The 144,179-nt window shown below is 37.6% G+C and overlaps 2 protein-coding genes across 2 annotated transcripts in view; one reads left to right on the plus strand and one right to left on the minus strand.

Moving 5' to 3' along the window:
• The first annotated feature begins 44,930 nt into the window (after positions 1 to 44,930).
• Positions 44,931 to 112,010, plus strand: LOC150085142 (uncharacterized). Its single transcript, XM_090373845.1, has 6 exons — positions 44,931 to 45,046; positions 85,196 to 85,463; positions 86,278 to 86,424; positions 89,765 to 89,841; positions 92,949 to 93,091; positions 111,283 to 112,010. Exons 1-6 carry the CDS (start codon positions 44,931 to 44,933, stop codon positions 112,008 to 112,010), a joined length of 1,479 nt encoding a protein of 492 aa, XP_090229971.1.
• Positions 112,011 to 139,339: 27,329 nt separating this feature from the next.
• The window catches only part of LOC150085143 (BCAS3 microtubule associated cell migration factor-like), a 345,830-nt gene continuing 340,990 nt past the window's right edge, over positions 139,340 to 144,179 (minus strand). Inside the window, exon 22 of the mRNA XM_090373846.1 lies at positions 139,340 to 139,395. The gene's annotated coding sequence lies outside the window, so the exon portion shown is untranslated. The remainder of the gene's footprint in view (positions 139,396 to 144,179) is intronic.

Below are 144,179 nucleotides of genomic sequence, written 5' to 3' on the forward strand. Positions count from 1 at the left end.
GTCTGTGTGCACCGAAGGAAATAATAACTACATATGCAATGATGCAAGCACTAGGGTGTTATTCAAAGAATATCTTAACCATTAACACATTAGATATAGGAAAATATGCTGGAAACGTTAACAAGAGAAATGAAATTCTCCTGACAAAAATTCTGCCAAGACCTATTGCAGGAGTGTAATCACTTTTCAAGGAGATTTTTTAAAGGCGTGAAAGACCTGCACCTTCCGTTATGACCCTTATTGTAAACACCAGTCTATAGAATAGTACATTCATCATCTCCAGTGAACTTCGAATTGCCAGATCATTACAAAATTATGGCCCCAGTGTTTTGAGACAAAAAAAAAAAAAAAAACAACCAATTCTGGTTATTTTTTTAATAGAAAGGTCAGATTATAAGTAAAGAAAAGTAGTATCGAATACCTGATAAGCTTAATAAGGCTAAAAAACATTTCTTAAAAAAAAACAGTCATAAAACAGCTGGATGGAAGAGTTTTGGACAGAATTTACCTTGAATTTACAGTAAAGCATTTGATACTGTCTCCTGTCTTTTAGCTGTCCATGGAGAAAATCACGATTAACGGAAAGATCCTTCGTTGGCTCAAGGGCTGTCTAAACTCTTTATCATAAATGAACATAACTCAGGATAGACCCTGCAGTAAGTGGAGTCCCACAGAGAACCCAGGTCATTTTTTGTTCCAAATGACGTAGATAGATTGAAATTGCTAAAATGGTCTGAAAAATGGCAACTGAAGTTTGATGCTTCTAAATGCTTGGTGAGCCTAAAGAACAGAAATCCAGGAGTTAAAAGTCGTCTACCAAGAAAAACACAGGGGTTACAATTCAGTCAGGTATGAAAATTTCCAAGTAGTGTAACGGGTGGCTATGATGTCGTCTTCTCTCTGTAGTATATAAGACTTTTGCAAAATTATGTAATTATCCCCGTATATAAGGGGATGGTAAAACCTCATAAAATATTGTGTTCAGATTTAGAGGCCACAGAACTTCTAGAAAAGTTCAGAGAAGGGCAGTCAGATTGGTAAGGGATGCTAATCGATGTCCATATGAAGAATGGCTTAGAATGTATGGATTACAAAGTTTGACAACCAGACATCTAAGAGGAAATCTAATTGAGGCGTATAAGGCACTGAAGGGTTCAGTAAAATGAATGATGAACGTCGGTTCTCCCTCCCTCGTGAACTGGACAGGATCTATGGAACACAAATATAAAACATTAGGGAATAACAGAAGACTGATCTTTTGAAGTTCACCTATGGACAGCGGAGATTGTCCAACACTGGAATGAACTGCCTCCCAACATGGTGGAATCAGTACGAATCTACCTAATTTTAAAGCAGACTTGGACTATTATCTTGTGGGAATGAGAATGGTGAAGATTCCGTTTTATTTTAATTATTATTATTATTTTATTTATTTATTATTTTTTTATTTTTTGTCTGATGCAGAAAAAGTTCGCTTCCTGGCATCATTTGGACTTGCTTATACAAATTAACCTTTAAATATGTTAGCCAATGATCCTCAGGGGAGATCCAAATAGAGAAAATATTAAAGCGAGGGGGAGGAGAAACAAAGATAGAGGAAATGAGAGTGCGTCATGAAAGGGCACATTCCTCTTCCATCAACGGAAACGGAAGTTCTATCATTATTTCACCCTTACATTGCGACTCGCAATTAGTAGGTCTTGGTTGCAGATTCCATCATGCCGTGTTCACTGTTTAATATTCACCCAAGTGCTTATCGAAATGACTAATCTTCGGATGCCTCGCAAGTGTCCGCGATATCGCTACGAACATCTGAAGCACGTGCCATTGCGAGTCTAATCACGCAGTAGTTTCTCGGGTTTGGCACTAACCGGCGCGTTGTCGTTGGAATAAATTGATAACCTTCTCATCGCACAACAAGTGTCTCCACGACACGTTCAGCTGTCAAATCATCGATCATCGTCGCAACTTCCTCTCTCTCTCTCTGCACTCCCAATCAAACAACACAGTGAACAGGTCCACGGTGTTGGTACCAAAGAAACTTCGTGGATTTTTCCTGCTAGGCGAACGATTTTTCCACAGAGACAATCTTCAGAAATGATGGGCAAACTCCGGAAATCCGAATACTTTCTGAAGCCACCCTGAGAAATATTCAATTTCTCAGGGTGGCTTCAACAGCAATGCAAATCAGATCCAGTGGAGTGGCATTAACCCAGAAATATTAAAAATTCCTTCGAAGAGACACTAAGAACAGCGATTTCTCCTGCTCAGCAAATTAGCACATTTTGGAGGCATTATATTCCCATAAGAGCGGATGCTTCTGACCCTTGACCTAATGATCAGTCCGTATACCCCAAGGAGAGTAGTTCCCAAATATGAAAAAAGTCCGCAGAAGCTTACATATCACTTGAACGGGCGTGCTGATGAAACCTTTAACGACCTAATGAACTCGTTTTTACATAGTGGCTACTGCTATAATTAGATGCGTCAGAAACACAATTATCATTACACAGCACTAATGATCGGTTTGTTTATTCCCAGAGTTCCATGGGTAAGCTGTGAAATGCCTATAAACTTTATACAGAGTGATCGTAAAGTCTCGCACCCCATATTGTCGACCTTCTTTTCTCTCAGAAAAATAATACGGTAATGCATGCGCGGGTATGTACTGCCGTAACATTTCAAAGCGTAGTTTTGTGCGCATGACCTCGAACCTTAACCTATTCAAAGTCAAACTTTGTGTATCGGTTTTACGCAAAATGTTGTAATGCATATAGAAAGACATTTCCAGATTGTCCGTTTCTGAATAAATCGATTATACATTGATCACAAGAACCGATCAGGCCGTCCATCAGTGCTCACTAATGAAACATTGAATATCATCTGCCAACGTTTGCTGCAATCGCTACGCAAATCCCTCAGCAAACCAGACTGTTCTACAAAAGTTGCTGTTGTAGAAGAGTTTTAGCAGCGACTAAGGCCATGTTGCTACGTGTATATTGGCTGTGTTCTGAGGTCTATTTTCTGTTTTCTGGACGAAAAACCTGTGTTTCTGGGAGAAAAAATCACGTTACCCTCGCCTGAGAACCGACTAACTCCGTCACGTTGTGAAAAAGACATATAAAAACTCCTCACGCCATCGACTGGGCTCGAACTCAGGTCTTTTCCATCAGGTTTGGGGAGCACGGCGGTCCTAACAACTGTGCTACCCACGAGGGCCCTACGCAAGTGAACAGAAAGCTACACAGCTTTTGAATTTTTATTATAAAACCATCCATTATAATTTGCGCGACTTTTCGACCACCCTGTACAAGCAGCAATATGTCTGAGGCATAGGCCCAGATTAAAAAAAAAAAAAACGGGAGCTGATCTTTAAGTGTTCCTTACATCTTAACAAGACAATTGGTATTACTTATTGTACTTGGAAGAGAACATCATCACTTGGGACCCAAATAAACGTTTCAAATGCATTGTGACAATACGAATTCAGGACTGGATATTTTTGACCTTTATTAGACAGAATACAAAATAAGATACTTTTTTAATCCTTTCATTAAACTTAATTTTTTTTCTTTTTTTGCACAACCAGAAGTCATTTGAAGAGATGAAATTAAATCGAATAATCTGGGAACATTTTTGGACTATCGCAATCTTCCTCGTAATCCTTAGATGGTGACTATCAATAGAAGAATAAAAAAGGTGGTAGAGTAAGTCCAGAATCCATATACAGCTCCTGTGCCTAATTTCCACGAGTACCTATTCTATCACAGCAGTGTTTCCTACGTTTTTGATGATGAAAATGATTCATCTTGAAAAGCCAATGAAAAATCAAAACTCAATGGGCAGTGTTCTTCCGAATAAGCATCGTCACCAAACAGTAGGACGGACATTCGAAGAAAGAATATTAATAATTTTAATGGAATCATAAGTTATTCTCAGTGTTCTACACCAGGACGAGGTACCATTAAGTTCACACCAGTACAAAGTGATTTAGCGCCCCCCTGCGTTTCACATTCATGTTTAAAGCGTTCGCCAGCCATCAGTGTCGCTGTACTGCTCATTCCCGACAATAAATTACGAGTCACAATTAATATGCATCACTCTTGTCATAAAAGCGTCCTGGTGTACGTGACCAGCATTGACCACCCCATTAAACCGGCACTCGTGATAGGTGTAGCCACCTTTAGAGCCTCTCGTAAAATTCCACTTTTGATTATTGTCCAAAGCGAATATTCCGATGAAAAGTAAAACTCGAATTCGTGCATTTATTTTGATTTATACCCAGGTCATGTGCGACAGGCTTAGTAAGGTGGTGGTGGGGGGAGGGGGGGGATAATGCAAAATAAAAAAATGAAAAAGAAGAAAGAAAAATAAAAAACCAATCCCCCCCGTTAGTCAGTTAAAGAAAAGGGAAACTCTCGTTTGTGGATATTACGTTACGTGACTCCGCTTGTCGTCTGCCCAAAGTCAACGTCACGTGTGACGCCTTCCATTGTTGCTGTTGGTCACACTTTTACATTCACGTCTTTTGATAAAATTGTTTGCGCTGGTGTTTCTTTCCAAGAGATTAATTGAAGATGTCAACAGTTCAGCAAAACAATTTCCTCGCGCATAGTTTAAGCCTGCCATTACTTACAGTTTATTATTTTTATTTTTTTTTTAAGCATCCGCATTAATATTCGACCTAAAGACTCAATGGAACCTTTTACACGGTCAGGGCTTCTTTCAATGAACTTGAAAATATTTGCACGTGACTCTCATAATTTGCACCCACCGTGGTATTAACAATGAGGGTAACGTGTAAATATTTTCCAATAAGTTTTGCTCTTCCATACGATAACAATCTTAATTAAACAAGGAAAAACCTGGATCTTGTTTCCTTTTTCCTGAAAAGGTTAAATTAAGAACATCAATCATTCCGCTTCTCAACAGTAAATCTGGGAATGTATTGGTCTGTAAACCGCGTGTGCTCCACAATTCGGGTAGGCAGTCTTGCACCTCGTTTACAGCTTGTTTCAGGAGCAACTGGTCCCTCAACATATAATAGACGGTCTGTAGTAGCAACATGCAAACACTACAGTTCTCTGTATGATGTCACTAGATACACCTGCCCTCTGATGAGGAAACGATTAGTCATGAAATAGACAGTCGTAGCAGTCTTATTTCAGTTTGAAAGTAGTGCAATCCACGGCAATTCATCCATTCAATACATTACAAAGGAAGATGAAAGAATAAGGTATGCAAACTTCTTATAAGTTCTCTGAGGCCATATGACTTTAGCTATATTATAACTTCCAATTTCCCAATTTTAATGCTATCTCTTATTCAGTAAACGTCGTACGTATAGAGAACTACTCTTTAAAATTACAGCTATGTGGCTAGGCATACAGCGCTTGCGTGAGCGGTGACTTTGAAATCACTTTAGGACAGCTGAGAGTAAAGGGAGATTGCTAATGCCCAGTGTGCGTTTATAGGTACAGATGCAAAAATCTATGATTAATTAAATCTATGGTTAATCTCTTCCATAAAGAGGTTTACTGTACTTCTATTTCAGATCATTATGGAAAACTGAATAAGTAATAAATATTGGTTTCTTGTTATCTGTGCACGTAATTTGCGCATAACACCTTCAAATCTTTACTGCAAATAAACGAATCGAAACTTTCGAAATTGACCAACCAAAAATAATCGTTTGGAAGAGTAAATCAGACGCTTATTTCACCATCTAATACTAAGCCAAACGAACAACATCGAAGACAGAAATCCCTCTGGTGGTTCTGCTACAAGATCGATCTATATATAAATATTCATGTAATAAAATATTCTTCAACCATAAATATATTATCGTAATCATAAATTCTTTGCAACCAGATAATGAAGAGTGGCCACAGAATCATATGTACTTGGTAAAATAATCATCGAAAAGAACGTTCAGGGACTTAACTGTCAGAGTTAAAATCCATAGATCAGTTTCTTTCAGTTTCTGGAAATAAATGATTCAGAGATGGATTCGACTGACCTAAAAAAAAAGTCTCAATTCTAGAAGGAAAAAAAGTTAAGAAAATGAACTTCTCTCAATATTAATGGAGCTGGAACTGAGACGCTCCAAAGTTTCTTAGGTCTTTTTTAGTTTCCCTTTCTGTTTTTGGATCGAAGTCTGTCATAAACATAGTTTTCCACAGAAAGTTGTTAACTGCAGCACAGCTGACGATCTCACACACAGAAGTTTGAATACACGTCGAGACAGGAACTAGTATCTCACAAGTTCCAGCAGTCCATTATAGGAGAGGAGAGGCAGGTGAGATTTTAGTGATTACCATTTTCTCTTCTTGAACTATATTTCAAATTCTTATAATAATTCTCGGATATTTTAGTCCTAACTATAACTGGTACTGTGAAATCAAAGACAACTCGCAATTGGAAATAGAATGCTTAATTTTTGGTACCCCGCAAAGGATACCTATTCTTTAGCGTCTTTTCCCCCCCTGAAGAAACTGTCCAGCTGTTTAACGCATCGAAGTGGTAGATGCAGTAATATTACTGGCGTGTATATCATTTGCAAAAGTAACAAGAAGCATAAATTGCGTATCAAAAGAGTTGGTGAGGCTTTCTGGTCTAATGTTTGCACAGCCTGATCACCCGATTACACCAACTGCCTGTGTCTTCTAAACTACACGACTTTCAGTAAACTCCCCCCCCCCCCTGCTCGACCGGAGGGAAGAGTAGTCGAAGAGGTTTAAAGGCTGGCTCACCTGCCAAAAGGGTAATTTGATACGCGTCGCCCATTGCGTGATAAGTGTCGTCGCAGGCCACGTGCAGGTGACACGTCCGACTAATGAGTGCCACCGTAATTGTCATTAGTGTGAGAAAACGTAGAAATAAATTAAAAAGGGGTCGCTGCGGAGACACGCGCGCGCTGCTCTGGGGCTGCTGGCCTGCATGTATAATGCATGAGTCTCATTGTGACAGCGCTAACACGAGGGCCCTTCTCCCAGTCCCATGGACGACACAACGGCATATTAAATGGGGCGCGCGCGCTGCAAAACTGTGTTCAAAGGTCGTTACGTATTTATTAGGCGAGTGCGCTTCTCGAGCGTCCTGATATAATGTAATGACACAAATACATAATGCACGTGCTCCCTTCTAATTATCATGTGCATTTCCACTCTCTGTCGCATCTCTCGTGAAACTTGGCTCTTTTTTTTTCCCTTCTCTCTCTCTCTCTCTCTCTCTGAGCAATCTCCCAGGCAGTACAGCGAGTTTGTCAATTGTCATTCGTTTGGAGAGGTCTGGTTCCAAATCAGCTTAGTTACTCAAAGAACACTTAAAACACTTTTCCATCCGATTTCTGACAGATGGTGAGAGGATTTATCCACATGAGTTATTCGGGAGTTTTACCAGTGAGTTATTTCAGGTTTTACCTTTTTGTTTCTACCCCCCTCCCCCACCTGCATGACTTAAATACGGTTAACGATTTTGTATTCACGATTTATTGTAAACTCCTCTGACCTAAGTGGTTGCTTTGCAGTATAAAGAGGAACACAGATATATACAGTTATACCCAGTTATTTATTAACAAATAAAGTACAAATAAAAGTACAAAACCAGTAGCTTTCGGAACGCGTGTCCCTTTATCAACTGATAAGTTAATATAAAATTTGAATACATTACAAGCAATGTATTCAAATATTATATTTGAATGCTTGTAATGTATTCAAATTTTATATTAACTTATCAGTTGATAAAGGGACACGCGTTCCGAAAGCTACTGGTTTTGTACTTTTATTTGTACTTTATTTGTTAATAAATAACTGGGTATAACTGTATATATCTGTATTTGAACTATGGACCCCAGTACTCCAGGCCCATTCGTTACTATAAAGAGGAACACTTTTTTCGCTTTGCATTTTCCCTCTTTCCTCACTCTGTGTGTCTCACTTTCTTCGTTTTCTTCCTTCCTCTGTCTTTCCATTTCTTCCTCTCCCTAATATCTTTTTCTCTCGTTCTATCTCTTCGCTCTCACATCTTCCACCCCTTCCGATACTTTCTTTCTTTTAATCTCTTGTACTGTCTCTTTTTATTGGTACTCATCTCTCTCGTCTTTCTTTCTCTTTCTCTAGCTTTTCATTTTCTTTCTTTGCTCCCCACCTTTCTCTCTCGCTTGCACTCTTTCAACCTCCTTTCCTCTGTTCACTTCTCCTTTATCCCTATTGAGTAATATTTAAAGAAGTTCTTGCATTCATTTTACGATACAGTTGAAATAAGTGGCCTCGAACAGTTATGTCAGGCGAAGAATGCGAGCAATAGTGCTCGGCCCTTGCACTGACGCGCATAATGATTACACGAAAGTCGAAATGGGTAAACAAGTGTTGGTGCTTCCCCCATGATTTCCGACCCGCTTCCACTCTAATGACACACCAAATCTGAGATATACGACAGTGAAGACACGCGAGGTTTCTCACCTTGGCCAGTGAGGTTGCGGCAGAACCTGAGCGTGCTGTCAGGTGAAAGACCACATCAAATATTGAACGAATCCAAAGGCGGTCGTTCACTCCACCACCAGCTGCATATCTTCGTGCGGATGGACCTCCCACCATGTAATGGCCCTGCTTCGATCCGGAATATGTGGCAACACTAAACACAGGGTGTTGCGTGCCAGCTCGAGCTACTACTCGGGTTTATGCTGGAAACTAAATAGGTCTAAACAGACATGCGAGACGGAACATCATCTCGAGAGAACTCCCATCGTTTGGCGTGGCCAAAGCACTGACCATGTTCCTGAGGGTTTGCGTACAAATATTGGGGCGTTCCGTCGATGAAAAATTGTTGCCGACCCACTCAGGAATCTACTTCTATCAGCGAAGTGTTCAACTGGGCAAAAACATCTGGGAATTTTTCACAGGAAACTTTGAATAATTTATTAACGATTTTATAAATACCAGAAAATAAGATGTCCCGGTACTTTGATCAGGAAAGATAGTTAAATCTGTACGAATTCCTTATATAAGTTAAATTGTTAATATTTTCCAACAGTTGGAAAATGAAATGCATTTAAATATGTTTATGTATTATTTAACACGACGATTTTAACTGAGGTGTGGACTCGGTCCATTTAAAAAAATCGAGCTAAACTACGAACTGATTTGTGCTTGTCACATAAGATCCAAAGTACCATTAGATGACATTAATGAATTTCAGGTATCCAGTTGAAAAAAAAGTTGATGGGGACATGTAAACATGGGCCAACGATGGTGTGGCACTTTGAACACACAACGATGGTGTGTGTTCAAAGTATGCTGATTTTTAAACCATGCGACTGGAGGCACCAACATAAATTTTCAATGACCAAATTTCCAACGCGAAAACATCTTGTGGAAGTTTTAGTATACTTTGATAATCAGAAACTGGCAGCAAACAGTTTCCGGCATTATGGGGAAAATGATAAGAACAATTTCCGTTTCAGTATATCATAGTAGTAAGTCCTAGATAAAATATTATCTCTAAAGAGAGAGAGAGCACATGGGTTGTTTATTTTCTTTTTTTTTACTTTTAATATATTGATTATTTTTTTTATTATTGTTAATGTTTATATACAGTATTATTTACTTTTATTTTTTAAGTTTATAATAATTTTTATTTTTTTTTCTAGTACAGCAAAAGCCTCTGACTTTGTTGCATTATACGACTAATATCAATATAAATTGAGATTAATACTTCTGGTGTCCTAAGTTCAAAAACTTCAAGGTCTCAAAGGACTACAGGTTAATTACTATAGATTGTTCGCTGCTAATATGCTTCGAGAAAGTATTACATCGTATCCTGTCTCAGCATTGTTTTGAACATGAGGCCTTCGCGCCTGCAAACATTTTACACATGCTAAATCTCAGTGCCGAATATCCAGCACGCCAAACAATATTCAGAAATTGGACGGCAGCCTGTCCGATGAGCACAGGCCTTTCCTTAACTCAACAACATCAGCTCAATTATCCACAATAAACAAGAGAAAAAAGAACATCACTATTTACTTCGGGGAATCTGCGGTAGCTAAAGTAACCATCAGGTCCTCGTACTTACCTTCTCGCCTTCACTCTGCACCTTGCTTCGACGAAAGCCCAAACCTAAGTCATCTGCAAGTCAAGAAATGATAAGTACACGAAAAGGGGAACCCGTAAAACAGTGCACTTCAAGTGTGCGTTACTATACCAACACATGCGTCAACAGTCAGGTAATCTCTTCCTTTTCCAGCTTAAATAGGAAAAAATGGATTGAGTACTTGTTGCTCAGATGGCTGACTATCATAACGGACAATCATTTCACCATAGGAAGAGCCATGATCCATTCCAATCAAAATATGGCGCCATGGAAAAAACTAAACATGACCAGGAACATACACATTTTTGCACAAATTCTGAACGGCTGATAGATGTATTCAACCTGGAGAACACGATAGTAAGACCCACGATGACTAACTATCATGGGTCAAACACTGTGCACTAGCCAACTTAATACGCTGTCTCAGTCTACATATGACCCCTCCGGGAAATGTGGATGGCCTTAATAGATTCATCTCGAGCCAATACAACGAACATATTTAACGTCCTCCAAACTCATACATCAAAATTCTGTAATATCTCCAACACGAAGTAGGCCTTTTTTTTATATTATTATTATGTTTATACAGAGATCAAGATTGTACTGTGAAAAAATTAATACAAATCCAAAGTTGCTGTGGCAGCAACTCTGAATATATATTTCAATATCACTTCCACAGAATAATAACAGAATAGTAAAGAACGTCTTGCCAGATGCGCTGTAACATGGCAGGTGTAACTGATGTCAGCCGCAGCAGCGTTCCTTTTCTTCAAGTTGTTCACATCAGTTGGAAAGGTAGGGAAGGACTGGAAAGGCATGTACTTCTCGTACTTAATACCACAAACAGGAGTCCAATTCCAACTGTGTGAGGCTCGGTGAGCAAGGTGGCCAAAGAATTGGACTTGCGTGCTCTACCCATCGCTCTGAAGAGTCAAGACCCAAACAGCCTCGTATATCCTTAGAGAAGTTTGGAGAGGGGGTGTAAGCCATCTTGGAAGAGCACATTGTTGCTGGGATCACATAATTCTCCGGCACGTCTACAAAATTCGTATGCCAGTCGCAGATAGGATACCTGCCAAGAGGATCTTCCAAACCTTGTACGAAATTTCCCCTTAACTTGGGTCGTAGATTTCGCTTCTTCCATCCATAAAACGCCTTGAGCACTTTCTACAGCAGCGTATGTGACAGTAGCAGCACCGCAGGTGGGTACGTCTCAATCAATAACAAATGAAAGTTGCGAAGCTACTTTTGACTTATTGTATATGCAATATATTCCTGTTTGAATGGTAGCAACACTGTGATCCTTGGTCAACTTCAGTCATAACTTGAAAGAACTGATGTTTCAGCTGTTAGTGAAGTGACTGTTGTTATTAGTTGCATTCCAAGGAATGCAATTCACAATTCCAAGTAATTCACAATATGATGTGTTTACATACTTATCTTTATAATATCGGTGTGTAGATACACCATAGACAACTCTTAAGAAACTACAAAGTAGTTGTTGTAGGCATCATTTGCTCTTTCTCATATTGATGATACACTGATGATAGGCCAATAGCCTTGAAACATGTCTGGGTGGTGGTATTCACTGAGAAAAAGTAACAATAGTCTTCTCTATTAGTGAAGCGTTACTTATTCGAGGTAGTGCAATATCATGGCAACTCGTCGTGAAGGCAGAGCACAATATGAGAAAGAGCAAATGATGCCTACAAAAACTACTTTGTAGTTTCTTAAGAGTTGTCTATGGTGTATCTACACACCGATATTATATAGATATTAAACTCTTAATGTATTATGCCTTTATTTTAAATACTTATCTTTATATAATTAACACAAATAACTACTAATTCACCCGTAAATTTTCTAAAAAATGTAATAATCTTAAATAATAAGTGAAAACCTCATACCTTTAAGTAGGACTGTTAATCTCTCAACACACAATCGCGAATGATTATAATATGAATTTACCCCCCCCGTATATTGTCATAAATGAATCAAGTTAAAATAACTATTAATTAAAATAAGCATGTATTCAACTCTCATATCACGTCAAGGGAATCGGAAAGACGGCGGCCACCAAACTCCAAAAACCAACCAACACCACAAGCCATCATGAGAATTGAAAAGCAATTGTCGCGAAATTCTAAAAACGACGACACTAATAAATTAATTCACACATAGGTTAAACTTTAAAACCGTTATTAAAGTTAAATTTATCGAACATGTTCTTTGTCTTCGAGCCCGAAAAAGGATAGCTACGTTATGCGTAATAATATTATGTACTGTAAATCAGTAAAATAAGTCCTCAATATTTTGTTGTTCCTCCTCGAGCTGCAATTACAGCCTTACAACGATCTGGCATAGAGTTAATCAACTTCTGGATATACGGTTGCCCAATTTCGTGGTACCATACCCTTAAATGCAGCTGAATCTTACTTGTTGGCTTCTTCTGAGCAATTTTAGACGACATTATGTACCAGCAATTTTCAATAGGGTTCAAATGTGGACTGTTGCCAGGCCAGTCCAACACTGTAATGCCAGCATTTTTGAGATATGACTGCACTTTAAGGGGAAAAACCGATGGAAAACATTGATGTAAGTATGTTTCTAGCCTTATGAGACAAGAAGACAAACTCATCATTAAATCTAATTAGCATAAAACTTACCAATTTTGCTGTGTGGAAAGGTGCTGAGTCCTGCTGAAATATGCGGTTTTGGACGTCTGTATGGTGATCCCTAATAACGGGTTTCAGGCATTCCTCCAATATAGCAGTGTAGGTTTCTGCATTCACCGTTCCGTTAATAAACTTAATTCACCCTACCCCTGTGCTTGTTATGCATCCCCAGACTATCCGACCGGTGGGCGGGGAACTTTACAGTCGGTGTTATGCAATCAGGATGGTATGCCTCCGATTTTAGTCTTCTGACATATCGCTTCCCATCCGAGCCATGCAGCTTGAATTTATTGAAATATCCGCTGAGAAAGTTCTATCTGATCTTCAACAATGGACAGTTGAAAATAAGTTAAAAATTAGTTCTACCAAGACAAAAATTATGATCCTTGGCTCTAAACTGGATGTTCGTCGACCACCAAGAGTTAAAATAAACGATAAACAAATACCTCTAATAACGGAAATTAAACTTTTGGGAATAACTATTGACAGCAAGTTAAACTTTCTCCCTCATTTATCCAATCTGCGAATTAAGATCAGAAATTTCACCGGCGCTCTTGTCAGAGTTTCTAGAACTGAGTGGGGTCTTTCTAGAAGATGTTTAAGAATCTACTATAACTCTGTGTTTCTCCCTATGGTTACCTATGCTGCTGGCGCTTGGTTCCATAGGGTGCGGACTGTACAATTTCAATCAAAATTGATGACAATCCAGCGTACAATGTTACTTTGTATTTTGAAGATTTGTCGAACAGTTTCAACACCTGCTTTACAGGTTTTAGCCGGGACGTTACCACTCGATCTCTACGTAATTTTCAGAGGCTTATGTTATCGCCTGAAACGTCAGATTCCCACTGAGATCCTTGGTATTTCTATTAACACTCAAGTCGATGTTAAAGCCGAACGACAAAGAATTTGGCAAGAGTTGATCAACTTGTGGCAGGGTAGGTGGGATGACACAACACTGGGCAGTGTAACGCATAAGTTTTTTCCTGAAGTTGACTCTCTTACGGATAAAAAATCTACAGTCTGGTTTAGCCTTGACTTGTTTACCTCCTATTTGATATCAGGCCACGGATCATTAAATAAGAAATTGTTTAAATTTCGCTTGTCTCCTACGGAACTCTGCCATTGTGGCGGTGTGGAAGATTGGCAGCACGTGTTGTACTCTTGTCCCTCATACAATGAATTTCGAGTAATTCTGCAGAATGCAATTCCCAACTTTTCATCAGGATTGGAACCTAATTTTGTATCAAATGCCACGATTTACCGCGCTCTTCAGGATTTTGCTAAGGCAACCTTCAATAAAAGGCTCGCAATTCTTTCTGCAATGACTACACATGCGAATGTTTCAAATTCAGCTCAAGACTCTTCACCTTCACTGCAATGACGTCCATTTTCTCAACAAGATCTACAGCTCTGGACTTGTGCTCTGTGTGTGTGTTGTGTTTTTTTTTTTTTTTTTTTTTTGAAACTCTACAAGTGTCCTACAACTGAAACTCAATTTGATTCCTGTGAAAATTCCTGTGCTCCTTTGTTCGGATGGCTGTTAACTGACTGTGACTTTGTTATTGGTGATTAACTGTGACTTTGCTACTAATGACTGCAGGACTTACTGGATTTAACCTCAACTGTTTTTAAGGTTTGTTTAAGACTTCTGGGCTTGTGCAAAGTTTTGTCGGTTGAATGGGTACTGTTATCCTTAATTATTTTCTTTGAACTTGTTTTTTTTTTTTATGTTAATATGCATAAGATTACTTTCATTGTTTACTTTGAAATTATCTGTGTGTACCTCAATCTGTTGAGGTTTTCTTTTGTACAGTACTTAATCTTTGTATATTTGTATAAGTTAACGAGGCGGAGATGAACTAACGTTCCAGGTGCCGCCCAAGACAAATAAATAAATAAAAAAAAAATGCAGCTTGAATTGCTTGGAGAACATTTGTTTTTACCTCAGGTAATTCTGACCCTTGGGGTCTGGTTAATTGTCTCTCTAGAAACAAGGTTCACCCTCCAAAAATTTACTAGTCTGTTGACTCTCACATTGCTGAAACTCTGACTTGGACTAGCACTGTCAATGCCATACTTGATGCAATTCTTCCTTCAGATGACCCTTGCTGTGATTTTCCTATTCACCAACAAATTAGATCTCTCAATAGTGCCTATCTTACCTCTAAATCGACTCCTTGCTTCAGCCAGGTGGGAGTTGATTTGGCACTCTCCAAAATCAATAATAATAGCTGTCCTGGAATTGATAAGCTCGAGGGCATTTTTATTAAGCGACTACACAAACTCTATCCATCTGTCTTGGTTACACTGAATAATAAATGTTTGAACGAGGCAACTTTTCCTATCCTTTGGAAGACGGCATTGTTAAAATTAATTCCCAAACCTGGTACTCCTATTTCTGCTAAGGCCTATCATCCTATTGCGTTATTGTCCAACTTGAATAAAACTCTTCAGTTATTGCTGCCCATCTAGATTGTCTATTTATTGAATGCTAATTAAAGTCCTCTGATCAGTTTGGTTTTCGTCCAGGCCATGGAACTCAGGAGGCCTTGGTTGAACTTCTCTCCCGAGTAAACAACTGCACTTTTAAATATGCTATGGTTATTTTCATAGATTTCTGAGGAATCTTTGACGCCCTTTGGTGGGACAGCTTGTTTGCTCGCCTCAGGGCGCTCAATGCTCGTCATAACTCTACAACTTAACCTGTAACTACTTTCTCCACCGTTCTGTACAAGTCTCTATTTCTGGAACTCAGCAACTTAGTCGCTGTCTCTCGAGGATGCCCACAAGGTTCAGTGCTTGGTCCACTCGTCTGAGATTTGGTTCTAAATGAGTGGCTTCTCCGTTCAACTCCCAATGCTTCTAAATTAGCATATGCCAATGATCTAATCCTTCTTGTCCTTGGTAATTTTCATGCTTCTTTGGAAAGTACTGCCAGTACTGCCTAATGATCTGTGCTCTTCGTCCGTTATTAATAAACTTACCATTTCTCCTAACAAGACTAAGTTTTTTTATCTTAAGGGCAACCTTAATGACAAACTGGGTAAACACCATTGCACAATATTCCGCATCAAAGAAGATAAGGATCTCATCTTACTCCAAAGCCTGGTGGAATCCAAATGTACACATGGCCTTCCTGTTAAAGCAGCAGCTACACCAGATCTGGAAAAGAACTCAACAGACTTCCGACCGGATATCTTATTCAAGAGCACGAGCGCAATTTAATAGGGAGAAATCATGAGCAATAACAGCACACCTGGGCACCCAACTTCAAAAAGGGAAAATCCCATACCGCTTCGGATCCCACAGTTTTCCTAGTCAGCTGGACCCAGCTCAATGGCTAGATCATATTACCAGATTCAATACGCGTGCAGATCAACTAAACTCTCTTTTATGTCCTGACAATGAATTACAACAAGACATCTTGCATTCCATCACCATATCTACACACCAGCTGACAGCAGCGATAAACTCCCTTCCAGCGACAGCAACTGCGGGGGGCCGACAAAGTGCCACAATTCATGGTAAAATGCCTCAGTCCGTTCATTCTCCAGCCGCTCAAGTCCATCTTCAACGGAATTCTAACCACAAGAAATTTTTCTAACGCCTGGAATAGCTACCTCGTCAGACCACATCCAAAAGTTCGAAACCCCACTCTACCCAGGCACTTTCCGCCGATATCTAACTCCTCAACGCTCCTGAAAATCCTGGAAAAAACTATGCTGCCCAACTTAATGAATCAGATTCTTAGAGATAAGCCGCCACAGATCCACTACGCCATCCGAAACCGATCCACAGTGACGAACCTCCTTACAACCATATGTAATATATTATCCGCCTTTGAACAGCAAGAGGAACTCGCAATCACGTACCTGGATATTGAAGCTGCCTTTGAAGCCATCAACGTGTCGGCGCTACTCCGCTTACTGGAAGATCACTATCTAATCCAAGGTAATATCCTCTGGTTCATAGCATCACTCCTCGATGATAGGGTACTAAAAATAGATGCCTATGGACAATCACATAAGAAGGCGATCTCTGCTGGTGTTTCGCAAGGAGGAGTCCTATCTGGCTTATTATTTACAGCTATCATTGCGCCTCTTGTCCGTAACAATAAGAAAATCATCACGTATGCAGATGATATAAAAATTCTAACGCTTATTGCTGCCAACAATTACCTTGAAGCTACAGCAAGCATTAATGATAGTCTCATCAACGTCGCCTCTTACCTCAAACAGTATGGACTCTCGATCAACCCACAAAAAACAAAGCTAATGGTGTTCTCTCTCAGACCAACCCCTACAATAATATCCCCAACACTGGATGGAATTGTAATATCTGCCACTCATACACATGCGGATTTGGGAATAGTATTTGACCCAAAACTCCGGTTTCATGCTCAGTAGACAAGCTCACTTCCAGAGCAGCCTCTCTCCGATGGCTAGCTAAACAATAACTAATTTATGTTAAGGAGCCTCGTTTAATTAATGTTGTTTTGTTTGTTTGTCATTTGATTTTTAGGAGCATTAGCAGCTAAGGCCATATTGCTCCGGGAATATGCGGTGGTCATTCCCTGACCTTTCCGCATCCTCCGTATTTGGTGGTGACGGGCTCGAATCCCGGTCTAATCAAGAAGCGTGTGCTACGCACTGCTGCTCCTTCACACCTGGCTACGGAGGCGCTCGTTTAATTAAGAAATTCATCAGAAAAGTAATCTATTCTCCACTCTTCTATGCTGCTGAAGTGTGGGCATCAGCAACTACTACAACGAAGAAACCAATCCTCGCTGCAGAATTCTGGCTACTTAAATAGGCTAACCGGAATGCTTGTCTCTCACCACAAGACAGAACTACAGCCTTAGCTACCTCACTGGGGATGCAGCGACTGCCTGATATCATCGAAATACAACGACTGATAGCTACAGTTAAAATGATCACGGGTCAGATCTCAGCACCCTCCATTTGGGATTCATGTTACTGGCGAATACCCAAGCCAGAACTTCGGTCAACCCCGATGCTCTGCTCGATTAATCGGAGGCTTCATACCTCACACCGCTTCCTCCAAAACCAAATGCTACCGGAAGTACAGCATCTCGACGCTGACTTGCAGAGGTTTTTCAGCAATAAAACCTACAGGAAAGAAGTGTTAGCCGCTCGCTCCAATCCCAGAACCGAATAAGAAGTTCGTGTGCCCTCCACACCATCTGCCAAGCTCTCCTGTGCCACGACAAAATTCCTTTGACAGAGAAGTGCCATTCATGTATATTAGATATTTTATTGTAAATAAAATTTTTAAATAATAAAATTGTAAATATAACCGCATGATGTAACTTGTAAATATAGTTAATACTGCGTAATGTGAGGAAGTGTAATGACATGTTTACATTTTTAATTTTACAGTGTGCATTATCCATTATCTATTCTGATGTGAGCATTATCTATTATCTATTAACTAATTATCTACTCTGATGTGAGCCCCTATAGCCGTTGGCCGTGACAATTGCAACTTCACTTACATCTATATATGTACATTGTATTCATTTAGTTGCAATAAAGATTCTCTCTCTCTTTCTCTCTCTCTCTCTCTCTTCAGGCCTCGACTGTTAAACTATTTGGTCGTTCTCTTCCATGGTTGACTCACATAAACTTTTGGGTATTATTCTAGATCGTAAGCTAAACTTCCAGAAGCATATCTTGCACCTTCATGATAAAAAAGACAAGTATTAACCACCGTATCTTTCGTCTTTTGTACAAAGTGGTGTTTGTTCCGATTTGTACCTATGGCGCGGGCGCCTGGTTTTGGTATACTAAGAAGATTGCCATCCAAGAGAAACTCTCCTCTATCCAAAGACGTATGCTCTTAATGATGAGTCGTACCTATCACACTGTCTGGACAGCTGCGCTCTAGGTTTTAAACGGTTGCCTACCTCTGGAACTCCAAATAGCTTATCGAGGTTTTTGCTATTACCTTAGACATGCCATTCCAGTTGACTTTTTAGACTTAACTGTTAATATCCGCTGCGATCCTAAAACCGAAAAAACTCGTTTCTGGAACTACCTGGTTCAACTCTGGCAAGATCGGTGATCTTCTTCTTCCAAATGTATGGTCACAAGAAAGTTTATTCCATCTGTGTCCATTGCCTTACAAAAGTCTATTCTAAAATGGTTCAGTCCGAGTCTCAGCACTCTTTTTCTTCTAACTGGCCATGGTTCCCTTCGTGCTAAACTTGCTTAATGACTCATCATTAAGAGCATACCTGTCTGATTCTCCCCTCTGTAACTGTGGCAGCCCAGAAGACTGGCAACATATTCTTTTCACCTGTCCATATTACTTGGATCTTCATCAGCTTCTGTCTGCTGTGTGTCAACCATTTTCTCCAGGCAGTGAGTCGTCTCTCTTGGACTCCAAATAAAAATTTCATCTTCTGCAAGATTTTGCACATAAAGCCTTTGCTAGACGTAGACAACTCATCAATTTCAGGAACTACTTCTATTCCAGCTCTACCTCCAGTCCAGATCAGCATCTCCATCGTCGCCATCTCGTGATACCACCACTATCGTCACTACCACCATTTTTTAGCTCAAGTACCATCTTCACCAACACCTTCGACTTGGTCACCAGATAATCAAACTTGTACGATGCCGAATGATATCACTGTGTCTTCATGACTTCTACCTCCTGCTGGCCTCAGGCGGGCCCCGAGGCGAGATCACTTGCTGGCACCACCTTGCACTGATGCGGATTTTTTACTAATTTTATTAACTTAATTTTATCTTTTTTTTCTGAATTTTATTTTTATTTTATTTACTTATTTTATCTTTAATTTTTCTGATGATTTTTTTTTTTCAAATTATTTTTTACTTTAATTTTTTTATTTCTTTAACTTTTAATTCCTTTTATTTTTATAATTTTTATTAATTTACTGTTTTATTTTATTTTATTTGTTCATATTTTGAATGGTTGGGACATTCAGTACGTGACACTCGAGGTTAGCTGCGGTTCGCGCTCAGTTGTGGCCCGCCTCCTTGCGGTGTAGACGGGTATCAGGACGCATCACCCTGATGCTTGTTGCTTCCTGATAGCCAAGCGGCTAGAAACAACTAAACGACATGACAAACACATACACGGCACAAACATTGCATTACACACATTTCTGGCCTTTCTGAAGAGTTTTTGTAACATCACAGTGTACCACGGCGGAGTTGAACTAGCGTTTGGGTAGGTATTATACATGTCTACATGCAGGTTAAATTTCGATTCGTCAGAAAAGATGACGGTGTCCCATTGCTCTTTTGTTCATGAAACATGCGTTTCAGCCCAAGCAAGTCGCTTCTTCCTCATTTGTTGGGTCAGAAAAGGCTTCTTCTGGGCCGATAGGCATGCAGACCACATTCCGAAAGCCGTCTTTGGATAATTGGTGTACTTGTTTCAACACAAGATGCCATCTCAAAGTCCAGTTTAGATCAGGAGCACTAGCATGGCGATTACGAAGGCATAGCCGTTTCAAATTCAGATCTTCTCTTCACATCACGCTTTAATTTCAGAACCCGGGATACTGTTGACTGGTGGCAACCTATTATATCAGCGATAGCACGCCTAGAAAGCCCTTCCTGGGACAGAGCAACAGCTACACTTTTTTTTTCTTGGTGTTAACTGAACATATGGAACCATGCTTACACCTCCGCAAAACAGGATACTAATGAGCGTGTATACCCTTCCAAGGCCGTATTTATAGAAACGGCTGATGCAATACCCTGCAATTACTGTCTGATGCAATAGAAGCGTTATCTGATGTAATACTTTTGCTTTGCGACAAACAAAATGACTGCAATCAAACAACATCTTATACGTTTCACCACAAATGTTACTTTTTTTTTTTAGGTGATGCAGGTTCTTTGTCTGCCACTGTACAGCAAACAAGTGTTTTTTTATTTCTTTTATCTCTGATTACCTGTATGTATGAACCAGGCAAACCGTAGCCTAGTGGTCAGGCGCGCGGGTGCATAAGTACACGTGCCTTGAGTGACCGGGGTTCAAGCCCGTGACTGCTGAATACGGTGCTGTTTCTTGTATTCTGTCTATCTTGTAAACTCCTCTGACCGTTTGGTCGTCCCAGAGTATAAACAGAAAATTTATTTATTTATGATCAGTGCACAAAAAAATTTAGCGTTTATTCAAACTGATTTAATAATAATAACTATAAAAGGAGCACGATTAGCACAGCAGTTATAACTCCAGATCCGCAATATAATGGACCCGAGTTCAAATCCCGTTCCGAGGAAAAAAGAAAATCGCGAAAGTCGCTTCATTGGACCTACAGACCCAAGGTAGAAGTGACTGCTGAGATAGCCCTCGTGGGTAGCACAGTTGGTAGAATCGCCGTCCTCCCCACACCGAGTGGAAAAGACCTGAGTATGAATCCCCTCGATGACGCGAGGAATTTTTATGGGCCTTTTTTTCACAACGTGGCTTAATTTATCTCCCGGAAAGTCGGGTTTTTCTTCCAGCAAAATGAAAATCGGCCACAAAATACGTGCAATATACAGACAATATATGGACCTAGTTGCTGATGCTCCTACAGCCATATTACAACAACAGCTGAGGCAGAGGATTATGCCATCTGATGTCGCTCCCAATAACTACTACCAGATTCTAACACCAAAGCTACACAGGTACACTTCCGTAGCTGGATGAAGTTGAGAAGTAGAAATATTGAACATGCTGCATCTAGTGTGGCTCAGGATAAGGTTACTCGCATTCAGGCCGTAGGCAGAAGGGTCATTTCGAAAATCTGAAGACAATTCACGAGGACGACTGTGGAGCAAGTGGCGCTGTCCTTCGTATGACTACCACAACTGAAGGGCAGGACCATCTAGCCCAACCAACTGCAAGTGCTTCCTACGCAACTGCGCTAGTGAGCACCCAGGAGTCTGTGCGAGTAGCACAGTAGTATCGTTACCGTTCTCTCCACACCTGGTCGAAAAGGCCAGGTTCGAATCCCGTCGATGACGCGAGGAACTTTTATGGGCTTTTTTTCACTCAGTGGGTGAGTTAATCGGCCTTAGGCGTAGATAGCAAGGTTCTACGATCTACCTTGATATCTAGCAAGGTAAAACTAGGGGCTTTCGTCTAGCAAAGCAGGCAAATCTACCGGAGAACACACGCAATTTACAGACACAATACACATGGGTATTTGAAAGTAATTTTTCAGGCGACCTTAATATGGTAGGGTGTTTTTTTTTTAGTGACCGCCCAGGAAGGAAAAAAGGTCAACGCAAGAAAAGGAGTATCGAAATGAATACGTTCATCCTGCGAGCATATTACAAAGTAAACACGCTAGAGACTGATATGACAATGTACAGGATGAAGCTACACACCAAGTGGTTGGAACGGTTCCGAAACATTAGAGCAACACTGAGCTGCAGAAGATTATGAGATCGACCAAGATAATGACGACCAAGAGCGGCCAACACAACCCGAAGTCAGCAGTCGAGAGACTGACCAGAGCTCCGAAAGAATGAGGGAGAGGTTTGACAGACCTCATTGAACAACAGAAGAAAGATATTAAGAGGGTTTACTTCCAATAAATCACAGCGCCAATTTACCAAGCCATACAACCTGAACAAGGAGACTCCACTCACACAGACAGAAGAAACAAAGACAGAAAGAAGGCACTCCATAGTAGATTCTACAATGACCTACCATCAACATTACATAAGATGGCTTCGAACTCAAAGCTAACGATTGGGAAGCTCTCCCCCGAACTCAAGGATTCACGCTTGCCATCCAAAACCAGGACCTACAGAAAATATATCGCCGAGGACTTCTGGAGTGATGGATGACACATTTCGGAGAAGTATGGCCCCAGAAACAATTCTGCACATTACCACGAGATGGAGGGTGATCACCCAGAAGGAGTGTACTCATAGACATGACTACATCGCTAGGATATTTGTACATCAGAAGTTAGAGAAAAAATACTAGTTGATCAAAGAAAGGGTACCGTATTACAAGTATGAATCTCAGACAGTATTAACAGACCCGTACTCAAAAACGATACTGGAACCCCCCCCCCCGCCGTAATAACAGACAAGACGATCCCGGACAACAGACCAGACATAACCCTCATCGATAAGAAGTAAATAGCTACCTACCTAATCGGAACAGTGGTGCCCAATGCCCGCAGCTTGCAGAAAATCTACGAGGGAAAGATTAGGAAGGAAAAGATATGTGGCATATGGAACAAGCAATGACCATCTTGATCACCGTGTCAACCACTGGCATGGTTCCGAAGAGAATCCATAAGAGCCTAGCAGCAATAGGCCTCTTAAAAAACAAGAGAAAGCCGCGATCCAGAACAACAATGGGGCATATGATGTTTTTTTATCAAAGATACAGAATCAGCCAAAAAAAAATTTCCCACATCTATTTGCTCCAAAAGTTTGTCCATCCAGTTCTTCCTTGCATTTATTTTACCTATCAACTTCTACAACGACGGATGGAAGTTTATTCCAGCAATTAACTACTCGCTGGCTAAAGGCAAATTTCCACGCATATATTCTACAACTATCTTTCCTCAGCTGGAATTTATGTCCCCTCAGGTTGGTAATCTGAGCAAGAGGAAGAATCCCATCAGCATTGAGCTTGTTCAGTCCATTCAAAGTCCTTATACACCTCAAATCACATCACCTCGCAGGTGCCTAGTCTCCAGACGGTGCAAATTGCAGAACTTGAAAGAGTTCCTCGACCAATAATAGTAACAGCTCTTAAATTTACTACAGACAGCTCTTAAATTTACTACAGACATTGTTCGTCATGTGCTATATTTCACCGTTTGCAAGACAGATCGCAAAGGGCCTGATTTCATTCTAGTGCACATGCGCATTATCCTGATAGTAAAAAAAAAAAAAAAAAAAAAAAAAAAAAGTAAAATAACATAAAATGAATGTCACTTATTATTTTATTTCGCTATAAAATAAAACTTAAGGTTAAAATCCGTAAGTCGATAAAAGAAAAAACCGCATGCCAAGGAAGTAAATGTTTAAACGAGGGATATAAAAAAAAAAAAACAAAGAAAAAAAGGGGGAAACAGAGCCTCGCTTTAATCTTATTTAACATCAACGAAAACAAATTCCTTTCCCGAGCTGCTAGCAAACAATTTCCACTTTTCGCTTTATTATGTTAGAAGAAAACAAACAGTTTACTTAATTCGCAGGAAAATATATTTCCTAAATTCAATTTTTTCCTTAAAATTAAATGCACCCATTCGTTTAGTTTTCGAGAATTAAGAGGCGCAGTGAGCTTTGCAAATTGGGAAGAGAAGCTACGGGGTATTCTTCCACTAATGTTATTACATGTGCACCGTGCGTACAAAGTGTTAGCTTTTAAGTTGGTCGCTTAGGGGAGGAAAAAAAAATGAACACCCATCGACTCTGATACATCAGCAAAGAGCCCGCGGCAATTGTACGTCTGACCTTGGCCCATTATCTGAGAGAAATCAAAGCAGCCCACGTTACATAATCTTCGTAATTTCTTTCGTTATTTACAGCCACCACTGCCCTCTATCGATTGTAATAAAACAAAACACGTTTAGTTAAAAAAAAAAAAAAAAGATAAGCTCATACATCACGAGTGAAGATTTTAATCTTCATTTTTTACCCACGGGGATATCAAGATACCTCATAATTAAAAGGTGTTACTTTTAAAAAATTGTGATTAAACTCAAAAATTCGATTACCTGATAAAAGACTGCTAATTGAGTGTAACGTATAAAAAGCAGTGCGTGCATAAAACATGTCTTATTCACTAAAAAAATTGGAAGAATCTATTTACATACTATAACATTTTTTTAATCAAAAATAAACGTTAATATGACATAAAATATGCAATTATAACAACACTAAATACACTCATTTGTTGTATCACACCTACAAGCCGAAGTTCCGGGAGAAAAAAAATTATGTACACTGAATGGCCACTTTATTAGGCATACTTACCTAACAGCGAATAACTTCCCTGTAGAATAAATAATGTAATACATATATATTCGCCTGGACTCAACGAGGCGTAAAAACTTGCCGCAGGGATGCTGGTCCATTTGACTCCCACAGCTGTTGCAAACAGAATGGCTGCATATCTCTAATCCGAAGAGTTCATCCCACAGGCGTTTAAATGGATTGAGATCTAGTGACCTATGGAAGCTATCGCAGCAGACTGAATTCACTCTCTTGTTCCTGGAACTAGTTCTTTACAGTTCTGCCCTTGTGAATATGCACGACGAAATACCATTACATGGCCACCATCAGCTTGTTGACAAGTGGCAGAATGATGGACTCATGCTGTTTTCGCCATATTGTCATCCTCCAACGCGAAACAACAGGAACAAGGATTTGTCAGATCATGCAACGTTTTTCCAATCCTCCACTGACTAGTTTCGGTTGACGTTCCTGAGGCCACTGTACTTGGTTTTTTTTTTTTTTTTTTTTTGGTGAGAGGATTTGAATCTGGTCGTCGGCTACGATATTATTATTATTAGAATTCAAAGTATTTTATTAAAGTTTTGCGAGCTCCAGGGTTTCCCCTATCCACCGTGTTGTTAGAATAGGCATTCTATTATTATTATTATTAACAGCTACAAAACAGCAAACAAACGTGCCTGAGGGCGCAGCTACAAAACATTATTGCACAGCTTCAAAGCAGAAGCTTGGAGTATACATTTCCCAAAGTAAAGAAAAAAGTAAATGTACAGAGAAAATAAAACTAAGTAAAAGTAGGACTGATCCGTCCTATTTAAGTGAACAGGTAGGAGTAAGGCAGAGCACTGCTATTTCTTCACACACATTACACAATCAGAATCTTTGAACTTGCAAGAAGAGTCCATTTTAAGTCAGGTACCGGATGAGGTTAGCAATTTCAGTTGCCTCTTGAACTGTCCGGGGGTGTCAAATATCTCAATATTTGTTTTGTTCATTGATCTTGCAATCCTGTTGTAGAAGTAAATTCGTGTTATAATGGCCAAATAATCAAAGAAGTAGACTTTCTCTAAATCTTCCAAATAAAGTAGAACAAAAAAATCCTCTGCCGCTTTTAACTTTAGCAAGTAATAACAGCCCCCCCCCCCCACGTTGGGATCTCGCATCAATGAGCTGTTTTCAGCTAATAACCAAATAACCTGATACTGCTTGTTTATTGCACTAATCTTAATACTTATTAATATTAATACTATAGTAAGAACGCAAAGAAGCCACAGGCTTTTTCTGAACGAGCCACAAAACATTAATTGTTAATTAATATAAAAATATTAAATAAATAATAAAACAAAATACCTATTTGACTCCCTCCTGGCTTACGTACCTATAGAGTTGAATTTCCCTAAGCTGTCAGCCTCAACCCACCACGGAAGTAACTTATTCCGGTAATTAAGAAATAGTTGGCCAAAAGAAAACTTCCTGCAATCCAGTCTAAACTTCTTCCACCGTAATTTTAATTAATACCCCTAGTTCTGGAATGATTCATAACAGCAAAAATTCACCCTCATTCATTTTACCTTCCCCCGCTTACAGCCTGAATCAAATCTCCTATAATGTATCTAGTTTCCAAGTGCTCCACATATTCGAAGTCTTCCCTCATATGCGAGGAAAGATTTCGAGTATGTGGAGTATTGGAAACTACGCCCTTTATTATTAGAATTAGTATTAATTGGTTATTTCAAGTATTAATAATTAGTATAAGTATTAATTCTTGACAGGCCCTTGTGGGTAGCAGAGTTGGTATAATCGCCATCCTCCCTACACAGGGCGGAAAACACCCGAATTCGAATCCCGTCAATGACGCGAAAAATTTTATGGGCATTTTTCACAACGTGGCCGAGTTAAGCGATCCCAGGCAAGAGTAGAATCGTTTTTTCTCCCGGAAATTGGTTTTTCGTCCAGAAAAATAGCAAATCGACCACATAACACACGCAATGTTCAATATGCCTCTAAATTGACATAATTGGTCCAATTATTATCAGAATACTTAAGTCCCTGAACGGTTCCTGTTTTTATTATTCTCTAAAGCAAGCACCCGTTTCTTCAGTGACTCAAATTCTAGCGATGCACCAAGTTCTAATTTGAGATCGAACTCCTTACAATCGGAACACAGAAAATAGTTAGTTGAGTTATTGTCATCAACTGGATCGACCTTCGAGTACATGCTAAAGGCTATGGATGCAATGAACTCGTGACTCTTTTGGCAATCGCTTACGGCAATTTTCGTTCGAGTTATTTCCTCGGATGAAGTATTCAGTGCAGATCTTGAAACAACCATTATTAAAGTAAATTTAATATACAAAATTTATAGAACTAATCTTGCAAAATATTATAGAATTAACTTTAAAAAATATTAAAATGATTAAGCAGATTCTAACAGTTTGTGAACTACTGAACTTAAGAATTTAAACATATTAAACCTAAAAGAGTGTAACGAGAATGACACACAGTAGATGAAAACCCCATCAAGGTTGCAGTTCCCGAGATATTCATACTAGCCCGTCTGGCGTCGACCACCATGTTCAAAATCACTTAGATCTTCGCCTTGCACATTCGTGCACTGAATTCCACACGTACAGCATTCCTAAGTATCTGCCCATCTGTTTTATAAAGCATGGTATGAACACACCGTACTCTTACTAAAGAAACGCTCCATTTCATTAAAAGGGTAAGTGTACCTCATAAAAGTGTCCACTCAATGCATATTTTTCTATCCCTATTATGGCATTAACGATTCAACTGATCGATCTTCAAAAATTATAATTTCATAATCATTCTTAAAAATGTATATTTATTTGTAAATGTAACCGAAAAAAAATTTAAATAAATTAAAAAATACTTTAAATTTTATCTCACTTGTTTCATTTTAATTGAATTCAAATGAATTAAAAATAATTAAAATATAAACTGATTAAACCCAGTTATATAATTTTTAATTTTTTTTTATCCCTTTTAGTTACCAAGGTCATCAGTTGCTTTTCCATCCATTCTCGTCTAAATATTTAATAATACCTATTTGTTGGTGTAGAAAGCTTAATAACATCTTCAAATTGTTTAACTTGAACATTTCCCACTTAGCATGATTAAATACAAGTTGTATTGTACTAAAATTACCTAAAATTGTTTTGATAATAATTGATTCCCTGCTGGGTAGTACAGTTGGTAGAATAGTCGTTCGCCCCACACCAGGTGAAAAAGACCTGAGTTCGAATCCCGTCGATGACGAGAGTAATTTTTATGGGCCTTTTTCACAGCGTGGCTGAGTTAGTCAGTCTCAGGCGAGGGTAGTTTTTTCTCCCGGAAAGTCGAGTTTTACCATCTAGCAAACAGAACATACATAATTTACAGGCAGTATATAAGGAGCAAATGGCCTTTGACAATATGGCCAAAGTTAAATTTAAGTCTTCATCACACGTTAGTCCCAGGTCAGTGTAAGTGTGTGTTGTTGTCTTACGGCACCAGGGGTGTCCCCCATCTCCGCGTTGCTTTCATTGTGGTGAACCAGTTCACTGGGAAATGCCAGAGATTTAAAAGTGTGTGGGAATTGTTCATGTGTTGTGTTCTGTACCGTTGTTCATCTGGTCATTTAGCCGTTGGACCCCTATTGAGGCCCAACGTTGTCCCACTTACGCCCCGTGGAGGCAGACCAGGAACCCAGCAGCTGTAGATTCACTCTGGCAGGTCCTGCCGCTTAATTTCCTGGGATTTCGGCGGCTAGGACCTTAAAAAAAAAAAAAAAAAAAAAAATATATATATATATATATATATATATATATAAAATAATAATAAATAAAATAAAAGAAAAGAAAAAGAAAAAAAAATAAATAAAATATAATAAAAATAAAAATAATAATAAAAAATAAAAAATATATATAAAAATAAAATAAATAAATAAAGAAAAAATAAATAAATAAAAAATCTGCGCTGTTGTAGGGGTAATGTCGCTTTGGTTTGCTAGGCCGAGTTTTGGGCGTAAGGTAATTTTATCATATTAAGTTTTTGACGTGTGGGGCTTTCGCTATGATGAAGGTAGAGAGGGGAGGGAGACCGAAGATTGGGGGGGAAAAGACAGAAATATGGGGCCAATAGAGTAGATAGCCCCAGTTTTCAGTGGGGCATGCCCATGCCCCACCAGAGTAGAAGTTTGGGGGTGGAGGAGAAGGAACAAAAATGTCCCCTCCCCCCAAGGAAGTGGGAATAATAGGTGGAGGGCTAGGGTGTCCTCTTCAGATCGCCATCAAGCTGTTTCCAACCGTGCTGCGTTTTGTCTGTTCTCTACTGTCTGTGCTGCATTCCCCCGTCCTTGCTTTTCTCTTCCTTGTGATCAGCACTCTTTTTGTCCAAGTACTGGTCCTCTGCGGGGTTTCAGTTTTTTGTCACATTTGGCGCCAATTTTTGTCAATCTTTGTGTACGTTGCTGTAGATAGCTATTAGTGTTTTTCTCCTGGTGAATAGGTCTTGCGCATACTGGGAGAGTGCCCTATATTCATCCTCAGTGTCCAGGAAGTGGTGCTCCTGTCCTTTTGGGAAGTATCTTAACCTTGTTATTAGTCGCCCTCTGAGGTCTTCATAGTGTTGACAATCATAGACTCTGTGGCTCCAGCTTTCACTTTCCCCACATATGCAGTTGGGGTCCTCAACGAGCCGGAAGCCAAACAGCTTCTCCTTGTAGGGTCCGTGTCCGGTTAATAGTGTTGTCATATGGTACCCTGGGAAGTACCACGGTGGCTGCTTTGGGTATATTTTCCGGAGGTCTGGTAGAAATCTTTTTGTTACTTCGCCTTTTGTAGTCTCTGTCCATCTTCTCTGCCAAAGGTCTAGGAGGTGGGTCTGTAGCCTATTTTTTTTCGTGTTTTAGGTTGCCCGCCGGGTCAGTCGTGTATCCTTGGTGGGTAGCGGCCACTCCCCTGGCCAGCAAAAACAGTAGCCCCGCCTGAACTGCCTCCAGGTCCAGAGGGAGCGCTCCAGCAAGTACCTGCAATCTGGGGTACTTACCGTGCTGCAGGCGCGCGTTGTTGATAGCAGTATGGTCCTCTGGGTCATTTCCAGTGTCGTTTTTGGATACCACACCGCTGCTGCATAGGTGATTGAAGGCAGGAAGGTTGTTTTATAGTAAAGCATCAGTGCTTTTTTCTTGAGTCCCCAATCTTTCCTTGTGATTCTGGTTACCAGTCCAGAGTATCCTCTGATTTTTCTTCTGATGTATTTCAGATGCGGCTGGAACGTCAGGTTTTTATCTAGGATAACGCCCAGATACTTCAGTTGGCTCACAAATTTGATTGTTACATTGTTGATTTTAATTTGCGGGGGTCGTCGTAGTTGCAGAGTCCCCTTTAGCAGGATCGATGAGGTCCCAGGTCAGTGTAAGTGTGGTCAGTATGAAATGAAAGGTCAGTATGAAATCAGTATGAAATGAAACTTTGGGGACTGACTCACCAATAACCATAACTCGAATGTCATTCTTGACCTTCCTCTTTGTGATTGTAATGTGCGCTGACTTGGCATTGTTGAGTTGATTTCATACTGACCTGGGACTAACGTGGGATGAAGACTTAAATTTCGAGAAACACTTCCTAAAGGCAAAGAAGAAGACCTATGCTGCTTTCTGGGCTATCCGCCAAGAGCTCGCAGGCTGTCACAACACCAGACTGATTGGACAATACATTAATAGATGTCTCACACCCATACCACTATATGCCTCAGAAATCTGGTCCTCTGCATCTACCTCTCGATGTAATAAATTTCTATCAATCGAATATTGGATTCTGCGGTGGCTGAACCGTCTGAGAGGGAACCCCTTCACAATCTCGAAATCCATTCTCCTAGTCAACCAAGGCATGACCTCCTGGAAGCTCATTGTCCTCAAAAAAAAATCTGTCAACGCTTACCAAGCTGCTAACTCGCCATATTGATGCCCCATCAATAAAAGATATCATCGCATCAACAAGAGGAAGAAATAGAAGCCACCCCCACTTAGGATGAAACTATCAAACTTGGGCTCCCTAAAAGGAATGTTCCCATGTAACACCATGGAACACTTCAACACCTTCATTGATCCGATAAAGTTTGAAGTCAACAAAACCTACAGAAGCCAAATTATAGACCAAATCTGGACTAAATCACCAGGATTGCTGTGAAAATTGAGCAGTTTTTATTAGAAATTTGATGATATGACCAAATAAAATGCAATAATGTAATGAATATAAATAATCTGTTATGTTAGTTACTGATAAAGAAGTCAACCTATGTATTTAACTCTTCAATTATCAAGATCTATGTTAATTCAAAGGGAATACATTTAGTAAATGTATATATCTATTTAATAGTTTTTATTATACAATAATTATATTGTAAAGAGCTGAAAATTTGTACAAAAGTGTATAATGTATATTTTATAATTTCTGTATACCCTTCTAGCCCACTTGCTGTACAGGGGGTGAACCTTGTGTTAATAAACTGATAGTAAATAAAAAAAAAAAAATTGCTGGAACAGACTTCCATCTGTTGTTGCGGAAGTTGATAGCTTAAATTAATTCAAGGAAGAACTGGACAAACTTTTAGAGCAAATGGATGTGTGAAATGGAATTTATTATTACTATTATTATTTTATTTTTTTCTTTTTTTGGCTGATGCTGTATAAGCTTGCTTTCTTACATCATATGCCTCTTCTTAGAATACTCATATATGAGTTGCCTGCTCATGTACTTCGAATAAGCAGTACTTCCTCATTAGAGAATTATAATGTTGCTTATTCTCAGTTGAATACCATGATCTAGATGGCACTAATTCGGAGATAGTCTTCACATCGGAGACAACTATCTCTGAAACAAGGGAACATGAATTCAAATTAAGAAAAATTAATTGTTGACTGGGTCTAAAAAAAAAAATTGTCTTTAAAGAGTTATCAGGTATTGGAAAAGTTATCATTAGCCTTTTAGAGTGGAAAAACTTATATAAATTGAAAGAAGGATAAGAAAATATTTCTGACAAATATCTCACGGGTGAAAAGTTTTTTTAATTTTGAGACCAACGACCTAGCTAAAATCAAGTGAATGTTCTGTTTATACCTCGGCACGACCACGTAGTTAGAGGATGTTATTTTTGTTGTTATTTGGAGCATTAGCAACTAAGGCCATATTGCTCCGGGATATGCGGTGGTCATTCCCTGACCTTTCCGCATCCTCCGTATTTGGTGGTGACGGGGTCGAACCCCGGTCTAATCAAGAAGCGTGTGTTATGCACTGCTGCTCCTTCCCACCTGGCTACGGAGGCGCCGCGTAGTCAGAGGAGCTCACAGTTAGACACTTTGACACGAATATAATCATTAACCATATTTAACAATCATGAGGACTCGAATTACGGTCAACTCAAACGCGTATACTATAGCTATAGCACTCGAGAATACGGCTACGTAGGAGTTAAATGATTTTATATTAAATTAAAAGAGGCTGGAAAACGAATCATCACAAAGGAAGTAGAAAAAGATGTATTTCTAATTTAAGGAGACAACACATACCGACCGGGCTAGCCAGGGGGGTAAAGTCCCTGACTGGCAACCCAAAGGTCTCGGGTTCGAATCTCGCCTCGGGCTTGAATCAGTGTAAAATGCAAAAACTTTGGGAGGTGCATTATGGCCACAGAAGCCGTTGCGCTACAAAAAAAAAAAAAACCAAACAACAACATATTTAAGTGGTAGCAGCATTTTTATATGATCGAATCCCTGCACTTCGTTTTTCTCATTGTCGCTTTCATAATCACCTAATTTGCATAATTAATGATTGTGAAAATGTCATTGTTACAATTATGCCTATCACTACACGCATTATATACTGCACTAATATATTTTAGTTCAATTCCAGATAAGAGACTCCTAGGCGCAAGAGGTTTTGCCCTGGAAAATGTGTAAGTGGATCGAAGATAATGTTTTGGCTTCTCTTGTTGCAATATTTATATGCTAGAGCTTGAGGAGAGGTAAGTATTCACAAGAGTGGCAGTCTGTACGTTTTTGTCATTGATCAGCTTCTCGTGGTGGTGGTAGTAGTAGAGGCATGTGATGCAAGAAAGCAAGCTTATGTAGTTTCAGCCAAAAAGAGAAAAAAAAAAAACATTTCACACATCCATTCCCTCTAAAAGTTTGTTCAATTCCTCCTTGAATTTATTTAAACTATCGACTTCCACAACGACAGATGGAAGTATGTTCCGGCAACCAACTACCCGCTGGCTAAAGGCAAATTTCCACACATCTATCCTACAACTGTCTTTCCTCAATTTGAATTTATACCCCCTCAGGTTCGTAATCTGAGCAAGAGGAAGAATCCCATCAGAATTCAACCTGTTCAACCCATTCAATAGATAATGCATTAAATACCTCCATGCAGATGAATGGATACATGTGATCCATAGAGATCATGGGTGGCAATTTTAACTTGATCGGGAGTGAGTCGGCACGGCTTCTATTGCGTATCGGAAGTCTGGAGAGGATTTTCCAGATATCTCATTAGTCGATGCTGATAGATAGTAGCTGTACAAGGATAGCAACGCTCCTAGAGGTGATGCAATAGCACCCTGGTAGCATATATTAATTAGTAAGCATGACGGATTTTTATATGGCGTTTGGAAGATCTAAAGTGCAGGTTGGATGAAAAATCCAATTTTTTTCCTCCCCCGAAAGGATTTTTCGGGGAAGGAGAGAAACCATGTAATCGTCGTCTAAGAACCTTTGACTCAACTACAGTGTAAAACCAGCTCATAAAAATTTCCCCAGTCTTGGCGAAATTTGCACTCAGTCTTCTTCCACATAACGTTGAAGGGCAATGACCACGACCATATATGCTTTCAGAAGAGCAGATTTCTTTTAAAAAGAAGATATTCAAAAATTACTGGATAAAGATATGCCAGGATGTTGGCAGGCATATTTTTCCTGAAATATGGTATATGGGTCTCTACGCCATCCTGCCGGAAGAGAACCATATTTCAGCAAGATGGTGCGCTGTCCTCATTTCCTCGAAATGTAACCAATGTTCTCAAGGATGCGTTTGCCAATAACCTGATTGACTTTAATATTAAATGACCTCTGCGAAGCCCTGATTTAAATTCATAATCACTTTTAGCTGTGGAACTTCTGGGAGAACCTTGTTTATCTAAACCAGCCTTCGAATTTACTAGATTTGAAAGATGCAGTTGGAAATGAGAGAGAGAGAGAGAGAGAGAGAGAGAGAGAGAGAGAGAGAGAGAGATTTTCAATGTTGACTGCACTTTAATAACTCTCTGAGTGATTTGGTTTCTCCACAAGCCTTAATAATTGAAAATGGGGGTGGCCAAATTGAACACATGAGACTATGGTTATTTAATCTAACCAGATTTGGAAATATCATGTATTCATTCATATATAACATTTAAATTCATCATGGGAAGTTATTTTGTGCTCACCACTACCATTGTGATAGTAGACGGCCCTTGTTGGAGTTCCTAAAGGTTCTGTCCTTTCATCAATTCTTGTATATCAATGACCTCTTGTTTCGTCTTGTTTTTATAAATAATTCATTTAGTATAGAGTAAAGTATCAAGGCAACTAAATTAAAAGAATGATAAAATCAAAAATCATTACAATTACTAAAAAAATAAAGAAATTTTAATTTTATTTTTATTAATTAATTATTTATTGATGTAAAACTCTGAAACTCTGAAAAAAGAAACGCGAATTATCAAAATTCGCGTTTCTTTTTTCTTTTCTTTTTTTTTTTTTTTTGTGGTACATACCTTTCCAATTTAAAAAAATAGGGAAATATCTCCATAAAAATATGCAAATAATCATTATAATACTAAGTTTAACTAAAATGAAGCACAAGTGATTAATTTCAATAAGCCTCCATCGATGCATATTTACTATAAAAAGGAAATGTTATTACATACTTCTATTTTATTACTTATTATTATACTTATATACGTCTTATATTACTTCATATAATATAAACTGAACTATTTAAGAGAGCGAGTCAAATTAAAACAAAAATTATTGCATCCTTGTTAATATTAGTATAAATATTATAGCTCAAGGAACTGATGCATTTGCTGCACCGGGCAAATAAATATATAATAACAGAATAAAAATAAAAACATAAAAAATTACAAACAAAAATAAAAATGAAATATAAAATGGAAAATATAAATCCATATATCTCCCACCTCATGTAGGGAATTATCCAGCTGAGCTTTGAATTTCCCCAAGCTGTCAGTCTCAATTGCCCCTGAAGATAACTTATTCCAATAATTAAACATTAATCATCAATACTCATTTATAGCAGTGAAAAAATTTCGCCTTTTTATTTTCCCACCCACTCTAGAAGCCTTATAAGACCTTAATCAGAAGTCTCCATTCTAAGATGTGTGATTGCCAAGCTGTTTAACCTACATATTCGAAGTCCATCCTCATACGGCTTTTATTTCTTTTTTTTTTTTTTTTTTGCATATCTTACCAAGCTGAATACCCTTTCAAGAAGATCGATGTCTTTTGTTAAATGTGGTCACCAAATGAAAGACTATACTTGGACACAACATTCCAGGTGTGGCCTTACAATTGCTTTATACAGTGGGACTATGATTTCCCTATCTCTACAAGCAAATGTCCGATAAGCCATCGACAGGACATCATGGGCACTCTTTGCCGCCTGTCCACACTACTCGGAGAACTTCATGTCCTACCGTATCGTAACTCCCAATTCCCTTTCTCCCTTTACTTTTTACTGAATTTGTTTGTGCTGCATTACAACACAGCTGCTACTTTTTTGATCATCCTTGAAGCCTATCCAAATCATTCTGAGGGAACAGTGCTTGGCGCAGATCACTAATCACTCTATCAATACTACATATACAAATTTTGATATTATCTCCTCTATCTCTTCATGGATGTCCTTTATGAAAATCAGACGTAAAAATAGTCGCAGAACCATTTGTACGTCTGATTTTCATAAATGACATTACTCCTTGGTCTAATGTTGAAAGTGGAGTCCTCAATGAGGACTCCACTTTCAACATTAGACCAAGGAGTAACTAAACTGCTCAACAAAATTAACAGAACAAAATGTTTTTCATGAACAGTGTCGCCGAAGGCAAATATTTGATGTAATAGCCATCCTGGCAAGCAAATTCTGAATATCCAATAAAAGTCCATTTACTGTTAATCTAGAGCCGCACGTTATGCAAATTATTCATACCTAAAAAACATGGGTTGCGACCACATCATTTCTTTACGGGTTTTTTGGCTTTCTCAGTGATCTCCAGTACGGGGGATCACAAGTCATCGTTGTTTAGATGATTCTTTGAGATGGAGGGCCATTGGACGACTTGAAGCCAGGCAGTCGCAGGCGGAGGTGGCACGTTGGCATAATGTATCACGCAGTGTCGTATCAGCATTATGGAAGCAGTTTAAGGAGAGAGGAACCATTAGAAGATCTGGCCAAGGTCGCGCGACGGCTACGTCAACCAGAACAGACTGCTACTTTGCTCTAACAGCAAGACGGAAACCTACGATGTCCTGTCATCAACTGTCTCTTGATGTTGCTGCGGCCACAGGGAAAAACATTTCCAACAGGACTGTGTTAAGGAGTCTCAATTCAACTCTATGCAAAGAAGCCAGTGGTTTGTACCGCATTAATCCTAAGATTCGTCCCAGAAGCTCAGGGCGATCCTGGCCGAGACCAGCCAGAGAATAATGGGCAGCCTGGCTGACCTACTAGCAGTGCGTACGGACAACGTGGGGTCCCATCAGGGGCTATGCGGCCTAAAACAGAACACAATAACAGAACCCAACATAATACTTCTCACATACCACAATACTTTTGTCTGGCTTTTACAGAATAATGTATACTTCACAAGAGTACTTATGGCACAGTTATGGGAAACACTGTTGGCACCGCCTCCCCAAACACTATGTACACACCCCATTAACTCCAAACCACCGCAAAGCTCGTCGAAACTGGTGCCATGAACATGTGACTTGGAGCCCTGACCAATGGAGTACAGTTTTGATATCTGATGAGTTCCGGTTTTAGCCTACAAACAGATTCTAGACGTTATTTTATCTGGAGACAACGAGGAATGCGGTATCGTAGCTCCAACATCAGAGAAAGAGACACCTACGATAGAGACGGTGTTATCGTTGGGGCGGAATAATGATCGACAGCTGCTCCTCTCTTCATGTTTTTGATAGGAGTACCGTAACTGCGCAGAGGTATTCTCGAATCCTTTTATGCGACTTTCTAGGTGCGGTTGGCCCAGATTTTCTTTTCAAGCACGACAATGCCACTGCACAAAGAGCTCAACTGGTGGAGTAATATCTTGAAACTGAAGATATCCAGCGACTGCTGTGGCCAGCACGATCACAGAGTTAAATCCTATGCAACATGTGTGGGACGCCCTTGGACGTCGCATTGCACGCAGACAGCCAACTCCTTGGTCCGTGGTGAGCTAAGGTCTGCACTGGTGGAAGAATGGGAATTTTTGCCACAGAATCATATAGACACCCTTATATCGAGCATAGTTCACCCCTCTCAGGCCTGTTTAGCTATTAGAAGGATTCATACGCTGTATTGACGTCATGTGACCATATTTTCGAACATCTTGTATCGACTTTTGTAATGTCACCTTTTTGGTAATTCTTATTCAACCCCTATAAATGTCCCTTATACTTGTCCGAAAGTTTCTCGCTGTCTCCTAATTTCATCGTTATTCTGTGTTACACCACCATACCAAATTTTATTCCACTTCATTGCAATCTGCACGAGTTACACCACGTTTTCTGTGTGTTCGGTTAATTTTGTCAAAATGCGTATCAATCACAACCCTCTATCCATCCTGTGATCGATTATAATACAATGTACTAATATTCTTTAAACAAGTTATAAACCGACTATAACTTCAGTAACCCATTCAGAACAAAATTTCTAGTTGCATGTGTAGGCTTTAGAATTAAATTTTACAATTACACTACAATATTAAAATTATTTTCGAGATCAAGTGCAAATGATAACTATCTGAATAAGCGCATAAAATACCTTATGGTTAATGTTGCCATTTGGTTACAGAGCGTATTTTACAATTTTGGGCTGTTTGTTTCTCGATGATTTCATAACAAAAGATGTCTTAATAAATGGCTAATTATACAGTCCATCGTAGCATTGTAGACAGGCTAACAGATTAATGCGTGAATTCTATCTACGATGCACAAAAATTTTATCGGTAAAGTCGTTAGGTTACATCCTAGTGTGAAAACCGAGTCCATAACCGATGTGGACCTGTTGGGTGTAACGAAGAACCTTATTTATGGAGATAGTCATTCTTACAGACAGAACCCGAGTTTCGAAATTGCACTAAAGCAATTTTAAGGATAAGAAAGATCACTATATCCAGTTTATAAATTGGGTATTATGGTTGTTTTTATAGTTATGAGGGATGAAACACCCAAGTTTTCGAAAGTAAAGACATGCAAACCTTGCTAAATAACGGCTGACTTGACCACAGGAAGCGACTCCAGTTTCCAAAGTCTGGAAACTGGTATCTGATTAAGGATTTAAGGCTTTAAAAAGATTGGGTAAACTAAGTTGCGACATTTTTTCTATTCCTCAAGTGACACAAAGAACATGTATTGCAAATATAAGAAAGTTATATTCAAAGAATAAATGGCTATTGTAACAAAATATGCTACCACCTAACTCTGTGGATTTAGGGCCGAATGATGCTCTTGGGGTATATAGATAAACAGAAAATGAATAGCTTTATTCTATATTGTTATGACAGGTTTAACCACGAAATGAGTTTGAATCTGTAAGCTGAACAACCTACAACTGCAACTTAAAGCACCACAACTCTGAATTATTCTTTTAAAATCGAGAATAACGCCTTTGAGATTTCTGGATTGAAATCCTGTTGCAGATTGGAGGAATCCTGAGAGGCCTCTTAAATCATAGTTGCAGCTAGCTGATCTCAGAAGAGGGAATGAAGTTCCATCGATATGCAAGAACCATAGAATGGCCGTAATATATAATATCATAATTCCTAACATTCCAAAAACATATCAATTAATAAATCCCAACTTTAGGGAAAACATTACAAAATATTTATAATATCATATTATATATTCAATAAGGAAAAAATGAAACGCATGAAAAATATAAAAAAATAAATAAAAGAGTATCCAAACACAAGTTTGTCAGATTTTTTTGGCAAATGCTGTATGTATTCTTCTCCGTTAAAAGTAAACTGCTATTTCTTAAGTACTACCACAGCGAGACTGTATTAATCTAAATAACTGCATCACGTTCCTTTAATCAAGTGCAGCACATACCCATGAACAGCCATTTCCACTTCTATATATATTTTTAAAATATATAAAAGTGGAATTCAGGTGTTGAAACGATTTAACTGAGAAAAATAAAATATTCTATTTACACTCCGACACGACCACTTAAGTCATAGGAGTTCACATTTAATCAGGGACAACCACGATCAGAGGAGTTTACAAGATAGAGAGAAAAGAAACAGTGCCCTATTTAGTAATAAAACCAAGGTCACTCGAGGCGTTTACTTATATACCATTGTGCTTGACCACTCGGCTACAACCGCGGTCAACTGAAATGCGTGTATTATTGCACTCTCGAATAACCACTCGGCTACGTCAAAGAATCTTTCTGATCACTTAAAGTAGTGCGCAATATGGAAATCGATAACTACAGAGCTCGTTCAGAGCCCCCAAGCAGTAATATTTTGCGGCCCATTTAGTATTTAACCTTCTGTTGAATTCTGGAGAGCTCTAAGCGGCAGCTTATCCTGCTTATGCTTAAATCCGCCAGCAGATCATACTACGGATTTCAAAACAACTAATATTGAGAAAATGTCACAAAGAGACTCTATCTGAAAGATTCTTTGAGGAAGAGGAGAGCAGTAAGTAAGTAAGAATGAAGAGCACCAAGTCAAGCCGAAGTGGACAAAAAAAAACGAGCATTCTACACTGAGAACATAAACTGCTTTTACATTGGTACTCATCTCTGTCTGACTCTGTAAATAGAACAGGGTACAACACTGCAGGTTGATTATTCAGATATGAAAAAAAAACTTATTATTCCAACTGTATTTGTACTACTGTTTTCAAGATAGCCATCACTGTGGAAGTATCACAGAGACACCATTTGGGCCTTTGAGGAAAAGAGTAACAGGGAGAAGAAGAGGTAGGACAGACGCAGAGGTGACCAGGCAGCTCAATGTGACTTCCAGCATTGAAAACAGCATGTGAAACTAATTTTAAAACATAAACTGTCTCTCAAAGACTTCCATGCACGATTACCATTACTAATATTAACTGTAGGTGTGATAGATTTCACACTAGCTTCGGAATGTTCTGGATCTACATGAGGAGCCCTTGTGGGTAGTAGCACAGTTCGTAGAATTGCTATCCTTCCAAAACTGGGTATAAAAGACCCGAGTTCGAAACCTGTCAACGACGGAAGGAATTTTTATGTGTATTTTTCACAATGTAGCTGAGTCAGTCGGTGTCAGGCGAGGGTAGATGGTTTTTCTCCCGGAAACTGGGTTTTTCGCCCAGCAATCAGAAAATCGACCAGAGAACACAGGCAATTTATAGATATATTATGTATGGTGCAATATGGCCTAAGTTGCTGATGCGCCTAAAACCCTACAAAAAATCCAACCATCCACAGAAGGGCTTGTATCTGTCTACCGAAGGCTTCACAAGAGGAGTTCTCCTTTCATCGGACTAAAGTCATAATACTCTTCACGGATGAATCAGGATGCATTCTTCACTCGAATTATCTGTGCATTTTAATCTGGAACGAACGGGACACCAAATTCCATCTCGTTAACATCACAAAAAGAGATATGATTAGTGATTGTGGTTTAGGTGTCGGCTGGAATCTCTATGGCCGACTGCTTGAGATCTCCATGTATCCCAACGAGAAACTCTCACGATTGTAAAGCATCTAGATAAGAACAATGGTCCTTATAAGCGCCCTTTAGAATGAGCCCGGATTCTAAGCGCACAGCTGTATAATATCTTCAGAGGGAGCGCATAATCTGTACGGAATGGCCATCTGGATAACTCTCCATGATTCAATTCAATACATCACACCTAGAATGGTCTATACACAAATGCTCTAGCCAGAAACCTCACTGTGCTTGTGTCAGACCTTACAAAAGAATGAGGATTGTACTTAATTAGTGCTGAAGTACAGTTCCCATTCTTCCACCGAGATAAATAAATAAATCTTTATTTGTCCCACCAAACTGAATAAAATGTTACACTGGTGAGTGACAATTTCCCTTCAAGGCGGTAAATGCCAGGGGATAAAGTACAATCAAGAAGCCACTTTCGCCCGAACAGGGACTTGAACCCTGGACTCTTAGGTTAAAAGCCTAATGCTCTACCTACTGAGCATCCGGGAACTATCCGAGATCGCATACCTTATGCCCCCATAGCCAAGTGGTGAAGCATCAGGGTACATAAGTACAAGTAAACTGGGTGACCGTGGTTCAGCTCATGTGACTGCTAAATACAGTGATGTGCTTGTATTTTATTTTGTGAACTTCTCTGACCTATATTCGTCCCGGAGTATAAACAGAAAATTTATCTATTACACTTGTGTGCAAAACTTAAGAACCAACACTACAAAATCAAACGAACCAACCACATAAGAACCAACCACAAAATCAAACGAAACAGCCTGTGGCGATTTGCATAACTGTGGCCGTTCAGTAGAAAGCTGGTGCATATGCAACAATTTGAATCGTGATGAGAGGGCTCACATAAACAGATAAAAGCAGCAGTTCAGCAGTTATGTGCAAATTACCGAATGGTAAGCACGATTGTTACAGACGTTCCATTGGGTTCATACAGTGCTACAGAAAACGAAATAGCCAGTAGACAACATCTGGATGACTTTACCCGGGGTGCAATAATTGGGAAGCTCGAGGAAGGTCGAAGTGCGAGGGATTTGGCTGCAGAGTTCGGTATCGCCCGTAGCATCGTCTCATGTGCGTGGTCGGCCTTCAGAATGACAGGTACAGCTGTTCAAAGGACCAGTGGTGGTCGTCCAATGATGACCGCTATATACTCCTACAAGAGGGAACGACACTAGACAGCGGGATCCATTGCAAACCAGATGCACAGGACGCAGGATATCGCGGTTTACTGTGGCCAGGCGACTCCAGAAAGGTAGACTGTTTGCCCGACGGCCAGTACGCTGTCTCCCTTTAACACCTGCCCATCGGAGACACCGATTACAATGGTGCATCGAACACAAGGACTGGACAGCAGCGCAGTGGGGTAAGGTACTCTTTACTGATGAGAGTAGATTCAGTCTCAGCAGCGATTCTGGACGTCAGCTAATCTGGCGAGAGGTTGGCACAAGGTATCACCCCGCAAACATCACTGAAAGGGATCGATATGGCAGTCGAGGTGTTCTCGTCTGGGGAGGCGTTATCTTGGATGGACGCACACAACTCCAGATACTAGAAGGCGCACACTAACCGGTGCACACTACTGTACTGAGGTAATCCTTCCCTATGTGCGTCTGTTCCAAGGTGCCATTGGCCCCCGAGTTCGTGTTTATAGATGATAACGCCACATCCCATCGCACTGCAGCTGTAATATGCTTTTGGAAAGTGAGGATTCTTCGTATGGATTGGTCTGCCCGTTCCGCGATCTAAATCCCATCGAACACATATGGGACGCTCTGGGGAGAAGCCTAGCTGCACGTCCACACCCACCAGAAAATGTTCACCAGCTGAAGATGGCACTGACAGAGAAATGGACGATGTTCCTGCAATAACTTATCAACAACATTGTTCTAAGTATGGACAGGTGGCGCAAAGCCTGCATCGACATTAGGGTGGTCATATTATTATTGTTGTTGTTGTTAACGGCTACAAAACAGCAATCAAACGTGCCTGCGGGTGCAGCTACGAGGACTCCTACTGAGGAGCACCTCTTCCCTTTGTTCCATCTTTGGCAGTGCTGCATCTATATCATGGCAGCCAGTGCTATGTGCCATTTTTGAATCAAGTCCCTCTGTACTGTTTTGTTTCCGTTGTTGTGTCGGTGTTGTTTCCTTCATCATTTCTGTACCTCACGAGGTTCTTTTGGTATGCTTTTCCCATATCCATGCCACTCCTGTGAGAAGTTACAGGTGAAAACCTGACTGGCCCTTAAGTTTTGCACACCAGTGTATGTTTCCATGGATTACCTCCGCACTCTTTTTGTACGGTCATGAACTCCTTTGCATAATTGCAATATTAAATCGAAATCCTCGTGGATAGTATAGCAATTACGATTGTTGATCTTCATACTATATGGAAAGGGCTTCTTTTTTTTTTTTTTTTTATAGAGTTAGTCAGTTCGGGCAAGGGTTGCATGATAGTCCTTCCCGTGAAAAGTGAGGATTTTCATCCAGGAAAACAGGCAACCCGATCAAGGAACACACCCGTTTTAAACACGTGATATAATATGCCTCTTAGCCTTAGTTACTTTGGGACAAAAAAAGGAACAACATTAAAACGAATGTATCACTAACGTTTTCTTATAATCTAATGAAATATTTTAGTGTTATTTACGATTTTGCGTTTGTTTCTTAACATTTGAGCGCTAGTGTGAACTTTACTAATTTAAATTAATTAATTTCAAATAAATAAATAAAATTAAATATTAAAATTATCAATGTAATGAACCGTAATTAGCTTAAGCTCTGGTCTCTGAGGTGCATTAAGTTATTAATCTTTGACCTCATTAACCTTTGCAACATGAGTGCCAAATTTCCAACTACACTAGCAGAAAATTTGAAATCAGAAGCACAGCTAACGGAAAAAACCCAAATTTCTTATCTCTTAAAATTTTCATTCGAATTTAACTTCCTAATTAAACTAAACTCCTAATTTTAAAATAATACTAATAAGAATACAAACTTTTTAAAGGAAATCTTACTTTTCAAACAGCCTTAAAATATCCCCCAAATCACATTTTCATGTTTTATTTCGTCCCTTTTTTTCATCATTTGTTCATTCCAAAGTTCGCCTGCCCTCACCTGAACTTCTGTTCGCTCACCGAAACTTCAAACCAATTCCAAGAATTTTGAAGTTCGCATTTTCACCGTTGGTGGCAGTAGCATCCGGGGCCTCACTCCTAGGAACGCCTACTCGGACAGTTATACTCCCCTATCTTATGATTGGCGTTCATCTATCAACAGAGTTCCCTTCGCAGTCGCACATAGGCGCATGGCTGTCGCCATATTGGGCCAGAAGGAGGGGCTACGGATGACAGCTGCGGGATAATCTCATCTTTCTTGTCAACCCCTGTGACTGCAAGACGGTAGGTTTGTCTCTTCTAGTTAACTAAGTGCAAGATTTTATAGGATCTGAGGAAGAAACAATGTTTGCTATGGTATAATTGTGGAGGGAACATGGCAGTCCTGAGGGCCATTTCCAGTCCTTCATGGCGTCTGTCTGGTGTAGAGTGAAGTACGGAAGACGTAGAGGAGCCTCCCTAGTGGCTGCTGTATTCCATCGCGGACAAGAGTAGCTTGATTTTGGAACTAATTTCTTCTTGCGTCTTCAAAAACTGAAAACTTTTTTATGCACTCGTCACAGAAGCTGCATCATGCAAGCGTCGAGACAGGATGTGCAAGGAGGTGATTGGCTATTAATCCTCGCGGGCCAATAAGGAGACAGAAATTCCCGGGAGGAAACATTATGTCGATCAGGTACTCGGAAACTCGCTCGATCCGTGCAATACCAACTTTCCCCGACCCTTAGCCCGTACCTTTATCTGAACTCTTTCTTCATGCGATTCGACACAGCCCAACTGGACATCGCTATGGATCCTCATCCATTCTTGCTACCCCACCCATGGTCCAGGAACTTCAGTGTGCTCGCACACTCCCATTATTTACATCCGCACTGCCTACCTCCCGTAGTTTACGTGAACCCGAACTCTCCCACAAGCGTGGGTGTAAATATTCATTCCCCGGCATCTGTTTTGTACCCAAAACCTCATCCGTCCCTCGCCAGTCATCCTCACTTCTCTCCTGATGACATATTGGCCCACCACACCCTCTTACAGCAACTGAGGCTTATGGAGCCTGAAGAAGATGGTGTGCAGGACGATCCTAAGGTAACGCTCGAATCAAAGGAACTCTGGGAAAAGTTTCACTCTCTGGGTACAGAAATGGTGATCACCAAATCAGGAAGGTAAGAAATCAATTTTAAACTAAGAATTTGTTTGTTTATATCTGTCTGTCCCTTGATGTTCAATGCCATCTGGTGATGACATTGAATGTCAATAATTATTAGCCATCATATAAATACTGGGCACGAATTAAGACCTGTAAACAATACTCAAAATAAATTGGCTTTGGTATCTAAAAGGTACATATTCAGCACTTTAAACTAATTTTAAAAATTAACTGTAATTGTTCAATACTATGTGCAATGAAAGGGCTATGTTAATAAAGGTAGCAAAGACCTAACATGAAAAAACATCAGAATTTCCGATCCTATTTTTGAACTAGAATGTCTTGTCCTAATTTCAGTGTTTAGTAAATGCTTCTTTTCCCATTAAGCCTTCTTTTCCCATTAAGCCATTAAACTGTTGGGTTTAGGATGGATCATTTTATCATCTTCTTCTTGGTCTCTACTTCGTTTGCCCATCAGTCTCCAGTTCTTCAATATTGTTATCCATCCTAACCGGACGTTTTCCCATTCTTTTTACCTATTATATATCCTCTCAAAAAACATTTGCATAATTACTAATTAAGAGTTACAATGGTACATTTCAGAATAGGGTTCAAAATAATCTATACCTGTTTGCTTTTATTGAATACCTATAGAGTGATACACTGATAACAGTTATGGTGTTCCCAGTTAATTGTCATTACATTGCCTACCTGCTATTGGAACTCATAAATGCAGATCAGCATGAACAAGGGTCTAATTCAATGATGAGAAACCTTTTTGGCACGAGGGCTAATTCAGGAGGAGAAAAATATTTGCTGGTCCCATTAGAAATGATATAAATATGTTTATTTACTTATTTATCATTAATGACATTACAAACTGACCAATTCCTTCAAACTAGGCAAGTGCCTACCTTGAAGCCAGATCACTATCATTATAAGATTTATGAAAATGTTGAAAGTGCTTAGATTTATTTTCGTATTAAAAGCATTAGTTATGTTATCAGTAATACAACTTAAAATCGTTTAATAATATTTTTATAGGAATATACCATAGTTTTTTTGTTTCTCTTCCCTGAAATTAGATTGCGGGCTACATAGTAAAGCCAGAAAAAACGCATGCGGCCCGAGGTCGCGTTTTGCTCATCACTGGTCTAATGGAATTTGTTTTCAGGATTGATCCAAGACCCAAAAACAAAGAAAGTTTATATAAACATTAATAAAAAAATAAAGAAGAGCCAAACATTTACCTAGACTGAACAAATGACGCTGTAACCGAGTGGTTAAACACGAGGGGACCGTAGTACACGAGTTTGGTGGTTTGTGATTTGTCTGCATTACTGTTAAATACGGTAATTGTCTTATATTTTCTCTACCTTGTGCACTTTATAGTCCATAGACATTTTTTTTTTTTTTTTTTTGAAATTCAAACAGCCATAGCTCCATAACCATTCAAAATCGAATAGATGTTTATATAAAACTCTTTAATGGTTTCTGAATCAAACCTGGAAGTACAGCCTGCCTGTTATCAAATACCCTGTGTATTTATACAGGTATATAAAAAAACATATAAGTTAAAAATGAAAACTTCATTATTGAAATGTAGGCCCCTACATTTATTTCATAATTAATGAGAAGTTTGTGATGTGATGGAAAGCAAATCAATGCCTGTCAACAGTTACTGGTTTGTGACTGTTGAATTATGACTGTTCATTTTTGAAAATAGCAGTTCACATTTTCTAAATTGTAAGACCACATTTGGAATACTATGTTCAAAAATGGAGACCTCATCTGAAAAAAGACATCGAGCTTCTTGAAGGGGTCCAAAGACGGGAAACTCGAATGGTGAGATCGGCAGAAGGATGACTCCAATTATGGGTCAACAGAGGTGACCTGACTGAGGTTTATATGGCTCCGAGAGGGATTAGTAAGATGAATGAAGGTGGAATTTTCACTGTTATAGAGAATTCCAGAACGAGGGACTATAAATTCAAATTACAGGGAGAAGAGATTTAGATTAAATTGTAGAAGGTTTTCTTTTAGCCAGCGAGAAGTGATTTCTGGAATAAGTTGCTCCAGCAGGTAGTTGAAGCTGAAAGTTTGAATAAATTGAAAGGTCAAACAGGATACTTACCTGTATGGGGATGAAAGCAAATAATTTGTATTTTCTTATATACGTGGTGGTGGTTTTCTTTTTTCTTTTTTTCTTTTTTTTTTTTTTTTTTGCCAGTGCAGCAAAAGCCTGTGGCTTCCTTGAACTATATGGCGAATACTATTACTACTATTACTTCTCAAATTCTTTGGCAAAGCTTTTGTACAATTCCAATAATGACACGTCACTTATTAAACCACGGAGACCTTAAAATTTCAGTTGAGCAACACCATATGCATATATTCGGAAGCCAATTTAAGACTGGTGACAAATGATAAGGTGAAAATATTCATTCTTCTGACCTGCAGTTTTGAATTCTGGAATTGAATTTTTAATTCACTGGAGCAATTGGGAGTGGGGGAAGGCTAGACAGATATGTGTTAATTTTAATTTAAAGAATGCAGAAATAAAGATATATCAATATACTTTTTTTTATTAATTAATCACTCATTCCCACAAAATATAAACAATTAATTTTTTTCTCAAATTTCGGGAAAAGCTGATTTATTTCGCTTTCCCACCCTCTGTGTTGTTTCCCTCTGGCATTCCTCCGGAACTGAATTGTTTTGGAACGTTTTAACACAGCTCCAATTGAAGGTCCCTAAATCGTAATTTTAAACTGCAATCATTAAGATGGTTAAGAGTATACGATCTTGCTCTCAGCAAGCCAGATCATATACTCAATTATCGTCATTCAGCTTTGGACTTAATTAGCCTTTCATTTCCATAAATGTTCATAGTTTGCCTATCAAGTCTTAAAATCTTTTCAACATTTTTCCACTTCTCAAACAACGTCAACTTCAACCTCGACAACTTCGAGAAATTTCTGAAACCAGAAAAATACCAATGAAATGCCTCCCCTCCTCCAATTATATTAATTTAATTTATATTATTTGAATTACAGGTTTAGCCAATAAAAATATTGGCTAAACCTATAATTCAAAACACACGTAGCAATTTACGAAGTCTCTCCCCTTCTCCCTTCCTTTCTTATTCGTAATGTACTAATAAAAATTTTCAGGGGCCTGAGTTTACCCAAGTTTGGTCAGAAAATACCTCGCAAAATCGAGGTGTAACAACTTTCCAAAATAGTTATAGTCAATAATTGAGCGTTGTTTATACTAGAGAAATCACATGAGCAGCAGTTATTCAAAATATTCATTCCGACATTTACTAACCAAGGGACTTTACTATAGAAAGGAATCTTTCTGTAGATGATTGCTGAATTTCCACATTCGGTTAACGTTATTGGTAAATCAAATCACTAGAATTCGCTCAAGAGCATATCCATTTATTACTTAATTAAAATTGAATATTTATCGTAAAAGACTTAATGATGTACTCAATTACTGATACAGAACTTATTAAGAATTGTTATAGTAATATTTTGAAAACCTCTGTTATTTAATCAGCAATCTGACGTTTCTTGTTTCTTAGTCATCCTAATAATCACCAAATATGGTAAATCGATACAAAAAAGTGGATAGCGTAAAAATTGCTCTAGAAATTTTCTCATTATCTCGGTTTCAATTTTATTATGGCTATTTGTTAAGGTGAATCAAAAAACAACCTTTAAATTTATTTGTTAACATAGTCAGTTTGCAGTACAGCGAAATGACAGTTGTTCCAATGCACGTTAGGAAGAAAACACCCTGATTTGCATCAAAAACAACTAAAACGTGTACTTCAAAATCATTTAAACGTATTTGGTAGGTGGTTAAAAGAGCAGAAATTATAGCTTAAGACAAGACAAATGGTCGATAAACATTTTAGAACATTTAGAAAGCTGTTCTGTCTACACGAACATATCAAAGGATCATAATAAATGTCGTCGCGCGATCACACACACACACACACACACACACACTCTCTCTCTCTCTCTCTCTCTCTCTCTCTCTCTCTCTCTCTCTCTCTCTCTCTCTCTCTCTCTCTCTCTCTCTCAGTAAAGGGCCTATTGACTGAACTGATCAGTGTCTGAAATGTTTTTCTTAGAGATGAAGATCTCTGAAGGGAAACTGCGAACATACAAACATAAAACATTAAATTTCTTGTATAAAAAGGTATAACTAGATCTGTAATAAACCATTTTGAAAGTACAGATAAAGAGAGAAACGGAATTTCATAATCTTTAAATGTTCTAAAGAAGAAGAGTCAGAAAAAGTCAGTCTACCACAGAATCAGAAATGAAGTTGGCAAAAACGTTTAAGGAAACCGGAGATTTTGAGGACTTTGAAAGTTATCTCCGTGTTATGAAATGAATAACTTGTCCAAGGCAAAAAGATGTGAATTTTGACAGCAATCTGTATTATATAGTGAAAGGCTTAAACAAATAGGAAAAGATGAGTAGCGAGGAGAAATCAGATCTTGCACTATCTATATAGGTTGTTTGGTAGTTGTAGGTTTTAGGTGCATCAGCAACTTAGGCCATATTGCACCGTATATAGTATGTCTGTAAATTGCTGGTTGTTGGACGAAAAACCATAGTTTCTGGGATCAGAAAACAGAGCATTGTCTAACATTAAATAATATCATTTACATTAGCTGAAAGAAAGACCATTTTGCAGATTACGAAAGTCAGTTACGATTGAATCTCGTGAAAGATTTAGTCATCAAAAAATATTAACATTCGTAAATGCGAATTAGAATGAAAAGTAAAGGCTCAAAAGAGAAATTTTGTAGACACCAGGATTAATACCGGATAAAGAAAACACGGAGGTTTGGAACAAGAACTAAGTCCTTCGACCAAAAATAAATTAGTCAGTTCATACTAATAATGATGGGAAAACCCCGTTTTCTTTAAATTAAACGAAGGAGTAAGGTAGTTAACTTTCTCAACTGTTCTATCGCCATCGAAAAGAAAAAATAGGACTGAATACGATATATAATTTTGATGGAATATAACTGAAAAATGTGTATCCACTTGCAAAATAGCAAAGCGTTTTGGAAAGAAAACAAGCTGGATATTCACAGTTTGTTTACACTGTTATTCTCTCAACATATAAGACAAATTTTCGAGGAAAGTATTTCGTAACACATATTCCCAGTCGGCGAACATTTAATAAAACAAAATTAATCAAAACAACAAAAGACTATGTAAACAGATGTTGTGATATCCAAAGATACAACACCTATTTAGGTCTTTTTTTTTTTTTTTTGATTTGGTAGTTGTTGGCGCATCGGCTTCTGTGGCCATATTGCACCTCCCAAGGTTTTTGCAGTACTTTGATCCAAGCCCGAGGCGGGAATCGAACCCGCGACCTTCGGGTTGCCGGGCAGATAATTTACCCACTCGGCTATTTAGGTCTAAACAATCATTAAATACTCGAAAAAATAATAGAAGTATGCTAATAACATATTAAGGCATCTGGACAGCGAAGAAGATTCGCTACATTTAAGCAGAATCTTTTATTGCACGTGAAGCGTAGTTTTAGAAAGTGCATGTGTTGAAGTCTGCATTGATGGCGAAGAGACGACCTACTTTGTTTCATCTCTGTCGAGATGAGCGAAGCTTCCTTTATGTCCATGGTGGAGGATCTGATCTACAATTTCCTTTTTATGCTGCTCGAAGTCTTGTGTTCAAGAAAATACGTTGTCCCTTCTTATTGCATGTTTCAGTGGAAGTTGCAGATGATGGCCTTCGCAGCAATGAATATGAAGTTGCATGTAATGTTGCATGTGTGTTCAGAGTGAATCAAGTACCAGTGTGCTTGGTTACAGGTGAGCCTTGCAGCGTCAAATCATACCTGATCATTTGTAAGCCATATGCGTATATTCCAGTTTTCTGGAGTGGCAGAAAAGATGTAGCAGTTGTTTATCCAAACTTGTGTAGACTGGGATTAGAAGTATATTTTGCTATAGTCTCCATTAGATGAATGCATCAGATTTGACATATTTCGTTCTATACAGAAGGTTCCAATGAAAGTTAAGTAGTGATGCTTAGTGTTGGAAAAGAGGATATGGATAACCAGGTTTGTATGGAAGGATCGTGATTGCGTGGCGCGAAATTGTAAAGTGATGTATGTTTGTGGGGGAAGGCAAGCAGAGGCAGCATACAATATCTAGTTTTTAGCTTTAGATGTTTGTATTCATCTTACCAAATACACACAGTATATTTGGCAAACGTGTAAGAAGGCATGTTTCAAAAGTTCCCTTGAATTGTGTTCAATGAAGAAGACCTAAATTATCTGAGATTTGTTTCTTTATCTATTCAGCTTAATTACATTAACACTTATTAAGGCTAGAAAGGGCCTTTCGTGATATGTCGACACAGCCATGACTGGAAGACCGATCTCATGTATACAGAGATTATCGAATTAGAAGGTAATTCAAATTATTTTAATTATCTAAACATGACTTATATTTCCTTGCTTTTCACAATTACCAGCAAGATCAGCATTGTTTTTTTTTTTTTAAGTTACTTAGGAATTTATCGTTAAGTTTATTTAAATATATTAATTTTACGCTCTTTTCCCAGTTGACTGTCCTCTTTTATTATTCCATGCGAACTGTCTATCTTTATTTCTAGGGCTCTTTGTTCATAAGTTCTTTAGTTTCAGAATGCGAGACTTAATTTCTTTTCTTGCCTGGGTTAACTTTAAACCTCCATGTGGTTTGGATTTCTATTTGTTTGGTATCTGAACACCATTCGTTAGCCCATAAGATAACTAGTGTTATCTTATGGCGTTTGTTATTTCCATTAGGAATTTCTTTTTTTTATAATCCACAGAGAACTGGTTAAAATATATTGAAGTGATTGACCATGTGGAAACTTTATCCGGTCTACGCTTTTTGGTCCTCTCCTTTTATCACCTGTTGTCCGATAGGTAAAATAAGTCAACATTTATTTACTACATTAAATATATCTGATTTTTTCGCTATTAATTCTGCTAGTGTTATTACATTAATTTTTAATTAGTGGCTCCATTGCTGAAAGTATATTGGTCTGGAAATGGTGCGTGTGTCTATTAATTACGAATATTTCGCTCTACTATCCTCATTTACTTACTTATGCAAATCATAAAATAATATAGTTGCTTTTATTAAAAGGCAGTATCATAATGTTTGATAAGAGTTGCGTTTTACATTTTTGTACACTATGAAAGATTGTTCCATTCACGTGTGTCACATGATAACATCTGTTTGTCATTTAACTTGCACAATGTAAAGAAATTTAGTGACACACATTCATTCAACCATGCCAAAGTGCTATAAACAGAGCATACTGCAATATCATTCAAACTGTGAATAAAGTATAATAAATGAAAATTTCAAATCAGATCGATAAAAAATACAGTCATTCAATTTCACATACCATAACTGTAGACAGCAGTTTTAAATTTTTTGGTCACGAGCAAAATCATAACCCCCCCTCCTCCCACCCACACACACACTTATATAGACATATATAAGTCTGTAGAAGTGTGTATATTCAAGGGGCAACATGCATGTTATTAGGGCTGAAAAACCTGGAGTAACTCAGGAGCTCCCTTCGCCTGAGATTGGCTAACTACAGCTTCAACGAACATTAAAAATTAATTCCTAAGACTTGGAGGGGAACGAACCCATACTTCTCCAAATTGGCTTGATCTGACTGACATTGACTGGATTCGAACCCAGACCTTACCCATACTATATGTTAATTAGAGATACAGGACAAAAAAATTAGTCACCTATGTAACTTTTCATTCAAGAATGTGTAACTCATCCTTTAGCACGAATCACTTCAAGAATTTTCATTGGTAGGGATTCAACTAGACCCCTTAAATAGTTTACATTAGGTCATTTTTAGGCATTCTGAATAAAAATGGAACCCGTATCTCATTCACGTTTCGTGGATGCTGTTGTGTTTTCACTTGCTTCACTTTCCTTTCAAGGTTGTCCCATACATTCTCTGTAGAATTTAAATCTGGTGACTTTTGGCCAATTTAAATGAGCTACCATTGAAAACAGTAGATGCACTGAGAACCGGATCACAGGGCCTCTACTGTTTTGAATAGTTGCGCACACGTGTCCCCTCAAATGTCCAGAAAAGATACAACCTGATCATCCAAAATATTTGTATAGCCAATCTGACTCATCCTAGTTGGTATTCAAGTAGGGAACTCAGTGAATAATAGTTAAAACATCCCCAAAGTATCACTTCACCATCAGCTTGTACGACACTTCACACAAGTCTGAATGAAATGCTTCATTTCTCCTGTGAACTCGGTGCCTAGCATCATTAGAGTATAAACAAAATTTGGATTCGTCAGACCACATCATTGTTTTTCAATCACTAATAGTCCAGTTTTAATTCCTTTCAGTCCATATTAGCCGGGAGTTTTTTTTTTTTTTTTTTTTTTCATAGCTGTTTGTTTCGGGGACTCAGCTCCAAATATTTATGTTATGCAATTCTCTTCGTACAATTCTCGCTACCATCTTTTCTGTGTTATACCTTTTGTGGTGGAAACCCATGCTTCTTCGGTCACAGCGCTGGCATACCCGTAAATAGAAATACGGGAATACTCTAATTTCTTTGCTTTAAGCAAACAAGCGTAGAAATTACACACGTTCAATCTGTTATATGTCCTAAATACCACAAGTGACTAATTTTTTTGGCCTGTGTCTGTACAACCACTGTGCTACTGCCAGGACACACTATGATGTGACAATTACGGAGACAAAAACTTCGATTGTCACCAATTAGTGATTCGCTAGCTTTACACTATATACTAACCCAAGTAAAAGGATGCAGCAAAGTGAGGTGCAGTGCCATCTTGAGTAATGAGCTACCATTCGAACATACGCCTGTGTAATTTTATACTTCCATACTTACCGGTTCGCTATGATCCACTGAAAAAGAAATTTGAAAAGAACAAATGTAAAAGTTCTCCTGTAGCATCATCCAATTTATGGGTTTTTTTCACTTCGTGGCTGAGATAGTCGGTCTCAGGCGAAGATAGAAAGGTTTTATCCCCCAAACACTCTGGTTTTTCGTCCAGAAAACACAGGCAAGCCGACAAGAGAATAAACGCAACTTACAGTTATAATACACCACTCGTAGATGAGATAATTCTCGGATGGCCCTAATATGATAGTTTTTGTTTTTTTTTAATCCTGTTGATAGGTAACTAGCACGAGCAGTTAATCTTACTAATCTAAAGGTTGCGGTCTTCATTCTGTGTATGTATCGTGTGGCGGCATCTAGGTTCAGAATCTCATTTAGGAAAGGAGAATCAATATTTGCATGAAGGTTTTTGATAAAAGATTTTTAGTTTTGCTTCACCTTTTCCAGTCAATATGTTCGAATAACCAGTGTTGTGGAAAGCTAGTCGATTTTTTGGTACAGAGATGTTTATTGACTCTCTACTAGACCCTCTCACCTTTTCCTCTGAAACATATGGATTCCTGAGTGGTGATCGTCATTTGATGATCAGTGTAATAAATGACACAAAAAATAATTAATATGTTAAGAACGAAGTTTACTAATTCCTTCCACTGCATCCAAACTGTGTGAAATAAAGTTATAAAAGAGTAAAAATCTTAAAAAGTTACAAAAAAGTGGTTGGATCTTCTACGCCTTTTTTCTAGATGCAATCACGAATAGAAGATTTAAGTTGCAATAGGATAATAATCAGAGATAAGCTTATTAACACCTACTTCGAAAAGGAAACAATATTTCTAAGGTTAAAAATGTCCAGAAAGGCAACAGACTAGAGAAATATACTGAAGGGTATAATGAGCTCTTTAAAACCTTAAAGCAAATATTAGACCTCATCAAAGCTTTGAAGACTCCAGCTCTCTCTGTCTCGTGAAAATTCATGGCATGCAGACCTCTACGTATCATAATCCATACCGAGTAAGGAAAGCAGAAGCTGCACAATACGGTGCAGCTTCTGCTACATATAAATAAATAAATAAAAAAATAAATAAATAAATAAACACTGTCCTACGTGTGCCGATCCATCTGACTTTAAATTTCCCAAGCTGTCAGCCTCAACTACCCTCCGTGGTAACTTATTCCGGTAATTTACAACTTTATGGAGAAAAGGAGACTTTCTATAATCCAGTTTAAATGTCTTTCCCCATAATTTGAATTTATGGACCCATAGTTATGGTATCGTTTATAACTATAAACATTACGCGTTCACTCATTTTACTGTTCCCTCTCAGATCCTTATAGACCTTGATACGGTCCTCTGTAAGGTTTCTGGTTGCCAAGCCCTGTAGTTTACATATTCAAAGTCTTTACTCATGAGAGTGCCCTTTTGCAGATCTCACCAAGTGGGTTGCGATTTTGGACCCTTTCAAAAAACTCGAAGGATTTTTTTTTTGTTTGTTTTAGGTGGAGCATCCGTAACGATACGGGGGAGAAATTTTTGTCGGCCTTTTTCACAATGTCCTGAGTTAGTTGGTCTCAGGCAAGGGTAGCATAGTTTTTTTTTTTTCTCCAGGAAACTCGGATTTTTGGTCCAGAAAACGGGCAAATCGAGCACAGAACACACAGAATTCATTGACAATATATACAGCGCAATATGGCCTAAGTTGCTGATGCGCCAAAACTCAACAAAAACAACAAATCCTTATATAGTGAGATTACGACCTCCCAATCTCTACAGGCAAATGTTCAATTAATCATCGACAAGATTCCATGGGTCTTCTTCGCCGCCTGTCTATCTTGCTCGGAGAGCTTCATGTCCGCCCATATCATAACTCTCCAATCCCTTTCTTCCTCAATCGTTTTTAACGTAACCCCCACTAAATGTATGAGTTACTTTGAGGTTGCTGGTCGCCAAGTAAAAAACCTTGCATTTTGCTACATTAAAACATAGCTTCCTTTTTTCTGGTCATCCTTAAAGTCTGTCAAAATCATCCTGAAGGACTACTGCTTAGCACTCATCATTAACTACTCTACCAATCTTCAAATTATTTGTAAATTTTGATATCGCGCATTTTGTTCCTTCGCCGATGTCATTTAAGAAAATCAGAAGTAACAGTAGTCCCAGATTCGATCCTTGGAGAAACCTGACTTCTAACGTTAGACCAATCTGAAAAGAAACCATTCCACTGCCTAAGAACCATCTTAGGATATTACCACTGATACCAACATGTTTGGACTATTAAAAGTCAAGCTTAATTACTTTGATAGCTCTATATCCTCTTAGTTATACAACATGGTTAAAAAGGATCGTCGACTTTGATGAAAGGTATTTTCTGAGTAAGAAGAACCGCAACTGCACTGATAACATCACTGCCTTGACTATTATCATTAACTGATAATAGTAAAGATAGGCACCCAAAAATAACGGAGAGATAGGAATGATTTTTTTTATGAAAGCCCCAAACACGAAAGGTATTAGAATCTACAGACTCAGTACCAAGCGTGGGTTGAAGGTTGAGGAAATGAAAGAAGATACTTGTTGATATTAGACTTGAATTTCTATAGATTGTAATTATCAGGAAATACGTGTGAAGGGAGGTTGTTTCAGAAAACGGAAGTTGAATGATAAATGAGGAAGAAGAAAAATTGGTTCTGTGAGTTTTAAGTTGAACAATAAAAGGTTGCTGATTGGTTGCGGCACGTGTTCGGACTGGTTTGGAAGAGAGAGAGAGAGAGAGAGAGAGAGAGAGAGAGAGAGAGAGAGAGAGAGAGAGAGAGAGAGAAGCCAATTCAGAATAACAGTGCCCATGAAAAAGGCATGCAGTAGAAACAAAACATTTATGAGACAGAGAGTGGAGAAACTTTGCACGATATGGGTCATTAATGAACTGAACTGCCCTTTTGTGAATGGAGTCTAGAAGCTTGAGAGGTTATTGGGACAGTGTATATAGAGACACTGTTATGGGGACATCGGTCCAGATGTGAACCAGATTTTTCGAATCACCAGGTACTTCTTCCATGCCACGAAGAATTCAAGCTGTTCTGAGGGCTAACGAGGAGGCCCTACTCGCTATTAGGTTGGCGTATATATTTGAATAAAGTGGCCACGCAGTGTATATAATATCATTTGTTTAAAGTGTTTAAAATAAGTGATAGCTGAAAAAAGTGGAATAAAAAGTAAAATGGACGAAATTAAGAAAGTTCGGACTAATTGAAGAAAATTACAGAAAGAAAGACTTCTGTTTTATAAGAAGTAAAACACTTCGTTCAGAAGAAAGCTCTGCATTTTCAAAGTACCGGAAAGAACCTCAAAACAATTAGGTGTGTGTTAAGTGCCGAAGTAACTAACGCTATGAGGTGTCAATATGTGTATTAGTGTATAATTTCAGTCGGTTTGCTGGTTTCTGGACCAAAAACCCTAATTTCTGGGAGAAAAAGCCATGCAACTCTCAACTGAGACCGAGTGACTCAGCCAAGTTGTGACAAAAAACGATAAAAATTCCTATCGTCATTGATGAGATTCGACCTTAGGCCTTTCCCACACAAGAGGACGATGATTATAAGAACCCATGAGGGGCTAAAAAAGGAATGCCATTATGCACAGTGTATAATAAAACATACACAGTCGTCGAAAAAGTTAATCCTCGTGTGAAGGAGGTTGCTCAAGAAACAGCGCTATAGAGGAACTGGGATTGGCGAAAAAAGTTTTCGGATCTCACAAGCGAGAAACGAAAGAATTCGCATCACTGAAATCAAAAACTAATTTGAAAACAAATAATATTTAATTAAAAAATAAATAAAAAAAAACTGAATCAAAATTCATGATTTACCAGTGCTCGATTTCGATCACGGAGCGACTTTCTGCTCTCATAGTTAGTTCTCAACGCTACAGCTTGGACTTATATTCAACTTGGAGATAAGTACAATTATCCATGGTTCTGCCTAAGTTGCTAATATCTCTTTGAATTACATAGCATCACCAGAATAGGTGAACGTTTATAGAACTACTGCGTTTAAATACTCCTGCAATATTGCACTGCGTACAGCAAAAGCGGCCCAATTCTGGGGATTAAAGGTAAACAAAACAGTTGTTTTTAAATGGAAGTTTTACTTCCATGGACCCCCGGTTGTTCACTTACACAAAATACATTATTCACAGTTCGGTATACATTTACTAATAGGGACTACCGGCCAGCTGATGAGATGCCAATGAGTTTCGAAAAGGCTATCCTAGTGGTCTGGTCGTTTAAATGTATAGCGGTATACTGATAATGATAAACAATTCAAAAAAGGAGCAACTTTTTACTAACAATTAAAAAAAAAAGCGTAGTAACAACAAAAGGCAGAAACGCGGATAACGGTATTTCTCAAAGTTGAACATAATCCCAAGCTTTTGCTCCCAGGGCTCAGTTTTTAGTGAGAGCATAAAGTCTCTCGCTCCATGATCGAAGTCGAAGGCAAGTTATTGTGCTGAAATATCCCTGCAATCCAGTAATGTAAAGAGCTGATTTTAAAATGCTTTTCTGCGAAAGAATTAAAAATTCTTTTACTAAAGAGCATTCAAACGTTATAACCAAGGATTTTTTGTGGTCCTTCTCTATGTAACCGTTTTACAACCTTAACATGATTTAAGTTAAATGAGGCATGCACAGCCTTAGGTTTCAACATTTGGATGCTGTTTAAATTAACGATGTACCGTATTTTTGGTAGGCAAAGAAGGCCTCAATAATCACCTTAGTAATCATCGCAAAGAAACTTTATTAAAAATCCAGGAATTATTTTTTAGCCTATTTTCCATTTTCTTTAAATCAGAACGGTTTTGAGAATAGAGTAAAAAAACATAATCTCACGCATTCGAGGGCCATGAAAATACACTGTATACAGTATACTTGAAATGTGGTATTATTAAAGTAAAGTCACTTCATGAATTTTAGACATGACTTAATCTCGAATTTAAATTTCAAACTTTCAAAGTTTGAAATTTTGTTTCACTGCAAGGAAAGAACCTGAAAACTTCCTGAAAGATATCCGTGTTATGTCCGGACTTTCAAGGTGGAAACTGAAAAGAAAGAACTTGAGAATGAAAGCTCGTGTTATATCCATCACAATGCTTCTCAAGGTTAAGAAAGCTCCGGTTTAGAGAGACTGGGGAAGGGGTTTCTTTGAAAGGCGACTGACCAAATGGTCCTAGCCATTTGGTCAGTCGCCTACCCATCATCCATGAAACCCTTAATTAATTTTGTATACTGGGTAGTCAGATGGAAGGCCCGGGTTCGAATCCCGTCGATGATGCGAGGAACTTTAATGGGCTTTTTTCACTCCGTGGCTGAGTTAGTCGGTTTTAGGTTTTTCCAAAGTTTTTCTCCCAGAAACTGGGTTTTTCGTCCAGCAAAACAGACAAATCGACCGTAGAACACACGCAATAAACAGACATTAGACACACAGCATAGCAGATGAATTTAATTATTCGGGTGGCCTAAAAATAATAGTTTGGTTTTTAGATGGATAGCGAAAACAGCCGAATTCCCCTTTACTCTTCCTCTAGAGTCTAGAGTCTAGATAAACAATATTTAGTAATTTACACCTGCCACCTGCCACCTTTAATTCATAGAATCTCATTTTAAAAAATTAAGCTTCTTTTCAAACTCCATGTCGTTGTCTGCTGACTGAATAGATTAGACACTGAACTGATTAGAAATCGCATTTTTCAACGTTCAGTCCATTCTTAACAATTTCTCTATTAATATTGGTAAGTTGTGAATATTAATGAGTCAGCTTACTTTTTCTATTCTTCAGGTAATTCGGTATAAATTGAAAAACTGAAATACATGTAACAATTTTACTGGGTTTTTGACCCTTGTAAATCCCTCTTGCCTTGGCTGTATCGAGGTAAAATTATTTGTTATACATGGTGTATGTATAATTCTCACGTATATCTCTTATGTATGTGTATCTCTGTTATCTGTATGAGGCAAATATGTATTGTAAACCCCTGGCACCACCATGTCGTGACGGGAATAATTTTATGTAGGTCATACTACAATTAAAAGATTATGTTCTAGTATATATTACATGTCATATCATATCATAATTTGATGTAATATTATTTGCAAATAACGGAATATTATTGCTATTAAAAATGGAGATATAAATATGAAAACAAAACGGGGCACAAATTTCATTGAGGAATAAATTAAACTTTTTCCTAGATCATAAATCGGCATGAAAGCACTGACTATGAGCAACATGGCATAATATATTGTACCTGTAAACTGCGTGCAATCTCATTCCTTGGTCTTTCGAGCTTCATATATAAAAATTGTGCAACCTCACTAAGGAGCCGAACGGTATCAAAAATTTGAAAGTGGGAGACCCAATGGTAGGCAGTGACCACGATACCATAAAATGAATTTATCTCAAGAAATCTATGTGGTTATAGGTAAAGACGAGGCTTCCATGTTGTAACTTTATGTTTTTGTATCTTCACCAGTGGCTGTTTAAGGCCGTATATTGTATCTGGCTCTGTATACAATGTATTTGTCTGTATTTTATGTTTTATCTCTGTATGTAATTCATGTCCTCTAGCTGCATAGCTGTAAAGGGACATTTCTTCGGAAATAAATTGATAATAATAATAATAATAATAATAATAATAATAATAATAATAATAATAAAGAGAATCCTATAATGGAAATATTTCTTTGGTTCGATTAACTGGATGGAAATATTCATAGAAACAGATGATATCGGATACAAATATACTATGGAAAATATTCAGAGAGTTATCCTAGGGGCCTCAAACGTATCAGTACCAGTGCTCAAGTTTCGTTAACATAAGATGCCAAAATTGAATGACGAGTGAAGTTAAAAGTTTAATTGAGCAAAAGAAACAAGCATGAGATAGTTACAGACAAGCATGTGATTCTGATTCGTACGCGCATTATAAAAGAATGTGTAACAAAGCCATTAATGGAGTAAGACGGACAAAAACTGACTATGGGGAAAACACTAGGGTCTAAAGAGGGCTTCCGACAGATCAGTAGTATTTGAAATATTGTGATCAGGTCTGGAGAGTAGTCAAATAAGGGAGATCAGATTATGGATGAGTGTTAGTCGATGTACGTATGACGAACAGTTTAGGTGTGGACTGCAAAGTATAACTACTAGAAATCTAATGGAAGCTCTCGCTCAGTTGTATAAGGCGCTAAAGGGGCTCAGTAAAATGAATGAGAAAAGTCTGTTGTCCCTCGTAAGCGAGACAAGAACTAGGGGACACAGATATGAATACTCGGTGAATAACATAACACTGGATCTCGTGAATTACACTTATGGGCAGAGGGTTGTCATAGTAACTTTCTCTTGATGCCATACGCAATTTAGAGACATATTATATATGGCGTAACATGGCCTATGTTGCTGATGTGCCTAAAACCCTACAACAACCAACCAACTCTCCCCCCCCCCCCTCTCCACGGTATCTAGTTGCTAAGCTTTGCAGCCTGCACTTTCTAAGACTTTCTTCATATGGACATCGATTTGCACCTCAATCTTATCAGTCTGATTACCCGTTTTAAACTCTTTATTTAGAAACCGGTAGTAAATTAACTCATTTAAAATTTGGAACCTCTCATGGATTGCTAATTAATACACTGTATAATATTAATACACAATCTATATGGATTGCTAATTAATACACTGATCGATAACATTAACAGAATACGTAGAAAAGGTGGTGGAAATCGTACAGCTTCCACCACGTTTTCTATGTGGAATTCGTGAAGCGGGACAAAATTTGGTATGGTGATGTACCACAGAATAACGATGAAATGAGGAGATAGTGAGAAACTTCGGACAGGTATAAGGGATATTTATAGGGTTGTATAAGAATTAAACAAAACGGTCACATTACAGGAGTCGATACAATATGCTCGAAAATATGGTCACATGACATCGGTACGTGTATGATCCCCCTCCAAAGGCTAAATAAACCTGACAGTGGTGAACCATGCTCCATAAGAGTCAGTGGCAAAAATTCCCATTCCATTCTTCCACCAGCGCACACCTTACTTCGCCAAGTGACCGAGGAGTTGGCTGTCAGCATGCAATGCGACGCCCAAATGCCTCCCACACATGTTCGATCGGATTTAAGTGTGCTGATCGTGCTGGCCACGACAGTCGTTGGATATCTTCAGTTTCAAGATATTTCTCCACCACTTGAGCTCTATATGTAGTGGCGTTGTCGTGCATTAAAAGAAAATCTGGGTGAACAGCACCCCTAAAAATTTGCACCTAGGGTTCAAGGACTCGTTCACTCTACCTCCGCAGTTATGGTACACCTCTCAAAAACATGAAGAGGGGTGCAGCCACTGATCATTATTCCGCCCCACACGAGAACTCCGCCTCCACCGTAAGTGTCTCTTTGTCTGATGCTGGAGGGACGGTACCGCATTTCTCATCGTCTCCAGATGAAATGACATCTAGAATCTCTTTGTGCGCTAAAACGGGACTCATTAGAGAACAGATCTTACCTCATTTGTAATGGCTCCAAGTCACATGTTAATGGCACCAGTTTCGACGTGCGCTACGTGGTTTGGAGTTAACAGAGTACAAACTACTGGCTTCTTTGCGTAGAGTCCACTTGAATTAAGCCTTCTTACCACAGTCAGATTGAAAATGTTTTCACCTGTGGTCGCAGAAACCTCAAGAAACAGTTGATGACAGAATATCATACGGTTCCGTCTTGCTGTTAGAGCTAACGGTCTCTTCTAGTTGACATAGGCCACGATGAGCCTGCTGGATGGCATTGTGGTTACTTCCTCTATGGACTACCTGGCTGTTACTGTGGTTTCAGGGACTGTATGTGGAGAGTAATTGAGGTATTTCCCTTTACTGTTACCTGCTCTGTTCTTGGGACTGTTCCTGTTTGAGGAAAAGTTGACGTCTTCATTGTGACCGCAATTCCTGTTTTAGACATTTACTTCCTGGATTGGACTTCTCCTCATTTTTAATCTTCATAGTGGACTTACAAGTGTCAATTGGATCCTCAGAGATAATCACAACCTTATGTTGAGGCTTTATAGTGTCAGAAACTTTCATGGTATTGCATTGTGATGTGGACATTATATTGAAAACGAATTGACCCTCTACAAGGGAATCTGAGATAATTGTACATCAACACTGTTAGTGGCACAGCATTGTAAATAGGTGGCGGGATTGCCCAGAAAGCTGGCTGGGACCGCATAGTACAATAAATAAAAAAATATATCCTGGAGCTTATACTACCCTATTTAATCATGATATAAATACTGTCTGTGCGGGTAGCACAGTGGTATCGTCACCGTCCTCCCCACACCGGGTGGAAAAGGCCCGGGTTCGAATCCAGTCGATGACGCGGGGAATTTTAATGGACTTTTTTCACTCCGTGGCTAAATTAGTCGGTCTCAGGCTTAGATAGCAAGATTTTTTCACCAGAAACTGAGGTTTTTTCGTCCAGCAAAATAGGCAAACCAACCAGAGAACACACGCAATTTATAGACATAATACATGCACGGATATAGGTAAGAAATTACGGATGGCCCTAATACAACAATTTAAATTTGATGTAAACACTCATAAAATAAAATGAAGCAAGCTATTGTCCCTTAATTCTCATACAGCTTCTCGAAATCACTTCGTCGAGTACAATTATGGTGCAAGTAATCATATCTTTCAAATTACAAAAATGTTTTCTATGAGATTTCCATTGTCTCCAGACACAAATATCTTAGAATAGTTATAGACTCCATAGCCACTGAAAAGTTTCATCCCCAAAATGAAGAATGAACCATTACAGCGAAATAAAAGAAGAACGGAGTAGTATTTGGAATGTGCTGATATGTTTAGCATTTGTGAACTAGTGATTGTGCTAAGTACAATAAAAGCCAAATGTTGGAGTACGACGGAGGAGGAGGAGAAGGAGGAAACATGATATAGTCACAAATATGCTAGTCATCAGTATCGTATATTTATTTATTTATTCAGTTTGTTTAATCAAATGGCTTTTGCTCCTGAACAGCATGGCTTACATTCTCTTATGGATTTTAAAATCAAAATACAAATAGTTGGTATAAAACATTTACAATTTACAATTACAATAATCGTGCTTTTGCTATAGAAACACATTTACAAAATTTACCACATCTCATTTATATTTACCGTATTGCGCAACTTCAGTAATTATAATTTATATAATTACTTAAGAATTACTAAGGATTATTTACCTTTAATCTAACCTTTATTTTAATATAAGATCAATATTGTTCATCAGATATTCCAAACGTTCTTTAAAGTTGCTAAAGTTCTTAGTCATTCCACAACTTTTGGATCAGAAAAATTTGTATTTCGTTTTCCTAAATTTCTTTCTATACTTCTCGTCCTCTGCATACATACATACAGAGGTCGACACTCATAATCGTGGATGCTGAAGCAATTATTGTTTTGCTGTGATATAAAGCAATGATATTTATTCCTTTTATAACAGCGAATTTTGAAGGGATGAGACGAAGTGGCAAGTGAATATGTGAGCATATTTGTTTCTAAAAGTAATAAATATGCTATTTGCTACTTTTATCAAATTTATCAAGTATTTTGTATAAATTAATTCAAATACTGTCTTTATTTCAATATTTCAGTGATTAATTCAAGTAACTGAATTTTGGGGGTTTTGTTATAATAGAGTGCTAAATTTGTCGTTCTCTAGAGAATAGAAATAATAGCAAAATAATGTGGACAGGGGAGGGACGAAGGAGGAAGTTCTACACAATTTAAATTCAGAAAAATCAAAAGTCTCTCAGAGCTTAGCCTACTTTAGTATGCAGTATCTTCAGACAAAATGGAAATCCATTTCAGTGAGATAAACGTCACCGAAACCGCTTTTGGATAACATCTGTCCCAACTTCATCTATAATAGCCTCATTTGTGTCTTCTGTCTATTCGAATCTCTAAATCAATAAGTATATTGATTCGGCAATTCGATTTCTTCCATAACATTAAGAACATGTTCTTGCCAGATACAAATCCCACAGCAATTGCTTATAAGCAAGTGTATCCTTGATACATAAGCAAGGTTTTATGGTCTTTCTATTAGAGATTAAACTCCAGTTTCACTTCCATCGAGTCAAAGTATAAGCTACACTGCATTTCAAAATGTGTCAGTATGTCATAATCTGTCAATTATGATTATTCGATGACTGGTTTGCCTCTTTTTTCAGGAAGAAAAATCTGAGTACCATGGTGAAAATAATCCGACACCTCCCGAGACCGACTAATAAGGCAATTATGAAAAAAAACTTATTGAAGGTTCCTGCTCCAGTTCGTTCTGAGGACGGACATTATCCACATGCGTGAGAAATAACCAATCCGCTTATCCAAAGAGGAGTACGAAATCAGATTACTGTCCCTGCACACAGTACATAAAGTTCCTTTTTATTAAGAGGTGTCGCTTTGGTTTTCAATTGGATTCTTCAAATTAACTGTGAATGATGAAATTTATGTCAAATTTCATAATTTTAATTATTACTAAAAGAAAATTAATTGCTGTGCCTTCTCTGTTTGCTAAATTAGCATTTCGAAAGTGTGGTGACTGCAAGCAATTGTGATTAATGTACGTTCGCCAACTTGTTATAATGTTAAGAAAATGCGAAAGGCTGGAGAATCATCTTCATTGAGTTATCTCTCTAGAAACGAGAATGGCCGCCGTAGCTGAGTGGTCAGTACATAAAGTATAAGTACACGCGCTTCTAAGGACCATGGTCCAAGCCCACTATTTCTTGTTTAAATGCGGCGTGTCTATTGTATTTTATTTATTTTGAACTCCTCTGACCGTGAGGTGATAGAAAATTTATTTTATTTATAATTTAACAGCAGATCTTGAGGTGTGTGTGTGTGTGTGTGTGTGTGTGTGTGTGTGTGTGTGTGTGTGTGTGTGTGTGTGTGTGTGTGTGTGTGTGTGTGTGTGTGTGTGTGTGTGTGTGTGTGTTGGAAAAGCATACGTGATCCTGTTCTGTCTGACACCGGCACTACTGACCTGCTTGTTTTGTTCCTGTTTATTCTACCTTTATTCCACTAGCAGAAAGGGATTCGAGAAGTAAAGGGTGCTATAACGAAAGGAAGTTTCAATTTTGTAGGACGTCTCCATCTCAACCATTTGCTAATAACAAGGAGAGAGAGAAAGAGCATTTTTCTCTCTTTTTTCTATCCTTCCACTTCGCGCACTGTCAGGGCTGAAAGAGAGAGATGGATGAAAGATTTAGAGGCACAAAGTAAGGTTGTCTGGCCACTCGTGATTTATTAACGTATTTTTAGCGAGAGAGAAACAGAAAACCAACAGACAACGGACAACGAACAAAGTGAGTAATAAATTATTTCTCAGCGTAATAAACATCTGGGGGATGCAGAAGAGATAGGGATCGTTGCAAGCACGTTCCTTGACCGCACTTCTCAGAAATAAGCAACGGAAAAGACTGGCGATGGTGTCGGACCTCATTCAGACAAACAGCCCACATTATGAGTAAACTATCGGCTAGCACGTGGTCTAGCGACACACTCGCACGCGTCAGGTATTAAACGGGAGATGAGGGAATTCAAGATACCTTTAGGAAACAAAAAAAATTAGAACGCAATTCATTCCCAAAGAGTATCTCGGGAGAAGGAGATTCAGGACTGACAAAAAGCATCAAAGGAGCGGATGTATTACTTCGTATTTGTATCACTTTTCTTCGAGTTCGCTAGAGGATAGAGAGCGGATGCAATCAGCATTAAATATCTGCAACACTCAGCAAGAAAAAGAATTTACTGGATTTATGACGATTCTTTTTTATGCAACTGGATCGCAAGCGAATGGGAGCGTAGCGATGAAAGGGATGTTGAAGCCAGCAAAGCCTGCTTAAACAGAAATTAATTCAGCTTGAGTTGTAATTTTTCTCACTAACACATTTTCTAACTTCTTTTTTCTTTCCTGCACTAAGGCTAGTATGGGTGTAAACGTCTTTCTCACTCTGATTAGAGGACAAGTAATTGGTATTTGTAGAGGTCACTCTTCGTTCTGCTCGCACCACTCCTTCACAATCCCTGTACTTGTCAGGGACTCTCCCTAAAAGAAATGTAATGTTTATTTACTGAAACCAATTATTAAAGCAGAACAAGGACAGGGCGTCTGAATGCCTGCTTACAAAAAATAATATTTCAGCGATTAACTATCCCAAAACGATTCAAAATTACACATAACATCCAAAATTATACAATGTTTTTCTGTAAATGGGAAAATATTCTTAAGTCCAAATGTGTTAAGTAAAAATGAGATGACCTTTTTGATTAATTTGAATTGAAAACTCACACCAGGAACGAAAGGTTTCAATGGGTGATAGCGAAATTATAGTGAATTCCACTTTTAAAAACCAGGAACCGCACATTCATATCAAGAAATAATGGCATTAAAAGTAATTATAATTAATTTCTGATGTTCTCCTTCCCAAACATATACAGCTTTAACAAATTTCACTAAACTCTCCAGCCCTAAGAAATCCCCAGGACATTCTATGACAGAGAACAGCAACCTTTAGTGGTGCTGCTGGAAGCTCTCACGCCACAGTGAACCGTTGGGTGGTGAGCTGACTTTTGTGTGATACAAAAATAAATATTTTTATAGAACATCAAATAAAGATCATTTATTTATTTATGCATGACAAAATATTAATAGAAGCTTGAGCTCTACAGTAATTGAGTGGCAATGGCACATTGCGTACGGTATATTGAAATTATTTATAATTGTTAAATTGTAATTAATTAAATATACTTAAGTATATTTGCATTTTCAAACGAGGAGTCAGATATTAAAACATTCTGAGATGTTTATCTAATAATATAATTGAACAAGCTGTACAGGCCATTATTAACGGCAATTAACAGCTCAAAATAATTAATAGGTGCTCTAGTCTCCCCTAATTATCTTCTAGAGATTTAATTTAGGATCGGGGAGAAAATTTTTAATAAATCCCTACCACTAAACATGGTTCAGCCTACATTTAAAAGTAACGTCCAAAAACAAACAAAAATGGTAATTTTTTTTGTTTATTTTTTAATGGAAGAAAACTGGTCTTCCAACTGATCTAGTTTAAAAGCGAAAGAGTGTCTTCCATTCGGGGGAAAGATAAGCACATTATGAGATTGTGTCAGCAAAACAGACAAGCCAGTTATAATGTACACAGTGCGTTACAATTCGAGTATATTAGCAAATAATTTCAAAAAATAATAATAATAAAATCGTTTCCCTGCATCCACCATATTGCTTATTCATTCTTATAAGGAAGCCCCGGCAACAAACATAATAGAACAAATTCTTTAATATCAGGCACCTCTTGAGGATTGAGAAGTGCCAGATTTTAGCGTATGACCTAGTGGTTAAGCAGTTTTAGAGAGCCCATTTCAACAAATATCAAACCCAAACAACTGAACTTATTTACAAAACATTTACAGTGACTATCTTGTTCTTTCTATGTTTTTGCAGCCATCAGGATTTAAGCTGTATGGATAATGCAGTGAGCTTAATTCTCGAGACAGGGAGAACTCACTGCTGTAACGAGTTATCCTGGTATTACCTACTTTCAACAGACAGTTTTAGCTGTTACACGCAGACACCTTCGTGCGCGTGTTGCCACTAGAGATCACCTGCTATATGACGAGATACACTCAGTCGTGAAACAGGCTGTCATATCGGTTTCATCTTTTTAAACAAATGGCCAATTAACCTTTTAGTGAGGATATTTGAAAGTAGTGCAACACCAGGGCAACTCGTTGCAAGGATAAGTTTGTTCTACTATGTGCACTGCATTGTGTACGCAGTTAATCTTACTGGCTGTGGAAGCAAATTAAAGGTCAAGGTAGTCCTGCAAGTGTCTTATAAAGACAGAAATGTGACCCATTTTGCATTGATTCTTAAAGACAAATGCAATGGTTTATACAAATGCAAAAAAATAAAAAATAAAATAATATATATATATATATTTTTTTTTTTTTTTCTTGTGCCGCATTTTAAAGAATTCCGGATTGTGAAGTGTCAGATTTATCTATCCAGTGCGTCAGCTACAATATAAGAATATGGAGAATTTTAGCTACTCGAATGGGCTATTTACAAGAGCAAACCATCTTCCACAGTGCAGAACAACATACATACATACATATATTAACAGCTATGCGTGCTTCCAGGACTGAGATTCATATGCAGCGCCTCCATAGCCAGGTGGGCAGGAGCAGCAGTGCATAGCACACGCTTCTTGATTAGACCGGGGTCCGAGCCCGTGCCCACCAAATACGGAGGATGCTGAAAGGTCAGGGAATGACCACCGCATATCCCCGGAGCAATATGGCCTTAGTTGCTAATGCTCCTAAAAACCAAATAACAAACAAACAAACAGATCCATATGCACAGTGCAGAACAAGAGCAAAGACTGAAACCCTACAGATACAATGGCTATCAACACAAAAAAAAAAAAAAACGAAACTATTATATTAAGCCGCCCGACTAATTAAATTCATATACCGTGCTGTGTGTCTTGTGTCTGTTAATTGAGTGTGTTCTATGGTCGATCTGTCTGTTTTGCTGGACGAAAAACCCCAATTTCTGGGGGTAAAATCTTGCTATCTACGCCTGAGACCGACTAACTTAGCCATGGAGTGAAAAAAAGCACATTAAAATTCCTCGCGTCATCAACAGGATTCGAACCCGGGCCTTTTCTACCAGATGTGGGGAGGACGGTGATGGACGATACCACTGTGCTACCGCGCAGACCGCTTATCAACACATGCAAGCTACAGGGGCGGACAAAAAAACTGCATCACCTTAAAAAAAGTAACATTTGTAACGAAACGTACAAGATATTGTTTTATTACAGTCATTTTGTTTGTCGCAAAGGCAAATCAAAAGGTATTACATCAGATAACGCTTCTATGGCATCAGACAGTAACTGCAAGGTATTGCATCAGCCGTTTCTATAAATACGGCACTGGAAGGGTATACACGCTCATTAATATCTTGTTTTGCGCAGGTGTAAGCATGGCTTCATATGTCCAGTTGAAACCAAGAAAAAAAAAAGTGTGTAGCTGTTGCTTTGCTCTGCCCCAGGAAGGACTTTCTACGCGTGCGATCCCTGATAAAATAGGCTGCCACCAGTCAACTGTATGCTGTTGACTGGTCTGGTGCTGAAATCAAAGCGTGAAACCGGTGATGTGAAGAGAAGAACTGGATCAGGCAGTAAGATATTACTACGCCTTCCCAAGATCGATATTTGAAACGGCTATGCCTTCGTAATCGCCATGCTAATGCTCCTGATCTAAATTTGGAATTTGAGATGGTGTTGAAACAAGTGCACGAACTATCCAAAGACGGAATGTGGTCTGCATGCTTATCGGTCCAAGAAGAAGCCTTCGTTGACCCAACAAATGAGGAAGAAGCTACTTGCTTGGGCTAAAACGCATGTTTCATGGACAAAAGAGCAATGGGACATCGTCTTCTTTTCTGACGAATCGAGATTCAACCTGCATGGCTTGGATGGGAAGCGTACGTCAGAAGAGGAAAATCGGAGAAATGCCATCCTGACTGCATAACACCGACTGTAAAGTCCCTCGCCCATCGGTCAGATGGTCTGGGGATGCATAAAAAGCAAAGGGATGGGGCGAATCAAGTTTATTAACGGAACGGTGAATGCAGAAACCATTTCGAACATTTCTGCAATCCACAATGCAGCGCAAAACACATCATTTTCAAAATTCACAAGTGATGAATTTTTTTTTTGTCCGCCACTATAGTCGTTATAGTGAAGCTACTTCATCTAGCCAAATTTCCACACCTACCTTCTGGGATATGTGTTTATCCCCAGGGGCTCACATCTGGTGAGTATGGGCTTGGCAAACCCAGGGTCCTGAGCTGGATATCATCATTCTTCTCTTTCTTGGTGATTATGTTCTACATTCTCTCTCTCTCTCACTCACTCACTCACTCACTCAGGGTAACTCGGGAATTTTTTTTGTTTTGGTTGGTGCAGCATAAGCCTCAGGCTTCCTTGAACCATATGGCTAATAATAATAATAATAATAATAATATGTGTTACTGGAGAGTCTCGCCACCAGCTCTTAGGGCAACTCCTAAGCTATGCTCCCCTAAAACTCTACGCCACCTTAGATCGTTTTCTGCCACCTTGGATGCCGCCACTTCTCCAAGAGCTGGACAAGTGGAAGCATGGAAATGCATCCGTAATCACGTTTCCCTTGAACGGGGTTCTTCTTAACGCTAGTTACCACCAGTTCTGCCGATGTAATCGATGAGATTTTTCTTAGCTTGCACAACATTACCATTTGTGTGCCTTCATGAAGATAAAACATCACTGACCAACTCGATTCAAGGCTGTAATTATGACTGAGTTTCATATTACTTAGTCAGTCAAGTTAATTTGCTTCTTATGTTAAGTTGTGCTACGTAAATATTTTTCAATTTTTCATATTCTACACGCAGCGCTAGACAGAGAACAATATCAAAACGAAGTCGCAAACGCCATTCGGCAGCATTAAAGAAGAAGAAGATTTTTCATATACAGTAATATATTTCTATAGTTACTGTACATATATTCTTTTATTTATTTCATATCAAATTGTTCTCTTTTTAATTCGCGGTGTGAATTCCTTTACCTTGGACTCTACCCTACTAATTCATCTGTCATTCCTTTTAAAACTCCTGGACTTTTGGCAGTGAAGGGTCACAATGCTAAATACTGTACCTATTATATTTTGTTCACATTTCTAGAAATAAAGGATTCTAATTAATTAAAAAAAAAGAAGTAATAATTGCTGGATTTGTATCGGTCCAAATTTAATTCGATTTAGGAAAGCTCTACAAATCTCTCAAAATGAGCCAAATATAAAATTTTATGAAAATGCAACTACTAGGAGTCGAGTTAGATGAGAACGGACGGACATGATGTAAACAATAAGCATATATTGCACTCTGGTGTTCAAAGAAAGTGCATCACCCCTTAAAATTATAATTGTCGTCTGAATAATGTAAGTATATGGCAATATTTCTTACAGATTGCATTAGATAAGATTGACACGAGTAGGTGATGACATAATATTGCATCAGCTGTTACTTTCGGCTATATAAGCACGCTCTGCAAGAGTTGCAGTCATTCCTTGCTTGTGTCAGGATGGAGAGTTACGTGCAGTTGACGCCACGAAGAAAGAGTGCTATCGTTGCTTTACGTGAGGAAGGATGCTCTTCCCGTCATATTGCTTATAGAGTGTGTTGTAATCAGTCGACAGTGAGTAGATTTCTTTCCAAACTCAAAAAGAACGTCACAAAGACTGGGTGGAAAAGGCCAGGGTTCGAATCCCATCGATGACGCGAGGTACTTTAACGGGCTTTTTTCACTCCGTGGCTGAGTTAGTCGGTCTCAGATGTAGATAGCAAGTTTTTTTTCCCAGAAACTGCGTTTTTTTTCGTCCAGCAAAACAGGCAAATCGACCAGAGAACACACGCAATACACATGGGCATATGTAAGAAATTACCGGGTGACCCTAAAATAATAGTTTTTTTTTTTTTTTTTTTTTCTGCAGATAAAGAGTTATAGGCTTCATCATCATCATCATCATCATCAGCCATTTTCAATCCACTGCAGGATGAAGGCCTCTCCAGCAACTTTCCAGTTCCTTCTGTTTTGAGCACTGGCCATCCATTTACTACTCAAAAACTCATGAATTTCATCTATCCATCTCCGCCTTTGTCTTCCAGGTTTTCTTCTAGCTCCTCTTGGGTACCATTCTGTTATTTTCTTAGTCCATCTGTCATCATGTCTTCGAGCTATGTGTCCTGCCCAAGACCATTTTAGTTCTTTAGTTTTGATAAGAATGTGCTTTACTTGAGTTTGCTGCCTAATCCATGTGTTTCTCTTCTTATCTAACAGTCTGATTCCCAATATAATTCGTTCCATTCTGAGCTGTGTAGTTCTTAGCTTCTCTTCCATTCTTTTGGTGAGTGCCCAAGTTTCACTTCCATAAGTCATGGTGGGGAGTATACATTGATTCATTATTTTACGTTTCAGACAAACTGGGATATTGCTCTTCAGTATGTGACTATATTTCCTGAATGCTATCCATCCAAAATTTATTCTTCTCTTGACTTCCAGCCATTTATCATTATTACAGCTAATAACTTGTCCCAGATAAGTATATGACTCCACCTTTTCAATTACTGCTCTTTCAATCATTATTTCCCTTTCCGTGGCATACTTGTTCATCATTACTTTTGTTTTAGCCATATTCATCTTTAGTCCAAAATCCTTACTAACTGTGCATAACTGATTAAGATTTTCCTCTAATTCGTTGGGATCGTGGCTTATGACCACAATGTCATCTGCAAATCGTAAATGGTTTAGGTACTCTCCGTTCACATTGACTCCTTTCTGCGACCAGTCTAATCTTTTGAAAGCTTCCTCAAGGGCAGCAGTAAACAGCTTCGGAGATATTGTGTCTCCTTGTCGAACTCCTTTCTCGATTTTAAATTTGCTACTGTCTTTGTCTAGTCTAATAAAGGATGTAGCACTCTCATATATTTTCTTCAAAATCATAACATATGGAGTATCTATGCCTTGTCTTTCCAGTGCCCGAAACATTGCCTTATGCTATATGGAGTCAAATGCCTTTTCATAATCCACAAATGCCAGGCATAATGGTGTTTTATATTCATTTGCTTTCTCCATTAGCTGTGATATTACGTGAAGGTGATCCATAGTTGAGAATCCTGTCCTAAAGCCAGCTTGCTCTTTCGGTTGATTCTCATCAAGTATTCTTTCTAATCTGTTAGTAATGACCCTTGTGAACAACTTGTAGATATGGGATAACAAGATAATTGGTCTATAATTTCCAATTTCTGATTTATCTCCTTTCTTATGAAGCAAAACTATGATTGCATTATTCCACTGCTTAGGCATCACACCTTTTCTAATGCACTTTGTGAAGAGCCTTGCCAGTTTTTGTGTTATGTCTCTTCCTCCCGATTTTAACAAATCTACAGTAACTTCATCTTCCCCCGGGGCTTTCCGATTCTTCATTTTCTTCAATGCATGTTCTACCTCATCAGGAAGAATATCGGGTATGTCGTATGTGTTGCTACTTTGCAATCCATCTTCCCCACTGCTGGTATCATTGCCTCGCTCATTGTATAATTCTCTATAGTAGTCTTCTGCTATTTGAATTATGCCTTCTCTGCTGTTTATAAGTACACCATTGCTATTCTTCAGTTTCAGTATCATTTGTCTTTCTGTATTACTGCTCATGGCTGCTGATTTAAATCCTTTGTTTTCCCTTAATGCTTGTTCTATTTTTCTTGTGTTAAATCTTCTTATGTCCTCTCTGAGTCTCTTTCTAATGGCTTTGCATAACTCAATATACTCAATTTTCTCCCTGTCAGTGTTTATCTTGCTCTTCATTTGTCGTCTTTGGTTCATCATGACAAGTGTTTCTTGACTAATTTTTTCTTCTTTGGATTTCTGTTTCCCTATAGGTTTCTTGGGCTTTATCACTTTCAGAAAGTTGTAATATTCCTCGTCGATATCTTGGTCCTGAGCAGTCTGCAGAAGCTCAAACTTGTTCTTAAGTTCCAGTACATACTGTTTTTTCTCCTCCTCTGTTATTTCAAAGACCTTTGTATTTTTTACTCGAGTCAGTTTTTTCCTTTCCTTTCCTACATCTATATCAAGTGTACATCTTACCATTCTGTGATCACTTCCAACATTTACCTTATTCAGGACGGTAACATCATTCACAATATATCTTCTGTTAGTGAGGATGAAGTTGATTTCATTAGTTGTTAATCCATTTGGACTCTTCCATGTCCACTTTCTGTTCACCCTTTTCTTGTAAAAAGTGTTCATTACTGACATTCCTTGAGATTCTGCAAATTCCACAAGTCTTTCACCTCTTTTATTTCTTTCACCAATTCCAAAATTTCCTATAGTTCCTCTTTCTGCGCTGTTTTGCCTTTTTCCAACCTTAGCATTGAAGTCCCCCATAATAATAGTGTAGTGGGTTTTCTGCTCATCTAGAAGACTCTCAATTTCAGTGTACATTTTTTCAACCTCTTCATCATCATGGCTCGATGTTGGTGCATAAATCATTATAATCTTTAGCTTGTACCTCTTAGAAATCTTGAGTATTAGTCTTGACACCCTTGGTGATGTACTTTTGAATTCCAAAATGTTGTTTTTAAAATCTTTATGGACCAGAAACCCAACTCCACCTTCACTCCTTTCACTGTTTCCATTGGTGTACAGCAGATTTCCACTTGATAAACTTATAAGTGATTAATTTCTTCTTCTTGTTTCAGCCAAACCGATGCTAAGTTAGCGTCAGGTTGTCTGCTAATTGGAGGTAGTTTGTTTGTGCCTTTTGCTTTTTCAGGGCATGGCGGGCTACCGGTGTCCATATCATCTGCTGCCTAAATCTCAAGAACGGGACTATCTTCGTGTGTTTTTTCAATATCCATAGTATCGGTACTGGATTTTTGTTTATCTTCCCTTCCAGAGCTTCTTTTTTTACCCTGTTGGTTGTCGTACTGTATTTTATCTGTGGTACTGTATTTTAACAGTAAAAAGACATCCAGTTTTATTCCGAGTCCACGTTTTCGGATGGCACAAGGATGTTTTGGAAGGACGCAAAGCCATTTAAGATGAACCACATGCAGGGAAAACCGAAAACTGTCTCAGCAACAACACAGGAGAATGTAGAGAGGTAAGGACTCTGATTGTGTCTGATCAACGGTTGACCATGAGATTCATGGCAGGTCAGCTAAATATAAGTCACCGAGTCGTCCATGGCATTTTAACAGAGCATTTGGGAGAAAATAGTGCCAAAAAACTGACTGAACAACAGAAGCAAAATCGGAAGAGCAGTTGTCTCGACCTTCTTAATCGTGTTGAAATTGATCCAGAGTTCTTTCGGCTGTTGTTATAGGGTTTTAGGTACCTCATCAACTTAGGCCATATTGCGCCGTATATAATATGGCTGTAAATTGTTTTGTGGTCGATTTGCTGTTTTCTGGAAGAAAAAAAAACCCCAAAGTTTCCGGGAGAAAAACTGTCCTACCCTCGCCTAAGACCAACTAACTCAGCCACGTTGAGGCCCATAAAAATTCCTCGCTTCCTTGACGAGATTCGAACTCGGGTCTTTTCCACCTGTTGTGGGTAGAACAGTGATCGCATCATGGGCGAGTTCCTTCAGCGAGTGATTAATAGGTGAAGAAACGAATTTTTCGGTACAATCCAGAAACAGCAAGAACAGCACACCACAAATTTGCCATGCCCAAAGAAAGCATGAATGAGCAAATCCAGAATCAAATCGACGTTCATCTGTTTTTCTGATCAGCATGGAGTGGTGCACAAAAAGTTCTTACCTAAAAGTAAAACCGTCAACCAACCTTTCTACTGAGAAGTGCTTGAACGGCTATGAAACAAGGAAAAGGGTTCTGCATTATGGACCTGAAAAGGCCAAAAATTGGATTTTGCATTATGATATATACTGCGCGATGTCAGTTACAGAATTTTTAACCTCCAAAAATTCTGTAAGAGACATCGAGTACTACCGCAGCCACCGTGTTTCTCGGATCTGTCGCGAATTTTTTTCTTTTATTCCAGATTTTTTCCCACAAGGATATCTTGAAAGGGACATCATTTTGGATGATCGACAATATCCAGAGCGCCGCAAGCGATGTACTGAAGGACCACCTTACAGAATAAAACTTCCAGCACTCTTTGAGGGATGGAAGGAACACTGGCGGCGAGCGCTGTGTAGCTTAGCTTCCCAAGGGAGCTAAGCTTCTCAAAAATGCAAAAATTTGAAGGAGAGAACTTTCAATTGTAGTCAATTTTACGATTTTTTTTATAAAATCAGTCTCATTAATTTTGTGACAGACCTCTTTAGGTAGAATTTCATCTTAAGTATCCATCTTCTGCGTCGGATGGCAAATTTGATGTTTTAAAAGTAACGGTGATTGTCCGAATAGGATTCCATCTTAAGGATTTCATTCTATTTACCCTTTTAGAGAAGTTCTGGTATGTGGAGTAACCTTTATAGGAATTCCAATAGAGTAAACAAATAAATATATTCGCCGAACATCAATAATTTTAACTGCATTTCCATGCTCAATCATCTCAACTATATTTGCTAGTCTTCGATTATTTTTGGAGGACCAGCCACATTTTCGAGGCATTATGGAATTAAAAATATTTGAATGGGAGCTAACTCAATGAACGATCTGTTAAAGAGTGCAGTAAAGGAAAAAGAGGAACAGGTCTTTCCTTCTTCTTTCTGCCTCTTTGCAATAGATACACTTAGTTCATCTCTGTTCAATGTGTGAGAGTGATTTTCTTCTCCCAGGCTTTCGGCCCAGCCACGGGGAAGGAAAAGCAGTGCCGCTAGGTGACCAAGCTGTTGAGAAGGTTGGTTGGTTAATAATAAATATACCAAAAAAGAAGAAAGGTGGATTTCCTTTCTGGGTCCTTTCTTGTAGCTTTTCAAGTAAAGACATACTTTAATTCATCTGAAAGACAATAGAACTTTAGTCTCCAATGAAAAAGCACTATATAGGTCGTACACAAGACTTGGCTACGAATATGCTTGACACCTGGGGCCAATATGTAAGTAACCTTGGAGACAAATAATAATTATTAAAAACATCTTAACATTTGCACAGCTTCTAAATGGAAGAGTGGATACATCGAAAGTAGAAAAACGGATACTGAGACCAAGAGCGAAGCAATGATACGTATGTTACTGGCAGAGGACAATTCGAAAGTGCAATCACTCCGACAACCTACAAAATACTCTTCCCAGCGAACACAATAATGTTGTTCAGTACCTTAACATTGATCCTGAAAAACTCCACACAAGCAAAGCACACGGGAAAGAAATCTTCAAAAATATATATTTTTACAGAAACAAAACGAAGACATTGCCAATTCAGAGACAGTAAGAGGAGATTATAATTTTTTTAAAGATTATTCTTTATTTTTCCTTTTAAGATTATTATAATTTTATTACAATCTTTATTTTATTCACAATTAATCTATATCTATTTTAATATTAAATTATAATCTCTATTTGTTAAAAACTACAGTTTCGTTTGAACCTAAGCCTCAGTGTGTCGGTAAATTACGTGTATCGTGTGGTCGATTTGCCTGTTTGCTGGACGCAAAACTAAAGTTTCCGGGAGAAAAAACTGTTCCCTTGACTGATACCGACTAACTCAGCCATGTAGTGAAAAAAGCTATAAAAATTCCTCAGCAGCGACGGAATTCGAACCCATGCCTTTTCCACCCAGTGTGGAAGGTCCTCCCGTGCTACTTACTACACGGGAGGACTCTTCAGTATGTAAAACCACCCCTAGTTAAAAATGGATGTCTCTCAGAATAATAAACAGATGAAATAATAATAATACACAGCAAAATGTTCATTGGTGGCAGTCCATTTTTGTGAGTTTTAATGTTATTTGTTTATCTGACATGTACGCCGTGGGGGGGATAAATTTGAGACAATTCATTTTCTCTAAATTCCAATTGACCATTATAGACCCGTTGTCAAAATCATCTCAACAGTGAAACTGATTTTGAACCTTTCTCCTTTCAACCAATTCATTATTCATGACTCGATTGAAAGGAGTCAGTATAGAATTACACTATTGACAAATTTACAATAAAAGGGAATTTAAGTTCGACTCCACTAAAAAGGTTGCAAGCATGTTTCCTGCTAACACGTTTGGAAGCAGTCAACGACCCCAATATTGATCTAGAACAGTTTGTGCACATGTACAAAATATAAACCGTAATGAAAAAGTGTTAAATGAAACCTAAAGCGTCTGAAAAACCTATAAAGTCTCCTTTGTCATGTTCCCAATGTAAATCACCATCATTCTTATTCGTTGCGTTGCTTGTAATATTTGTGTGGGCTTACGGTTTACGCACATCCGATTACAAACTCGATCTTACAAACATTTTTGACAACGGAATCGAGACATGAGTTCGCACCTTGCGAACTCATATCTCGATCTTCCGAACTTTTCCGTGACTCAATAGAGCATTATCTTTTTATTTTTTGGTAATATGATGAAAGGGAAAGCTATCCAGAATATTTCCTGTTAGATAAAAGTGCTTTCTGTTCACAATATTTTAATTCAATGCCCTAGGAAACCCGATTGCTGTTCTTTTCGAAATTACTTCACGTTTCCAGTCAGTAATTAAAGAGCTTTTTCATTATTTTAATCCATCTGGTCGAAAGAGTAATTACTTAAATTCGCTCAAGAATTCTAATCAAGCCGCGCGACAGATAAAAGGTTAAAGGATTGGACAATTATTATAAAAACTAGGCAAAATGATAGAATAAAATAAAGAAAATAAAGAATTTTTCCCGCGGTATTTGCCCATTCCTTCAAATTCAAGGGATCTCTTAAACCTTTACTCCTACTTATGGGTATATTACATTGCAATCTGACTTGCAGAAGGGTAGGAGGGCTGTTAGATTAACCAATCATTGTTAATTTGCTTAGAAAAAATGTTCATAAATATGGCTATTCGAATGCAATCCACGGTAATAAAAATCTCGCAATAAAGATTATTTTTAAATCTTATTGTTAAGTTAAAATTTTCAAATTTTGTTGTTAAGACATGATATGTCTTGAATAAATCACACGGTTATCCCAGTTATCATGCATATTTAAGAACGAACATTTTATATTTTTTGGAACGCATCCTCTCGTTATACCATTATATTTATGGAAAACTCGCTCCCGATTTATGATTTTCGCTTTAAACTACTTTTCAAGGAACGTATGGGTTTGTAAATCGGGAGGTTACTCCATTTTACGGTTTTCTATTCATGTACGTTTGCTTATATTCAACCACCGTTGTCGTCTATTTTATATAGTAGTCGTTCTAGAAGGTTACAAGAGATACCTAAATATACCTGTGACAATTGATCATTAATTCTTTTATAACGAATATTAGCAGAGGTAAAGCGATAAAATGAAATCAAAGAGTATCCTTATCGGATACTCTAATGCCTAATGCATATTTCACTTCTTATCGAAGAAAAACGAGTTCAGACTTGAATTCCTGCATACCTTGAACAGGATAGCGACAGTGCTACAATCTGAAGTTATCAATCTCACGCTGAAAAAACAAGAATATTTTTAATTACATCTGATTCAATGAAACAAGGCAGTTATTCAAATATTCATCTTCGGATTCAAATAACATCGCTGCTGGACCTCTTTTACTTTTCTTGTCTCTTTTTTTTATTTCTACAGGAGGGGGTCGTACAATTACAGTGTCTCTGTGTGTGTTTCAGGTGGTAATTAGCGGTGATTTATACAACCCTCTGACAGATGTTTGGGAACTTTTTTTTGCTCCCACTGCCTTAATGACTGCGCGCACTTTAGTTAGTTGTTAAGTGAGGTGGCACTTTGCCACACACAGTCGCAACGTCGTTACAAGCACAGGGACAAGTTGCCTATTTGGATGCAGGACAGTTCGTAGTGTGTGTCTGTAATTACACAATTAGGGGCAGATAATAATTTAACTCTGCTCTGACATCTCTGTTGCCATTGCATGAGCCAGCTACAATGATTAAAACTGTCTCTGATCGCTCGTTTTTTATTTCTGCCTTAACATTCCGGTCGGAGAAGTCGGGACAAAACTTTGACCTTTCCCTGTGCTTTGTTCTCACGTGTATCAACTTCTACTTATGAGGGCCACACAAATTTTGCTCCCGAAGCTCCGCCAACAAACTTTGCTATTGATATCTGACCAACCACGCGATCGCGAGGAAGTCGAAATACAAAAGAATGGGAACGTCGTGTGCACGGCGCCACCACAATTCTGGGTGTTCGCATTTTGTGGCCATCTGACCTCCCAAACGAAGAACCTGTGCCAGACCAGATGCCCTCACTGAGAGCAGCAGAAACTGGTGTTCTCTAAGCCGTATTTTTCCTCTTACACCGCCTTCTTATTAAATCCTGACAGCCTAATTAGATTAAGTTTGGATTTATTGGTGATCAGAACGCTGACCCAATTACCGCAGAGAACCGCGAAGCATCCCGTTCATTGGGAACAAAAAAGAGAAAGAAAAAACCAATGACAAAGCACTCATCGAACAACCAAGCTTTTTTTTCCACTTACGAACTCCATGTTAATTGACAATTATTGCTCTTGTCATATAGGAAGGGAAAAAACACCATAATTCCAGGAAGTCTGTTATTCACCATGGACCTTGAATTCAATAAACAAGTTTACCGTCACATTCGAATTGCACTGCAAAATCAGAAAGCTGTAATTCGTGTACTTATATGCTAAATCAGGAAATAAATGTACTGGACGGAAGTAGATACAGAGAGAGAGAGAGAGAGAGAGAGAGAGAGTGTGTGAGAGAGAGAGAGAGAGGGGTAATTTTACACGTTTGCTTTGTAGGAAGTCACTTTCTGAGCTGAACTTGATGACAGTCGCTGACGCGAAAATGGCAAGTTATATAGAAAAAAAGAGCATGGCATTTTGGGACATTTCTTCTTTATCAAGTTCATTAATTTACAATATAAGCATCTAAGTCTTGCATTATTCTGAAGAACATTAATCTGATTGCTGAATTACTGTTCTATGAACTACAGTTGATCATGCGAATGTATTGTTCTGTGAACACTGATTATGACACTATCAATTCTGGCCACAACATTTGATTTACTGCCAAAATCGAGTTTCGGTGGGTTGACGCTCACAAACTGTGTATCAGTTATGGTTTAACCTTTGTATTAGTTGTGTTTTAACCTTTTAATCCATTTCATTCTTTCGGAGTTACAAAACTGTCTTCATAAACTCCCTCTCCTGTCGTGGCCATTTGGCAAACCCTTGCAAGTCATATTTTAGTAGCAGCCATTTTGTTTCAAGATAGTAAACCGAAATAAAACCTTCGTTAGGATATCCTATGAGTGTCACGAGTACTTTAAACTACATTTAGATTACACAGCAGATGCAAAAGTTATTTCCAGGGACACGCCCACAACACACGATGACCTCATAAGCCCGCTTTCTTTCTGAAAAGTAGGTTAAGCAGAAGTCATTCATGAGGTAGGACACTCACCGGATAATAAAGAATATCGTCAATGGTATTGTTTTTGCTACTTATCCTTGCACAAAATAATGTAATTGGAATGAATATTTCAATTGCTAAGGAATATTTCTTTCTAAGAGATTGAATTCGTTTATTTTTATTGCGACTATGGTTATTGGTGTTTGTGTGTGGGTGAGGATCTATAACAGCGCGTATTCTCCTCGATATGTCGGGTGAAAACTCGACTTTCAGGGAAGATTAAACTCGACCATGTTCTGAAAATAGATAAAAGTTCCTTCTGTCAAGGCGGTATTCGGCCCAAGATCGCTTGCACATGCTGGAAAGGACAGTGATCTTGGTTATTCAAATCCATACCTAGTGTATGCTAATCTGCCTCGGGCAAAAAGGCGCTAATACTGATAAGCAATCATGAATAGCCTGAAGAGGAGCTCAAGCCTAGGACGTTCTCCCAGTTCACCCATGCATAAAGCTGGATCCATTCTCCATCGAGAACTTATAATGGAACTATAAACATAATATTTACAATTAGATCCAAACCTTGGAATCTTTTGAAAAACATAAATTATGAATATTTCGAAATTAAAAATTAGGAAATTGTGCTACTTCTAATTTTATCCTACCACGGAAACAATATTTAAAGGGCTGATATGATTCTGTGATAGGAACTGATGAGCTATTTTTGCAATGTTTATTTGTTCTGCGCGTTCTTCTCTTTTCTTCGTCTTCCCTCCGCTCACAATCTAGGCTGCTCTGTGTAAACTCATCGAGCAGCGTTGTCATAACACCGAGTTTCCAATGATTTTCCAATTTTGAAAGTCATTAACTTTCGAATTTAATGACTTCCAAAAGTCAGAAAATTTACTGTACAAGAGTCATATACTCACATTACGAAACCTCATCTTTAAGTTCCAGCAGCTTTGAAACCAAACTTTTTAATAACAGCGATTAACAAACAAGATCTTCTTCCTCAGGATCACTGTTATGATACAAGGACTTCAGAGTTTAATCCCAAAATTACTGATGATGAGGATAATTTGAGAACAATTTCTAATCTGCATAATACTCCACACACACAGGTACAACAAACGAGAGAACTACTCATCCCTACTCAACTCATTCGTTTAAGTGCAACGTAATAGCTAATGACCCATTTAAACAGCCACTTTAACTATTCATTCTCCGAACGTTTCACAATATTCTGCTACTGAAATAAAAATACTACTGGACAAACAGAAGGAAGCATTTTGCATCGATAGTGAAGCATAAGAAGGGTACCAGAAAATTCTAAATATCTATTATTCGTTTATTGATAACGACAAAGAAACAACTTTCTTTTCAAAATGTACAATAATAGCAGCAATATCATAAAGACGAAATAAATATCACTGTACAACGCAATGAGTATATAAAAGCACACAGTAATACATGGTACGTCCATTACAAATTGTTCTATAAAAACAAAATATACACAAAAGAGCAAACATTACCCACACAGTAATATCATCACTGGTGGAGTAACAACAGATAATTGGTTCCATCGCAAAAATAAATCATTGGCTATGGCTCGCTCGCTTTCAATGGCACCGGAAACCAAATTAAAAAAGAAAGAACCGAATATACCTTCCTCGACTTTGTGGCTCTTTTGACTCGGCTCTAATCTACATTTGCAATGGCACAGTTAGGCACGAGTCTCCTCGTAAGGTCATGGTAGACAAAATCCAGTAATAACAACAATAATAATAATAAATAAATGAATAAATAAAATAGATCAACTAAGAGATGATTACAAGAGGCCGGAGAAATGGGATTGAAGGATGAATTAATAATTTTGCAAAGTTCCGGATTATCCACGAGAGCTGCAACGACAGATCGTTTAGATACAATATACACAGGTGAGAGGCCAAAAGGAGTTAAAGGGATTAAAAGGAAATGAAGTCTCGCCTCTAAACAGATAAAGGTTTGGAGGTGAGCCTTCAATTTAACTGAATTCAGTTAAATAGAAACTTCTAGTGACTAAACATAGGTTTCACCGCTTCAAGCCTCCAATAAGCAAAGTGGTGGTACTACACCGGTTTGAGAGTTAGCTACTACCTAGTGTTAATATTGTACTAGTAAATATTAGTATTATATTACACTAATATTAGCAGTGGTACTAGTTAGTATTACTACTAGTAACTGTAGTATTATTCTCGAAACCGCGGCCCCACTTAACTTGACAACAGTCTGATTACTTTAAGTACACACACTTGAGTGATCGTATTTCCAGGCCGCGTAAGTGCTAAATACGGTGCTGTTCTCGTATTCTCTGTTTTGTGAACTCATCATTTTGATATTGGTGGAATATTTCTTTCTAAGAGATTGAATTCGCTTCTTTTTATTACGACCATGGTTATTGGTGTTTGTGTGAGGGGTCTATAACAGCGCGTATCCTCCTCAATATGTCGGGTGAAAAACTCGAACAGAGCCGCAAGTAATGCAGAGCAAGCGAGGCACTTGCCCCGGGCATATCCAAACCAGGGGCACAAAAGCATTGGATTTAAAAATATATCTATTTAGTAGTGAGTTTTATATCTAAACGCTGAGCTTTAGCCAGACTTGGCTTGATTTTCTTTCTTTCTTAAAAGAATTTGAATTGTGATGAGTGACGATCTAAAGAGATCAGTTTGCTGCGGCAATAAATATTAGGGGGAAGTTACCGAAAAACAGACCACACTGCAAGTTTATGAATGGGGAGGGAGTACGTGAGGTTGATTACCTTCATTATTGTGAGGCAGAAATTATACCTAAGGCTCTGAAGGGTGCCGCAGGCTTTAAACAAAAACTGTTCTCTCGGGTGGCCTAAGGGAAGCAATTTATCAGAAAGGTAAGTGCTTGACTAGAAGTAATAGTGGCAGTTAGTCTAGTGTGGCGATTTAAGTTTACCACAAAACCAATCTGTTCTCATTGCCTTCCTACTCTTGCAGACGGGTGTTCCCACCATTTAAAGTGCGAGTGTCAGGCCTGGACAAGACTGCGAAGTACGTGCTTCTCATGGACGTGGTGCCAGCGGATGATTTCAGGTACAAATTTCATAACAACAGGTGGGTGGTGTCTGGAAAAGCTGACTCCGAAATGCCGAAGAGGATGTACATTCATCCCGATTCCCCGTGTTCTGGAGAGCAATGGATGCAGAAAGTAATCTCCTTCCACAAGCTCAAGATCACCAACAACATCTGCAATAAACAGAACTTTGTAAGTATTTCCACGTTAAAAGTTTTATGCATGTAGAACTTTATGATGTGTATGTTTGTACAGTCTTGTTTAATAAATGTGTGTTCACGGATTCATCTGCATGATGTGTGGACTGAACCCCCCCCCCAAAAAAAACCTCTACTTCTTTCGATCAAAGAGGCCTTTAATAATTCTTCCAGTCCCCAACGGAATATGAACTCGCACCTAATTAATATTACTATTATAATGGGTAAATGATGCAAGAAAACTGAAATAAACAGAGAAATAGATAAGGAGAGTTCGGTAGAATATAAAAAATGGAAAGAGAGTAGAAGTACAGATAAAGAGAAATAGAGATGGACAGATAAGGTGGAAACAAAAACAGAGGTAGCTGGGGAGAGAGAGAGTGAAAAGAGAGAAAGAAATGGAAAACCAGAATGAGAGAGAAGCAGAAAGAAAGGAGTACACAGATAAGGAGAAAAAGAAGGGTATAAAGATAAGGAGAAAAAGGAACAGAGAAGTAGATGGGGGGGGGAGAGAGAGAGAGAGAGAGAGAGAGAGAGAGAGAGAGAGAGAGAGAGAGAGAGAGAGAGAGATACGGAAAGAAAAGAGAGAAATACAGTACAGAGAAATGGAAAAAAACCCAGAGACAGATAAGGAGAACCAGAATTAGAGAAGTAGATTGGATGGGGGAAGAGAGAGAATAAAATGATATACCGATATATCCGCTTAAAAAGAACTAAAATCAATAGCCAATCAAATATTATATGGACTTATTAGATTTGTTCAGGAAAGCATGTTTTATTCAATTTCATTCCAACTTTCATTTTTTCAGACTATTCTCAACTCGATGCACAAATACCAGCCAAGATTTCACCTGGTTCGAACCAACGACATCCTCAAGCTCCCGTACTGCACATTCCGCACATACGTCTTCAAGGAAACGCAGTTCATCGCAGTGACCGCCTACCAGAACCAAAAGGTACAAATTACTAATCGTAGGTTTAATAATAATAAAACGAGGCGAAATCTCGTTTTCAAAATCATCCTCTAATGTATTCTCTTTTCAAAATTAACTGATTTGTTCATTATCTTATATTAAAAAACAGCAAAAAAGTATCCCGCGTAATTTTAATGAAACTTGCTGAAAAAGAAACTTAATTACAAGATTTGATTTAAGTTTTCTTGGCGCATCAGCAACCAGGGCTAGAATGCGCCAAAACCAAGTCCCATAAAAGATGAGAGATAATAGGAAAAATTTCAGTGACCTAACTAATTAGGCCACTACGTCAAAATGTATAAAATACATAAATGTGTGAAAAGCTATAAAGTTTTATTTATATACAAAAAGAAAAGATTTGATTTTAAAAATCTAAAAATAGCTGACACATTGTCGTTGTCAGATAAAATCTGACTGAGGCTCATTCAGATGAGTAAAAAAAAAAGAAACACGTTCGTGTTTATGATGTGGACACTCGCATAAAATATGACTAATGTTTAAAAAGGTGTCATATTCCTCATACGTAGCAGAATCATTTGCCCTCAGCAAGAATGTATGTGTCAGATGGCTATGTCCTATGCGGAGGCGAGCAAGAACAACTTCATCCTTGCGGTTCCTGAGTAGACTAGACCGCCAGTGTTCAATTACAGGCTTTACCTGATACAACTTGTTCGTTCGTGACCTATCCATGCCACGGTTGTTGCCATTGGTACAGTAACTTTGAGTGTATTAAAGCCTGTAATCTGTATAAGGGACTAACAGGCTACCACTGTTCTGGGGTTGCAACATCTGCCAGTTCATTCCCCCTGATCCCAATATGGCTTGGAATTCACAGAAACCAATGTCGAATGAACATTCCGAAGGAGAATGTAACGTGTGCTGGATCCGAAACAAGAATAGATGAAGGTCATACTTCATTCCCCATAAAATCCTGTAGTATACTTGAAGAGAGTGTACCACCATACGCCTTTGGTAATTTGTGGGTTTTAATGTGATCCAAGGCCAACTCTACACATATAACTCAGCAGTGTACGAGTATATGCTGTAGTAGTAATTTTGCTAGTATGGAAAAGGAGGTGATTATTATCCCTTTGTATAAAGGCAATGGTCAGGCCACGCCTTCAGTACTGTGTACAGATCTGGAGGCCTCATTTTAGGAAAGATGTAGATTTGCTTGAGCGTGTACAGAGAAGGGGCAACAAGACTGGTGAGGGGAACGAAGGAGTCCTCTTACCAAGAGAGGGTTAAGTTCTACAAATTGCAGTGGCTGGAGACTAGGCACCTGGGAGGTGATCTGATCGGCCTTGAATGGGTTGAGCAGGCTCAATTCTGATGGGATTCTTCCACTTGCTCAGATTACGAACCTAAGGGGGCATAAATTCAGATTGAGGAAAGACAGTTGTAGAATATATGCGCGGAAATTTGCCTTTAGCCAGCGGGTGGTTAATTGCTGGAACAAACTTCTATCTGTCGTTGTGGAAGTTGATAGCTTAAATAAATTCAAGGAGGAGCTGGATAAACTCTTAGAGGGAATGGTTGTGTGAATTATTTATTTTTTTTTTTTGGCTGATACTACATAAGTTCATACGCTTGCTGTCTTGCATCACATGCCTCTATTACTATTACTGGTAATAAAGTCATGTGATGCAAGAAAGCCAGCGTATGAGCTTATCTAGCATCAGTCAAAAAAAAAAAAAAAAATTCACACATCCATCCCCTCTAAAAGTTTGTCCAGTTCCTCCTTGAATTTATTTAAGCCATCAGTGAAGACAAGCAAGTCAGAGTATTCGGCTCGATGGGTAGCATAAAGCTGTTGGTAGACAGAAGATGGGGTGATGGCCTTACTCCCATTTTTAATAGACAAGTCGCGTGATGGTATGGGAGCATACCATCACGCGAGATGGTATGGGAGCATTCCAGGGTGGAAGTAGTTGCTTGGTTGACTGAGCAACATTGTCTACTGTGATTTTAATCTTTCTGGGCAGCTCTTGGACATGGATACCAACGTTGGCAGTCTGATGGGTGTTATTGAGTTTTCGGTAAAACTCCATGGAGATCTTGGTTACAAGTCCATATTTGGACTAACAGTCAGAAACAAAGCAGTGATTGGCAGGTGTGACTCACTGCTTTCCCCGCCCATGTGTAACACGCCAAAAACATCGTAATACATCGAAGTCTAAATAAAGATAAAGAGAAATGGCAATACGGAATTAAAATAAGAGAAAATAATTACAAATTTTCAAAAATAACTACTTTTTTGCTTAAATCCCTCTCGAAATAGAGTAAAAACTTCACCGTTTTTAAACAAGGAATTCGTTTTCAGCTATAAAAACCCTAAGATTAACGATAGCGAAGGCATTCACAATAATCACCCAATAACATCTGGACGGTACAATATCTCTGTTTAAGACCACACCCACTGCATAGAGGCAACTTGTACCCAAGATCTAGAGTTTAACCGAGTTTTCTGAAGTGGACTCAAAAACGGACGTCCACGTAGGGTTGTCTGCCAGTGATTTCAATTTAAAAGTATATTTTAATGACAATTGCTTTCGTCGGAGTAATAGTGGTGACTAACCTGCTTCAACGTATAAACTCTGGACAGGAGAAGTTCTAAATGCTCCATTAGCAATGCGGATGGCTTGATGATGAACTGGGTCTAGCCATCGCAGTACGCTATTTCTAGCCGATGCACTTGGGACTCAATCTAATTTAGATCGGACAAGTGCACGATAAAGGCGGAGTAAAATGCAGCGGTCTGCTCCCTATTTAGAGAGCTTAAGAAGGGGCCCTTCTTAAGTTCTTTTTCAATTCATATTAATAAAATGAGTAGAATATTTAAATCTCCTAATCTTTAAGCCTAAAACTGGTAATACGAGTACATACACTTACGACTACACCCGCTGCTATTCTTCTTCCAACGTAATATCACTCTTTTTACTAAACCGAACAAAATGGAATTTTTATTATTTTGAAGAAACATTCCAATAAGTGATTCTATTATAAACATATTACAAAATTATGCAGTTTAGAAAGTTATTTGAGAACACAATGAAATCAATTTTTAAAAATATGCCATAAAATAACCAAAACAAATATACCGAACTAAATACGTACGCCCCCTACTGAGATCAACCAACAAATGCTCGAAAATAAATATTTATAGCATAAATAGTAATAATCAAAAAATATAATAAACCTTTTCGTCGAACCGAAAAAATATTAACATTTAAACATTTTCTTCTAATTTTTATTAGCTTTAATTTTCATAAAATATAACATTTGCTGAAAATAAATAAAAGCGATGTCTTTTATCTCGCAGATCACTCAACTCAAGATTAATTACAACCCGTTTGCTAAAGGCTTTCGTGAAACAGCCGCAGGAAAAAGAGAAAGGAAGTAAGTTTAATATTATCATAAAAATATACTTTTTGTGATAAATTTAATTATTGACACTGATATATTTAATGTATGCTACGCTGGGTGGCTTTCATTATCGACCAGCCAGTCACAAACAAAAAATAAATAGATAAAAAAATGCTGATGGATTTTTTTCTCCCTACGTAGCAGAGATAAAAAATATAATAAAATCAAATCAATGCTGCCTTTTGGGATCTGCCGACAATCGGCAATGAATTCTAGTTCACATTTTTTTTTTATGAAATTTTTGAAATTTGTTTCAGTCTGGTAGTAATATAAAACTCCGATTACCCGGAATGGGACAAAAATGAAAAATTACAAAATAATGGGAAAAAATTATATCTATCATCTTTACAATTAATGCACTTGTTCAGTACTAATACTCTACTCTCCTCTACTTTTCTAAACCCTTTGAAAATTTGAACAACAATTGAAACATCACGATATATCACCGGATAATGCCGAAGCAGCTTTTGAGCCATAAAACCACAAAAGAAAAATATACATATATATATATTTATTTATTTATTTAAGAAGGCAGTCAGTCCCAGCCAGTTTTCCTGACAACTCCACAATCTACTGAAATACTGTACTACCACTAACTGATTATCATTCCTGGCACATGGGGGCGACCAGGGATCGTCTACCTGCTTATGGATGATATCAAATACAGTATCAATCGTCTGCCAGCGTACTGACAACGTCATACACAGATGAAAATATACACCACTATATTATCCCCAATTTGGACGGCATGTCAGTTCATCAGTCAATGAAACAGCTAATTCGTACTAAAGCTGATCATGAGTCTGCTGGCCTTGATTAGAGGATAATTCTTTCTCACGAGGAAATATTTAACTGTTTCACCTAACCACAAAAAGTGGTTATGTTTGAATTCACTACATAAAATCACAGTCAGGATAAGTCAAGGACAACAACACACGCAACTGATGTACCAAGTAGACCATCCGAACCAACATTTTCAAGACATAAAGCAACCATCAATTCATTATTCAACAGCCGCCATCACAAGTGGCAGGCTCGCCGTGGCGATCTAATCTCCACAGCAGCCCCCAGTTTCTTTGACACGAACCCAGCCCCCCAGAGACGGCAGGTGTGCTTCAAGAGTGACGAATTACAAATTCAAATTCAATTTCATAGTTAGCTTATCAGTTCATGCAGATTGCATACCACCGCACGAGGTTAGCGTTAGTAAAGGTATGTGATGCAAGAAAGCAAGCTTATATAACATCACCTCCAAAAAAAAAAAATAATAAATAAGTATTAAATGTTCCCGTTTCACCACTCTAAAAGTTTGTCTAGTTCATCCTTGAATTTATTTAAGCTCACCTCCAAAAAAAAAAAATAATAAATAAGTATTAAATGTTCCCGTTTCACCACTCTAAAAGTTTGTCTAGTTCATCCTTGAATTTATTTAAGCTTGTTCGCCAGTCGCAGACAAATTCCGATCTTCTGTCTAAATTACCACAAGACAGCATCCACTCACTTGTTCGAATGAAGTGCTACTCATGTTGCACACTAACCAAAGCAGGATCAGAGCCATTCATTCGTCAGGTAGCCCATAAGTGTGTAACCAGGAGTCAGAACTTTTCACCATCAGACTAACCATTGAAACGCCTATGCCCATTTCCAAAGAGCAAATCATACTGATCATCTGACAGGCAATGGTCATTACGCACATAATCTAAGATTCTCGCAGTTATCATCAGTTCCAAAACTTTTCCCAGTCGACTAAGCAACGCTATGGGGCGGTAGGATTCCACAGTATCTTTACATGTTGTTGGCGACTTCAAAAAGAAGCTTCAGTAATGGAAACAACAAGTGCTGGCGCTTAAATCCAGTCCCTCTAGCCAAATTTTAGCACGCTGAGCACTTCTTTCTTTTATGCAAATAATTTCTAGCTAAGCGTTTTAAGGTCCCAATTGCAGACTCTTGAGTAATTCGTGTATCTTTTTTAGTTCTGTTTACAGAACTGTCTTTAAAAAGCCATTTTGACAAAAAAAATTTAAAAAAAGTGTCTTTCGGTTTTCTTTAGTTTTGACATAGCTGATATCCTAATTCACCGATACTAGGGTATAGCTTAAAGGTTTGCATTTATCAAATCATTAATAAGAGGCTGAATTTCATTCTCCCATTTCCGTTTACTGTAAGTCTACAATCATTTTACTTACAAAAAATAAAATTAAACGATAGAAGGATCGAACGATTGATTCGGCATCGTTAGACACATAATACATGCCATGCGCCCTTGTATTACTGAACTCAGAATGCTTCTAATCCATATGTACCTGCGGAAATGTCCATTTATACTGTACTTTTGTTTTTCAAAATTTTGAGAGTTTCATTAAATTGTTGGCAGTATAAAATAAAAGTAATCGGTGACGAAAGAAATGAACGAACACACAGTACGACATTACAACTGACTTAATCTTACTAGTCTATTAATCTTACAATAAAAACATCATTCTTCCGAAAAATGATGAAAGAAATAAATAGGAACACACACTGAGCAGCACAGTTGGTAGTAGAGCCACCTTCGCACATCGGGTGCAGAAGACCTGAGTTCGAGTCTCGTCGATGACGAGAGCAATTTTAATGGGACCTTTTCACAACGTGGCTGAGTTAACCAGTCTCAGGAGAGGATAGCATGGTTTTTTCTCCCAAAAACTTGGGTTTTTCGACCACAGAACACACGCAATTAACGAACAATATACACGAGCGATATGGCCTTAGTCGATGATGCTCTCCTAAACCCAACAACAACACCGGAAAGAGGTTTGTCACACGCATCGGTAATATCATGTGCGTATCTTACTAGGCTATTGAGAATAAGACATTTTATTAATGAGCATTCCGTTTCGTAAAATTTCCCATTTAGAACAGTGGTGAAATTACCACGTGGCCAGGTCCGCGGAGGAGGGGGAGAGAATCCAAGGGTCTTTCGTACATCTCGCGGGAGCCCTGAATTTGTAATTCTTTACTCATTTCGATCTCTGCTATTAGGTTAAAAAGAAACCTGACAATGCATGTAAATATTTATAAAGCTTTGCTTTACCTGATTTCAGACGACCCTCCCCATCCGAGGACGAAATAACAATCTTGGATCCTGACTGCCTTGAGGAAGATGACGATGAAGAATTGGAGGTCGACATGAAAAGTGAACACACAGAAAAGGCCTTAAGGCTGGAGATCGAATGTACCCTACCAGGTAACTTCCACGTTCAGAACTTAAAAATATCTAAATTGTTGTAGCCTTGTGATTAAATTTTGTTGCTCAGAAATGTGCCGCTAGGAGATATTATGATTACTTAAAGTAGTACGTAATGCTTTGGGTTACTGGATATTTTCAGGTTATTACATCTCTTTTTATCGTTCAATATTTCTCTCCATCGTATACTCCCACTTTCAACTAGAACAAAATAATCTACTTATTTCACAGTTTCAAAGTTTATTTTAAAACTCTAAAAGACAAAGTATAACAAACATACCTCCCCTCTCTCTCTCGATGCTTGTTTGTTTGTTTCGGAATTTATTGGGCGCATCGGCAACTATGGTCATAGTGCGCCACACTCCCGATGCACAATTGGCATTATAATGTTATGGATCTTTTTGACGTTCTTTCTATGTTTCTTTCTGAGATCCGCTCTGCTTGGTAGCAATTATTTAAATAACCCCAGGGGGCTCACATCTGGTGAGCTTGGCACACCCAGGGTCCTGAGCTGGATATCATCATTCTTCTCTTTCTTGGTGATTCCTCTCTCTCTCTCTCTCTCTCTCTCTCTCTCTCTCTCTCTCTCTCTCTGTCTCTCTCTCTCTCTCTCAAGGTAACTTGGAAATTTTTTTTAGCTGGTCCAGCATAAACCACAGGCTTTCTTGCATTATATGGCTAGTAATAATAATATTCATGATATCCAAAAATTTCCAAGTTTACTTTTATTCATATTTTATTTAATATATTTTAATTATTTTCGGTTTTAATATGACATAACTATTCCTGATATTGGAAAAAGTTGATGATTCATAAAAAAAATATGACATGTTTCCAATCATCAGATGCCCAGTGTTTGTGCTCCCTACACTACTGCATCATTTTCCTTCACACTGCTACCTTCAAGAAAGAAAAAAAAAAAAAAAAAAAAAAAATCATCACGCATGTTCATAATTATGTCATAACCATCACAAAAACTACCACTTTAACATCAGGCGTTTCTATTACTTTATGCATAACCTGTGTATATATCATTAAAATATAGCATTAATATCATTAATTTGTTTCAGTCACTTCTCGATTGAAATAAATTATTGTTGAATTTAGTGTCGATTTTGCGTATTTGTTTCATTAAACATTTATAGAGCAGAATAATCTATATTCTGGTATTGAAAGATGAAAAAAGATCTCTCCATGATCACATCTAATTAGATCAGGTTCTATTACATCGGATTATGTTACTACTGGAATCAAATAGGAGCTCTCGGCGGTCCAATCCATGAATGTAACATTATTCTTACCAAAGTAAGCCATCAGATAATTTCATTAATATTGGGAGAACTCTTTATGAGGATGTTACGATGTCGTTCCTTCTGCAATGTACCACCATGAAACTCCATCGGTGCATCATCACTCTACCACTAAAACTACTAGGACCAACGTTAGCACATTGACAATTGCCCTGTACTTTATCGGATTTCATGGGTGATTCTTTGGGAACTCTGGAACTATTTTTTCCCGGTCAATACTACCAGCTGTTCGGTGGTCTCTTGTTCTTAAAATGTACTGTCCACTGGTTAATGTTCAACTTTGACTTGGCAACCTACCGCCAGCTGAGGAGCAGTCAGTAACTTTCGAAATAACTGTCGTAGCGGTGTCTCAGACTTTTAAATGCAATGGTGCATTGAAAAAGTATTAGCTACTTAGGCAGAATCATTGATAATGATATTTAATGTTCTGTTTATTAGTATTTGCAACATGAATCAAGGAAGCAAAACTTATATATAGCACTAGTCATCAAGATATCCATTTTATTTGCCTATTTCTGCTAATAATTTGTCCAAACCTTCAAGTTTATTCAAACTCTTCTGCAACAATAGGCAGAGGGTAGAAGTTTATTCCCGCATTCAATTATTCATTGGTTGAATGCAAATTTCTTTACGTTTGTTCTTCGACTATCCGTTTTTAATTTAAATTCATGTTTCTTATGTGTGTGTGTGTGTAGGTGGACGCGTGTCAGCTGAGAAAGAGGTAGATATGCCAGGATTAAGTAACATAAATGTTGATGGCATCCTTACTCTTGCTTAGAGAACACACATAAGGGGATATGAATTTTAAATTGAGGAAGGATGGTTGCAAGATCGATGTATGGAATTCTTCATCCAGTGGGTAGTTGTTTGTTGGAACAAATTTCCATCTGGTGTAATGGTAGTGTGTAGTTTGAATACATTCAAGGAAGAACTAAACTATTAGAGGGGGTTGGGTAGGTGAAATGGGAAGGTTTTTTTTCTTTTTTCTTTTTTTGTGGTTGATGCTGTATGCTTTCTTGCATCATTAGCTACTTCTAATACTAACGACAGCGAATTCTTCGTCCATCTATCTTTCCATCAGCACTCGTCAAATCGCAAAAAAATCCGAAATATATCCGCTTTGTTTATACTACATGCCCTAAATTTTGCATCAATACATATCATGTAAAGCGGGTTCATACCTGAAACAGGCCACTTTAGTTAATTCACCGTGTTGACCACCGGAACGTCATCATCCATAGTTGCGCGCACAGATAAATCGATTTTTGTATGCCAAGGGGCGGTCAGCATGCATAACAGGCATTTTTTGACTGCAAAAAATTATACTATGGTTAATTTGTTTTAAATTAAGCAATGATCAAGAGTTAATTTTTTTTTTTTTTAGTTGGTTAAAAACATTAGACAGTGGTTTTTTGGTTAATGCCACAAAAAAAAAAAAAAATAGACGATGGTTAGTCCACGTCTTGAGTACTGCATACAAGTCTGGAAGCCTGTATGCAGTACTCATAAAAGTTACCATAAACAAAATTAAAAAAAAAAAAAAAACAGAACAAAAAATCTCTGCAGAATATCAGGCAAGCACAACCGATCCCAAGTTCGTTTAATGTTAATGTGTTGGAGATAGCTTGATCAAACCGCACAAATTGTTGTTACGTTTAGAAGCTATTGTACACCAAATCGGAAATAACGTCAAGACATTTCGTGATTGTATGACTTGATAATGGCACCTTTAAATAAAAAAAAAACTGCCTCTAGATTTTTCATTTCATGCTTAAACAGCCTCTCAAAATATGGACTTTCAATATGGCTACTTAGGCGATTATTTCAACTCAACGCTTAAAATCAGAACTAGGCCGAAGGGATGTACTTATTTAAATACTACGAAGAACATACAGCGATTTAAAATAATTAAACGAACTTAAAATAAATAAAGTTATTTGAATCACGTGAACAGAAATTTCAATACTGCTGTAGCGTTTTAGAACTAACAAATTAAATGAGTAGGCACCAAAGCGTAGGATGTAGGACCCTATCGCCCACTCTAATGGGAACAATTAGCCTCATCAAAGCAGGTTCCGCAAACTTTGACAACACCTGCTCAGAGAAGTAATTTAGCTGCTTTACCTTCAGATAAAATTATTCAAAGACCCTTCAGAAAGAATCGTTTGTGAATGATATCAAATTATAACTTTGTTTAACGCCTAATACGCACCCACGCAGTTACTCTGCCTTCATTTATCAGCACTGGAAACCACATTCTCTTTTCTTTTCTTTCTTAACTGTACTTGCGACTATCCAGGAGTAAGCTTCTTAAGTACGGAAACATCAAAGGACTCAATTACCATAAACGGCGTTGTTATCCGGTATCCACGAAAGTGCGTGTTAATGTAAGCGAAAGAAAATTGTTTTGTTTAAATGCAACATTAGCATACTTTGGAGATCCGAGGGTCGGGGTAATGTGTATTAGTATTGTGCATACAGGGATATAAACCGTGCGTACCATAAAATGTTCAGTGTCGTTTAATATATGTACAAGAAATTTTCAATGGTTTAAGGAATATACAGTGGTGCTCAAAAAAATGCATCATTCGCAAAATTCACCGAATTTCTGTGAAATTTGGCAATAAAGCATATATGTTTTGCAGGTTGCCCTATTGCATTATCCATCTCCAGAAAATTCTCTTAAATAAATAAAAAATAAACTTTCTGTTTATACTCCGGGACGAAGACAGAGGAATTCACAATACAAGAAACAGCATCGTATTTAGCAGTCACGGGTTTGAACCCCGGTCACTCATAAGGCCCGTGTACTTATGTACCCGCGCGTCATGTGCCAGACATGATTGCATCACCCTAGTATAAATAGTGTGTCACGAGCCCAGTATTCTTTGCTATTGCAATGGCTAAGTTTTCACAATTAACGCCACATAGGAAATGTGTTGGTGCTGCGTTGAATGCAGAGGGATATTCTACGCATGAAATAGCTAAAATGATTCACTGTAATCAGTCAACAGTCGAATGTTTATTACGAAAGTTATCAGAAACTGGCAGTCTAAACAGAAAGAAAGGAAGTGGACGACCACGAATATGTTCTGCAGCGCAGGACAGATTTCTAGTCCTTCTGTGTGTCGGAAACAGAAGATTCTCATCGACAGATCCCAAAACAGCATGGGAGGAGGATACAGGGGTAAAGGCAAGTACTGCTACATATGTAGATGCCTTTTCTCAATGGGATTTGTGGCCCAAGAAAAAAGCCACTTTTGACCCGAAAAATGAAGCCCAGCGTCTAAAGTGAGCAAAAGAGCAAGTTAGTTTGTCTAAAGATCAATGTAATGCGCTATTTTCTCTCATGAATCAAAATTCAACTTGCATGGTTCGGAAGCCAGCAGACTGTTAGACGAAGAAGAGGAGAAGAATTTCATCCCGACTGTATCGTCTCGACAAATTATGATATTAGGGTACCCTGTAAATCATTACATCTACTCATATATTTATTTTGTCTGTAAATTGCGTGTGTTCTCTGGTCGATTCGCCTGTTTTCTAGACGAAAAAATCCCAATTTCTGGGGAAAAAACTTATTATCTACGCGTGAGACCGACTATCGTCTCGACAGTGAAACATTCTGCATCTCACATGATTGGTTTGGTTGTTTGGGATTTAATGGCGCATCAGCAACTAGAGCTATAATGCGCCAGGCATCTCAAATCATATGGGCTGTATTTCAAATAGAGGAGTTGGTAGTTTTTAATTTGTGAAGAGTACAGTGAATGCTGAAGTGTACAAGGACATTCTTGAGACAAAATTACTTTCCACAATTACAGATCACTATGGGGAAAAGTCGTCACGAAAAATCCGATTGTTGCCAATTACAGCATTTTTTAGGATAACTATATCCCCATATCATATCCCAGAGTCAAAACTGTATGTATTACGTCATAAAATTAGCAGGTTTTAAATTTATGGATCGCACTCTTGTTTAAACAGATGTAATTTATTTTGCTGTCTTTACTCTGCACAGGTGCAAAAAATGGTTGAAGGAAAAATAAATCAGTTTGCATAATAACTTTACTTGAGAACAGTCTAGACCTCAATCCAATTTAAAATTGTTGGATCAAAATAGGTGTTTTAGTAAATAAAAGAAACTAAAAACACTTGGCTGCAGGAGACATTAAACGTGTTTTCCAGAAATAGATTCAGAATCTTATTCAGTCGATGCCACGACGATGTGCAGCAGTCATCAAAGCAAGGGGTGGATCAACAAAATACTAGTGTGAATTTTGTTGTGTTTTTGGTTATATAGCTACCTGTCGTCCTGAGCAAAGTAATGGAAAAAATAAATCACTGCTTTAATAGACTTTTTGTTATTATATGAACTAAGTCTTATGCTGCTACTTTGAAGAAACGTAGCACTTATTTCATTGTATATTTTTCCATAAGGAGTAAAATAAATTTTTCTGCGATTAACAGTTTCATATGTGTATTCTTATTACTCGTTTACGTCCTTTTAGCTATTTCTAAAAGATTAGCTGCCTGTATAAAGACAAACAACCTAATAAACGAGATGATGAAATTTAGTTGAGCACCACTGTATGTATTTATTTTATTCATATGAGTATTCTTAATTTTGATACATTTTTGAACGTTGAAAAAATACTGTGAAACCAGTTCACGAACAAGCGCACTGTCTCTCGAAGACTTCTCCGAGGATGTCTATTCATCTCAATGAAAAATTAAATCAAGGCCGTTACCTGGTCATACTGCACGGAGTCACATATACTTCACACCCCCAACTTGATTTGCATTTGCCGGATCAACAGGATGGCTTGTAACAGGCATACAACCCAAAATTTACCTGAGAAAGTGTGTGTAGTAGGGTACCCATGACATAAGCTGTCTACATGCCCCCTTGATCATTTGGTATAGAATGTCAGAATCAACTCAATTGTGGACCCGTTTTCACTAATTACTCACCATACAATCTTCAATCGGATTGACTATATGCTTTCATCAATAGGGAGTAGGGAACCAGAATCAGTCCCTCCAACATCGAGAAAAGAAACCGTTTTGAAATTGTGGTTTAATTGGGTAGATTAGAAGTACTGTCTCTCCAGATCGGAAAGGAACCTTCAAAACTACAATGTATAAAAATTGTCCTTATGTTCGTTCTTTTCCAAGAGAACTGATCTAGACTTTCCTCGAATGGACAATAGCCTTATACACATGTTTCACAGAGTTCTCCTAGTTAGCTAATCTATTCAGATGGAGACTGTTAATAAAAGGAATATTAGACAAGTCCAATGTACCTTTAGTATCTGATAACCTTTAAAAATATTTGAAAGCTTACCTTTCTCATTTCTTTGAAGGCTATTAAAAATACTTAAGATCTCATGAATTAGGAGCTTTATTATATTCGATATTTAAGACAAGCCCCTCCTTTTTATATTAAAAATGATTGAAAACCCTATTGCTTCAAATTCCAACGATATAAAGACCTGTATATAAGGTCTTTGCCCTTTTATAAAAGGCATGCAAAAAAAAACCAAAAAAAAAAAAAACCCAATATCTAGGCCGAAGTTAACATGGAATTTTCGAGTAGTCTTTTTTGACGACTGGCTAACTTACAATACGTATATGAGAAGCTTTAAAGTTACGTAGTAGAAGGCGGGAGAGTGTTTACCCAAAAATGAGAGATTAGATATAGTCATCTCACATTTATAGAAACTCCATTATTATTATTATTATTAAATGCGTTTATTAAAAATAGCAAGTGTTTGCTTTCACCCCTTATACACAGCCGACCCGCTAGAAGGGTGTACAAAATGCAAGAATTGCAATTATATACAATATGAAGGGTGTACAAAAAGCAAAAATTACAATAATTTACAGTATTTACAATATAAGAAGAGTGTACAAAAATGCACGAATACAATTATTTACAATATTTACACAAGTGCGTATATTTACAATATTGTTTACAAATTCACTCATTGTCAAGATTATAGTTGGAGTAAGCTGTGCGCTTCTGAGATGCTCTTCACTCTGTACTGCTTGCTTTCGGAGTATTTCACAGGGTCTATTGTCAATGAATTGAAAAGGTTCACTGTGTTATTTGGGAAGAAATTCTTCAGACAGCACAGGTTGCACAGTATTTTTTTTTTTTTTGTAAGTAGTTATTTACAAAATTATATTTTGTAAGTAGCTTATAGACCTAGTAAGGATCGTTAGTTTATTCCGAATTGAGACAGGGAGATTTGAAAGTTAATTAATACTTAAGTGTCCATAGATTACCGTTTGTAACTTCCCGCCTTTGTCTTTGTCATACGATCGTTATATATCGAACCTAGTTAGCGTTAGTATGGTATAGGTTATAATATTTTCAGCAATCGGTAAAATCTATTAAACTTGTTGAACTTCGTTCGCATTTAAATTGCACTTTTAACTAAATACATATACCGACTTAGATTACAAACGTAACAAAATTAATTAATACATAACTGATACGGAAGTTATATAAAGGAAACTCGGAGATAATTAATACTCGACACTAAAAAATATATATCCCGTTATAACTGTGTTGGGAGATAATTTAGGGTTATAAACTGAAATTGAAATTTTATTTAAATTAAAAGAAACATGACTCAGACCAGAGCAGCAAAACAAAAGACTCAAGCTAAAGGAAGTGCTGTGGCTCAGAGGAGAACTGAGGGGGGCAGTTGCCTTCTGAATCACAGCCTTCTAAAATGCACAGCTTGCATGATGTTTGTGGAGCATTCAGCTACGGGACATGATATTGCCATGGGGAATGACTTTGTGTGTGCGCGATGCAAGGAGTGTATCGAAATCAGGCAACAACTCAGCGTTCTTATGGGCCTATATGAGAGCTTGAAGGACAGGGTGGAAGCCCTCGAGGGAACTAAATTGAGGGGCCCATCAAGCTCTCAGCTGCCCACATCAACGCTAGAGCTTGCACTTGGTCGTCGCGCAACACAGCGGCAACCCCCAAGGCAGAATGCGCTGGTCCCAAAGGAACTAGTAGTTGTTGGTGACTCTATTGTCAGGGAAACGGGAAACATGCTTTGTAAAAAGGATAGGTGGAACAGGACCAGGGTATGTCTGCCAGGGGCAAAGGTTGATGACGTTGTAGAGCAGATATCATCTTTTAAGGCTACAAAAGGTGATATAGTTGTGCACGTTGGCACTAATGATATCAAGAGTAGGAGACCGGCAGAATTGCTTAACAAGTACAGGTCACTGTTGCAAAAAGCCGTGAAATAGGGTTGAATTTGAAAGTGTCTGCAATTCTGCCCAGACACGATAGGAGGGAGTATATGATGAGAGCCTTGTCGATCAATTCGGCCCTGGAAAGATTGTGCAAGGCTCAAGGGGTAGAATTTTTTTCAGCCTGGACTGTACTTGTTAACAGGAGAGATTGCTTCTACAGGGATGGGATACACTTAAATAGAAAGGGTGCAAGAATATTTGCTGATGCTATCGAGGCAGTGTTAGGTGGGTCGGAAAACTGCTAGCTTGGGGGGGAGAGACAAAGACGAATAAATTAACAGTAGCCACTGGCAGAGGTGAAAGAGACTCTTGCACTACTTCTATTGGAATGAGCAGAAGCCTGAAAAACAAAATGCAGGATATTTCCGAGACTGCCGGGAGTCATTGCGGTACAAGTAAACACATGGGTTGTGTTAGGGTAGTTAAGAATAGAAATAGGTGCATGTATACTTGCGTGTACGCCAATGCTAGGAGTTTAGTAAATAAATTTGATGAATTTGAGGTATTGCTCAAAACATCAAAGGCAGATATTGTTGGGATATCAGAGACGTGGTGTCACACAGATATAAGGAATGCAGAACTGGAATTTGGGGAGTACAACGTCTACAGAAAGGATAGACTGGATAGGAAGGGAGGAGGGGTTATGCTATTAGTTAAGAAATACATAAAATCCAAGGAAGTGAAGCCAGTGGACATCGCTGGACAGTGCAGTGTCGAGTCAGTTTGGTGTGACATAAGCATTGGGAGATCAAAATTGAGAGTAGGAGTGTGCTATAGGCCTAATGACTCTGAGGAGTATAATAAGATACTGTACACGGAAATAGAGTGGGCCAGTAAATCAGAGAGTCTTGTAATGGGGGATTTTAATTTCCCAGATATTGACTGGAATTTGGAGGCTGGTCACTCACACACTAGCAAGGCTTTTGTGGATTTATTGGATGATTGTTTTCTACATCAGCATGTTCAGGAGGCAACTAGAGGGAAGAATACTCTTGATTTGATTATCAGCAGTGATTCTTCATGCATTAAGAATCTGCAGATAAATGAACCACTAGGTGGCAGTGATCACAGTGTGCTGAAGTGGGATTTACTCAAAGAGGTAACTACCATTAGGGGTAAAGGGAAGGGTTATTGCTTTCGTAAAGGCGACTACGATGGACTGAGACAGTATTTAAATTCTATACAGTGGGACCAACTGATAATGTTACCAACAGCAAATGCAAAATGGGAAGCATTCAAAGAACTTATCTTGGAAGCTACTAGGCTATAATACCAACTAAGAAATATTGTTCAAGGTTTAGGCCTAAATGGATGTCAGATGAACTGATGAGGCATAGGGCAGAGAAGAAACATGCATGGGATACATACAAATTAACACATGACACAGAAGCCTATGACAGATACAAGTTGATCTGTAACCAAGTTACAAAGGAGGTTAGGCAGGCGAAGGCAGATTACGAAAAATCTTTGGCAAGGGATGCAAAGAAAAACAGCAAAGACTTCTTTACTTATGTAAATTCTAGAAGGAAGGGGATGAATTAGATTGGTCCACTTGATATCGATGGGTCAACTGTTGATGATCCTGCTCAGGTAGCTAACAAACTAAATGAATATTTTGCATCGACATTCACACATGAGGAGTTACTTAGCGAGGGAAAAGCCAGAGGTGTATTCAACTCTAGCAGAAAGCTAGAGAACTTGTAATAACTGAGAGTAAAGTGGAGGAGAAATTGTTGAAGATAAACACAAGAAAGGCACCCGGGGTGGATGGGATCTATCAAGTTATATTAAAGGAGACAGCAAAGGAAGTAAGCAAACCCTTAGCCATAATTATGAGAGCTTCTTTGGACTCAGGGGAGGTACCCACAGACTGGAGATGTGCAAATGTCACCCCAATTCACAAAGGAGGACCAAAGGCTGACACAAGTAATTATACCTATGAGTTTAACTTCTGTTCCAGGAAAATTAATGGAGGCACTAGTTAGAGAAGCACTGCAGGATCATTAGCATTAGCATTAGTAGAGGCATTTGATGCAAGAAAGCAAGCTTATGCAGCATCAGCCAAAAAAAAAAAAAAAAAAAAACCCACTTCCACTGCACCCCTCTGTTCGTTCAAAATACCTGTCCAGCTGAGCCTTAAACTTATTTAGGCTATCAACCTCCATTACAAGGGATGGAAGTCTGTTCCACCAACCAACCACCCTCTGGCTAAAGGCAAATTTCCGCACGTCTACCCTACATCTGTCTTTCCTCAATTTGAATTTATGCCCTATCAGGTGAGTTTTCTGAGCTAGAGGAAGAATCCCATCAGCATTGAGCATGCTCAAACCATTCAAGGCTTTATATACCTCTATCAGATCACCTCGCTGGTGCCTAGTCTCCAGACACTGTAATTTGCAAAACTTAAGCCTTTCTTCGTAAGAGCACCCCTTTGTTCCATTCACTAATCTTGTTGCCCTTCTCTGTACTCGTTCCAGCAGCTCTACATCCTTCTTGAAATGAGGCCACCAGACCTGTATACAGTACTCTAGGTGTGGCCTGACCATTGCCTTATACAAGGGAATAATCACCTCCTTATCCCTGCTAGAAAAATTCCTGTATATCATTGACAATACTCCATGAGCTACTCTTGCAGCCCGTCTGCACTGCTCAGAGAACTTGATATCTGCCTGCACAACCACCCCCAAGTCATTTTCATTCTCTACCACTGTCAGTGTAGTACCACAGAATTGATACGTTGCTCTGGGGTTGCTGTTTCCCATGTGTAGTACTTTACATTTGTTAATGTTAAACTTCATTTGCCACCTCTCAGCCCATCTGCTCAACCTTTCCAGATCCTGTTGCAGCAGCATAGTGTCAGTAGTGTCCTTGACAACCCTGCCAACTTTCGTATCGTCTGCAAACTTGGACATTAAGCTTGATATACCATCATCAATATCATTTATAAATACAGAAAACAATAATGGACCCAACACTGAGCCTTGAGGGATTCCACTAATAACATTAGTCCACGATGAGCAGTGTCCATTCATTACCACTCTCTGTCTTCTCCCCCTCAACCACCCCTTTATCCATAACAGCAATTTGCCTCCTATGTCACACTGCTCCAAATTGTGTAGCAGTCTTCCACGTGCAACTGTATCAAAAGCCTTTCTAAGATCCAAGTATATAATATCAAAGTTATTCCCTGCATCCAGTTCTTTTGTGACTGCATCATAGTATCCAATCAAATTGGTCAGGCAAGACTTCCCCGTAACAAAACCATGCTGTGTCCGAGCTATAACTGAAGTCTTGTCTAAATGATCCTGCAGTGCTTCTTTAACCAGTGCCTCCATTAATTTTCCTGGAACCGAAGTTAAGCTCACAGGTCTATAATTACTTGTGTCAGCCTTTGATCCTCCTTTGTGAATTGGGGTCACATTTGCACATTTCCAGTCTATGGGTACCTCCCCTGAGTCCAAGGAAGCTCTCATAATTATGGCTAAGGGTTTGCTTACTTCCTCTGCTGCCTCCTTTAATATAACTGGATAGATCCCATCCACCCCGGGTGCCTTTCTTGTGTTTATCTTCAACAGTTTCTCCTCCACTTTACTCCCAGTTATTTCAAGATTCTGTAGCTTACTGCTAGAGTTGAATACACCTCTGGCATTGCCCTCGCTGAATAACTCCTCATGTGTGAATGTCGATGCAAAATATTGATTTAGTTTGTTAGCTACCTGAGCAGGATCATCAACAGTTGACCCATCGATATCAAGTGAACCAATCTGATTCATCCCCTTCCTTCTAGACTTTACATAAGTAAAAAAGTCTTTGCTGTTTTTCTTTGCATCCCTTGCCAAGGATTTCTCGTAATCTGCCTTCGCCTGCCTAACCTCCTTTGTAACTTGGTTGCATATCAACTTGTATCTATCATAGGCTTCTGTGTCCCATGCATTTTTCTTCTCTTCCATATGCCTCATTAGTTCATCTGACATCCATTTTGGCCTAAACCTTGAACAATATTCTTAGTTGGTATGTAAAGCCTAGTAGCTTCCAAGATAAGTTCTTTGAATGCTTCCCATTTTGAATTTGCTGTTGGTAACATCATCAGTTGGTCCCACTGTATAGAATTTAAATACTGTCTCAGTCCATCGTAGTCGCCTTTACGGAAGCAATAACCCTTCCCTTTACCCCTAATGGTAGTTACCTCTTTCAGTAAATCCCACTTCAGCACACTGTGATCACTGCCACCTAGTGGTTCATTTATCTGCAGATTCTTAATGCATGAAGAATCACTGCTGATAATCAAATCAAGAGTATTATTCCCTCTAGTTGCCTTCCGAACATGCTCATGTAGAAAACAATCATCCAATAAATCCACAAAAGCGCTGCTAGTGTGTGAGTGACCAGCCCCCAAATTCCAGTCAATATCTGGGAAATTAAAATCTCCCATTATAAGACTCTCTGATTTACTGGCCCGCTCTATATCCGTGTACAGTATCTTATTATACTCATCAGAGTCATTAGGCCTATAGCACACTCCTACTCTCAATTTTGATCTCCCAATGCTTATGTCACACCAAACTGACTCAACACTGCACTGTCCAGCGATGTCGACTGGCTTCACTTCCTTGGTTTTTATGTGTTTCTTAACTAATATCAAAACCCCTCCCCCTTCCTATCCTTTCTGTAGACGTTGTACTCCCCAAATTGCAGTTCTGCTTCCCTTATATCTGTGTGACACCACGTCTCTGATATCCCAACAATATCTGCCTTTGATGTTTTGAGCAATACCTCAAATTCATCAAATTTATTTACTAAACTCCTAGCATTGGTGTACACGCAAGTATACCTGCACCTGTTTCTATTCTTAGCTACCCTAACACAACCAATGTGTTTACTTGTACCGCAATGGCTCCCAGCCCTCTCTGAAATATCATGCATCTTGTTTTTCAGGCTTGTGCTCATTCTAATAGAAGTAGTGCAAGAATCTCTTTCACCTCTGCCAGTGGCTACTGTCAATCTATTGGTCTTTGTCTCCCTCCAAGGTAGCAGTTTTCCGACCCACCTAACACTGCCTCGATAGCATCAGCAAATATTCTTGCACGCTTTCTATTTAAGTGTATCCCATCCCTGTAGAAGCAATCTCTCCTGTTAACAAGTACAGTCCAGACTGAAAAAAATTCTACCCCTTGAGCCTTGCACAATCTTTCCAGGGCCGAATTGATCGACAAGGCTCTCATCATATACTCCCTCCTATCGTGTCTGGGCAGAATTGCAGACACTTTCAATTTCAACCCTAATTCTCGGCTTTTGTTTAACGGTGACCTGTACTTGTTAAGTAATTCTGCCGGTCTCCTATTCTTAATATCATTAGTGCCAACGTGTACAACTATATCACCTTTTGTGCCCTTAAAAGATGATATTCGCTCTACAACGTCATCAACCTTTGGCCCTGGCAGACATACCCTGATCCTGTTACACGTATCCTTTTTACAAAGCATGTTCCCCATTTCCCTGACAATAGAGTCACCAACAACTACTAGTTCCTTCGGGATCAGCGCATTCTGCCTTGGGGGTTTCCTCTGTGTCACGTGATGCCCAAGTGCAAGCTCTGGCGTTGATGTGGGCAGCTGAGAGCTTGATGGGCCCCTCTATTTAGTTTCTTCGAGGGCATCCACCCTGTCCTTCAAGCTCTCATATAGGTCCACAAGAACGCCGAGTTGTTGCCTGATATCGATACACTCCTTGAATCGCGCACACGCAAAGACATCCCCCATGGCAGTATCATGTCCCGTACCCGATTGCTCCGCAAACATCAAGCAAACAGTGCATTTTATAAGGCTGTGAGTCAGAGGACAACTGCCCCCCCTCAGTTCTGCTCTGAGCCACAGCACTTCCATTAGCTTGAGCCTTTTGCTTTGCTGCTCTGCTCTGAGTCATGATTATATTAATTTATTAATTAATTATAATTAATTATGTTATGTTATTAATTATGTTAAATATAATTAATTATATTACGTTTGTAATCTAAGTCGTTATATGTATTTATTTAAAAGTACAATTTAACTGCTAATGAAGTTCAAATAACGCTATCTAGTACGGTATATAACTATAGTATTACAAAGGCGGAAAGTTACGAACCGTAAATCTACGGACACTTAAGTATTAATTAACTTTCAAATCTCGCTGTCTCAATTCAGAATAAACTAACGATCCTTACTAGGTCTAATAGCTACTTACAGAAATAATTCGATGTTAAAATTATTCAATCAAGCGGCTAAAATGCTAAAGAACTTCTCGTTCAGCGGAATTGCAAACACGTGGAAACCCTTACCTATACTTTTATGCAATTACAAGGCCGAGTAAGAATAAATACACCAAATTAATCAGAAAATCACAAAATAATGTTATACTACTAAATTTAAATCAAAAGTTTTAGAAAAACAATAATTTCAAATCAATAAATAAGAAAAATCCACTTAGCGGCTTTGAACACGACCGTCTCCTAGTAGCCTCGTCAGCAGATATTTTGAACGAACAGAGGGGTGATGTGGAAGTGGTTTTTTTTTTTTTTTTTTGGCTGATGCTGCATAAGCTTGCTTTCTTGAATGAAATGCGTCTACTAATGCCAATGCTAACTAATGTATAGAATGCAACGGTAGGTAGGGACTGTCATTACTGCGTCCAGCACGTGGAGTAGAGATAAGTCCTCGAAGACTGGGGGCATCAATCACACCGGTAAGCATCTGAGAAAGAAGAAGAATATTCCTGGATGCAACGTGAACTCTCCAGGGAGTAATATTTAAGTTGGTATATAAAACAGCCCTGGAGATGGTGAAAGCATTGCCCGTGACCCAGTACTCGACTACGAGGAATCTATTTATATACGACGTCGGGGTAGAAGACCATGTAATCTCATATATAAGGTTTCTGAAACTAATTTTGTAATAATATAATGCTATACGCTGAGTTAGCTTTGCCTTAGCAACACTACCTAATACCTCGTGGACCATGTTTTGTCCATCATAAGCTGTTGCAGGGTATTATTGAGTAGTGCTATTTGCACAATGCGTTAAATGAAATGCATAAAGAATAAAGAAAAAATAAATTAATTGAAATGAATGTGAATGGCATTCTTCCTCTTGCTGAGACTACACACATGGGGCATAAATTCAAACCTTCAAGGAAGCATCTTTCGCTAAACACTTCTCCAAAACAACCTTCAACAGAAAATAAGCAGGTACTTTTAATAAACAGTACATCAATATATTCAGACTAAATTTTCTCCAATGAATCAAAAAAGTCAAAAGGATCTTCAATATGGCACAGAGCAGGGAAGGGGCAACAACCACACAACCAAAGAAGTTCAGACTACCATACTTCAGAACAGTACTGGCAAGAATAAACAGTGATCCCAAGCAACAGATGATCTCAACAGCTCCAATCTTAGAAGCAGATCCAAATATTTCCCAGAAGCATCTTCCATAAACAAGCTCAGTAATCTCAACCAACCAATCATCCCTTCAATGTCACAATAAACTGTCCCGAGGTCCAGTGTGCTCTGTAAATCTTATTCATCAATATCTGGTATCCAGAGTTGTACATATTTTCAATTCATTTCACTGTTCATGTTTCAATCCATGCTTGTGTTTTAGTAAGACTGTAAAAGTAAGATAATTAATTTTACTTTTGATTAAAATTAAGCTCTCAAAAAACCTTTAAATAGTTTGCCGCCATTATCAGAAAATTAAAATTTTCTGATATTTATTTTAAAAAATTTACTTTCTAAATAAATTTTCTCTTCACTCTGATAATGTTAATAACAATAATCTACCAGTTGTATCTTTTAGCATAGACAAATACCCCATTGTAACTGATCACTTCACAGCTGTTTTATACACCGATGAGCCAAAACATTACGACCAGCGAGTCGTTATGCAAATCGAAGCAACTGCAGGTGAACTACGGTGCATGCGCGGGTCAGGACACAGTATAAAAAACAACTGATACTGAGCTCTGTTATTCAGTGTTACTCTTGTTCTTCACATAGAAAAGGCAGCGGACTTAAGCGAGTTTGAAAAGACCAAATTTTAATGGCCAGACAACTGGGTCAGAGCATATCGGAAACAGCATGGCAGGTGGGATGCTCACGGTCAGCTGTGGTTAGTACCTACCGAAAGTGGTCCGAGAAGGGGGAACCCACAAACTGCTGACGAGGTGGTGGGCAACCACGGCTCATTGATGCTCAAGGTGAGTGAAGGCTCCCCTGGATGGTATGTGGCAACAGAAGGGCGACTGGCACAACTTGCCTGTAATTGGAATGCTGGTGATGAGATTACTGTGTCACAACGCACAGTACATCGGATCCTATTGAAAATGGGGCTGCGTAGCTGCAGGCCATTCCAAGTGCCCATGCTAACCACGGTTCACCGGTGACAGTGCCTACAATGGGCAGGCAAGCATCGAAACTGGACCATGAGTGATTGGAAGGTCATCTGGTCCGATGAATGTTGCATCATGTGGATGGCCAGGTATGTATGCGTTGTTTACCTGGGGAAGTGATGGTGCCTGGATGCACCATGGGACGAAAACAAGCTGGTAGCAGTATCATACTTTGGCCGTTGTTCTGCTGGGACACCCTGGGTCCAGTCATCCATATGCACAGAACTTTGATGTCTACCATCTACCTAAACATCACTGCTGACCAGGTACACCCTTTCATGGAAACATCTTCCAGCAGGATAATGTGCCATTCCACACCACCTGGATTGCTCGAGACTAGTTCGCGGAACATGAGGAAGACTTCCAGGTATTGCTCTGGCCTCCAAATTCCCCAGACATCAATCCCATTGAGCATCTGTGGTTTGTGTTGGAACAGCAACTCTGATCTGCAGCGCCTCAACCACGGACTTTACAGAAGTTAAAGGATATGCTGGTTACGTGTTGGTACCACAAGACACATTTAGAAATCTTGTAGCATCCATGCCTCGCCGGATATGAGCTGTTTTGGCTGCACATGGAGGACCAACATCATATTAGATAGGTTGTCATAATGTTTTGGCTCATCGGTGTATTTCCTTATAATACCTATAAACCCCCTTGTTCAGAAATGTTGCCTCACTTGAAGATCCCATTCAGGGATGTCCCCACTTAATTTGATAATTAGAACTGTTTACTCAAGAATGTTAAAAAATTTATTCTGACTAAATAAATTTAATTTTATCAAAGGTGAAAGGGTTCATTCTTCAAATTACTAAAATAACTTCTTTTACAATTCTAGATGGTTGGATTTGTAATTGCCATCTCATTAAGGTACTGTGAATAAAACAATTTATGTTTCAGTAAATGTTCAGTTTAGATAATTACCATTTAACACCAGAAATGAAGCCTTGATACATCCTGGATGAAATAATGGAGCAAGCAAATTTAGTGCCAGATTTAAAATATCAGCACAGCACAATAAACACAAAACTTGTAATATATTACAAATTTTGTGTTTGGGGCGCGTTCGTTCTCTCTCTCCACTCATTTTACTTTATTTTATATCCATATCTGAATATAGAAATATTTATGTATTTTCATTTCTTGAATGTTTTAAAAGACAATTTTCTTTTATAGAAACAGCAAATGTAGAAGTTGTTGCTACAAGTCAAACCACTCAGCAGGCTTCTGTGGGTGTTTTAAAAGATGCAAGTCCAAAGTGTATTATCAAGAAGGAAAGCTGCACAACTCCAAAATGTGAAAACAATTTTGCAAAATTATCTTCTGTTCATACATCAGTCAGTGATGCAATGAGTAAAACATTATCATCATCTATCAGCAACATCCTCAGCTCCAAGCAATCTACCACCACATCCACCATACTGTCAAACCAAAAGGTTGATGCAAATGCAGAAATAAAACTAACTATGGGAACAAGCAGTGATCTAAAATGCCTTACTCCATCATGTTCTACGTCACTTCCCCTATGTTCGTGTCCACGCTTTTACCCATCTCCACAAAATACCTGTGATATACACCACACGAGAGAGCCTGGAACAATGGTTCAACCTTCAGATTATATTCATCCTCAAATGCCACTGTTGTCTGATTTTACTGCTGACATTGGTTACCAGAACTTAACATTACAATGTCAAGGAATTCCAGCAAACTTGAAACTAACTTCTTCAGGAACCCTTCCAATACGACCACACCCTATAGTGAAAGTGCCAACGATCTACCCACCAAATATTCCTGGTACTCATTTTCACACTAGCACATCTAGCATCCCCTACACAGTTGAAGATGCAGAAATACTTTTGGTAGATAAACCAAGCCATCAGTTTCTTCCATATCCTTATCGATGATCTCAAAGACAACTGATCTGAATACAGAATGGGTAACACACTGAAGCAAGAAGTAAAACAACAACTTACCATCTGAGGTAGTAAATGTTTATGTGGTCAACAATTGGAAGAAAATATATATCTTCTTATATATACTTTGTTTTATACATATCCAGCTTAATGAAAAATACTTGAAGAGAAAATGCATTATGCATAAAAAACATGTCTGGAAAAATTAGAATGAATTACATTCCCACCAAATAATAAACATTAAATAAGAACCTGAGAGACTACTCAGGAAATGCTCCAAAATGCATGCTCTCATGAATCAGGAGTATTATTCCATCTTGATAATGTGTGCATCTTAACAAACAGAAAATCATACCATGCATCTCAAAATATCATAACCAAACAAGGAGCACACAAAAAGAGAGAGAGGGGGGGAAAAAAAAACTCAGGAAATTGATCACAAATATCTACTTATATTACGTAATTGAGATATTGGATTAATTCAAATTACAAATTTTTGCAAAACATACTGCAAGAAAAATAATCTCCATAACAGGACAACTGAAACAAGTATTCATGTAAAGTAAAATGTTAAAAGAAAAACTGCTTCAGATATAAATTATACATATATGTATAACTTACAAGTTATATCTCAGACTGATGAATATAAAAATTGTTTGCCATTTCCAAAGTTTATTTGTTAATTTTGCTGTTCAATTGAAACAAAAATGGAATAAATTAATTGTTTAACAGTAATAAATTATTACCATGCTACCTTGCAATTAAAATTTGGTAATGTCACTGAATAAATTATTTAAAAAAATAGTGTTTTGTCCCAGCATCTTGCAAATAAATTTTAAAATTCTAGTATGTCAACTATGAAAATCTTTTTTTCATCTGACTTGGACATTAACATTACCATGTCTTTAAACAAGTAACTGTTAATATGGGGTTGTCCAAGGGTAATGGGTGAAAGAAAGAGATGGATAACACAAAACTTGATTGGTGATTTATCAAATACAGTATTATCATAATCCCAATGTATAAAACAAATGTAAGACCACAATTGGAATATTGTGTCCAAGTATGGAGACCTCAATTGAAAAAAAGACACTGAGCTTCTCGAAAGGGCCCAGAGATGGAAAACTGGCATCAGGACAACTGTACAAGGAAAGATCCCAATTATGTGGCTACAGAGCTTGGTAACTACATACCTTAGAGGAGACCTGATTGAGGTTTATAAGGTTCTGAGAGTGTTTATTAAAATAATGGTGGATTTTTCACTGTTATAAAGAATTCCAGAACTAGGTGGCCATAAATTCAAATTACGGGGAAAGAGCTTTAGACTAGATTGTACTAAATTTTCTTTTAGTCAGCAAATTGTTGATTACCGGAACAGGTTGCCTCCACAGGTATGACAGTTTGGGGATGACAGTTTGAAGAAATTCAAGTGTCAACTGGATAGTTAAGTGAGGAGAGAAATACATAATTTGTATTTTCTTATCTACTTTTTTTTTATTTTTGTGTGTGCCATTGAGCCAGAGAGTACCATTTAAAAACAGCTTTTACAATGGCACTTTTCAGTCTTGAAACAATTATCATGACAGTGTTTCCAAGTTTGAAAAATGGACCATTAGTTTTAGGAAATGCCACTTGTTTAAAAGGTATTAGCAATACAGTTCAACCATGGAACTCAGTAACACACAATGTGTTACTCATACTCAATTCAGTGATAGCAGTATAGGTCAACCGATATATGCTTGCATTAGGCTATGGCACCAGACAACGATACCAATACTTAATGAGAGCATAAGCACAACACTTTGCAGCTGACTTATTAGCCAGTAAAACTACGGGGTATATAGCATTTTCAAATATTGAAATTAAATACAGGGATAAACTAATATTTAAATTAAAGCTAGAGAGCACATTAGTCATTGTCATAACTAATGATAAAGACTAATGAGCTCCCAAATCATAAAGATATTAGTATGTCATAAAGATATTAGTATATTTCCTTGATTTAATGATTTCAGGAATCTGTATGAAGTGTGCAAAACAACTTCTTGGCTGCTATTCTTGAATTAATGTTACTAATGGAGTTTGCCAGGGTTTAGTGTTGGGCCCACTGTTATTTTCTATATTTATTAATGATATTAAGGAAGGCATATCAGCCTTAATGTCTAAGTTTGCATATCAGCCTTAATGTCTAAGATGGAGGGCTGAGAACTGGCAACTGAATATTGACAACAACAAATTTAAGGTACTGCACATGGGTAGCACCAATCCCAGATTAACATACCAACTGTGTAGTAGAGAGTAGTAGAAAATGAAAAAGACCTGGTTATAATTGTACATTCAGATATGAAGTTCTCTGAGCAGTGCAGTCAGGACACTCATGGGGTTTTGTCAATGATATTAGCATTAGTAGAGGCATATGATGCAAGAAAGCAAGCTTATGCAGCATCAGCCAAAAAAAAAAAAAAAACCACTTCCATTTCACCTCTCCATCCATTCCAAATACCTGTCCAACTCAGCCTTAAATTTATTTAGGCTATCAACTTCCACAACAAGGAATGGAAGTCTGTTCCACCAACCCACTACCCGCTGGCTAAAGGCAAACTTCCGTACATCTATCCTACATCTGTATTTCCTCAATTTGAATTTATGCCCTGTCAGGTGATTATTCTGAGCAAGAGGAAGAATCCCATCAGCATTGAGCTTGCTCAAACCATTCAAGGCTTTATACACCTCAATCAGATCACCTTGCAGGTTTCTAGCCACCAGACACTGCAATTTGCAAAACTTAAGCCTTTTTTTGTAAGAGCAACGCTTTGTTCCATTCACTAATCTTGTTGCACTTCTCTGTACTCGTTCCAAAAGCTCTACATCCTTCTTAAAATGAGGCTGCCAGACCTGTATACAGTACTCAAGGTGTGGCCTGACCACTGCCTTCTACAAGGGGATAATCACATCCTTATCCCTGCTAGAAAAATCATGTATACAAATGACAAGACACCATGAGCTACTCTTGCAGACTGTCTGCACTGCTCAGAAAACTTCATATCTTCCTGCACAATTACCGTCAGGTCCTTTTCATTCTCTACCACTGTCAGTATAGTACCATAGAGTTAATATGTTACTCTGGGGTTACTGTTTCCCATATGTAGTACTTTACATTTGTCAATGTTAAACTTCATTTGCCACCTCTCAGCGCATCTGCTCAACTTTTCTAGATCCTGTTGCAGCAGCGTACTGTCAGTAGTGTCCTTAACAACCATGCCAACCTTTGTATCATCTGCAAACTTTGACATTAAGCTTGATATACCATCATCAATATCATTTATAAATACAGAAAACAACAATGGACTCAACACTGAACCGAGCGACTCCACTAATAACATTAGTCCTCGATGAGCAGTGTCCATTGATTACCACTCTCTGTCTTCTCCCCTCAACCATTCCTTTATCCACAGCAGCAATTTGCCTCCAATGCCACACTGCTCCAATTTCTTCAGCAGTCTTCCATGTGCAACAGTATCAAAAGCCTTTCTAAGATCCAAATATATAATATCAAAGTTATTTCCTGCATCCTGTTCCTTTGTGACCACATCATAGTATCCAATCAAACTGGTCAGGCAAGACTTTCCCTTAACAAAACCATGCTGTGTCCGAGCTATAACTGAAGTCTTGTCTAGATGATCCTGCTGTGCTTCTTTAACCAGTGCCTCCATTAATTTTCCTGGAACAGAAATGAGACATGTGGCAGAGAAGAAAAATGCATGGGATACATACAAATTAATGGGTGACATGGAAGCCTATGATAGATATAAGTTGGTCTGTAACCAAGTCACAAAGGAGATTAGGCAGGCAAAGGCAGACTACGAAAAATCCTTGGCAAAGGATGCAAAGAAAAACAGAAAGGAGTTCTTTACATACTTGAACTCGAGAAGGAAAGGGATGAATCAGATTGGTCCACTGGATATTGATGGTTCAACAGTTGAGGATCCTGCTCAGGTGGCTAACAATCTAAACGAGTATTTTGCATCTACATTCACGCATGAGGAGTTATTCAGGAAGGAGAATGATGTAGGTAAAGTAAACATTGGCAGTGAGCTGGATGATTTTGTAATAACCGAGAGGAAAGTGGAGGAGAGATTGTTGAGGATAAACATAAAAAAGGCACCTGGGGTGGATGGGATCTATCCAGTTATATTAAAGGAGGCAGCAAAGGAAGTATGCAAACCCCTAGCCATAATTATGAGAACTTCTTTGGACTCAGGGGAGGTACCCATAGACTGGAGATGTGCAAATGTAACCCCAATTCACAAAGGAGGATCAAAGGCTGACACAAGTAATTATAGACCTGTTAGTTTAACTTCTGTTCCAGGTAAATTAATGGAGGCACTGGTTAAAGAAGCACTGCAGGATCATCTAGACAAGAATTCAGTTATAGCTCAGACGCAGCATGGTTTTGTTAAGGGCAGGTCTTGCCTGACCAATTTGATTGGATACTATGATGTAGTCACAAAAGAACTGGATGCAGGGAATAACTTTGATATTATATATTTGGATCTTAGAAAGGCTTTTGATACTGTTGCACATGGAAGACTGCTGCACAAATTGGAGCAGTGTGGCATTGGAGGCAAATTGCTGCTATGGATAAGGGGATGGTTGAGTGGCAGAAGACAGAGAGTGGTAATCAATGGACACTGCTCAACGTGGACTAATGTTATTAGTGGAGTTCCTCAAGGTTCAGTGTTGGGTCCATTGTTGTTTTCGGTGTTTATGAATGATATTGATGATGGGATATCAAGTTTAATGTCTAAGTTTGCAGATGATACAAAGGTTGGCAGGGTCGTTAAGGACACTACTGACGCTATGCTGCTGCAACAGGATCTGGAAAGGTTGAACAGATGGGCTGAGAGGTGGCAAATGAAGTTTAACATTGACAAATGTAAAGTACTACATATGGGTAACAGTAACCCCAGAGCAATGTATCAACTCTGCGGTACTACACTGACAGTGGTGGAGAATGAAAAGGACCTGGGGTTAATTGTGCAGGCAGATATGAAGTTCTCTGAGCAGTGCAGACGAGCTGCAAGAGTAGCTCATGGTGTCTTGTCAATGATATACAGGAATTTTTCTAGCAGGGATAAGGAGGTGATTATTCCCTTGTATAAGGCAATGGTTAGGCCACATCTTGAGTACTGTATACAGGTCTGGAGGCCTCATTTCAAGAAGGATGTAGAGCTGCTGGAACGGGTACAGAGAAGGGCAACAAGATTAGTAAATGGAACAAAGGGTTGCTCTTATGAAGAAAGGCTTAAGTTTTGCAAATTACAGAGTCTGGAGACTAGGCACCGGCGAGGTGATCTGATAGAGGTGTATAAGGCTTTGAATGGTTTGAGCATGCTCAATGCCAATGGGATTCTTCATCTTTCTCAGAATAATCACCTCAGAGGGCATAAATTCAAATTGAGGAAGGACGGATGTCGGATAGATGTGCGGAAATTTGCCTTTGGCCAGCGGGTGGTTGGTTGGTGGAACCGACTTCCATCACTTGTTGTTGAAGTTGATAGCCTAAACAAATTTAAAGCTCAACTGGACAGGTATTTCGAACGAACGGAGGGGTGAAATGGGAGAGGGTTTTTTTTTTTTTTTTTTTTTGGCTGATGCTGAATAAGCTTGCTTTCTTGCATCATATGCCTCTACTAATGCTAATGCTAATGCTAACAGGTCTATAATTACTTGTGTTGTCCTTTGATTCTCCTTTGTGAATTGGGGTTACATTTGCACATCTCCAGTCCATGGGTACCTCCCCTGAGTTCAAAGAAGCTCTCATAATTATGGCTAAGGGTTTGCTTACTTCCTTTGCTGCCTCCTTTAATATAACTGGATAAATCCCATCCATCCCGGGTGCCTTTCTTTTATGTTTATCTTCAACAATTGCTCCTCCACTTTCCTCTTAGTTATTACAAAATCATCTAGCTCACTGCCAGAGTTTATTCACCTCTGGCATTCCCCTCCCTCAATAACTCCTTATGTGTGAATGTAGATGCAAAATACTCATTTACTTTGTTAGCCACCTGAGCAGGATCATCAACAGTTGAACCCTCCATATCCAGTGGACTAATCTGATTCATCCCTTTCCTTCTAGAGTTTACATTGGTAAAGAACTCTATTCTGTTTTTCTTTGTATCCTTTGCCAAGGATTTCTCATAATCTGCCTTTGCCTGCCTAATCTCCTTTGTAACTTGGTTACAGACCAGCTTATATCTATCACAGGCTTCCATGTCACCCATTAATTTATATGTATCTCATGCATTTTTCTTCTCTGTCATATGTCTCATTAGTTCATCTGACATCCATTTAGGCATAAACCTTGAACAATATTTCTTAGTTGGTATGTAAAGCCTCGTAGCTTCCAAGATGAATTCTTTGAATTTATCTTGGCTTTGAATGCCTTCCATTTTGAATTTTCTGATGGTAACATCATCAGTTGGTCCCACCGCATAGAATTTAAATACTGTCTCAGACCACTGTAGTCGCCTTTGCAAAAGCAAAAACTCTTCCCTTTACCCCTGATGATAGTTACCTCTTTGAGTAAATCCCACTTCAGCACACTGTGATCACTGCCACCTAGTGGTTCCATTATCTGCAGATTCTTAATGCATGAAGAATCACTACTGATAATCAAATCAAGGGTTTTACTCCCTCTAGTTGCCTCCCGAACATGCTGATGTAGAAAACCAATAAATCCACAAAAGCCTTGCTAGTGTGCGAGTGGCCAACCCACAAATTCCAGTCAATATCTGGGAAATTAAAATCCCCCATTATAAGACTCTCTGATTTACTGGCCCACTCTATTTCCCTGTACAGTTTCTTCACTCCTACTTTCCATTTTGATCTCCCAATGCTTATGTCACACCAAACTGACTCAACACTGCACTGTCCAGTGATGTCGACTGGCTTCACTTGCTTGGATTTTGTGTGTTTCTTAACTAATAGAAAAACCTCTCCTCCCTTCCTATACATATTGTACTCCCCAAATTCAAGTTCTGTATTATTTATATCTGTGTGAAACCACGTCTCTGATATCCCAACAATATCTGTCTTTGATGTTTTGAGCAATACCTCATATTCATCAAATTTATTTACCAAACTCCTAGCATTGGTCTACATGCAAGTATACATGCACCTGTTCCTATTCTTAGCTACCCTAACACAACCCATGTGTTTACTTGTACCGCAATGACTCCCAGCAGTCTCAGAAATATGCTGCATCTATCCTGAAATATATAGAGGAATTTTGCCAGCAGGGATAGGGTGGTGATTATCCCATTGTATAAGACAATAATTAGGCAACATCTTGAGTATTGCAAGCCACATTTTAGGAAGGATGTCGAAACAGGTACAAAGAAGAGCAAAGCGATTAGTGAGAGGAACAAAAGGGTGCTCTTATCAGGAAAGGCTTCAGTTCTGAAAACTGCAGTTTGAGACCATGCACTTGTAAGATTTGATTGAAGTGTTTCAGGCTTTGAAACACTTCAACTGGCATTAGTTCCCATTTGCATTATTCAATGCTAATGGAATCCTTCCTCTTGTTCAGACTAGAAACAAACAAGCAAAAACAATCTGAATAAATTCAAATTGAGGAAGGATGGCTGTGGGACAGATGTGTAGAAGTTTGTCTTCAGTCAGCAGGTAACTGATTGTTGGAACAGAGTTCCATCTGGTGTTGTAGAAGTGGATAATTTAAATAAACTCAAGGAAGATCTATATAAACTATTTGAAGGGATGGACTGGTGATACGGGAAGTGTTCTTGTTGGCTAAAAATCAAGCTGTTTCTAGCATCATTTGCTACTACTAATACTAATGATATGCCTTTAATAAATATAATCTAAACATGATTTAAAATTATAACAGCAAATATAGAAGTTGTTGCTACACGTCAAACCCTCAGCAAGCATGTGTGTGTTTTAAAGATGCAAGTCCAAAGTGTCCTGTATTATCATGAAGGAAAGCTGCACAACTACAAAATATGCAAATGATTTTGGAAAATTATCTTCTGTTCATACATCAGTCAGTGATGCAATGAGTAAAACATCCTCATTGCAAAGCAATCTACCATCACATCCATCAGACTGTCAAACCAAAAGGTTGATGCAAATGGAAATCTTTCAGTAAAACCAGAAAAGACAGACGATTTTCCTATATTTTTCATGCAAATCATGGAAAATATGCAATAACACACTACTGGAATATCATTTTAGAATGTCACAAGCTTCTGGTAACAGCAAGGATGCTATTATGCTGATAGAAAACCAATGTTCATAATTAGCTCTTCATCAATAAAAAAAATTAAAGGTTGATATTTCTATCAAATATATGTTTGGTTCTGATTATTTTGAAAATTAATAATTGTGAAAATTATTTTGCAAGAAACTGAAAGTAACTAGTATGAGAATCACTTCAAAACTAATGCCTCAATTTTATCTTGCTTGTGTAGCATTGAATATAAAATGTAATGGTGTCTAGTGAAAATTTAAATGTCACTGCCAATATCTTGCAAGATTTAACACTACATTCTGTGTCAGAATTATAGTCAATGAAAATGGAAGGTGACTTTATGTGAATATGAAGCCACAGTGTGTTAGTGAACTCATGAATGGAGAGAAAATTGCACTCCAATACTTAAAGGACTTTTATCATGACACGACAATTGATACAAGTGGTGGGTTAGGCGCATCAGTAATAGCAGTATTGGTTTGAAGGACATACTAACAACCATGTGCTGTTCTGGTGCAGTAAAAGACCATAGGTGATTATTTTATTGACAGCACTGCCTCCGAAAATTATGAGACCTGGTTACATCACTATGAATCTATGGAGAAGAGACACAAGCATTTACCAATAAAGAAGAAATTCAAGGCTCAGCCATCTGCTGGAAAAATCATGCATTTTGTTTTCTGGGACAAGAGAGGGTTATCGTTATGGATTTCCAGGAAGAGAAACACATGACCAATTCTACTCATTACATAGAAATACTGAAGCAGCCAAAGACAGATTACAAGGTCCACAGAAGAAAGAAAAATTTCTTCTTCAGTACAACAATGTGAAACCTCATGCCAGCATCCTGATAAGAGAGACCATTGAAGGAATAGTTGAGGATCTATAGATGTTTGAATTTAAAAAAAAAAACAAAAAAAAAAAAAACATGGTTTTTAATGGTAAAAAAAAAGAATAAAAATACAAAAACAAATAAATAAGAATAAGCAAAGACTAGTATGAATATCACTTTACTAACGTATCTACTTATTCTTATTTATCATTTTTTACTGCTGAAAAGGTCTCCATAGCCTTTTCTTAAAAATTCAAAGAACCATAGCTATTCAACCATTCAGAATCAAACTCACATTGGCATAACACTTTTTACTCAAAATGACTTCAGAAATCATATCCTGAATGTGCATTCCTCACGACTCACCCTATATAATATATGTAATAAAAATAATAATAATAAAATAAAATATTAACCAGTATGACAGTCTCAATTATCCCAACTAGTCTGGACATTGGCTATCAGGGGATAGTGATTAACAGCAGATAGATTAACTGATTAACTCAGATAACCAAAAACTTTTAAATAAAATGTTCTATTTTAGTCTTACTGTTTTCTGAAAAAATAGAAATAAATATTTTATTTCAATTAAATATAAAAAGGGCTGCTACTTTAAAAGACTGAAAATTCATATAAAGACAAAAAATAATAATAATAATAACTAATTGTAATATATAAATTCAAGGTGGGATTATGATGATTTAAACAATTTTCTATTTCTAAGTCTATTCTTGCCCTTTCTTTCTATTTCTGAGTCTATGCTTGCTCTTTCTTTCTTCACTGCTTTTCCAAAATTTAAAGAACTGATTAACAGCAGATAGAATTTTGAAGTACTGCTTCCCAAATAATTTTGTCTCTAATAGTCATACTTAGCAATATAATGATAGTACTTGGAGAACTGTTACTTATACATTTCTTTAGTGTTTGAGAAATTTTTTATATATGAAATTTTAATGTATATTGAAACCTACAGAATACTTTTTATGCATAGAAATTTCCTTCTTACCAAAGTTAGTAAAAAATCTTCATAACAATTTGCAATCTTCAAATAAAAAACAAAAGGAAGCTCAGATTCATTTATGTGTGCTTATAGAAAGTTTGTTTGTGCATTTCACTTTGAAAACAAATAAAATGAAACAGCAATTACATACTGTATTTTTGCATTTATACATATATAAGTAAATATATACAGACAGACATAGAAATAGTTATAAAATAGATCTTAATAATTATGCACATCAAATGACAATATCCAATAACATTATTTAATAAAACATTTTCCATAATTTCATTGCAGAAACATTCCATAATCTTTACACTGATATAACAGATTTTATAGGTATGTAAAAGTCATGTTGCTATTGCTAATTTCCCAGAACATTTACATTTTTAAATTTATTTCTACACAAAATTAAACTTACAAAAGTTTCATCAAAATTTTCTTTTTTTTTCCATTTTTCATAAAAGTAAATGAAAGTATTGCATACATGGAATGCTCCTATTGATAGCCATCAACAGTTTGGGGATTAAATATACACAAGAAATACTAGTCTCTTTTATGCATTTTTTGAAAAATCAACTTCCAAAAGCCCTGAAACATATTTATATATATAATTTGCATACAAGCATTATATACACGAGCAAGATATGTGAAAGCTAATATCACTTATTTTTACATATAGCAAAGTTATGGCAGAAAAAAATGATTCCAAAATATGGTCCGATGCATCAATGCTTGATCGTGGTTTTGAAAACTGGTTGCTGTTTGATGGAAAAAAACCACAGTTTGGAACTTCTTTAAGCATCTTGAAACACTACTAACAATACATTTATTTTTTCTTGCAAACTACAGGAATAAGCACAATGTTTTAAGCTTTTAATTGTCTGTTGGTTGTAGTACATGAATCTGGGGAGTTGGAGAATTGGAGTTTGAGGAGTACAATGTGTACAGAAAGGATACACAGACTAGGAAGGGAGGAGGGATTTAAGCTGTTTGTTAAGAAACACAAAATCTAAGGAAGTGCATCCAGTTGACACGAGTGGACAGTGCAATGTTGAATCTGTTTGGTGTGACAAACGCTGGAAAAGGTAAAATGAGAGTGGGACTGTGTTATAGGCCTAATGACTCTGATGAGTTCAACAAACAGTTGTGCAGAGAAATAGAGTGGGCCAGTAAATCAGAATGTCTTGTAATGGGGGATTTTAACTTTCCAGATATTGACTGAAACTTGTGGATTGGTCACTCACATGCTATCAAGACTTTTGTGGATTTAGCATTAGCATTAGTAGAGGCATATGATGCAAGAAAGCAAGCTTATTCAGCATCAGCCAAAAAAAAAAAAAAACCCTCTCCCATTTCACCCCTCCGTTCGTTCGAAATACCTGTCCAGTTGAGCTTTAAATTTGTTTAGGCTATCAACTTCAACAACAAGTGATGGAAGTCGGTTCCACCAACCAACCACCCGCTGGCCAAAGGCAAATTTCCGCACATCTATCCGACATCCGTCCTTCCTCAATTTGAATTTATGCCCTCTGAGGTGATTATTCTGAGAAAGATGAAGAATCCCATTGGCATTGAGCATGCTCAAACCATTCAAAGCCTTATACACCTCTATCAGATCACCTCGCCGGTGCCTAGTCTCCAGACTCTGTAATTTGCAAAACTTAAGCCTTTCTTCGTAAGAGCAACCCTTTGTTCCATTTACTAATCTTGTTGCCCTTCTCTGTACCCGTTCCAGCAGCTCTACATTTATTGGAGGATTGTCTACAGCAACATGTTCAAGGGGCAATCAGAGGGAGTAATACTCTTGATCTGATTATCAGCAATGATTATTCATGCATTAAGAATTTGCAGATAAAGGAACCACTAGGTGACAGTGATCATCAAGGGTAGAGGTTAGATAAAATCCTAACCTCTACCATCAAGGGTAGAGGTTAGGATTTTTGTTTTCATGACTACAGTGGTCTCAGACAGTTTTTAAACTGTCTGAGACCACTGTTTAAATTCTAAATGGGAAACGTTCAGGGACTTAATTTGGGAGGCTACCAGGCTTTCCATACCAACTAAGAAATACTGTTCAAGGATGTCAGATGAATTAATGAGGCTCGTGGCAGAGAAAAAAAATGCATGGGATGCATATAAAATATCAGGCAACACAGAAGCTGACAGCAGACATAAGCTAGTCTGTAATCAAGTCACAAAGGAGGTTAGGCAGGCAAAGGCTGATTATGAGAAATCTTTGGCAAAGGATGCAAAGAAAAACAGCAGAGTCTTTACTTATGTAAACTCTAGGAGGAGAGGGATTAATCAGATTGGTCCACTTAACACAGATAGTTTGACTATAGATGATCCTGCTCAAATAGATGATAAACTGAATAAGCATTTTGCATCTACATTCACACATGAGGAGTTATTCAAGAAGGGGAATGCCAGATGTTTATCAAATTCAAACAGGGAGTTAAGTGATTTTGTAATAACTGAGAGCAAAGTGGAGGAGAAATTGTTGAAGTTAAACATAAAAAAGGCACCTGAGGCAGATGTAATCTATCCAGTTATATTGAAGAAGGCAGCAAGGGAAGTAAGCAAACCCTTAGCCATAATTATGGGAGCATCCTTAGAGTCAGGGGAGGTCTCATCGGACTGGAGATGTGCAAATGTATCCCCAATTCACAAAGGGGGATCGAAGGGTGACACGAGTAATTACAGACCAGTTAGTTTAACTTCTGTTCAGGGGAAAATAATGGAGTCACTGGTTAAAGAGGTGACACAGGATCACCTAGACAAGACAGCAGTAATAGTTTAGACACAGCATGGGTTTGTTAAGGGGAAGTCTTGTCTGACCAATTTGATTGGATACTACGATGTGGTCACAAAGGAACTGGATGCAAAAAATAATTTTGATACCATATTTGGATTTCAGGAAAGCTTTTGATACTGTTGCACATGGAAGACTATTGTACAAATTGGAGTGGTATGGCATTAAGGGCAAGTTGCTGCAATGGATAAAGGGATGGTTGAGTGGAGATTAGCATTAACCCCGGGGGCTCACATCTGGTGAGTATGGGCTTGGCAAACCCAGGGTCCTGAGCTGGATATCATCATTCTTCTCTTTCTTGGTGATGCCCCCCCCCCTCTCTCTCTCTCTCTCTCTCTCTCTCACACACACACACACACACACACACACACACACACACACACACACACACACACACACACACACACACACACACAGGGGGTAACTCGGGAATTTTTTTTTGGCTGGTGCAGCATAAGCCTCAGGCTTCCTTGTACCATATGGCTAATAATAATAATAATAATAATTAGTAGAGGTATTTGATGCAAGAAAGCAAGCTTATACAGCATCAGCCAAAAAAAAAAAAAACCCACTTCCACTTCACCCCTCTGTTCGTTCAAAATACCTGTCCAGCTGAGCCTTAAACTTATTTAGGCTATCAACCTCCACCACAAGGGATGGAAGTCTGTTCCAGAGTGGGAGACAGCAGAGAGTGGTAATAATTGAACACTGCTCTACATGGACTAATGTTACTAGTGGAGTCCCCCAGGGTTCAGTGATAGGCCAATTGTTGTTTTGTGTATTTATCAATGATATCGATGAAGGTATATATATTTTTTTTTTTTTTTATATCAGGCTTAATGTCCACGTATGCAGATGATACGAAGGTTGGCAGGGTTGTGAATGACATTAAAACAGTATGCTACTGCAACAGGATCAAGAAAAGTTAGGCAGATGCACTGAGAAGTGGCAACTGAAGTTTAACATTGACAAATGCAAAGTACTGCGTATGGGTAGCAGTAAAAGCTACCCATACGCAGTACTTTGCAAATTGTTTTTCTTGGGTAGCAGTAAAAGCTACCTCAGATATGAAGTTCTCTGAGCAGTGCAGACGGGCTGCCAGAGCAGGCAATGGAGTTTTGTCAATGATATATAGGAATTTTTCTAGCAGAGACAAGAAGATGATTATCCCTTTGTATAAAGCAATGGTCAGGCAGTTCTGAGTACTTGAGTACTGCGTACAGGTCTGGAGGCCTCATTTTAGGAAGGGAAACATGGGAAACATGGAATCGAACTCCTCTTGACAATAGAAACTGCAAACTTACACGAGACATAGCGAAAACAAACTCAAGTCACTATCGCTATATAAAAAATGCACTCTCAAAGCATATTGAATGTGTATCGATCAGAAAAATTATATTAGCATTAGTATTAGTAGAGGCATATGATGCAAGAAAGCAAGCTTATTCAGCATCAGCCAAAAAAAAAAAAAAGACACAACCACTACTCCCATTTCACCCCTCCGTTCGTTCGAAATACCTGTCCAGCTGAGCCTTAAATTTGTTTAGGCTATCAACTTCAACAACAAGTGATGGAAGTCTATTCCACAAACCAACTGCCCGCTGGCTAAAGGCAAATTTCCGCACATCTATCCGACATCCGTTCTTCCTCAATTTGAATTTATGCCCTCTCAGGTGATTATTCTGAGCAAGAGGAAGAATCCCATCGGCATTGAGCATGCTCAAGCCATTCAAAGTCTTATACACCTCTATCAGATCACCTCGCTGATGCCTAGTCTCCAGACTCTGTAATTTGCAAAATTAAAGGATGTAGAGTTGCTCGAACAAGTACAGAGAAGGGCAACAAGATTCTACATGGTTTTACAATTTGTAGCATTTGGAGACTAGGTACCTGGGCGGTGATCTGATTGAGGTGTATAAGGCCTTGAATGGTTTAAGCAGGCTCAATGCTGACTGATGGGATACTCCTGCTTGCTCAGATTAAGAACCCGAGGGGGCATAGATTCAAACTGAGGAAAGACAGTTGTAGAATAGATGTGCAGAAGTTTGCATTTAGCCAGCAGGTAGTTTAATTGCTGGAACAGACTTCCATCTGTTGTTGTGGAAGTTGATTGCTTAAATAAATTTAAGACTGAACTAGACAAACGTTTGGAGTGACCAGATGGCCAAAATGGGAAGGTTTTTTTTTTTTTTTTTTTTTTTTTTTGGCTGATGCTGTATAAGCTTGCTTTCCTGCATCATATGCCTCAACTAATGCTAATGAACAATACAGATCACATGCAAGGATAAACAGGAATGAGCAATAATTAATTATGGTAAACTATTAGTATGAGATTTGTCTGATTTAATCAAGATAGAAAAAATAGATGTGCTGATGTCTTTAAATTGGAGTCAAAATATTGTCAATATTTGGACTGCTGTTTGTGTCTAATGCTTTACGGCTGTGTTTGTGTATGAAATAGACAAAGATTTTAAGGATACAAAATTATGTTTATTAAGTTCTGTTTGATTTAATGATTTAATTAATGCATTTTATAAATGAACGAAATCTTGGTAAAGATTTATCTGGAAAGAACAAAATTAATAAGCATCACAGAACTGGAGAAAACAACCAACTTTCCTCTAAAGAGAGTTCCAATTTTTAAAAGTCAATAGACACTTATTAATGAGTTTTAAATACTGATAAAAATCAACTTAGTTGAATTTTAGTTTATTTCATGCTAAATTAAGTTTAGTTAATATTTAGTTAAATTTAGTTAATGATAAATTAACAAAAAAATTAAAGTGATTTATACACAGTTTAACAGTATATTCAGTACTTTTTAAACATTTTATCAGTCATTGAACTCTTTTTACAAACTAAATTTTCCACAGAAACCTAATATCTTTAATAACTGAAAAAAAAAAAAAAAAAAGAAACTGTTATGGAGCTAATTGTTTGAATTTTAAAAACCAATTATGGAGTTCTAAATAGTAAGAAATAATAAAAATAACAAAATAATGGATTTACCATATTAAATATAAATATTACCAAGGAAAATCTATGGATCTTTAAAAGATAGAATAACATATTTTCTGCATCTGTTTAGTTGAATAAAATTCTGAAATAAATCATTGTCTGATACTTGTCAAATATGATTTTACTTATTTATTTAATTTATTATTTTATACTTTTGGCTGATGTGCAAATTAATTGCATTATTTTGCCAATACTAGTACACACTGCATTTAATTCCTTCTTGTCGTCTTCCAACAAAATGTAATATCAAAAGAATTTTGAACAGTCTCGATAACAAGAAAGTGCCAGGTCCTGATGGTATTCCTTCATTTGTTTTCAAAACTGTGCCCCTGAGCTTACTCCTGTTCTGTGTTGTCTGTCTTAATCAATCTTAATTCCGTTGTCTTGTCTAGTGTTTTGTGTATCTTCTTTCTGCTTGGAAATTTGATCATATCCACTTGCTAAAAAAAGGTGACAAATCCCTCTCATCCAATTATCATCCCAATGAACTTCTACTCTTTCTAAAATAATAGAGAAATCAATTAATCACCAACTCTTAAACTATCTACAGACATTCCATATGATCACTGATCACCAGTATGGATTCTGTCAGTGTCAATCCACTGGCAATATACTGGCTGGTATTACCCATCTATGGAAAAATTCAATGGAAATGTTTGGTGAAACTGAAGCAGTTGCTCTTCACATTTCAAAGGCTTTTGATTGTGTTTGGCATAGGTTCTTCTACATAAGTTTCCAGCTTATGGTTTGCGAATTGTATTTTGTAATTTGGTATTAAGTTTTCTCTTTGACTGCTCACTGTGGGTGATGGTCGATGGCTCTATCTTCTAACTTCTCCACTAATGCTGGTGTTCCCCAAGGTTCAGTTCTTTCTCCCACTCTTTTTCTCTTGTACATTAAAGATCTTCTTCCAATGACCGAAAATCCTATTGTTAGTTTTGCTGATGACAGCACATTGCATTCCACCTTCCTGTGAGAGACCTTACCCTGCATAAACAGCTTCAACTTCTCAAATATCCACTACCAATTCCTTAAATGCTGATCTCTAGGTAATTATCCAGTGGGGCAGGGATAACTTAGTTAATTTCAATTCTTCTAAAGCTCAGTCCTGTCTTATATCTCACAAAATGGATTCTTCTACACCTATACTTATTTTTCATGACACTCAGATTTCTGGACAAGATCACATACCTCATTATGTATTATCCTGATTTCTAATCTCTCTTGGCATATGCATATCACAAACATTGTTTCCTCTGCATCTAGAAAACCAGGTTTTCTCTTTTTACTCTCAGCATTACTATTCTTCTAAATATTACTCCCTATGTATAAATCCCAAATCTACCCTACCAGGGAATACTGTTCCCATTGGGGCATAACCTATCCCAGGCTTCTAGACTCCATTCAAAAGAGGGCAGCAAGTTTAATTAATGATTCATCTCTTACAAAGTCTCTCCACACTCTGTCTCATAGATGTTCTATTTCTGCTGCATGCCTTCTCCATACATACATCCATGGGCACTGTTCTTGTGAAGTGGCTTCTATAATTCTCTCCCTTCCAAACAGTCCAAACAAGTGTTGCAATCAATCAGCTTCCTTTTACTGTCCAACTTCAAACACACAGAATCGACTTTTCTTCTTCCTCATTTATTCCTTCAACTTCCATTTTTATGTTGCTCAAAAAATTCAAAAAGCAAAATGGTTAATAAAACAAGAAACAGCAGCGATTCAAGACAGGAAAACAGCCTTTAAGCATGTTCAAAGATGCATCTTTAACATTCTGTCCTATGCTTCCGACATCTGGTCTGGTGCTCCCCAAGTAACCGTCAAGAAATTCCTTCCCCTAGAATATTTGGTTCTTAAATGGCTCAATAGTAAGCTTCGTTTTCCCCATACAATATCCAGGCAACAGTTTATGAAAACTTAAAAACAAAGCCTCCGCAACAGATGATCAACAAGTCTGGAGTCATGCTTCTTGCAAAGTTAATCACTTCTGCATGCGATTTACCAAACTTAGCCAATATAATAGCTGCTCCCAATAGGGAAAATTCAAAAAACCAGAAATTCAACTCCAACCTCTCCAGGCTCAAACAAATGGACAGAATGTTCTCCAATGCATCCCATCACCTCATAAATCATCACAACATTGATTGCAACAGGTTACTCAATGTATCCTGCAGTAATGACTCCTGTAGGCTTCAGAGTTGAGCTCTGAAGCCTACAGGAGTCAGATATCTGATAAAATGAAGAAAAATAAAATAGCAACCCACCTCCAACCCAGTAACTGCAACTGAAAGCCAAATGTCCTGTTCTGCAAATTATTTTTTAATTCATAAATATAATTCCTAGTAATTGTTAATGTTTATATGAAAGTTGCTATGTATTCGATTAGCATAGGCATACAATGCAAGAAAGCAAGCATATGCAGCATCAGCCAAAAAAACAAAAGAAAAACTGCTCCCATTTCACTCCTCTCTGTTCGTTCCAAATACCTGTCCAGCTCAGCCTTAAAGTTATTTAAGCTATCAACTTCCACAACAAAAGGTGGAAGTTTGTTCCACCAATCAATTATCTGCTGGCTAAAGGCAAACTTCCGCACATCTATCCTACAACTGTTTTTCCTCAATTTGAATTTATGCCCTCTCAGGTGATTATTCTGAGCAAGAGGAAGAATCCCATCAGCACTGAGCATGCTCAAACCATTCAAGGCTTTATACACCTCAATCAGATCACCTCGCAGGTGCCTAGTCTCCAGACACTAATCTGCAAAACTTAAGCCTTTCTTCGTAAGAGCAACCCTTTGTTCCATTCACTAATCTTGTTGCCCTTCTCTGTACTTGTTCCAACAGCTCTACATACTTCTTAAAATGATGCCTCCAGACCTGTATACAGTACTCAAGGTGTGGCCTGACCAACAGAAAAACTAGAAAAATTTCTGTATATCATTGATAACACACCGTGAGCTACTCTTGCAGACCGTCCGCACTGCTCAGAAAATTTCATATCTGCCTGCACAATTACCCCAGGTCCTTTTTGTTCTCTACCACTGCCAGTGTAGCACCACAGAGTTGATACGTTACTCTGGGGTTACTGTTTCCCATATATAGTACTTTACATTTGTCAATGTTAAACTTCATTTGCCATCTCTCAGCGCATCTGCTCAACTTTTCTAGATCCTGTTGCAGCAGTGTACTGTCAGTAGTGTCCTTAACAACCATGCCAACCTTTGTATCGTCTGCAAACTTGAACATTAAGCTTGATATACCATCATCAATATCATTTATAAATACAGAAAACAACAATGGTCTCAACACTGAACCCTGAGGGACTCCACTAATAACATTAGTCCACAAAGAGCAGTGTCCATTGATTACCACTCTCTGTCTTCTCCCACTCAACCATCCCTTTATCCATAGCAGCAATTTGCCTCCAATGCCACACTGCTCCAATTTGTGCAGCAGTCTGCCATGTGCAACAGTATAAAAAGCCTTTTTAAGATCCAAATTGTTTTACATTATTTCCTTTGTATTATTATCTGCCCCTAGCCATGTGCTGTGATGGGCTTGCTGTATTTGCAATAAATGAATATTTATTTATTTATTTTCTGGAACAACCTCCCGTCATACATATTTTCTGAAAATTACAATCTTAAGAAACTCAAGTCTGTCAAAAAAAATATCTTCTTTCATCTTCTTTACTTTCCACCTACACACAGTATTAAGTACTATAAGTTTTAATACCTTTCACGTTGGAGGTTTTCATAAATAAAATAAAATAAACTAATACTACAAGTTTTCAAACCTATTTTATAAGTATAAGAACTGATTCATTTTTCTACATTAAATGATTTATTTCATGAATTTTTATTTAGCTAAAAAGATGTGGAATCCTAAAAAATATATAGTTTTATCTTTTATCTTTGGTCATCATCAGGCAAAGATCAAAAGATATAAAAATAGAGCTGTGTAAACAGAGGTATTTTATTATTTTACAGTGATCTTAAGCACAAAGATTACTAGAATCTCATAAAGGGGTTGAAAAGATACTTGTTGATATTGGACATACTTTCTGTAGATTGTAATTTTCAGGAAATACACGAGAAAGAAGGGTGTTCAAAAGAATAGACACAAGAGAATAAATAGGAAGATAAAAAATTTGGTGGATGAGGAGTCTGTGAACTAATGATATCATTTCTGCTGGAAAAGTTCCTATATACAGTGGAACTTCTCTATTATGAACTTCTATTTAACAAATTTCTCTATATTACAAATTTTTTCACAAAACATTGCATCTTGAAACGAAATTGCAAGTAAAATTAACCCCATATAGCGAAGTGTTAGTCTTTCCATAATGAATTTTTAAAAAAAATTAGCAAAAGCATTTTTGAAGATTTTTAAGCATTTACTGCTAAACAGAAGCTCAAATATATGGCCTTCTTCCCTCTGAAATTGCTCATTAGCAATCTGGAATTAATCATCCGTTTAGTGAACACTTGTGGCCATTGATGCCTGTAGGAGGGTCTTTGTTTCAGTTTTGTTACAGTTATAAAACCAAATGGGTTTTCTTAAAAGTGGTCATGAACTTTGCAATAAACATGGTAGACTTGTAAATTGATGTAGGGTAAGGGAAAAATTGATGTAGGGTAAGGGAAAAACGAAATTCGCTGCGGGCAAACCTTTAGCACACTGCGGCGGCAATACACAGAATGCTTCGATAGTCGGTTTTTAGTAACGCCTACTGAGTGACATTTGCTTCTCACCTCAACCGCACCACATAACCTTCCTGTCAATCATTATATGATAGTTTTTATATATGTCTGTTCTCATCTAACTGGACTCCCAGTAGATGGTTCTCATGATTTTTTTTTTAAAATTGTTCTTTTAGAATGATTTGTCATCAATCACATAGGCTATATGCTCTTGTTTTTTTTTTTTTTTTTTTTTGAAAAGTAACGTACAGCATACATTAACCATAAATTTTCTTGAGTGTATATTCACCCCCGGGGCTCACATCTGGTGAATATGGGCTTGGCACACCCAGAGTCCTGAGCTGGATATCATCATTCTTCTCTTTCTTAGTGATTCCTTTCTACTTCTCTCTCTCTCTCTCTCTCTCTCTCTCTCTCTCTCTCTCTCTCTCTCTCTCTCTCTCTCTCTCTCTCAGGGTAACTTGGAAATTTTTTTGGCTGGTGCAGCATAAGCCTCAGGCTTCCTTGCACCATATGGCTAATAATAATAATAAATGAACAAAAGCAGAATAAAAAATAAAAGAAATTCACAAAGTTGTATATTTCTTCAAAGTGACTGATAAGAAAGGTCACGTGATAGTGTGTAATTGACAAGAGAACGTCATTGAATAGGCAGTACTAACAATTCACTATACGGCCAGTGCAGCGAAGTTTGCAGTGGCTACAAGGTGTATGTATCAGCAAGAGCTGCAGTCGAATAATTTTTACAGTTGCAGAAACAATGTAGAAGAGAAAGTATTTAGGTATTAATGATAAAGTCAAGATTCTTCATGATATTGACCAGGGTTTTAAGAAAAAAGATACTGCAGCAAAATATAGCATACCTGCAAGCAGTTTATCTACGATTTTAAAAAATCGAGAATCAATTTTAAATGCAATTGAAGGAGGAGCAAACAAAAAGTGAATTAAGTTGTGTATATACGAAGATGCTGATAAAGCTGTTCTAAAATAGGTGCAAATGAAATGTGAAAAGAATATACCAATATCAGGTCCAATAATTAAGCAACAAGCTCTGATATTTGCACAGTCCTGACATACAGAATTTAATGTGAGCACTGTGTGGTTAGATAAATTTAAGAAGTGCCACAGAATTGTGGAAAAGGTTATTTGTGGAGAAAGTGTTAATATAAGCAAAGGAGACTGCAACAATTGGAGGAACAACACCTTAAAGAAGATTTTGAAAGAATATGATCCTACGGATGTTTTTAATGTTGACAAAATGGGTTTATTCTTTAAATGTTTACCTAATAGAACACTTGCTTTTAAGGATGATAAATGTTTTGGAAGAAAACAAAGCAAAGAAAGAATCAATGTGCTAGTTGGAGCCAATATGACAGGAAGTGAAAAATTAAGACTTTTAGTCATTGAAAAATCAAAAAATCCAAGATGTTTTAGAGGCACAAAATCTTTGGAAGTTGACTACACCTTTAATAAAAAAGCAGGATGACAAGTGATATTTTCAAAGAGTGGATATTAAAACTAGACAAGCTTATGAAAAAATAAAAATTGTGTTGATTACTGACAATTGTCTGGCACATCCTGCCAGTATTTCTGCCAAACTTAAAAGTGTGAAATTGTTGTTTTTACCACCAAACATAACATCAAAACTCCAGCCAAGGCATTATTAAAAATTTTAAATTTCATTACTGAAAGAGAATACAGTAAACCCCCGCTATTCGCAGTATCTGTATTCGCAGTTTCATGTATTCTTGGTCGCTGATTTAATATAAAATGAAACTTAAAAAACTGTAAATTTTAAAGTAACGTGAACATTTTCCGCCATAAAAAAAAAAACATGGGCGTGGCTAAAATTATCTTTCAAGGTCAAAACAGCGATCAGTGGGTGGGGGGGAGAGGGAGTGACAAAATTGTGAGCATGGATGTTTCTCGCTAATCCTTGTTCAGTATGTGTTATGCGCTTGTCATGGAAGATTTAGTCGTTTGCTTTTAATTTATATGCTTATAAATTGAATAAATTTATCGATTTATAAATTGATATGCTTACAGAAGTGATAAATCTACCATTTTGTAGTAAAACAGACTTTTTCGAGTGCGTTAACGGAAGAAAGTGACTTTATTGTAGACAAGTTCTTTCTAACCCGTACAAAAATATGGCTACGAATAACAAAGGAAATGTGAAAATATCAAAGAAGGTGATGACATTAGCGAATAAAATTGAGTTATTAGACAAAATTTCTAATGGTGCAAGTGTCTCCTCAGTGGCAAAACATTATAAAATCAATGAGTCAACGGTACGATCAATCAAAAAATCGGAAGAAAAAATCCTCCGTAGTGTCCGTGAAATTGCTTCAAAAATTTGCTCTGTAACTCGTGATGTTAAATTAGAAAAAATGGAAAAAGCTTTAAATCTGTGGATAGAAGACCGAACTCAAAATAAAATTCCATTAAGTTTACTCACCATTCGTGAAAAGGCAAAACTCCTTTATCAACACTTTAGCGAAACTGTTGATTGCACTGGTGGCATAAGTTTTTTAGCTAGCAAAGGCGCTGGTTTGAAAGATTTGTTTGAAATTTCTAATAAATATTACATTTAATATTAAATTGTTTCTTATTTTCATTTCGATGCCATATGCTTGCATTTCACTATGTACTGTCTATGTACATAGTCATATTATGAAGGTACATATAATAAATACATAGGACAAAATTTTAGATTAGTTTTTCTTATATATTTCATACTTTGGAACGGAACCCCTTTATTACTATGGGAGCCATAATTCGGTATTCGCATTTTTGGTATTCACGGCATTTCTCAGGAACGTAACCCCCGTGAATAGCGGGGGTTTACTGTAATAATAAAGATTGTCAATGCATTTACAAGAAAATAGAAACTTGGAGGTTACAATTAGCTTTAGATCTAAACTGAACATCTCTGAACTGGCAAAAGGTTGGACAAATGATGTCACTAAATACAGTATTCAAAATTGTTTTTCAAAAGTGGGATTTGCATTGAACACATAAGTCGGGCAAACAAGATGAACAACCCCTTTCACAACTGAAAAACTTTTGGACATTAGAATCTTCTGGAAACATCGAAAATGAAATAACACTGGATGGTTATGTTTATGCAGATCAAGATCTGGCTACAACAGAACATCCAAATGAAGATGAAATAGTGCTGAACAGTGTTAGACATGACCATGATCATGAAGAATATAATGATAATGCTGAAGACGCATCAGAACAACCCATAGAAAAACCAGCTCGTGAAGAAATGATTCGCACTTTTAAAACGGTTTGTCTGGGTCTACAATTTTGTGAAAACGTTCCTGATAATGTTTTCAATGCTCTGAATAAATGTGAGGTTTTCTTTGAGAATTAGACATTTTTTAATTGTACTGTGCAAATGAAAATTACCGATTTTTTTTTAAAATTTGTGATACTTACTGGTGAAAATTGTGTAAACGTAATTTAAATAAGTATGTTTTTGAAATAAGATACATTAAAAATAAATGTTGATTCGTTTTCATTTTCTAATTAGATATCAATTTCCAATAAAAAAGATATTCTCTGTATAATAAAATTTCTCTATAATGAATTTTTCCTCTGGATTTCTCGAATTTGTTATAGGGAAGTTTGACTGTATATATATAATTATACAAATATTTAAATAATGTTGAAATAATTAGAAACGGAATATATCGTAAAATAAAAAGGAGGGTACAGCATACATCAGAGGCAGCAAAAAGCATATTCCTCTACATGATGCTTGAAATATAGCTATATAAATTAGAATAAGGATTAAAATAAAATAATGCCAGCAGTACGGCAAGGCCAGAGCGAAAAAGGCAAAATTAAACCTAAATTAATTCAAATCAAGCAGGGAGGGAAGAGAAGGGTAACAAGAGTAAAAATATATTGCAGCAGAAACTCTATATTAATTTAGAAAATCTAAATGTATGAATAATAATTCTTTGAAATTTAAAAGCCAATTAAATTGAAATTTAACGGTGCCCCCTCTGACGGGCACCAGGTCCAAATTTATGTGAAATATCAGACAGAGATATAAACCACTACAATAGAACAAAAGTAAAACAAAAATAAAAAATAGACTGACCATTATGCCCCATCTCGACAGAGGACCACAAGGCCAATAATGGTCAGTCTGTTTTTTATTTTTGTTTTACTTTTGTTCTGTTGTAGTGGTTTATATCTCTGTTTGGTGATATTTCACATAAATTTGGACCTGGTGCCCATCAGGGGGGGACACCATTAAATTTCTATTTAATTGGCTTTTAAATTTCAAAGAATTATTATTCGTACATTTAGATTTACTAAATTAATTTAGAGTTTCTGCTGCAATATATTTTTACTCTTGTTACCCCTCTCTTCCCTCCCTGCTTGATTTGAATTAATTTAGGTTTAATTTCACCTTTTTCGCTCTGGTCTTGCCGTACTGCTGGCATTATTTTATTTTAATCCTTATTCTAATTTATATAGTTATATATATATATATATATATATCATAAACAGTCTCCTAGTTGTCCCAGCAACCTGTCTGCACTTTTCAGAGAACTCCATGTCAGACTATACAACTATCCATGTTTCTTTCGGTGTTGACTACTGTGAATTTGGTGCTCCACAAATGGTGTGTTATCATGAGAATACTGCTACAAAAATGCAAGGTGCTGCATTTGGGTAGCAGCTAAAAAAAATTTTTGGCCATAGTCTGTTAAAAATTTGAGGTTTATAATGAATAGGCTAAAGATATTCTAACAAATTTGGCAATATCTTGTATATATAAGTTGATACAACTGTGAACAGATTAAATAAGAGTATTGTTAATTGTTGTGCAAGTGCTTAAGTAATCCCAAACAATGTTCTGACATTAATTTTTAAATGAAATTTATTAATTTCATGTGTTTTTAGTTTCAATCTGATATTAATGTTAGAAGAAATGCAAATATCAATTTTCAAATTTCAATCTGATATTAATGTTAGAAGAAATGCAAATAGCATTTGTCAGTGAAAGCAAATAACATAAAAAAAAAAACATATCAAAGAATTGCAACAATGCAGGCATTATTTATATTATTTTTAATTATCCTTAAATACAGCAACCAAGCTAATTGAAGGTTCTTTCTGTATAGCAGAATAATCATAAACCTTGATACACACAACAGTATGTATAATTCAATAAACAATACTAAATAGAAAAAAATTCTCAATCCAGATTTTTAGAAATGTAGACCACAATTTCTGACAGAAAACAAAACTATTTTGTCATTATAAAAATGTAAAAAAATTAAAAATTCAAATCTGTAAAATCTCATATTTTACAGGATGCTTGAAAGTTTATCCATTATATAATATAAAAATGGTTTACCCTTTTTTATGTCTTGTCATATTGAGGGAATGGTCCCTCAAAAACAATGAGGATTGAGGAGTGATTGGCATCATACCTCAGTCTTTACTTGCTGGCAGAAGCATCCAAAGCTTCACTTCACAAATGGGCACATCAAGAGACCAATGTATGAGAAAGAATTATACACTGAGATAGCAACCTATAAGTGTTGGTTTAAAGTGGTTCAATAATTTAACCATCTTACCATGCCATTCATTTAAATAGTAAAGTAAAAAAGAGGTAAAATTTCAAATCACGGCACAGCTTTACAACATGATTGAAGCTGGTGGCAGTGCCTTTTTATCATCTTTTGGCATAAATATAAAAATACATCATTCACAAATATGAATTTAAAAAAATGAAGAAAACATTTAACTAAATATCCTATTTCACTGGGAAACCATAACATTCTCATATATGAAAAAAAAATCAACTGTTTCTTAAAGCAACTTTGGTTTCTGTTCAGGTTTACAAAACTAGTGTTTCCTATTTGTTATTTTTTTTTTCTCAGCCACTGAGAATAAATATCTTCACAACTAAAATTACACATGTTTACATAATATACAAAGATAGGATCCAATATGGATATCACAAATCTTTAAGCTTTTCAAGTCATAATATGACAAATAATACTAAAATCAGCATTCCCGGCATGAAAACATTTGTACACTTTTTCAATGAAAACACTTTTACTTTAGTATCCATACAATCAGCACCATGTTCCTGCTTTTTTGCATGAAATAAGAACTTAAGGAAAAGTTTTCTGCATATCTGAAATGAGGTGCTGTTATTTACAAAATATTAAATATGTATCCATACACACACACACACATGTGTGTGTGTGTGTTTACATATATAGAGAGAGCAAGCATTACAGAGAACAAAGTTCATTTTGATTTGCCTGTTAACTTCAGAAATTTTAAAGTTAATAAATGCCAGTGAAAGGGACCAGCAACGATTATAAAGGAAATACCATGCCTATAAAATGCCCCAACACTATAAAATATAACTGATAGAAAAATGTAATATATATCTTGAGTTATATCCACTGAATAAATTTTCAAAGTCCATTATTATGATTATTACATTGGAAAAAAATGTTAAATTAAGGCAAATCTGTTACCAGTGAAGTTTTATATTTCAATATTTGTATGATATGTGATAAGATCTTATCATTAATACAAAGAATTTAGTGTATTGCCACTTTGATAATCTGCCATGAAAAAATCTTACACAGATAAAAAAATCTTATATATTTTACACAGACGAGGAAGCACATTTCAATTTGAAATCTTTCTCTCACTTGCTGATGAAGTAGTAAGCAATCCTAAGGAGGGGACAAAATAAAAATTCAAATAAATATTTCAACTACTGAATCAAGAAATTCCTTAAAGTTAATGAGATGAAAAATACAAAATAAATTTTATTTGCCATAAACTATGTGAAAAAGCAAATGCGTTGTTGTAGCGAGAGAAAATTCAGACTGGTACACAACACTTATTAGTGTACACTGTTTATTGTAATCACAGATAACATTATCATTGAAAAAATGTTTTTGCCTTATCACAGTTTACGCATGCAAACTACAATAAGGAAAAAAAGCAGTAGTGATTATGTAGCATCCTGACATCCCAAATTATCCTTAAATTCTGTTGTAAGCCCAGTTACTTCGTACAGTTCATGTGGTTGTTGGTTGCTACTCCATGAAAGGAAGTATTGTATCTGTTTTCCTAATGATCTGACTGTTTTACAGTAAAGCATTAATCCTTTTCAAATCCTTCATTTTAATATTATTTTTATTTGTTTGTATGGTTTTCCAGAAACACTATGACAGTTTAATTTTTATTGATGACTTTCTCAAAGAAATAGGGGCCAATCAAAGTATTTTATTCTATTTGATTTTCATGTTTGCTTTCTGTCCACTTCCACATTTTTTATATACATATTTCTGCTTTGCATCAATAAACAGCACTGAACAGCTGTTTATTGTTATCAATTAAGCTGTGTTCAGAGTGATCACAATAAGTAGCATTTATTGTATTGCAAAAATGAAACCAAACTTCATATTATAAATACAAAGAGCTTAGTAGTGAGTAGCTGAAAAGTTTAATAAACCTTATATGTACTATCTGTATCCAAATGATTGTAAGGATTTGGGAAACGGGACAGTGGCCATCAGATTGGAAGAAATCAATGGCCACTGAACAATTTTTGGCAAAATTGTTCTTAAAATTATACTAAACAGAATTTCAAGGAAGCTTGAAGAAGAAATGCCAGAAGAGCAAGCAGGTTTCAGAAAGGGCAAAAGTACCAAAGATCAGATCTTAAGTCTACAACTGATTATTGAAAAATCTGATTGTGTTCAATATGAGAAACTATGGGAAATGATGACTAATACGGGGGTTCCCAATCCACGTAATTCAGCTACTATACCAAGAACAGGAAGGAACTTTAAGAACCAACATGGGAAACACAGACCTTTTCAAAATCGGTAAAGGTATCAGGCAGAGCTGCATCCCCTCACCTCACCTTTTTAATCTTTATGCCGAAGATATCATGTGTGAAGTTTTGGAAGATTTAGACACTGGCATCAAAATTGGAGGACTGAAGATAAACAATCTTTGTTATGCAGATGATACTACACTAATTTGCAATTGCAAGGATCATCTTAAAGAAAATCTGAGGAGAATATATGAAGCAAGTAAGAAAAAAGGATTGTTTCTGAATGTGAGTAAAACTAAAATTATGGTGATTGGTGATAATCTCAGTTCCAGCAGAGTGAAAGTTAATGGGCAAGGTATCAAAAAAGTTGATGAATTTGATTACTTAGGGTCAAGAATAAATAAAAATGGTGACTGCTCAAATAATGTAAGGAGACGACAGGCAATTCTAAAACATTGGTCACTGATCTGAAAAAGTTATGGGGAGATCAAGGTCTGCCCCTAAAGACAAAACTGAGAATCATTGATTAGTTAATTTTTCCAGCTGCCACTTATGAATGTGAAGGATGGAATCTGAAAAGAGTTAACAGGAAGAAAATTGAGACATTTGTAAGAACTAATAAGTGGATATTGAATAAAATTTGCAGTCTTAAAATTCTTCTTCCTAGCATCCACAGAAGAAAACTCAAATTTTTTGGACACACAGTAAGGAGGGAAAACTTTCTGTTGAAGAATATTTGTTTTGTTATTTGGTGTTTTAGGAGCATTAGCAACTAAGGGCATTTTGCTCCGGGGATATGCGGTGGTCATTCCCTGACCTTTCCGCATTCTCCGTATTTGGTGGTCATGTTAAATAAAATATAATCTCATCATTAAGTTATTTATGGAAATTGGATAAACACTTCCCGCTTATTCTCATTAAAGTCATCAACTTCCTGGAATGACTCAATCAACATGAGCTTTAAAGAAAGTTGCAACAGATTACTTACTCTTTAACTCTGGTACCACAACTTGATTTGTTGTATGCTAAATAAGTTCTTGTAAAAATTTTGCCTCAAATTTTTTTTTCCCCCTTGGCATGTAATTCATAGACCTTTTTTCTGAATTTTGCTTAATGTTTTATTTTAATTGTTTTAGTAGCAAAATTCTATTTACTAAAGAAAATCAAAGAAGGGTGCACACAGCAAGAGAAAAAAAAATCAGCTTTGTTTGTTCCTCCCCCCCCCATCACTAGAGGACTCCTCTGCTGTATTCATGGTTTTAATGGAGTATGCCTTATATGCCATTTACCTTTTTCTACTTTGCATTTTATTTACTAATATTTGTTGATCTATTTGTATACACAAGCTTGTTGTACAACCTGAATCATATAGTGAATATAACATTATGGAATGGCTCCAACTGATATTGTGAGCAATAAACTGATATTTATTTATCAGAACAGAATTGGTAAAAAAACTGTCTTAATTGTTACCATAATAAAATATGCAGCATATGATATGCCAATGCAGGCAGTCCTTGCACTTACAACCTTATGTTAAAACATATTTTTCCATTGGAACAGTGATATAAAGAGGGAGTATGTTAATAACACCCTCTGACACTTCAAGTTGCATTCTACGCCCATCTGTACTATTAGGGGTGTCTGAGTCATAAGTGAATTAATATATTTTCACAAAAAATGACTTGTAATATGTATGCTGACAAACATTTATATAAGACATAGGAAAATGAACTGTTTACGATGGTATAAACAGTTTATTCCAATCAAGATTTACAAAAATCAGTGAGGCTTCTAAAATTAATGAAGGACTTACAAAAAATATTGTAAGGTTAAAGAAAATTATTATCTTAGCTTGTTTATGGGCTTTATGGCACAAAGGCAGCAAGGCCATAATGCACCTAAGCATGGTAAAATTAAATGTGAAATTAAATGAAAAAAAAAATTAAATGAAAAAAAAAATTAAATGAATGCAATATGAACCATCATTAAAGTTTGGACTTCATTGTAGAGTTGTACCTATTTGAGAAAGGTAAAAATTTTAGCCACATGTGACATATCAGCTACGAGGTGAGTAAACTAAGAGAGGTATTCATCATGAAAAAGGATGCAAAGATAGCTTGTTGGGACTATTGTATGTGAGGTAATTAAGTATATGCTGACAACTAGGTATTGAAATTTGGGCACTGTGGTAGATCAGTGGCTTCAAGTAGATAAAGATGTGTTAGGTGTGTGGCCTATTCATATAGGATGCAAATTATTGAAAGTCCATTTATCGATAAATGATTGAAAAAAATTTGAATTATCAATAATTATCGATAAATTTTCTAATTAAATTAGCTGTCCCATTTATAGAAGAAAAACACAAAATTATACAAACAGATTTTAATGAGTTCATTCCACATTGTGACAGCCATAGTTATTTAAACAGATTTTAGTTTTTTATCCTTATTAAGGAAGTAACATTTCAAAAAACATAAGGCATTAATAGTGGCTGGAGAGAGACTGCATCGAATCTTATGAAAATTCTCACTGAAGAAAATGTATGCTCTGCTTCACAGCTTGTAGGCTTGATGGTCCTTAATGCATCGTACAATCGACCTAGATTTTCGCTTCTCTTTTTCTTTACTTCGTATATTGTGAATTCACTGCCTGCATTGAACATAGAGGACTTACTTAAGGACTCAGAAGTTTTTGATTCCAATTTGTTCATCTCATGATAGAAGTATTTTTTGAAATCCTCCTCTTTGTCGTCTTCATTTACGTTGCACTCATCTGGAGTTTCTTCCACACTACTTATATCCATAAGAAGTCAGGAAACAATCGTAAATATATAGAAGTGGCATATTTCTTTAAGGAAACTGGAGAAGACATCTTGAAAGTGTCAGAAATTTGTTCATTTATAGCTTTAGGATTGAAGATATCAAAAAAGGGAACAGTATTTTGAACTCTTCTTGATTCATACCGTTGCTTGAGAGAAAGATGCATTTTACAAGCTATTCCACTCTTTTTCTTTGCCAATTTTTTAAGAAGAACATCATAGATTTGTCTGCTTTCAATAAGTTTGCATCTTCAGAGCACAAAGAAGTTAACACTATTTCAACTGGCCTTAAGTGTCACACAGACTCTTGACTGCAGTCCAATATTTTTCAGAAAATTCTTCAAAGCAGCAGATTTCTAAAGCTTGTGTGATGCAGGATTTCAGTTTATAAAACCTTTTGCACATTTCAAGTAAATTGTTCCAGTGAGTTCTGACATCAAGGATTAATTATAACTCATTTCCATGTTCTGAACTTTCCGCAAGTTCCTGATCAAACCAAAATAATCGTCTTCAAGTGCCAATGAATGAATATTGTCTTCTTTGCTGTCTTCATGAACATCATATTCGTAAGTCTCTTCATCTACTTCATCTTCCTGATCAGTGACATTTTCCTTATAAAGAACATCCAATACATCAAGATGAATGCCATGCGCCAAACATTCTTGATGTTCTGGGAGTATTTCTTGACCAAATGCATTGTCGGTTGTAGAAGCCATGATGTGCTCATTCATGTCGAGTCCGAATTCTTTTAATCTGATATTGACCAACTCCTTACATTTAGCGCTATTTAGTGATCCTCTGATTAATATCATTCCCAAAGACCAATGGACATTTACGTTCATAAATCT

This window comes from Mastigoproctus giganteus, chromosome 5 (assembly GCF_048544385.1).
Source record: "Mastigoproctus giganteus isolate SK-2022 chromosome 5, ASM4854438v1, whole genome shotgun sequence".
In the NCBI taxonomy this organism is placed as follows: domain Eukaryota; kingdom Metazoa; phylum Arthropoda; class Arachnida; order Uropygi; family Thelyphonidae; genus Mastigoproctus; species Mastigoproctus giganteus.

Coding starts and splice junctions, on each gene's coding strand:
- LOC150085142 (XM_090373845.1), top strand. CDS start 44,931: ATGGAGCCTGAAGAAGATGGTGTGCAGGACGATCCTAAGGTAACGCTC. Junction 86,425..89,764: donor CCGCCTACCAGAACCAAAAG/GTACAAATTACT, acceptor TTTATCTCGCAG/ATCACTCAACTCAAGATTAA. Junction 89,842..92,948: donor GCAGGAAAAAGAGAAAGGAA/GTAAGTTTAATA, acceptor ACCTGATTTCAG/ACGACCCTCCCCATCCGAGG.